General features: G+C 56.7%; 11 protein-coding genes across 22 annotated transcripts; 7 read left to right on the top strand and 4 right to left on the bottom strand.

Annotated features, from left to right (window-relative positions):
• Positions 1-1,587: 1,587 nt before the first annotated feature.
• MAU2 (MAU2 sister chromatid cohesion factor) lies at positions 1,588-20,980 on the bottom strand. Its single transcript, XM_013304692.3, has 19 exons — positions 20,514-20,980; positions 20,401-20,418; positions 20,086-20,151; positions 19,310-19,405; positions 17,526-17,620; positions 16,986-17,013; positions 16,355-16,510; positions 15,682-15,828; positions 15,094-15,184; positions 14,340-14,443; positions 13,233-13,310; positions 12,592-12,657; positions 12,220-12,303; positions 11,220-11,269; positions 10,900-10,977; positions 10,308-10,419; positions 9,628-9,718; positions 7,779-7,906; positions 1,588-6,320 (listed from the first exon to the last, which is right to left on the bottom strand). Exons 1-19 carry the CDS (start codon positions 20,940-20,942, stop codon positions 6,246-6,248), a joined length of 1,992 nt encoding a protein of 663 aa, XP_013160146.2. The 5' UTR covers positions 20,943-20,980; the 3' UTR covers positions 1,588-6,245.
• A 349-nt stretch (positions 20,981-21,329) lies between these two features.
• SUGP1 (SURP and G-patch domain containing 1) lies at positions 21,330-40,628 on the top strand. 2 transcript variants are annotated; one of them, XM_013304710.3, is made up of 14 exons: positions 21,330-21,400; positions 21,638-21,809; positions 22,399-22,502; positions 22,954-23,181; positions 25,074-25,197; positions 25,838-25,941; positions 27,647-27,770; positions 29,566-30,107; positions 35,182-35,288; positions 35,941-36,118; positions 36,380-36,486; positions 37,322-37,467; positions 38,984-39,113; positions 39,657-40,628. In XM_013304710.3, exons 1-14 carry the CDS (start codon positions 21,376-21,378, stop codon positions 39,681-39,683), a joined length of 2,118 nt encoding a protein of 705 aa, XP_013160164.1. In that variant the 5' UTR covers positions 21,330-21,375; the 3' UTR covers positions 39,684-40,628. The 2 variants fall into 2 exon arrangements, with proteins under 2 accessions (XP_013160164.1, XP_027652064.1); XM_027796263.2 differs by having other exon boundaries at positions 21,357-21,400; positions 21,607-21,809.
• A 2,331-nt stretch (positions 40,629-42,959) lies between these two features.
• Positions 42,960-48,473, top strand: TM6SF2 (transmembrane 6 superfamily member 2). 3 transcript variants are annotated; one of them, XM_027796415.2, is made up of 10 exons: positions 42,960-43,080; positions 45,721-45,827; positions 45,939-46,036; positions 46,245-46,348; positions 46,512-46,594; positions 46,786-46,910; positions 47,023-47,124; positions 47,246-47,338; positions 47,419-47,538; positions 48,002-48,473. In XM_027796415.2, exons 1-10 carry the CDS (start codon positions 42,989-42,991, stop codon positions 48,086-48,088), a joined length of 1,011 nt encoding a protein of 336 aa, XP_027652216.1. In that variant the 5' UTR covers positions 42,960-42,988; the 3' UTR covers positions 48,089-48,473. The 3 variants fall into 3 exon arrangements, with proteins under 3 accessions (XP_027652216.1, XP_005244205.1, XP_027652214.1); XM_005244148.3 differs by having other exon boundaries at positions 47,882-48,473; XM_027796413.2 differs by having other exon boundaries at positions 43,003-43,080; positions 45,692-45,827; positions 47,882-48,473.
• Positions 48,474-49,420: 947 nt separating this feature from the next.
• Positions 49,421-54,843, top strand: HAPLN4 (hyaluronan and proteoglycan link protein 4). Its single transcript, XM_055804833.1, has 5 exons — positions 49,421-49,552; positions 51,027-51,144; positions 51,519-51,881; positions 52,628-52,930; positions 53,648-54,843. The coding sequence occupies exons 2-5, from the start codon at positions 51,027-51,029 to the stop codon at positions 53,983-53,985; spliced, it is 1,122 nt and encodes a 373-aa protein (XP_055660808.1). The 5' UTR covers positions 49,421-49,552; the 3' UTR covers positions 53,986-54,843.
• A 927-nt stretch (positions 54,844-55,770) lies between these two features.
• On the bottom strand, positions 55,771-71,183 carry NCAN (neurocan). Its single transcript, XM_055804907.1, is given in 18 exon segments — positions 55,771-56,604; positions 56,712-56,894; positions 57,450-57,594; positions 57,682-57,764; positions 57,871-58,029; positions 58,235-58,348; positions 58,579-58,695; positions 59,252-59,387; positions 59,389-60,425; positions 60,518-61,348; positions 61,395-61,408; positions 61,668-61,708; positions 61,710-61,966; positions 62,249-62,376; positions 62,449-62,623; positions 63,313-63,714; positions 64,791-64,870; positions 70,957-71,183. Coding segments are annotated over 17 exon segments (4,044 nt in total). The 5' UTR covers positions 64,864-64,870; positions 70,957-71,183; the 3' UTR covers positions 55,771-56,455.
• A 7,730-nt stretch (positions 71,184-78,913) lies between these two features.
• On the top strand, positions 78,914-81,286 carry NR2C2AP (nuclear receptor 2C2 associated protein). Its single transcript, XM_055804882.1, has 6 exons — positions 78,914-78,983; positions 79,765-79,811; positions 79,956-80,046; positions 80,146-80,251; positions 80,572-80,640; positions 80,935-81,286. The coding sequence occupies exons 2-6, from the start codon at positions 79,771-79,773 to the stop codon at positions 81,048-81,050; spliced, it is 423 nt and encodes a 140-aa protein (XP_055660857.1). The 5' UTR covers positions 78,914-78,983; positions 79,765-79,770; the 3' UTR covers positions 81,051-81,286.
• A 504-nt stretch (positions 81,287-81,790) lies between these two features.
• On the bottom strand, positions 81,791-87,817 carry RFXANK (regulatory factor X associated ankyrin containing protein). Of its 5 annotated transcripts, none has more exons than XR_008747339.1 (11): positions 87,009-87,817; positions 86,916-86,948; positions 86,338-86,552; positions 86,035-86,112; positions 85,173-85,253; positions 84,741-84,806; positions 84,463-84,563; positions 83,301-83,426; positions 82,721-82,787; positions 82,404-82,522; positions 81,791-82,162 (listed from the first exon to the last, which is right to left on the bottom strand). XR_008747339.1 is itself a non-coding variant. In XM_055804817.1 (11 exons), the coding sequence occupies exons 1-11, from the start codon at positions 87,524-87,526 to the stop codon at positions 82,104-82,106; spliced, it is 1,425 nt and encodes a 474-aa protein (XP_055660792.1). In that variant the 5' UTR covers positions 87,527-87,817; the 3' UTR covers positions 81,791-82,103. The 5 variants fall into 5 exon arrangements, 3 of the variants coding, with proteins under 3 accessions (XP_055660792.1, XP_055660794.1, XP_055660795.1); XR_008747340.1 differs by having other exon boundaries at positions 81,791-82,154; XM_055804817.1 differs by having other exon boundaries at positions 82,404-82,484.
• A 134-nt stretch (positions 87,818-87,951) lies between these two features.
• BORCS8 (BLOC-1 related complex subunit 8) lies at positions 87,952-96,213 on the top strand. 2 transcript variants are annotated; one of them, XM_005244151.4, is made up of 5 exons: positions 87,953-88,109; positions 89,647-89,759; positions 94,142-94,206; positions 94,629-94,736; positions 95,658-96,213. In XM_005244151.4, exons 1-5 carry the CDS (start codon positions 87,971-87,973, stop codon positions 95,698-95,700), a joined length of 468 nt encoding a protein of 155 aa, XP_005244208.2. In that variant the 5' UTR covers positions 87,953-87,970; the 3' UTR covers positions 95,701-96,213. The 2 variants fall into 2 exon arrangements, with proteins under 2 accessions (XP_055660851.1, XP_005244208.2); XM_055804876.1 differs by lacking the exons at positions 94,142-94,206; positions 94,629-94,736 and having other exon boundaries at positions 87,952-88,109.
• TMEM221 (transmembrane protein 221) lies at positions 96,175-102,082 on the bottom strand. Its single transcript, XM_055804858.1, has 3 exons — positions 101,520-102,082; positions 98,079-98,164; positions 96,175-97,798 (listed from the first exon to the last, which is right to left on the bottom strand). Exons 1-3 carry the CDS (start codon positions 101,807-101,809, stop codon positions 97,281-97,283), a joined length of 894 nt encoding a protein of 297 aa, XP_055660833.1. The 5' UTR covers positions 101,810-102,082; the 3' UTR covers positions 96,175-97,280.
• Positions 102,083-106,304: 4,222 nt separating this feature from the next.
• Positions 106,305-118,258, top strand: MEF2B (myocyte enhancer factor 2B). Of its 3 annotated transcripts, XM_055804830.1 has the most exons (10): positions 106,305-106,485; positions 113,070-113,242; positions 113,548-113,627; positions 113,829-114,032; positions 114,104-114,232; positions 114,317-114,479; positions 115,514-115,659; positions 116,225-116,336; positions 116,410-116,503; positions 116,987-118,258. In XM_055804830.1, exons 3-10 carry the CDS (start codon positions 113,574-113,576, stop codon positions 117,297-117,299), a joined length of 1,215 nt encoding a protein of 404 aa, XP_055660805.1. In that variant the 5' UTR covers positions 106,305-106,485; positions 113,070-113,242; positions 113,548-113,573; the 3' UTR covers positions 117,300-118,258. The 3 variants fall into 3 exon arrangements, with proteins under 3 accessions (XP_055660805.1, XP_055660804.1, XP_055660806.1); XM_055804829.1 differs by lacking the exon at positions 113,070-113,242 and having other exon boundaries at positions 116,987-118,257; XM_055804831.1 differs by lacking the exon at positions 113,070-113,242 and having other exon boundaries at positions 116,413-116,503; positions 116,987-118,256.
• A 304-nt stretch (positions 118,259-118,562) lies between these two features.
• On the top strand, positions 118,563-121,270 carry LOC129784507 (collagen alpha-1(I) chain-like). 2 transcript variants are annotated; one of them, XM_055804815.1, is made up of 3 exons: positions 118,563-118,903; positions 119,014-119,074; positions 119,277-121,270. In XM_055804815.1, the coding sequence occupies exon 3, from the start codon at positions 119,377-119,379 to the stop codon at positions 120,856-120,858; it is 1,482 nt and encodes a 493-aa protein (XP_055660790.1). In that variant the 5' UTR covers positions 118,563-118,903; positions 119,014-119,074; positions 119,277-119,376; the 3' UTR covers positions 120,859-121,270. The 2 variants fall into 2 exon arrangements, with proteins under 2 accessions (XP_055660790.1, XP_055660789.1); XM_055804814.1 differs by having other exon boundaries at positions 118,565-118,903; positions 119,014-121,270.
• Positions 121,271-122,578: the final 1,308 nt, after the last annotated feature.

The following is a 122,578-nucleotide window of genomic DNA, read 5'->3' as shown; positions in this document are numbered from 1 at the left end:
CTCCCAAAGCACTAAAAGCCACTGGCTTTGCCTCGGGCCATTCAAAACTTTATGGTTAACTACTAAGGGCTCGATCCTTCTGAAGTGATGCTTTAATCCACGCAGAAACACACACAGATGCGTGCATCTCAACCTGCTTCACTTGCTGTGTCATCAGGAGAGTTTCAAAACAGGTCTAGCAGAAGATGCATTTTATTACCTAGAAGCTAGGTAAAGTTATTTCCAGAAATATCTTCAACAACTTTTTTTCTCATCCTGGTTGCCCAGAATTTTACTGAGGTGCTACCAAGCTTTGCCATCTGCAGAGGCAGTATCCAGTAGTCCTAGCAAATGTTGGAAGATGTCTTTTCTCTTTCACATTTCAAACTAAGTGTTGATGTGAAGTAAGGCAAATAACCTGGCAAAAGAAAACTTAAAGTCACTCGTGCAGCAGGCTGGCATCTTTTGCTTTGTCAGCTCAAGCCTCTACATAGTAAAACGTAAAGATGATCCACTCTGGGTGCGTCTCCGGCTCTGTGAGGCAAGTACCAAACTTTTGTACCTCTTGCTAGTGTATTTTAGATACATTTCACATGGAGTTTTGCCACTAGGTACATTCTCTGTGAGGACCTGCTTTGGAGGAGATACCAGAGTCAACCCCGACAGCAGACAAACACCACAGGACTGAGAGGAGGTGATGAGAGCTCAGTTTATGCCACATTTTTTCTGAGGAAGGAACTGTGGATAACCGGGGTAAGGAGACTGGAGCGCCAGCATAGCCGAGTCTTACTTTAGGCAGGAAGGGAGCCGCCATTTCGGTTAAAATTCTCATGTAGCGAGTAACTTGTTGGAACAGAACCTACTCGGCTTCTATGATGAAATTCAAAGGACTAGCTTAGCAACTCTGATGACGTTTTGGAAAGGGGCAGTCTGCAGTTAAGTCTTAACATTTTTAGTTTCTTCAAAGTTTTACTTGTGGACAAATTAATTCGGCAGTTTTCTTCTTCCTTTTAAATTTAAGCTTAAACACTTAAAAAGCCCTGCTAGAAAATTTTGGGATAAAAGACACAAAAAGCAATCTTCCATTAACCCAGATCCCATTCGTGAAGATCAAGTATAGCCAGCATCCTTCTTGACTGCACAGCTGCAGCAAAAAACCCTTCTGTCCTAGACCAAATAAGAAAAACTCCAGGTATTTGACCAGTCCACAAAAGTCTTTGTTTTATCCCAGACACCTGCAGGGTTCCAGCTGCCTCTGGAGCAGGCTCACAGCACCCTCAGTGTGCTAAGGTGAGCAGCCAGGTGGACATTTCAAGCAGGAAATTCCGGTTCACGTTGCAGGCAGGAGCCCTCGGCCTGACCGCAGGCACAGCAGCGATGATCTATCCCCGTTCCCCACGTGCCCCCCCCACCCCCGGCGCCCCCTGGCAGTCTTTTCATGTGCCAACGAGCACGCACCACACTGGCCGTGGCTTCCTGCCCTCCTGCCCCACCACCAAAATGGGGCCTTAAATGGATGGGGTAAGTCACTGTCACCACCTAAAATGCATCCTTTGTAGGCAGGAGTGCCTGCGGATCAACTGAAGGAATTAGTATTCTACAAACTGCTAGAAGAAGTAAAATTAAACTTTATTTAAAAATTCTTCTAATATAGAAAACGAGCGGAAAACAAAGGCAACAAAGAAATGCCCCCGATTCCGTCTCATTACAGGAGTTACTGTATTTACAGCTTCAGGAAGGAGCACTGGCAGAAGGTACACATCCTGCTACTTACGGAGAACTACAAACACTGAACAATACATTGTACAAACCTGACATAACATTTAAAGGTTCACTGCAGGAAACAATTAAATACACTTGCTAAGACAGACAGTAGAAGAGCACAGACAGGTGTTCTTTCATCCTGATTTCTCCAAGTGTTCTGTACAGCCTAAACTACCAACACGATTTCCTTCTCACTCACTCTTTGCCACCGTGGCAAGAGCCGCCGTACATCATGGCAACTGATCTAATTCAGCGTGATTCAGGGAGGTCAGTAATCTCTAGAGTAAAGCAGGACATTACTGAACTCCTCTCGTAATTTTATGTTCTGGAGAATTTGGGAAAACTCAAAATTAAAGCAGTAAAGTAGCACGGAATCCATTGTGCTGAACTCCATGTGTCCACAGGCAGCATAGCAACTTAAGGCCCTAACATTTTATCAATGTCAATTTTTGCTCGTGCTGTCACAGTGAGTGCATGTATGGGATGATGGGGAATGAAGGTCATGATTTTTTTTTTTTTTTTTTTTTAAATTCCCTAGCCCCCAGATTGATCTAGATTTCCTGTGTGCACGGGCCTTTCTGATGGTCATACTGTAGGAAATGAAATACAACAGGCAAACACTTCTTCAGACTGCATTCTCTATACATATATAAGTTTTTACACTATCTACAAAACAGTGATTAGATGCTTCTGTGTAAGTTCTTGCTACTCATTTAAAAATACTAGAGAAAAAACTGTACAGTTCTCTAAATTACATCTTTAGAAGAATAATTTTTTTAGAAGTTCATAAAAGACTTCATGTTGTTTCTATAGAGAATTAAATGTTTGGACAAAAAAAGTTAGAAATATGTTGTTCAAATCAAGTTAGACAGACCAAGCACTTAACAGAACATTGTTTGTAAACTGTAAACTTCTAGTTTTCTGTTCAACTTTACATACGCATTTGAAAATTAGGAAGAACTTCAGTTATGAGGTCCTTGTTTTAATCTCTGCTACATACAAAAGATACTGAAAAGCAAAAACTATTAAATAATTTAATATACAAGTGTAATTAAAAAGCACTGTACATTGTAACAAATGTACATTGAATTTTTAGAGATAGAAAATCACCCAGTTATTTTCAAATTTACATGATTTGTGAAATTCTGTGATGGGAAGAGGACTCTGGAAGTGGAGCAGTGTTCTGGACTCCACGGGGCTGGGGGTGAGCGCAGCCCAGGTGAGGCTGGTTTGTCCCAGACAGGGAAACCCCAGGCTGTTCCTCCTGACATTTCAAGTTCAGCTCCCACATTTAGCAAATGCTTCCCATTCAAAACCTGAGCGCACATACATCAGAAGCAAGCGGGCAGCCTTTCCCTCAAGTACTTCCTTCCCTCCCAAAAAGGGATGTGAGCTGCAAAGCAGGCTGCTCCGCACACGGCGACCAGCAAGCAGCCGGGGAACTGCCACCGCACGTCACTCTCCTGCCCCGCAGGTCTCCCTGAGCAGCAAGAGAAGGTCAGGAGCTGAACAGGCACCAGTGGACATCTCGCTTGCTGCAAAATGCTCTTCTTAAATTCAGCCCAAACCACAGCTCTCTAGAGTGCGTTTTTTTTTTAATGGAAGCAACGCTTTTTTTTGGGCAATATTTAAAATAGTTTATTATAGCTGTGATGGGCATGTAATCAGTTAAATAACTGCCTCAGATTGAATGATAGAAGACACACACACAAAAAAGAGAGAATGACTGGATTACCTCGATAGGACTCTAGCAGCTTTGAAGTACATCTAGTGATGGGACAAGGGGAAATGATTTTAAGGTGAAAGATTTGGATATTGGGAAGAAATTCTTCACTGTGAGGGTGGCAAGGCGCTGGCACAGGCTGTCCAGTCCCTGGAAGTGCCAAAGGTCAGGCTGGATAGGGCTGGGAGCAACCTAGGCTAGCGGGAGGTGTCCCTGCCCATGGCAGAGTCTGGGACTAGATGGTCTTTAAGGTCTTTTCCAACCCAAACCATTCCGTGCTTCTATGACATTTCTCAGTTCCTAGTCATGCCTCAGCTGCCAACAGCACCGTCACAGAAACAGCTGCTGCATTCAGGCTCTTAAAAACAGGTCCTGAGTTCTTGCAACTCAGTGACTTAAGGAGGGGACAGCCAAAGAGAGTTACTGCTTCCCATTAAAAAAAAAAAAAAGGGGGGGGGGGGAAACCTTAAAAATACTCCATGAGATATCAATATTCCCAAGGCAGGATTTCCCCAATCATTCCTGACCAAAATCCAAGCACTTGACAGCTGTTGAGCCTACAAAGTTGGGCTGTCTCTGGCAGGCACCTGAGCACAGCCAGGCTGCCTCGGGCCAAGCGGAGCAAGCGTGAACCCCGCTCCTCACGGTGCCACTGCGGCACTGGCACAGACATGGGCTCCTGCCCCGGTGCTCCGAGCCAGGCAGCTTCCACAGGAACGCCGCATCAGGCCGGCCGTCAGCTCTGCTGCTCACAGCCTGCCAGGGCACCGCGGGCAAGCACAGGACACTCTATGAGCAAGTGATGCTGAACAGGGTCCACCTGCCTGGATTCTGGTACTTGGTACCTCCAAATAACCTCTGTGCCAACTCACAACTTTCCTATTTTTTGACTTCTAAAGGAGACGTTAAACAGCACTGAATATTTTCCTTGCAATTCCAATAAGAAGACTCTCCTTATACCAATATTGAGGTCAGTTTTTCCCTGCTGGAGACTTAACAAGGCCTAAAATATATATGGCTTCTCCAAGAGCAGACATCTGAGAACAGGATCCCATGTCTAATAAAAAAAAATCAAATCACATTTTGGTAATTGGAAGAGCACGTGTCCCCTTAAGGTCATTCAGTGGTAGAAAGTGAGGTGTGTGAATTACAAAAAGCAAGTGGCTCTGTGAGCTGTTGCTAGACAGGGGACAAGACTTTGAAAAAGAATGACCAGTGGGACAGGGCTAGAGGATCTTTAAGGTCCCTTCCAACCCAAACCCTTCTGTGACTAACAACGGATTTCACAGTATTCCTTCTACAATAAAAAGTCTGAAGATTCAAGGGGATCAAATACTTCCTCTACAATATTCCCTTCCTCCCTCAGAGAAAGAAGCGATCACAGAAAGCCCTGCACAAGTAGTTTTCCTGTCAGATTCCTCTTCCCTCCCCGTTTTAAGTTGGTAGATAAATATGCAGAGCTACCAAGAGAGAAAAACACCTTTATTCAGCCCAACGAGCCTTGCAAGTTTACATGGCGCTGCGACGGACTGGCACAGATCCTTGCTATAAAGCTGCTGATGCTTCATGGAATTAACATCTCTCATACTGCTTTCTGCAGGAGAAACCTGGGCCTCGTTTCTCCTGTTTTGAGATGGCTGCAGAGGCACAGGCAAATGCAGTGAGAATTCACAGCGGAAAGCTAACACAGAGAAGTTGGGAAGCGTTACGTGTTTGCCAAGGGCAATACTGCAATTTAGCTTTTCTCATAAGCCTCTGGCTTACACCGGAGCTGGGTTTTCACCACCTAGTTTAGCTCTGACTTTTACAAGTCGTTAAGGCACGGACACTGCCTTCCCCTGCTGAGGCTGCAGTAAAGATGCAAACTGCCGTTTCCCAGTTGCTCGGCCAACGGAGGGACTAGACGGGAGGACAAGGACTTTCGTACAAATCACGACAAAGCAGCAGAGATGGAGAGAGCTGTGGTTCTGCCTTACCCCGTGTGGGACCCGCCATCAATGCAGGGAGACAACAGACCCTCACAGGGACGAAGTGGTGGCACATCGTCACACCCTCGTGAATCCAGGACGTGGAACCTGCTCCTCTGATCGCGGCGCAAGTCTGGAGCTCTGCCTGGAGTCCACCCCGAGGACGCAAACGCAGCCCCCGGCTGCGAACACCCTGCCCGCCGGCACTCCAGTCTCATCCTTACCTTCACTGCAAGGCTACAAATGGCACCAGCAACGACTTGCATGCAATGAGAAGAACATTGCCTCAGAAACTCAGCTGAGAACTTTAGGGCACCCTACAATCAATCTTGATTTAATCCAATTATTCCCAGGAGCGGGAAGGGCGCAGAAAACATTAAAACTGGCATGCATCATACTCCAGGGAAGGTTTAAATATTTAGAGTACAATTGGTATTTAAAACTGTGTGAGTCCATTTCCTGTGACAATTTTTAAGAAGTAGGTATCTAACAATTTAAGGAACAAGTGTCCTTTGGACTAAACCTTAATTCTCAGGAAAGCAGATTAAAACCAGTAGGTATATACACACTAGCTGTATATTCACACACGTATGTAAAAAGCAGCTTAAAATGCCCTTCTCACTTTGCAAGTCTATGAAATGTACGTTGTCTTTATGCAATCTGTTTCCTACAAGGCCCTCACTAGAAGAGGAATTTGCTGCCTTCTCTTTGAAGAAAAGATTACGCATGGATATTTTTTTCTCTCCTTTTTTTGGCATTTTTTTTTCTTTTCTTTCTTTTTTTAAACACACTGTCCTGATAGTTATTCTGTTTCACAGGAGACTGGCCAGGCTGGTGGTGGGTCCGTTCTGTGCCTGGAACTGTACAGGAGGTGGTCCATCTGTCCACTGAAAGATAACAAACAGCATGAAAATCCTACAGCCGCTGCCTGGGGGGGGCGACAGCAGCAAGGCCAGGGGAAGGAGCTCACCCTTCCCACCTTCACTACCCTTGGGATAATTAAAGATTTCATCACCAGAAGTTGCGTATCAGGTTTGACTTCGTTTTACATGTGGGGAGCTTCAGTCCCTTGAACGGTATTTCTTTCCAAGCCACTCCACGTGCCTGGCATTCCAAACTCCCATCCTGAATCCAGGGTCAGCGGCAAGTGAGAGCATTTCCTGCTCTCACAGGCAACTTCTGACCCTCCAAACGCGGGAAACCATCATTTGCAGGAATGAGGGAACCCAACTCTGGATGTCTTTGCGCCCATTACACACTGCAGCCACAGCACTTCCAGAGCAAGTAAATAAAGCCTCTGGTCCTCACTCATGTCGTTACTATAATATTTTCCTCCTCATGTTAGTAAAAATTTTCTAAAATGGGCAGGTTTAGGATTTGTTTCTCAATCCTCTTCCCCCTCCAGATTATTAACCAGCACAGATTATGCACAAGCCAGCGGTGGCAAGCACTGGTGGGGAGGCTGGAGCACCGGCTCGTGGCTCCATGCCTGGGCTGTGCTCCTGGATGGGGGCAGACACCTGCCTGGGGGGTCTCTCTACATGGGCTGCATCACCCACACTTTCATTCTCACAAGCCTCAGGATCCTTTTGCAAGCAAAGCCAGAAAACAGCATCTTCCTATTGGCTTTTCCCCCCTTTCTTCTCCCCAAAAGGGAATGTTGAGAAAAAGACGTCAGGTTCTTCACATCTCACATTCCCATTTGGACATTATTTCAGTCCAGAGCAGTAAACTCTTGCGCCTTTGCCGAGCTGCAGCTTAGGAAAGCGTTCTGTATTTCTAAAACAGCGTTATACAAATGTTTCTGACAGGAAGGACAACGCTATTTGAAGTCCCAAGAAAGTTGTACTTTAAGGCAATGGCTATGCAGACATCAAATGGTGTATTGACTAGAAACCAACAATGCAGGAATGCTAAACTATCAGTAGAAACTGCACTTCTAGCAGCGTACAACAGCGTTGCCCAGAACAAGGCAGGCTGGATGACTTAAAACATTAAAATGAAACCTGAGAATATAGTAAGATTCTTTCAAAACCAACAGTTGTCAGCAAAAGGAAGCAGCTACCCACTACCAAAGTTCTTAAAGAATTCTAAGTTCTGTTGTACCAAGAAAACGCTTCTAAGAAGCAAAGACTATACCCACCGAATAACCTTCATAAAAAATTAGCCAGTCAAGTCACATTTCCTCTTCCTATTATCAGTCCAGTTTAAATACTAAGAAGCAGACTAAATTTTGGCAACTTATTGGGAAGCGTGCTCAACAGAAAGAAAGGAATAGTAAAGCAAAGCACAGCACATTGTTTTGCCTCAAAACCGCTCCTAACTGCCAGGTGAAGATTGCTTACCGTGATTAGATTGTGTTCTGGAAGACTGCACGCTTCGATGTGGTCCTGGAGGAGCTGTTGTGAGAAGTTCTGATGCATCTGTGCTGCCTCGTGTGCATCCATGGCGTTTCCACAGGCTTTGTTCAAGTCTGAAAGACAAGAGCATCGTGTGCTCACCCGGAATCGCTGTCCCTGCTTGCTTCCCACCCGTCAGCTCTCTCATCTGGAAAGACCGCTCCCATTTTTGATGACTGAATGGATTAAAAGGCCGATATACTGTATCGCTTCTGAACAGAAACGTCTGAGAGCAGCACAGGGATAAGGGAACCCCAAAGCCTTCCCTTTGCCAGTAGTACTGGCAGCACACATTGCAGGACTCGCTGTTATTTTAGTTTCCAACTATTAAAAATAACATTACAGTAGCTTTAAAAGGAGGAAGGAACCCCCTCGGGCCAGGAAGAGCCCCCCTCCTCCCCGTGCAGTTTGCGTTCGGTCTTTTTAGCTACCAGCACCATCTAGTGGGAGCTGGGGAAGCTCCTAGGTTCCTCACTGCAGCTCCACCATGCAGCAACACAGGTTTCAGCGGTCGCGAACCACTTTATTTTGGGTGGATCTTTTGCTTTTGGGGAACTCCAGAAGCCCGCTGCTTTGTAGACACCGAACGCTGATCCTTGCGTCTTGCTTTCTCTGAGTTTTACTCACAGGTATCGGCTCAGACTTAAGACTGGCAACCTACTACAAATCACACAATTTCAGCTACAAATTACATGTGGCAGGTGCAAGGTGCTGCACCTCCTATCGATGAACACACAGGGTTGTGTGTTGTTAACTCCTCATCAAGCACCTTTTCTTCATGAATAGGCAATTAGTTCTACAGAGGAAACTCTTGGGAAAAATCAAAGTAGAACCGAAACTGCCTCTCCGCGTTCCCAGCCTAGTGGATACAACCGGAGGTAACGGCAGCCCAACGTGGGGTAGTGTTTCATCTACAGCAGATACGTCAGTCTACTATCGGCACGTTTTGTACGGGAACTACCGCTTGGAAATGAATAAGGAAATTATTTCAACTGCCTGGAAGCAGTTCTGTAGCAAAGGAAACGGCAAAGCAGAAAATAAGCCTGGCCTGCCGTGCTCCACGCAGAGCACCACGCTCATAGTAAACATGACAATTTAATATAAATTGAAGCTGCGGGGTAAGTTCTTGGAAAAAGGGTAGAGTTACTGCTGTATTTTCTAGTGAGAGCAAATCAACTGCAGCATTAACGTTGATGGTCTGCCAAGAAGCTAGTCAATATTTGAACAAAGCATCCCAGGGCCTGTGTAAATTAGATTAAACAATATTTATGAACAAAGTGATATAATAGTCTCTTATATTTATTAAAGCCCATACACAGAAGCAAAGCCTAAGTGAAACTTAATCAAATGTTTACTACAATGGGAACGGCAGTCCAAGAAGAGCGGAGCAGCAGCAGAATTGATGCTGCAGGGGGGTGAGCCGGAGCCCTTTCCAAAACATCCCCAGTTCAACTGCCACTCAGCGACAGCAGGAGAAACCAACCACCACCTCACGCCCATCCCATGGGGATGCTGGAGCTCTCCCCAGCATCCTGCACCCCCCAGAAAAACAAATGAAATATGTACAGCAGCGCCAGAGCTGCAGATCGGTAACGGGAAGAACCATCTTGCGTTTCCAGTGGTATTTTATAAACCACGGCAGTTTTTCATTTAATCTCTCGGCAAGCGCTTGCATCAGTACGCATCCCCGTACACAATCCCCAGTTAGCAGCAATGGGCTCTTTGCCGTTTTGGGGTTTGTTTTGGTTTTTTTTTTTTTTGCTTTTTTAAAGTACAAGACCTTTTCCTAACTTACCTCTCAACAGAGCTGAAGACCACAGCTGCACAGACATATCTGGTATCTTGCTTGCAAGCTGCATGGCTGGTACTACCATATTATTACTTTCCTGGTGAAGAGCAGATATCAAAATAAAATGGATAATATATTTATTTAATTTTTCTCCCTTTGTGAACACGCATTACAGAGATGTTAAATTTGTGGCAAATAAAAATCTAACTGCTGCCCTGTTCTAGCTAACAAGTGCTTAAGGAGACAATAACCCAAACTTCAAAAGCTGTCTGGAATTTTGCTCTGTCCTAGGAATTACGGTGTCTATTTGTGCAAGGTAATATAAATATTTCATGTACTCTGGCATATGATGAGAATTAAGGAGCTTGTACCCACAATTCTTTCCAAAACAATCCAGTTGAATGATGTTGTCCTTTATTCAGCTCCTTTTTTCGAGTGATTTCAGGCATTACAGAAAAACACACTTCTAGAACAGACTTCAAACACTGCTACTTTGTTGAAGTGTTATTAAACATGCAAATTACAGCTACAGAATTATATAAGTTGGTAAAGCTGCCAACTTTTAGTGGGACACCAATAAACAGGCATTCTTAAAATAAGATTAATTTCACAAAACGTCCTGATTTTCTTTGGCAAACGACAAGTCAAACATTTACATGGTAACAGCAGAGACTATGAAGGCTTACCCTGTGATTCCCTAACACATAGAATATATGACCCAGGAGTACGAGAGAACAGGCTGTTAATCGATTCAAGTCTTCTGCATTTGACATTTTCAGCGTCTCTCGCAAAAATCGCCTACCAAAACAGAGCAAAAAAAAAAAAAGCTTTAAATAAAGTTTCAAAAAGTCTTTCCCTCCAGTATGTAAGAAACATCATTAAGAACCGACTTAATCTAACTGGCAAATATTAGCACCCAGGGATAAATGTGTGCTGCAGGTGACCTTAAACAAAGCATTTAAATCCCAAACCTCACCTTTCATTTAGCAAAAATAACTATAATAGAGGCCCTGCCTTGAACAGCTTTTGTTTCAGATGTGCCACTAAAGAACGCGGCGTGATATTGTTATTAGCAATTGGAACTAAAGAGATCTAAACCCAACAGCTTCCCGGTATCTTCCCCTCAGTAAAGCAGAAGGTGGACAAAATCCACAGGGAGAAGAGCTGGCAGGTTTGAAAGCAAGGCCTCGGGTTTTTCATTTTTATCTTAAAAAGCTTGATTTAGTTTCTCCTTTTTTCCCCCCCTCCCGCCTTCCAAGTGCACTGATTTCTACTCACTTTGCCTCGTTGTATCTTCCTTGGAAGAAGGAGAACAGACCTCGGATGTAGAAAGCAGCTGCTCGAAGACAGTGAGAGCTATGGACAAAGCAATGCGTTGAAATCTAGGCATTGTGCAGTGATTACACGCATTACAGGCAGATTTCTAGGAATTTGCCTAATAATCACATCTCCAAACAAAACATTTAACGCATGGTCAGAACTTCTGCCTTGAAAAGAAGTTGATTATTTTGGTTTCTTTATAGAAAAAGCCCGCTACAAATCCAGTATTACCATCACCAGTGCAACATCAGCATGTAGACAGTTTCTGGAATTCTCACCTCACAGGAAAATTATGGTCTGGATTTATCCTTTCCAATAAACTGTAAAGCTACAAAGTGGGAGGGGAAAAGAAAGATAATCAGTGTTTCTCACACATACAGGCTCACAGTACTGACAGCAAGTGTTTTTATAGCAAGTGCACATCAAATCAGAAGGGTGCAAGTCACCACAAACGCACTCCAGTTTACTTGTACTGGTTAGATAATGGCATAAGCATTCCAGTATTAGGAGTTTCCACGCCCATCTTGATCCTAAAATCAATTTTTATATAAAACATGCTTTCTCAGACTTTATAGAACATTAATATTTCCTCAGAAAATCTTTAGCTGTCCTATCTGAGCTGTTCAAGGCCCAAATGAATGCTGCATCAGACTTGCTATTTAATTAAACCCAGAAATCAACTAAGCAAAAAAAGTCAGCTTTTTAAATTATTATTTGTGCTCTCTAAGCTTAACAAAGTACCACGTGCTTGGTGAAAAAGGTCATTTACAGCCTTTGCACAAGAAACCTGCGAGCACATCTCTGAAAAGTGACTACCGAGGGATCAGACACATCACAGAGCGCATGCGGCTCCGTTTTCGTATCAATACGGCTCCCAGCACAACGCACACACACGTGCATGTACCTATTTTGGGAGGTTTAGTTAAACCTCGCTAGGTTTTATGTCATCTAATAAAAGCCCTAAACAGATGGAAGCTGAAGCGAGCACATTGAATGAGCCAAGATGATGGAGTGAACCCCCCACTCCACGTTGGGAAGCTTGCCCTCCCAGCGCTGTTGAGAATTCTGCGCCCAATGCAGAACACTGCTTCAGTGGTTTGCAGCAGCTGGCCTAGCTGCTTCTTTACCGTTAATTGACTACCCTGATTAAGGAGTTGCCCTGGCTGCCACACAAGGCGCCGTTTTGCAAAAATATTCAGAAAAAAGAATAACCCAAACACATAGCGGTTTTCTCTCCAAGGATGTTTAGCCTTTTAGAACAGTCAGAAACCAGCTCACCTCTTGATGCCGGTTGCCTTCCCTGATGTACACACTGGCTAAGTTTGTCACGATAAATGCCCACAGTTCTTGATGTGTAGTGAGCTAAAACATACAAGAGAACAGCACAGTCAAGTACTTCAACATCTAACCCAGAATCCACTCACCCCATATAAATCACAGATTTGGTGCCTTGTATTTTGCTATTAATAAATCCTCCTGACCTGAACAGTGAGCAGCACAGAAAAAGAAATAAATGAACTAGTGCAACTAATATAGATGATCTCCTGATTTTCCTTCCAACCTCAACTGTTCAGTGACCCACACAATTGCAACAAGCCCGTTTCCACATTGAACACATCCACAATAAACAGTTTGGGAAGAAAATCTTACCCTCAGTGCTGTAGTAAATTGTGCTTCTGCATTGTCCATGCAATTAACGGAAATGCAGTAGAGCCCCTGTAGAAGACACGGTATTTCTAAGGTAACGTGTAACACAAGTACAGCAAGCTGAGAGTGCAAAGAAAAGCATGCACAAAAGCATGGAAATTTTAGGGTATTAGCAGTAGCAAAGGTAACCAACAAGTCTCAGTTTTGCTTGGCTCTCGGGAAAAATAAGCAATTTCTACACAAAGTCCTTCAAAATAGCATGTTCGTGTACAAAACACACCATTTCTCTAAGAAAACCCTCTTCTTATAACACTCAAACAGCAATGCTACATAAACCCTTCCCCTTACACAGTTCCCACAACTGTCTCAAACATGAACAGTGTAAGTCTTGTGCATTTACCTTGTCTACTATCATGCTACAAATCACTTATTTTACAAAGGGATTTAAGCCTTTGACAAGTTTAGATAACACTGGATGTGAGTTCCCACCGCAGGGCTGGCAATCGATTACACAAACCCCATTACTCAGCAGGAAACCTTACCGTCTGCCTCGCTACGTTCTCATTAGTTACTGGTGATGAGTATGAGTCTCGGGTACGATTGTTCAAAGCATCGAAAGTTTACTGCTAATCGCAGACACTTACTAATAGAGTGTGCAGCTGGGCAGCGTGATTAGAAAACAGTCTGGGAGACTGCTGGCAGAGCTGACAGACTTGTGAAATCTGTTAGGGAAAAAAAACAAGATTTAAGATACCTTTTCTGTGTTTCATTTTACGCTCTAAACCTATGTACTTGCATCACACACGTCACTCAGTAAGTCCCAGTGACTGGTTCAGGAACTCTAAGTCGTGCTCTGAGGTAAAAGCGGAGGCTACACTTGCCCCCAGCCAAGGTACACGCGCTGCCCCACGCACACACCTCCCTCCCACAGACGCGCACACTCGAACTGGTTTTCAATTATTTGCTTTGCAGCAGCTCCACCATATGGTGGCACCACCTGCAAACCAAGTCGCAGATCTGACACCCTCAGAACTTGAGTTGCCATGTGAGAGAAGGGCTGGAACCAAAAAGCTTCCACAGGGTACGTGCTTGTGATGAGTTTTATGAGCCAGAACCTATGACTATTCTTTTAGTAGGCTAAATTTCCCCCCACCCTCTGAGTACACTCATGAGAAGGCTGACAGCAGAGGTTGAGATGATACAGCAGTACGTCCTATAAATAAGGGAAGGACGAAGAGGATTTAAAAATTACTGGGAGAATGGAGGAAAAAAAAAATGCACAGTTCTTTCCTGCATTAAATAACACCACCCCTCTCTTCCTCCCCCCGCACAACAGTATGTAAGAGGAAGAAAGGACAGAAAGGCAGGGAACCTTAAAAACAGAAGAATTGGACAAAACAAACACTAAGAGTAAGAGTTAAGAGCCACTCTGTCAGGAACCAGAGTGAAAGGGAAAAGACAGTCATGTTGCAATGTACGATCAGGAAGGTGTCAGTTGTAGCCACTGATCAATTACTGACTCCATGAGCAACTCCAAAGTGTTCTTAAATGAAATACTGAAGGAGGCTAACTCTGCAGCTTCAGAGTTGCGATATCCAGCACAGCGTCAGGCCTGACTAGCTGTTAGCAGCTGAGCCCCACTGCAACCCCCTTCTGAGGCCAAGTACCTTCCTCAAAACGGAAATTCCCATGTTTTCAAAGCTACCGCTGCTACATCCACAAGCAGGGAAGTGACGAAACCCCATTTTTACCTCCTGTAATGCTGTGGCTTTGTGTCCCGTGACAAGCCGACACATGATGATGTGTTCCAACAAAATAACTTGGAATGATGACAAGATCGGACTGCAGTCCAACACTGAAAAGGGAACAAAACTTCACTTACTGAATTACTTAAGACATTATTAACGTCCTAACCACGCAGCCTCTCCCACACCTCGCCAGCTTCCTCAAGTGCAGGTGGTTCAGCAGGACTGCAACACAAAGGTGCCTTTGGGGAAATCTAGAGCGCGCTTTGGCTGGACCACCTGGTCAGCATACTGCCCAGCTCCTCCTCCATGCGTAGATGGCACAGGTTTGTTGTTTTTCATTAAAAAAAAACAAAAAACCACACAACACCAAAAACCCCCCAAACCCCACCAAAATCACAATGCCTGAACTGTCAGGAGTGGGAGTTTGAGCACCACTGAAGGAAAAACTTGGGAACACACGCTCAGTTTAGAGAATCAAAAGCTTGGATAGCCAAATACAGACAATCAGAAAGACAGCATGAAATTGCACGTATTTACAGCTCTGTTTACTGAATTACAGTCAAAACCCCAAACCCTTCATTTCTGTATTCAAAATAACTCAGTTTTAAAACAGCAAAGTTCTTTGCTGTGGCAGACACAGACTGATAGGAGGCTGTCGCAGTGAGAAGGTTGCTGCAGATTTCATTTGTTTTAATTTAAGTTAGCAACAAGTAATGGAATCTTGCAGCATTGGCTAAACTATAACCCTTATCCTTACTTTTTAGCTTCTCTAGCTGCATGAGTGCTTTGTCTGTGTACTTCTGAGCCTTCTCCAGGTACCCTGCTTGCATGGAATGCATCACTGTCACCTGCCGGAAAACATGGGAAAGATTGCAAAGATATTATTTTTTTGCACAGAGAAAATGCCTGGGAGTTGACAGAACTCCTCAGCTACCAGCTTTTTAAACGAACTTTTGACATCATTTAGGATTTTCATTATATTTAAGAAACAGGGCAACTAGTTGCAGAATTTGAAGTCACAATTGTCACTCTGTTAGTAAAAACAAGCCAACATAGCTCTATTTCATACAAGTTCATCTGATTCTATTTGGCTTGGACATTAATAAAGTTACATTCCAGTTTCCAAACTTCTCGCACAGTCTCTTCAAACACTGACATCACTGAAAGCAATAGTCTCACAGATGCTGTGGCAGAATTAAACTGCCAGTGCAATGTAAAGCAGCATATGGTCTGCAGAATCTACTGCTGCCGGCTCCAAGCAGTTTTTAAACCAACTCCTCATTAATTAGCAAGACGCATTAAGTTAAAAAAAAAAAAAAAAAAAAAAAAAAAAAAAGCTTCTCACCAAGTAGACAAGCACACACATGTGTTCCTTGGGCAGCCAGTGAAAGAGATCAGCGGGGTTGCTGGGCAGAATTTCGTCGTCATGCAGCGTGGAGATGGTCTGGATGCACTGCTGAAGCTGTTTCAGGCATGGCTTCACACTTTTCACCTGCAAACGATGATTCACATCAGGCATAGCCCCTGCAGCCCAGATGCTTGAACATTACTCAGTAGGGAAAACTTGCCAGGCAATAAATCCCCCCATTCAGGAAATTAGCTCATGCATAAATCATAACACTAGCATGACAGAATAGCAACTACTTTAGGCCCCATCCAGGATTAACAACAATCAGCCCTTCACATTTGCACATACAACCAACAGACACTCAAAATTTTTTTCAAAATTATTCACAAAGCCTGTTATCTTCACCAACAGTATATGGAAGCGAGAGTGGCTGCCGTGGTTGTAAGCATTATCGCAGTAAACCTTTCCTCGAGGAAGAAGGAATGTAATTTCTCCACTCCTCATTCCATTTGTGATTAAAATCTATAGAAATTAAGTTTCATTAACAAAAAGCAGAGCATCAACAAAAAAAGAAACCCCCAAATCACCTCAGTGTAATAATTAGCTACTTTTGAAGCAGTACTCTTCTTCCCCAGTTCTCACATGGGAACTACAAGCACAACTCATGTACCTGCCCAGCATCCAGGTAATGCGTGACCTGCAGGACTAAGAAGAACACGCGTAATGACTCTTTCTGGATGGGGTTTCCTTGCCAGTTTTCAACTATTTGCCCACAAAGGGTAAGGAGAGGGTGCACCTCCTGCAGCTTTCGTTCCATTAGAAGAAGCTATAATTTAAAAGAAAAATGCATTATTTTTGTGCTAAACAGTTTAAACACTCGGGGAACCACAGTAGAGCCCCAGGTACACTGATCTACTTGTAACAAAAACAGACTCAAAGACATCTTACTGCAAACACACCAGCCTTTTCACATGACCAGATTTCTCATCCCTAATTACAAAAGCTCCAGTGACAACCTGCAGCTATCCTTTTTCCTTCCAGAAAATTGTCATAATCAAGAAAGGAGAAAAAAGCCAAACCTATTCACAAGAATTCTGCAGACTTAAGGCTCATGCCATATATATATTAATGCTGTGCTTGCTCACATAACAAAACAGAATACATAAAGCACAGATAACTGTGCAAGATACCTGAAAAGAAGCAGCCTATGTTCAGGCAAGTGACATTCTATTGCTCTGTAACTTGCATTATACCAGTTAAACAAGTAAAATTATTTTTCTTTTGAAGTACATCCAACTTACCATCCCCTTGCTTAGCAGAAACAGTGCTCTGAAATGAAACAAAATGATGTTATACTCAAAAAGTTACTCAAACCACAACTGTGTATAACTGAGAAAAAAACCAAAACCCATATCTGCCACTCTCCCCCTCAAAGACAACAGACAAAAGAGCATTAGGGAACCGGCCACAGAAAACACGTTTAAAAGCTAAATGGAACAGTTCAGTCCTAGCCACAGGAATCAAAATCCCAGCCTCTCAGGTTTGTATCCAAGCTTTGGACAGTCCCAGTTACAACAGTTTAAGGCCAAACCAGGCTACTGGGAAAACTTTTGCTGATAAAGACAAAGTTCAGTTTGAAAAAAAGACTCCCCAGAGTCTTGGTGGGCATTATTGCTTTCAAAAGAAAAAGGAAAGAGCTGGAGAAACTCAGAAATATCGGCCTGCCTTTAAAACCCACAGAGAAATCACATCTCTTAAATAAAACCAGAATATCACTAAATAAAATGTAGAGGAAACCAAAATATTTCCTATGGGAAGGGAAAAAAGTCCAGGGAACTCACCTGGTATACTCTGATCCTACCACCCGAGCATATTCTGCTCCTACTCCAAGAAGGTCACATGCAGATACTAAGTCTTTTTCAAGTGTATGTAGTTGCTGAAATGAAACAAAAAAAACCAACACAAAAAGGCTGTAAGATATTGGCATTTGCTTTGTGAATTCAATCAGCAATTTTTAAAAATGTAATCATTCCTGTGCTTTACACACTACAAGTGCTAAACTGGTATTTGTTATGTGTGTCACACCTGACTTTATAAACGTTTTCCAGGAACACCTGGCATTCTCCAGAAGAAAAAAGTAAGTCTATAACATCTCAAAGAAAATGTCTCAGCCCAGATTCATACCACGCAAAGCTGTTCCGATTCATGAAGATCACGTGCAGATCAGATCCCAACAGCTCCAATATAACCATGGACTGTTACATTGGAGTAAGCGGCACAACAGTGTGTTTTCCAGCAAGAGCAGCAGAGCCCGCAAGGTATGTTTCAGGTGACCGGGAGAGGATGACACAGCTGCCAGAGCGCCTCTCACGCCCTCCCGCCTGCCAGCTTCTGCACCTTTACCAAACTCAGGCAGAAAGCCACACAGTTGTAGCAGAACAGGCATCAAAGCGGTGAGACACACAGGCCTTCTGTGGTCAAGCAAAAGCCAGAAAGGAAATACCACACAGAAGAGAAACCGGCAAACAATGTCAAGCTTCAAGAAAGGATCCTAAGAGAGAGGGACTGAGAAAAACGCTTAGGCTGCTTCTGAGTGCTCAGGCATTAACTCATGGCAAAGCAAACATTTGTCCTTTAATCGATGGGAAACTAAGGCTCTCCACAATTCACTGTTCCTAAACTACACAAAGGAGCTTGGCAATTCCTTTTCAGCAAAGTTGGTCTGCTTGTTTAAGCTCATCAGGAAGGGGGAAAAGACAAGTACAGGTGACTATTAAGAGTCTTCAAAGATAAAATTGCTTCCTAACTAGCTCTGGGCAGCAGAGTACCTGAAAAGAGCAATTAACTCCCTAAACTCTCGCGTTAAACACCTCGAGGCTCTTTAGGAGCAGAGAATAACCTGGAAAAACAGGAGAAGTTCTTCAGCAATAACCTGCTCTTCCCACTGATCAGTTAACTTCCTGGATATGCTCCCCACCTAACGCACCGGATCACTCAGGAACATCAGCACTTTTAAGAGTAGTTACACAGTTCAAGACTGTAACAAATGTTAAACACTGCAAATTCCAACATGCATCAGTTTATTCCTAGAAGCAAAGACAGCCTGACCTGCGCAGCTGTAGCCACACTTAGGAGCGTATTACAGAACAGGAAGAGTAACATTGCTCAGAGGTCTTTGCACCAGCTGCTTTCCCCTTCCCAGTTCTGCTCTGCATGCTAATTAGGTTGAAAATAATCAAACGAACACTTCAGGTTGGCAAACTTAACTCCAGCAGGCTTTACGAGAACATTTGCCCTTCCTGCAAGCCATAAGGTGGATCTTATTTTGCCCCACCTCTAAAGCTGTATGTTGCAAGTGCCCACTGGATGATCCTTCCTGCTTTCTTCCCCATCTGCCCTCAGCAGGTAAAAAGCGGGCCTTGATCCAAACTGTAGTCTACCAACACATTGTTATTTCATAGCATGAACTTTTCTTCTTGTCTCTCCATTAACAGCAATGATTGGGAGTGGGGGGAAGGGGAGGGGAAGACATCCAAGCTCTTTTTAAAAAGAATATGGGTATTTTCTAGCCCTTTTTCCCAGCCACAGTGCTACAGTAACATAGCTATCAATATAAATCACTTACTGCAAGTTGAAAAAGCAATCTACAGTGCCAGTATGGAGTCTGCTGTGAAATCTGAATGGCTTTGCGTAACAGAGGTTTTGCTGTATCCACTGAATTCTGAAACAGAAACGTGCATCCGAGTCAACATCAACACCAGGCTACTGGGAACTTCATCACTAGCAATAATAACTTTTAAACTAGTTGTATTCTGTTTTGATCCCCTGTTAAAGTCTCATAGGTCGGGAGACTTAAAACGGGAAAAGCAACAAAGCCAAGTATGTAACACGCAGGCCCGCGCATCTATGCCTGACTCAAAGTCTGTTCAGAAGTGTTAGCCCTTTCACTCCTCTGGCCACTATCCTCACGTGCGCTTTTTCCTGCACTTGAGAGAAAAGGCAAACATTTGCTTTAGTGAAAGTAAAGACTAGCTAAGGCTTTTCCATAGGAAAAGAGTAAAAATAACCTAGGAACACAACAAAAGCCTGAGGAAAACCACCTACTTCCCTCCCTCCCCTCAAATTAGCCTGTCTTTATCTACACGAGGGCTACAGAAACTTTGGCGAAGTAAACTTCCTTCGCTGTGGAAGACCTGGTTGCAATTCCAGCAGCAACTTTCACGAGAGGAAAGACAAAATGTCTTTTGGGCTTACACTTCACACTACAGCTGACCTCCAAAAAATTTTGTAAATCCTATTACTAGAAGCAATACACTACTCTGAGACCAAAGACACTCAAATCAAAGAGCCCTGCAGCCTCAGAACAACCAATAATTGCTGAAGGAATCTCAGTGCACTCACCTCCTGACAATACAGTTCAGACAGAAGGCTGGCTGCCTCAAACTTAACATCTTCAAACTGGGGAATCTAGCAGCAGCAGAGTTAAGTCAATATTAAATGCTCTCTGGAAACTAGCAACAGCCCGACGTCCAAAACCCCTTAAGAGAACATATATGTTAGGAAAGCAGCCCCCAACCATGGAAGTAGATTAAAACCACCAGGTAAGCCCCCACCCCCAGGGCCAGGCGCTCTCTGTGGAGGTGTTTTGCTGTCGGAGCCAGAGTGTGGTGGCTGGGCTGCGTCGCTCCTCGCCCGGGTGGCCAGGAAAAAGGATACTTGCTGGGATATCAACCACTGCAAGAGAAGACAGCGGGTTAGTCTGCAGCCCCCCCAGGCCGGCCCTGCTGCCAGGGCCCCCCCAGCCCGGCTGCCCCCTACCCCGGGCTCACCGCCTTCTCCAGGTGCCCGCGGGCCTGATCACCGTTGCGGGTGTGGTGGTAGAGGACGGAGCCGAGCTGGAGGTGGGTGCGGGCCTCCATGCGGGCCGGGGGCTTGCGGGGCAGCACGGCCTGCAGGCAGTGCACGCAGAGCCGCACCTTGGGCGGGCTGGACGTGCGGAAGTGCTCGGCCAGGCCCAGCAGCGCCAGGTACCACGACTCCCCCCCAGCCGCGCCGCCGCCCGACCCCGACCCCGGCGCGGGCCCAGCACCGCCGCCGCCACCTCCTCCTCCACCGGCCCCCGCGCCGCCGCCGCCGCCCGCTTCCCCGGAGCCCGCCGCGCCGCCCGCCGCCGGCTGCGGCTGCTGCTGAGGCGGCGGCTGCTGCTGAGGGGCCGCGCCGGCCGCCGAGCCCGACGCGCCCGCCGCCACCGCCGCCATCTCAGGGCCGCCGCGACAACACGGGCGGGAGGGGAGGGGCGGGGGCGAGGAGCGGCGCGCGGGGGCCGATGGGATATGGAGTCCGCCCCGCCGCCGCCGCCGCGCGGGCCGCTGGGAGGCGTCTGCGCCCCTGAGGCGCTGACGGGAAATGGCAGGGGCGCGCGGCCTCATGGGAGTTGTAGTCTGTCCGCCCGCCAGCGCCGCGCTGTGTCGTGGGGGCTGGGGAAGGAGCTTGGCGACGGACAACCCCCTCCCTGCCCCGCAGCGAGCCAGTTCAACCCCCGCAGCCGGCCCTCGCTGCCGCGGGAGGCGCGGGGAGGGAGGCTGACAGGCCCCCACCGCCGGACTACATCTCCCAGAGGCCTTTGCTGCAGAGCCACCCGGCACCGCCCGCCCCGCCAGCTGCGGTGCATCGTGGGACGGGAGCTCCAAAATGGACAACGCCAGGGATGCGCCAGGTACGGCCGCTCCTGCCGCCCCCCGGCCCTGTCATCCTCTGCCCCCTGCCCCGCGGCCCGGCCCCCGGCTGCAGCGTGGGGCAGGGGGGGCGGCTCGGTGGTCTCTCTGCCGCTGTGTGGGCAGCCACCCGCCCCCGGAGAGGCCGGGGGGAGGCTGAGGGGGGGCGGGGTGTGCGTCTGGGATAGGGTTGTGACATCCCCGTCAGCATTCGTTTTCATCCCCCCCTTTTCCCATAGGGAAGGCGAGCCGGTGGTTTGGGGTCGCACAGTCTAAATCGGCCAAGACGAACGTGAATATTCTTCACCAAGAGGAACTGATAGCGCAGAAAAAGAGAGAGATCGAGGCCAGGCTGGAGCAGCAAGCGAGGCAGAATTACCTGAGCATACAGCAGCTGCCTCTCTTCGGAGAGTACGTGTGAATTGCGGTGCTTTCAGATGGGAGCTTTCCTGGTGGAAAACGGGTGTTTGTCACATGCAAGCGAGGAGACGAGCTGTACAAAGCTCTCACGCTTGGAGGCAGATACTGTGAAAATGAAAATTGATAATTGAGGAAAGGTTGGAATAGGATACTTGTGCTTTAATTGATCTAGCCGGGTTTTTCAGATACTAGCGAGAACAGATATGTGTTAACAGCAAATTTTATTTTTAACAGGATGTTATCGCACTTCAGTTTCCTCTTTGTTATCTAGCTTATAATTGTGACTCCTAAGAGTTAACACAGTTCCCCAGTTAAGTGCTTGCTGGGAGCTTTCAGAAGCAGAGCAGCGTAACAGAGCAAGTAGAAATCCATTTCAACACAGCTATAAAGCAGCCAGGTGGAGAGCGTGGGTAAATGCTGTAAGCAACAAGCTGAATAGTTCTTGTGCTTTTAAAAACAGGTGCGTTCTCAGTGTTAGATGAGATAGTAGTCACTGGCATTTGCCTGTTCGATATAAATGCATGTGGGGGGGCTGGGCAGGATGATGAGTACCATCACCTACTCTTCTTTTTCTATTCAGAGATGACGGTACTGAAAATGAAGCCTGTGTTTCCAACAAGTTTGTTAATGATGGCAGTTTCCTCCAGCAGTTTCTCAAGCTGCAGAAGGAAAAGTCAAGTACTGGTAGGTCGACTTCTGAGCAACAGGAGGCCTTTCTTCTCCTGGTGATACCAGCTTTGTGTGAGCTGCCTCCATGTATGTTCACTTTAGAAACCCTGCTATGAGCTGTTACCAGTACGAGTAAGTTCTAAAGCAGTGATGACCCCTTTAAATTTGGATTAAAGTCTGTCTTCAAGATGCAATATGGCAGTTTGTCCTCTTCCCCTCTATAGGTGCTGTTAAAAACAAGCATCTCTCTTGTAGCTTGATCTTGCTTTGTAAAAAAAACCCAAAAAACTACACCACAGCTTTCATTTAATTTCATTATGCAGCTTTCACCAGTCAGTGTCTTTAACTTACTCTGAAAATAACAGCCTGTTGCAGCTGTATTACTGCCTGAGTTGTTATTTGTAACCTTCTGATATTAAACCAGTAAGGATGTGCAGGAATTATTTTCCCCTCATTCTTTTCTAAGAACCTCCCCCAAGTTCTACTAATAACTCGGCAAACACTTCTGCACCAAATGTTGGGAAGAAACCTATGCTGTTTGGGAAGCGCCCCGGTCAGGTCCTGAGCAGCATGCTGCACCAAGCGAAGAACTACTCCCATTTCAAACAGACCCCAGTCGTTAACCGCCTCAGTGTGTTTCAGTCGCCAGATGAAGATGAGGAGGAAGATTATGAGCAGTGGTTGGAAATTAAAGGTAAATGACGCCTTGTACTACATCATTTGTTTTGGGGTGCAGGTCCACTTATTCTAGTGATAGCAGTTGAGTGAGGGAGCAGGATTCCCTTAGTACTTTTCCTCAGTGGAGGGTGGGTTGGTTGGTTTGTTTTTTTATGCTGTGAATTTATGTTCTTTGCACGGTTCCCACGTGCAGACTTCTGCATTGTGAAATATAAATGACACTGGTTAATGCTGGTGGACTCCTCCAAAGCCAGCTTCAGCAGAAAAGCTGAGGGTTGAACAGTCAGATATTACTGATCCAGCCCGAGCTCAGTACCAGAGATGAGTGACTTGCCGTAGTTAGACCAGATCTGTTTTGTGCCTAGGAAGATTCATTTTCTCCGAGTTACCAAGGCGAGTGCTTGACTGGTCTATAAGTCTCTGTGAAAATAAAAAAAAAAAAAAAAAAAAAAAGAAGAAATATGTTCTGCTCTTAATGGAGCTCGATTGTTTGCCAATGATAAGAATTCTGCTTTTGTACGACTGAAATGTAATAGGCCTAGTGCCAAGTCCTCTAGAAAATACATAGATAGCATGCTTGTATTTAAAATGGAAGTTTAGTTTTTTAAATTCTAGAAAGTGAAAAGGCCTCAGTTTGGGAGTGGCTGTGTAGGGGGGAAAATTGCATGTGTTAATAAACTTGCGTGCGTTAATAAACTTGCATAAAATAATAAATGTAAAAAGATTACGTTAGGCGTGGAACTATGATTAGGTAAAATCAAAGTACCTGCCTCTTTCCAAAGTTTCATTAGACAATCAGAAAATCTCACCTCTAGGTCCTGACTACTTTAAGTAGGCTAGAAAATCAATGAAGAATATTGCAGCACTTAAATAACCAAGTTCATCTGGATAACTTAGGCTAGGAAGCCAGAAGGCAAATTTGTTTAATAATCGGAACTTCATGCGAACGTATTAATCAAGTGTAAAATTAGATTGCAATTGCTAAATAAGTCACACTAAGCTTTGTGTCAATTATTTCATTATATGTTTACAAATGCATGTCTAGCTATTTCTGGTGGGGTTTACAAAAGCATAATCTTAGCAAGTCTGAATTTTGGTGTCAGATGCACTGCAGGAATGTAAGAAATAGCCACTGACTGCAGAGAGCAAAGACCCTTAATGGGTCTTATGGACCCTTAATTTAAAGAGTGTGTGTTTGAGTCTAGTCTAGAGCAGTGTGGCCGACATTGCTGCTGTGTGCTCTTTGTTCACTGCTCTACCAAAAATACCATTGTCTAGACAAATGCCTGTGTTTAGTTCCCACTGAACGTGTCCTGCATCAGCTCTGTAATTGCTGTCAGCATTAGTGTGTTTCTTTCTTGGCACAGAAGCCAAAATACAGGTTCTTGGAGACTGAGCTCCTACAACTGATAGGATTCCCTCCAGGCGAGGGCTGAGACATGGGCATATGCTGGTAGGAAGAGCTATATGCTCCAGCTACACAATCCGTCTCTGCTGGCTGGGTACAGCGTAGTGTCTTGGGAACTGGAATCTGTAATCTTTAGTGAGTGATGTAGTTGTTAAAACCAAGTTCCTGTTCCTCCCCATTGTGTTTTCTAGGGAGTGGAACTGTCAGAAGCAAATTGTGTTGCGATTGAAGTTGCACCCTAAACTGTGGTGATCCGAATCTTAGGCTTTTTCTCATAGGAAAAGTGTAGACAAATTACTAATCTCCTACTAGGGGAGCGCAGAGGCTGACAGTAACCTAGGGATTGTAATTTGTACAGCTGTGTAAGACTGGATCCCCCATTTCATCCTTTTTCTTCCCATTCCCATTCTACTTTTGTCTGCCGCCATGGTTCTTAGAAGTAATGTACCTGTTGCCTGTTTGGTGTGTGAGTTGAACCAGTACTGACAGCCTGCTTAAAGTTTTACCCCCAGAGGATGCGGAGACCCGACAAGTGGTGGAAAAGCTGGCTAGGTTCGTGGCTGAAGGGGGACCAGAATTAGAGAAGGTCGCTATGGAAGACTACAAGGATAACCCAGCTTTTTCGTAAGTGTGGTGATAACTCTTGTCTTCCAAAGCAGAATGCTGTCTCTTTGTTGGAGAAAAACATCAGCCTCGTGTATATAGTTCTCATGGATGTGTTTGGTTTAATTATCATTTGGTGGATTTGAGCTTTGTTACGAGTTAATTGTTTTATAGCTGGGGAAGCTGAGGCAGAAAGTGATACTGTGATGGTGCTGAGGATGCAGATGAGCTAGAGTCAGGAATACAGCCCGGGTGGTCCGGCTGCCTGTACAACATCTAGCACGTGGGGATGGACTCTGTCTCGGGTCTGGTTCTGTCCCCTCTGCTGCTGACATGCTGCGTGGCTGTGGACAGAGGATTCCCTCCTATATCAGAAAAGGCTGTTACCCGTTTCCCTTCAAGACACAAAAAATTTGGATGCAAGTCCTTAGATTAATGCTGCATGTATTTATACATGCTGAAGGCTTTATAATGCACGTTTTCCTTAGATTAAAGCTGCGTGTATTTATATATGCTGAAGGCTTTATAATGCACATTTTAAGTGCATTTCTGTGTAATTTTATCTATTTTGTATTATTTGGTTTTGAGCTGTTTATATCCCAGAGTATCAATGTTTGTGTAGTTGTTGCTGATGCCCTTTTTTCCTCCATCTCCACCGTAGGTTTTTGCATGATAAGAACAGCAGAGAATTCCTTTACTACAGAAAGAAAGTGGCAGAGATAAGAAAAGAGAATCAAAGTTCTCAGGCATCCTCTTCTCAGAAAGGTAATTAAGGCCGGGATCTGGAGAATATGAATTGCAGAGGTTAAATTTGACTACTTCACTCTCTAACTGCTTGTTAGGTCTGTTCTGGAAACAGTTGGAGTGGGTATTTGGCTGTCGATCTGCTGCCTGTAAATAAAATTTCAAAATGGAAGGAAATGGTGATCAAGCATCACCATGATGATGTCAGACACTCGTACCAAAAATGGCTGTTGCCCAAGCCCACAGCATGCTGTACCGTGCTCTGTGTAGAGGGCTCTTGAAAGAGATTTTCCTTGTATTTCTCCAAAATACTTAACAAGGTGAACTAAAATGATGCTTCACTGTGTGTGTTTTGGAAAGTGTTTCAGCCCTGAACGTGCATTTAGGAAAAGTGCTTTTTCTCAGATGTTCTTATTTGATTTGTTATAAATGAAAATGGGATTTTTGTTTGTCGAACATAATCCCCATTTCTGCTGCCGTTTCCTTATCTGAATTTTCTATTTTCTGCTTGGGACACAAATCCTTGCAAGTAAGGGACTGTGTTTTCAGGTGGGAAAACAACAGAAGTGGATGATCAGCCAACAGACAGGTGGTGTGAGCAGTGGAATCTGGTTAACTGTGTTGACAGAAATTACTTAGTGGGTGAAGTGTGGTGTGTGGGCCAGGCATTTATCACTTTTAGTCCAGCCTGTTACAGGCCTGCCGTGTGGCCCTGGCAAATCCCTCAGCCTCTCTGTGTCATCTTCCTTTTCTGTGGAAAGGAGTCTTAATGCAATTTAGCTGTCATGCTGATGCGTTAACAGCTCAAACAAATCATGGTTTAATAGACTGTGGGCTGAAAGAGCTTATTACCAATATCAACTAACTGATACAACAGTTTGGAAGCTAAGCGGTATTATCCATACTTTACAGGTGTGGAATATTGAAGCAAGGAAAGGTTATGACTTGGCCATGGCTTATAATCATGTCTTCTGCCTCCTGGTCCTGTGCCAGCACACTGGAGTACTGGCACTGGTACTGTGCAGGTAGCAAATGTCATATAAGGCTGTCATGGCTAAATAATGTATTTGCCTGGCTCCTTATAAACATCAAATATGCTTGAAATATTAACGATCCGAGCCTTCTCTGTGCCTTTGGACAAAGGCTGCAGTAGCCACCTCTTCCAGGTGAGGATTGGGACTGTTCCATGGAGAGTTTCCTCAGTCCTACAACCCTCCCCTAAAGTGGCTGGCAGATGGGTAGTGACAGTAGGTACAAGTGGGATTACGGTGCGTTATTAGTTGGCCACTTTTTCCTAAGGCTTTCCCATTGCTCCTGGGGACTTCAGTGGCAAAGTCTTTAACTAGAGATAATTGCGAGGGCTGAGGTGTAACCCTATGGAAAAGCGCCTGACACAGGGAAGAAACAGCCTTCCTCTGTAGCAGAGACAGACAAGGGACCATCTTTGAAGACAAAAGCTGACTTGTCTGTTAATCTGCTCTGATCTAGCTCCTGGCACAGAGGAAGCTGATGCGTGAATGGGCAGGCCTCTGGTTACAGTGTTGTTGTACAGCCTTTATGCAATATCATGTTTTTGTGATATAAACTCTGATGACTGTTGATGTGTAACATTTCTAAAAATTAAACTCGACCTTTTGCCCTTATTCTGCTCTTGGGGTTCTTAGAACAGATAGGCTTTGACTGTTGCTTGTGTGAGTTGGGCCCAGTACTGACAGCCTGCTTAAAGTTTCACCCCCAGACGACGAAGAGACAAAGAACTCTGCTGAGAAACTGGCCAGGTTCATAGCAGACGGGGGTCCCGAGGTGGAAGCTATTGCCTTGCAGAACAACAGAGAGAACCATGCTTTCAGGTAAAGGAAGAAACCTGCTGCTGAGTGTAAGGACGGGGGGCTTGTGTGGGTCTTGTCTTTTTGGTTTTTTTTTAAAGGGGAAATGATAATAAGCATGTGATAAGTTACAAGGATAGTGCACTCCTATAGCAGCAATACCTTCACATTCTCAAGCTCCACAGTTTAAAGTGAGGCACAGAGGGAGAGAAATCTGTTTGCTTTCCCGCAAATTAATTTATGACTTCCACCCCTCTTCACCTTTCTCTTGCAATGTACTAGCATAATTCTAACCTTTATACTTCTCCCTATAGCTGTGTTCTGGTGTGGGCCTCCATCCACCACTCATACCGTTGCTGTCCAATTAATTTTCTGGCTTGCTCTTTACACAGCATCTTCGCTAACGTACAGGTAGCACTCCTTCACCATTAGCTCCCCCCTTGGAATATCGTTTTCAGCCTTTCAGATGTGAATTGTTCTCTTCAGTGCTCACTGACAGCTGTTTAATGCCTCCCTTTGGTCTCATCCATGTTACATTTTTCTGCTCTTACAAACAATTTGGTGTGTTCCTTGGAAGTGAAGTGGGGCTCAGCAAGCCTTTTTTTGTGGCTGATACTTTGGTATTTTATTGGCTGCCTTCTGGACCTCTGGGGTACTCCCCTTGTGTTGTGAATTACATCAGACAGATGTGCTAATACCTGAGCTGTTTCATTATTTACTTTAAAACACCGCTGTGATCCCACCTGAGCATGGTCAAGTAAAGCAGTATCTCCTCTGTTAGGATTTCATCAGGTTTGCTGTAAGGAGGGCCCCATCCTGCCCTCTGCTAGGTCCTGAAGCAATCCTTAATGCTGTTACTCAAACGGAGGGGTGCAAGACCACGTTTAGTGAATTTTAAAGTACGTCAGAGAGCTGTTTGTGTTTGTCTGTGTATGTTGTGCAGCAATAGATGGGAAAGGCCTGTTAGCCCTTATGTTTTCATGTGGGAGCTGGAACTGTCCTGAGGAGAAGTTACGCCAAATGTTAAACTTGTCCTTTAAAAAGGGAAGACTGTAGAGAATTTAGGAGTAGACAGTGTTCCTGTGTGAAGTATTTAAAAGATAACTTGTTTGTAAGAAGCATGGCACTATTGATTTTATTTTGTGTGTAGCTGCTAGATGGAGGATTGTTCATGTTCTTCCCACAGAGACTAAGGAGTTTTATTTTACCCGAAAGGTCAGAGATGCCTATTTCTGGAAGGGGTAGCAAATAAAGCAATGTTTTTCATGTGTGAGGGAACAGAAGGAGGAGTCATGGTGTAATTAAGCAGACTGGTAATGTCAACGATTCTAGCTTGGATAGAGAGCTTGGGAGCAGTTTCTTTAGGCAGTGGTTTGGCATTCCCATTGGTAAGACTGGAATGTTTGTTTTCTTTAATGAACTGAAACTCGATGTGTTGTGGAGCCCTGGCAGTTTTTCCAAACGTTTCTGGAAGGCAGGTGAATTCTGGGGGAGGACCTTGCGTTTCCACATATGTAACATGATCCTTTTTGGTACTGTGTGTTTATTTGGCCCCCAAAATAGCTGTGGTTTGCTCATGAATGGGAAATACACTTTCTGATCCCGCAGGCTTGCAGCCTACCTTGCAAAAGCACGCAGAGCCCTGCATTGCGTGCACGTACACACAGGATGGTGCTGGAGAGCAGGGAAGTGTGTGGGAAGGCTAGTGGTGCAAGAGCATTGCAGGAAAGAAAAGCCCTGACCAAGCTGAGCTATATCCAACCCCTGCATATGGCTGTTACGTCTAAACTCACTTCTTTCTTTTTTTTTTTCTTTATAGGTTTTTATATGAGCCAAACAGCAAAGGCTACAAGTATTACCGGCAGAAACTGGAGGAGTTCCGTAAGGCCAAAAGCAGCACTGCGTGCGCCCCCTTGCCTGTAGAGTCCAGTCTGAAAAGGAAGACCAGTCCTGAGGCATCGCCATCACCTTTGTGCTTACCGTCTTTGCCTTTGCCCCTGCCCTCACCTTTGCCTTTGCCCCTGCCTGTTCCCTCGCCCTCGCCTTTGCCCTTGCCTGTTCCTTCACCCTCGCCCCTGTCCTTGCCTGTGCCACTGCCCTTGCCCTTGCCTGTTCCCTCGCCTTTGCCCTTGCCCGTTCCCTCGTCCTTGCCCTCATCCTCATCCGTGCCCTCGCCTTCACCATCCTCTACAACTCCACCCGATCAGACAGCTACAACTCCTGCTGCAACAACTACTACAGCTACTGCTACAGGCACTACTAAAAAGAAGCGGAAGAGCAGGTGGGGGCCAGAGGAGGACAAGGTTGAATTGCCCCTCCCGCAGCTTGTCCAACAGCTGGATTCTCCCTCCCCTCTTTCAGGTTAGTGGGTCCATGTGTTCTGCTGAGTAACTGGTTTTCCTGGGGAGTGCATTCTGCTTTAGCACAGCAGGCTTTGCAAGCAGAAACCCCAGTGAGGCTTATCTCCTGTTGTAATCTCCATGGTTGCCAGCCCTCTATCTTTCAGCTAGGTCTAGCAGCTAACTCTCCCCTGTGTGGAAACCCAGATAAACCACTTTATCTCACTGACACCAGGGATTGGATCTTATCGTTCTCCAGCTATCTCAAAACCCCTGCTGTGCTATAGCTCATTACAGCCTCAGCCTCTCCGCTGTTTAGGGCTATTTCACTTCAGGAAGAGAGTCTGTCAGAAAACAAGTATCAAAGGCTGAACTGTGCTTATTCCCCATGGAAGGGTAAAATCCTTGGGCAGCACTTCCATCTCATCCTAGCTGATCAGAAGGCTAAATGGGAATAGCTGTTCCCCGAGTGCTGGCGGACACAAGTTTAACTTCCCGTTCCGATTTCTACCCATTTCAGTTCATTGGATTACAGATGGAGTTCACGGTCCTCATCCAGCGTTGAGGCTCTTGCTCCTATTACCTCACCTGCCAAGTTCATCCAGGGGGTGCAGCTCTCTTCAAGTGCTGGAAGATAATTCTTCCAATTTGGACACTTCAAGGGAGCTCTTGGAGGTTGAACTCCTGTGGCCCGTCTGTGCATGTGCAGATAGGTAATGAGGCAGGCAGCTGGAGGCGCATACAAAAATCGAGGCACTCGAGGACAACAGGTGAAAGCAGACATTTAAGATGGCATCTTTGAATCCTTTGCCCAGTGAGTGTGGTACGGGGAAAGGATGCAAAAAGGAGAACGAGAAGACACAAGGCAGTCGGTGTTGGCAAACAGAATTAGTAGTACAAGGCTAGAGTCACAGGAAAAGTACCAAGTACCGGTCTGAATAAGGACTTTTTTCAAAAGGCAGTAGCAGAACAGATGAAGTGGGACAAGTAAGACAAAACAAGCTATAATTTTCTGAGTTGCAGGGTGAGACCACAGCTAATTCTCAGCCCTTGGTCAGCCTGTACAATTCATTGCTCCAGCAGGTGGATCTTTGCTTTGGCGGGGTTTTAGAGGAGATAATTGCTCAGCCATTAATAGCTTTGATTTTTAGGCTTGGGTAAGATGTAGGGTTGGCTGTGGTGTCTGTTGATTCTGCAGAGATCAGGAAGGAAGGAAGGAAGGACTCTGTCTCCTAATCCAGCGCTTCAAATGTAGATGAAGAGAAGTTCCTACGTAATTCTGTCTTCTGATCACAGCTCTATACAGAAGTCTTGGCTATACCTCTCCTGTGTACAGGACAAAATACCAACCTGGATGGCTTAGTCGTTTGACCTTGAGTTGCTGCTCATAGTAAGGCAGAAATCGGATGTGAAAGTCTTCCCTGATTTTGTACCTCTAGAGTAATTTTTGCTTCTTGCAGACAGTAGTGACACTTCGATGACGAAGCTGGGCAGGAGCTATCAAAACAAGCATCAGACTCTGTCTTAATACCCCCTGCTGAAATCTCCCCTGGCTTTTAGCCTCCCCTTAATTAGACAGATATATGCTCGTTGTGTTCATGCTCACTTTCTGCACGACTTTGTGTCAGGTAGAAGAAAGGAGGCTGTAGCGAGAGGTGCGGGTCAGCTTCTTCTCCCAAGTAACAAGCAACAGAACAAGAGGAAACGGCTTCAAGTTGCATCAGGGGAGGTTTAGATCGGATATTAGGAAAAATTTCTTTACCAAAAGGGTTGTCAAGCACTGGAACAGGCTGCCCAGGGCAGTGGTTGAGCCACCACCCCTGGAGGTACTTAGAAGATGTGTAGACGTGGTGCTTAGGGTTTAGTGGTGGATTTGGCAGTGCTGCGTTAACAGTTGGACCCAACGATCTTAAAGGTCTTTTCCAGCCTAAACAATTCTATGACTGTAAAAGAACAGCAAACAATTTGTCAAGTATAACAAATCAAATGTTAATGCACTGTTAATGCTCTGCAGGGGGAAGGATTTATCTTTTTATTGGTTCAGATAGCCTAATCCCTTTCAGAATTAAGATCTTCAACCTGACAGGTGAAGAGAATTCCATATTACAGCCCTGGTCCTGCGGAAGGTTAGAGTTGCACAGTGTGCTTTCGTTCCCTAAATATCTACATCTTAGTCCTTTATCCTTAGCAATTGTTTTGGATTTAGTAGAGGACTGTTCTGATTCTTTTCCTATGTAGTCTTAGTAATAAATCAGTATCGTGGAGAGGAGAAAGCGTAGCCCTTCTGGACAGAAAAAAGGCTCCTCTGCAACATATTGATATTGAAACACTTAACTGCGTATGTACTGCAGGGACTAATATATCTGAAAAGCTGAACAGCACAAAGATACTGTGATTAGTGAACTCTGTGGGCTAATGGGAAATTACAGGGTGTCATTAGAGTTTTCTGAAACCTGATACTGGATTGGTTTGAGTCTGATTACTTATAATTGAGTAAGATCTTCAGACTCTGAAGCAAAAAATCAGGCATTTCTGTACTGGGATTTCTCCTGTTGTCCTTAAAGGACATTCACTTCCCTTGTAACAAGCTCTTCTTCAGGCATGTGGGAAACAGATAAACCTTCGGGTAGTCTTCTGCCAATGCTGCAGATAGACTGCACCATTAACCCTGTAGGCAAAGCTGATGTCATTCGAGGAAAAAAAATGTATTTTTCCCAGGCCTGCTGAGCATGGGACTGAGAAGCGACTCCTTATCTTTTGCATAGTGTTTGCCTGTGCTAGGTATAAGGAACTTAAAAATTTTGCCTATTTTTATGCAAATTCCTTGACTGATTTATTTTCTGAGTAGACTTTCCTATCTTCAGAAGTGGGCTTGGGGTGGAGCTTTGCTTTTTCTGTCAACTTTGCCTGTATTGTGATACTTTGGGCCAAACCTACAAAAATATCTCCCAGCGCTAAATTTTTGCAGTGGTTTTTCAGCATCTCTCAGCATAAAGTCTGCAAGGTACCAGAGCAGTCAGACAAACCAGATGTAGTTTTAGCACAAGAAGGAGCAGTGGCATATGCTTTCTGGGAAGTAAAAGAAGATGCTAGGCTCTCACCTTTCTCCTTTAAGGTGGTTATATATGCTGGCAAGCCACCAGCTCGCAGGGCCTCTAGAGCCATGCCTGGCTCTTAGCCTGAGTGTTTATGCAATTCAGAACTAAGCCAAAAAGCTGCTGACCTCTGTGAAGGACAGAGAGTCTTCCTCGGTGCATTCAGAGAAAGCTTTCCCATGCCCTGAGACAGGAGGTGAAACTTTGACTGGGGCTGATGCTGAAGTGCCCCGGTCTCACGTAACGTTTGGGGCCAGATCCTTCTTTATGTGCAATAGGCGTAGTGTGCTCATCCAGACTGTTTCCGAATCTCAGTGCTCTCAGAGACAGAAATTGGGCTGTTTATCAATGATAGATAGGTTTATTTTTCTATTTGTTCTTATTTCTTGGGAGCTGCAAGTGCGTATCCTAGCACCAAGCCTAGCGTAACACGGCTTCTTGCTTCTCTCCTCTTGGAAAACCTCTTGCAGTGTTTTACATAACTCTTCCTGCAGAGTTGACTCCCGGCTCTGGTGTGAATGTGCAGAGGCTGTAGCTGTGCGAGGGAGGGTGGATGCGCTGTTTTATGTTCTCCTTGGGAGGCAGGAGTTAAGCTGCTTTCCAATCCTGGAGTGCTCAGCCAAAAGCATGTGGGAAAGGAGGCGAGATGAGTGCTCAGATCAATTGCCCTGAGTTCGAATAAGAGGAAGGGAGAAGATGACCCCTGGGGCCTAATTAGCATGCTGTGTAGACTTTTGGTGTCATGAACAATGATGCTATTATTATCGGGCTTCATAATTAATAGATAATGAATAATTAATGAAGCATCATTTAACTGTAGTCTGGACTTACATTCAAATGGAGGGTTTTGCAGTCGTTAGGAAGAAATCCTTTTCCTTGTATTGAAAAATGCAACACGCTTTCAGGTGCACTTTCAGGTGCGGTTGTGTGTCTTCTTTTAATCCCTTAAATATTTAACTGTTGAGGTCTTGGCTCTGAGGTGTTTTAGAGAGGAGCTGCCAGCCCTGCTAGATATATATGCACCAAGTTTGCAAGGCAGCCTCTATTGTAAATCTCTGCTTTGCAGTGCTTCAATTACTTACTTTCGTGGTGCAGCAATTACAAGTAGGTTTCCTTTTTTCCCCCCCTCTCTCTTGCCTTTAACTTGCCCTTTGAACTCAGAGTGCCATACGGTCGTTTGAAATGAGTAAGTGTCCTGCCCAGATAATGTTGATATCTAATTTCAGGGTTTATCTGATAAAACTGCAAAAATCACTTGGAAGGAGGAGCTTCCAAAAGGGGATGCTGCAGAAAAAGGAGGATACATCAATGTGATTGTCAAGCAGAGACTTCAGATGCCCCCTCTTTGAAAGCAGAGGCAACATCCCTGGCAATGCTGCACTTGAGCCTGTAGATTAGAAACTAAAATCTCCTTGGGGAATGGCGACTTCCAAAAGCAGCATAATGCTCATGTCTTTATTCTAATGTGGTCATTTGCTTTTCATTTTGAATGAAGTTGCTGTTTACATAGTAATCAGCAGACACTTACGTGCACAGATTGGACAATATGCTGACAGGCTCAGATCTGCTTGTGACTCAACTCTGAATAATTAAGTATCGCTCTTTGCAACGGCTGGGGTTCACGAGGAAGCCTTATGAGGAGAATTAATCTTAAGGAGGAATGATGTTTAAAGCGTGGCATAGCAGACTGCTGTGCAGCGTGACCTCTGAGGATGTGAGACATGGTTCTCAGGTCTGCTGATGTGATGCAGGCAGAGCCTCGGGCCAGGGTGGGGGAATACTCTGAGGTGGCAGGCGAAGGAGCTGTGTGACCCAGTGGCTTTCCTGCTCCTATGGTTCCAAAGTCCTACCAGGCGGTTGTTCTTTCCTGAAGTGCTTGTCTCAATACTGGAACCATGACATGAGTGTCAGACTTTGTGTGGGGATCTTGCGAATATGGCTTCGCTGGTCTGAGCAGCTGTCTCAGTTTTTTGAAAGTCTTTTAACATGTGCTTGTTACAGTTCAGGACCTGAAGGGTCTTGGTTATGAAAAAGGGAAACCGGTTGGTTTGGTGGGTGTGACGGAGCTCTCCGAAGCCCAGAAGAAACAGCTGAAGGAGCAGCAGGAGGTAATGCCCTGAAATGATTTCCCAATTCATACTGTGTTGCAGCAATGGCTGGGTTAGATGGGAAAATGGAGGTGGAGGTAGCAAAGAAACTTTCCCAGTGTCCCAGAGCACAAATCTCTAGGATTTGTGCTGAATACTGAAGAATCATGTGACGCTGCAGTCAGCAGAAATATTAGAGGACTTTGGGGAATATGAATTAAGCCAGCCAATTGCTGTCCTACCAAACTAAACCCCAAAATCTATAAGGTCTGTTGTGTCACGCCTGCAGCTGTTTATGTATTGCTCCAGCAGTGAGAAGGTGAGCGGATACCTGCTGGCTTTGGAGGAAGGAGAGCAGAATTGGCTTTTGCCAGAACGTGAGGGTGATCTAAAGTGTGTGTGTATGATCAGATGGCAGCAGTCCCCAGTGTTGATATCGAGTTGCCTGTGTCGGAGGAGCCAGCACATAATGCTCCTGTTTGATCTGAGAAGCGAGAGGCTCGGATCAAGCAATGGCGCTGCCTGCTGGGATTTGTAGTTGTCATAACCTGCGTTCTGCGTGGCAGCTGGGGCGGGTGCGGGCTCTGGTGCTGAGCTCTGCGTGCCTCTGGCAGACCCTGCCGCCTCCCAGCATGTTGTCTTACTGCGCACGCTGCTGCATCTCTTCCCCTAGATGCAGCAGATGTACGACATGATCATGAAGCACAAGCGAGCCATGCAGGAGATGCAGATGATGTGGGAAAAGGCAATTCAGCAGCACCAACACGGCTATGACAGCGATGAAGAGGTGGACAGTGAGCTGGGGACGTGGGAGCACCAGCTTCGGCGCATGGAGATGGACAAGACACGAGGTGTGTAGGGAGCTGCCACCAAGCATCTCGCTCGCTCTGTGGTGGTACAGAGGCCTCCAGAGGGACATGTCTTGAGATCGTGGTGTTGGTGTGGGAGTTGCAGGGTCGCTTTTCACTGCTCTGTGCTGTGGCTTCCCTGCCTGTTGAGTGGAGATAATGACCAGCTGTTGCTGGAGGCTTTATGCTTCACAAAACCCTCTGAAATTCCAAGTCAAAGAACACTACCTTACTGCTGTTTTCTCTCATCTGTGTCCTGGGCAGAGTGGGCTGAGCAGCTGACCCAGATGGGCAGAGGGAAACATTTCATCGGAGATTTCCTTCCACCTGACGAGCTGGAGAAATTCATGGAGACATTCAAGGCATTGAAGGTGAAATAGGCTCTGCAGGGCAGCGGCGGTGTTTCAGGCTTGCCCCGTAGCCATGAGGGAAAGATCTCGGGCATGCTTGGCCCTTGTTTGCAGCAGGGAGCCACCTTGCACCCTTCAAGTATTCCTGCCCTTACACTGGGAGCTGCGTTACTTTGGGAGGAAACAAGGGGTTAGTAGTTTGCTCTTTGCAGAGCAGCGGCTGTAGCAAATTAAAGAACACACTGTTAGGATGGTATTTGGGAGTTAGCTGAAACTTACAGACCAGCCTCTCAGGCTACCCACCGTTGTCTGCCGGTCCTGTTTTGGCTGAGTGGTTGCTGATGCCAAGCAAGGACAAATTGAATTTTTATCCAGATGATTGCAGTAAAGTGAAAATACAAAGCCTACAAAAAGCTTATGCAAAGCACTTCAATACCTGCCAATTCTTCCTAAACTGTAGAAGTTCTTGATGCTGGTGCAACGCTCATAATGTTTCCATGTAACCAGCATGGAGTCTGACATTCCCTGGAGATCCCGGCTTAAATAAGAACTGTATCTGAAGCTTGATCCAGTGAGCAACTTTAAATTCAGGAGCTAAATATTTCTTAGCTTAATCTCACAGTAGCATTCCCTGCTTCTTGCAGATTATGCTATAGGGTCATGCAGTGCTTTGTCATTTACCTGTTTTCTTCTCTGTGGTGGTGCAGAACTGGAATCCCAAGAAATGGTGCTTAGTTGTTGTTTGCCAGAACCATCCTGACTTTTGAGTAGCTGAAGCTGGTTTTCCCCTCCTCTGGCCCACAAAGATAGGTGCATATAAAAAAAATAACCAACGCTACTTTTTGTGTCTCCGCAGGAAGGACGTGAGCCAGATTATTCTGAATACAAAGAGTTCAAATTGACTGTGGAAAACATAGGTTATCAAATGCTAATGAAGATGGGCTGGAAGGAAGGCGAGGGACTTGGCTCGGATGGACAGGGGATTAAAAACCCAGTCAGCAAGTAAGCAGAGTTCTTCTACTATTGATTTAGTCCTTTCATCTTGGGCTGATAATTGATGCTCCTACCTTAGCCTACTGGAAGCAGCTGCAACGAGTGGGACTGTAATTCATCACTTGAACAGGATATGGAATCCTCACAGCAAAGGAGAAAAATGGTTTCTGATTTCTTTGGGGTTCCCTCCCCTCAAGGCCTGGGTTTGGTACTTTATCTCAGGCAAGAGGTATGATCTGAGACGAGAGTATTTTGTTTATAAATCTCAGTTTGCATAGTGCCTTCTTCTGAGAGGTGCCTTCTCCCCCGTTTCCCCATCTCGAAAATGAAGATGATACTTGTCTGCACCTCACCTCTCCAAGGGCGTGCGAGGATTAAGTCATGTCTTTGAAGTCATAAATTTATTTAAGTATTAAAGAGCATGCCTTTTGCATCTTTGGCGCTGTTGGTGCCTGCTAGCTAGTCCCTGGTGTAATAGGTGATTTATTGAAGAGGGTGAAAGGCAATTACCAATATTTGCTACTGCTAGACCTGTGTTTGAAGGGTGTTGCAGTCCAGGTGAGAGAGCTTTGTGTGCGATCATGCAACTGTCCTGACATCACTTTTCTTGCACAGAAGTTTTCTGATTTGATTGCGCTTTGTATATAATAAAGCTTTCTGAGAGTTCTATCCCAAAATAGATGAGCATCTCTTTTTAGGTGGATCATCTGTTGGTAACATATGCTGAACTTCAAAACCAAATATTGGGGGATAGGAAATACTCTGAATTGTTATTTAGCATTAGATCCTTTTAGAAATAACAATTGTTTGTTTACTGCACAATAGAAAGTAGCTGTACAAAGCACTTCTGCTCCTCCCTCACAAGAAGATCTCTCTGGCAGCATGATTATTAGTTCAGAGAAGTCCTGTAATAAAAGAGTGTTGTAATCAAAGCGGCATGGCTTACAAACAACAGCAGGGAGGCGGTTTCTGTCCATCGCAGGCTTGAACAAGGGTTGTGATTTGCCTGGGCTCTACCACCTCTCATGTTCTTGGAATTGCCAAGAAGGTGCTACTGCAGATGGAAAGGAATTGCTTCCACTTTTGGACTGTTCTGGAGTGAAGGAACGGGAGGCAGGTGTGGTGTTTAGTGGTGCTGCGTGCCTCCAGGTGGTGAGGTACAGATCAACGTGCTGGGTTGCCAAAGGTTTCTCTGCCAGTCAGAGCACTGTTCAGTGGGGAGGCATCCAAAGCAGACGGTATTTCTGTTCCAGATGTAAAAGGTTAAGCAAATATATGTTGACACTACTGCTTCCATCTAGCAATAGCAGCGTCATTGATTTAGAAGGGCAGTGTGGAAAGGTGGCAAATGCAATAAGCTGCTCGGTATTAGCTGTCTGTCTTGATGCAGCACGCTCTGTGTGATGATGCCCGGTGCTCCCTGATGGAGCTTTGATGACAAGAGGCGGCAGGTATTTCTGGTGAAGAGGAAGGTGACCTGTCACATCTGCTTACCTTGGAGGCTTTGTTCCCTCTTTCCAAACAGGGGAACTACTGCTGTGGATGGGGCTGGTTTTGGCATTGATCGTCCTGCCGAGCTAACGAAGGAGGATGATGAGTACGAGGCATTCCGTAAACGGATGATGCTCGCCTACCGCTTCCGACCAAATCCATTGGTAAGGTGGTCCCAAAACTAGAGCAGACACTGTGACAAATCCATTGAGGCTTCCGTGCGTATCTTGTAAGGGTGGGAGTGTTTCTAGTGCTTAGCCAAGAGAGCAAATGCTGTGAAAGTTTCTTCTGGATTCTGTTCTTATGCTGAATCAAATTATCACTACCAAAATGTCCATGGATGCACAGTTTTGCTTGCTGTGATTTTTTTTATATATATACAAAAGCCCCTGGGTTTAGTTCTATCTGGTGCAAACCAAGTATAAGCGATGAACACAAAGGAAGCGGATGGGCTGCCTGTGAATCTATGTTTTATTTTGAATAATTGTTTTTCTGGTTGCAAAATGCTTGGAAGCTTGCATTTGCCTCTTGCATTCAGCATGCCAGCACACCTAGAAAGCTACATTTGTAATTTTTGATGGGCAAACCTCCGATTTCACTGTCAGAAATGTCACTTTTCAGTGGCTTTTTCAGATAATTGAGCTCAGATGCTCATTGTTCTGTGAAGACAGCAATTTTTATTAATTTTCTTTTGTTATTCCCCACAGAACAATCCACGACGACCTTACTACTGAGAATGTTTTTGGGACGACGTATTTTCAAAACAATTGTACTTTTACTGTGAAATGTTACGAAACTGCATTATCATCCTCTTATTTGCTAATATTGTAAAACTTACCGAAGTCATAATACCATCTTTCACCCAGAAGAGAGGCCTGCAAGCCCACTCACTGCACACTCGAGTGTCATGACAACGGTGTCGTAACAAGGCCTGGGTGGTGATCAGAGAGAAAAGCAGAGCAGGTGAGAACAGAGATCTTCACACCGTGCCCTGCTGACAGCGGAAGGGTAGCACCAAAGATACCAATAGAAATAGTTCAGGGACTCCATTTGTGTTTAGCTCAGTGCCATGTTATGAGGAATGCGTTCTTTTTTGGTGTAACAGCAGATCCTCTGTTGTTCAGATACGCAGCTTTTGCTGCTCTGGGTTTGGTTTGGTTTTTTTTTTGTTTGGGTTTTCTGTTGTGTTTTTTTTTTTTTTTTTTTAACTGCAAATATAACAAGGGACTGTCTCTGACCCAGCTTTTGGGGCTATTGTTCAGTCAGGCTATTGTTCCTTGAAGAACTGGGTTTTGATGCTGTCATGAAGCCAGAAGGTACAGTCTGACCTTCAACTGACATTGCAAAACCAGTGCCTGGTTGTTTTACCTCTGGCCTGTGGAAGCCGAGGCGTGGATCAGTGTGGAGCGTGGCTGCAAGGGTTGAGGGGCACAGGGCAAGTTCATTCAGTGTCAGAGGTGAGAGCCTCCTGGTTTTTCGAACACTAAAGTTCACCCCCAGCTTCCCAGCAAAACGAGAGACTTTCCAACACTTTGTGTGGATTGGGGATGCCGAAGAACCAAGCCTTCAAACACAGTTTGTCAAAGGCCTTTTGGATTTTATTGTCATAAGCAACCCCTCTACAAACACAAATTTTCTTTGTGCAGTCTGTAAATAAAATAAAACTCATTTGTTCCTTAGTTTTAATCGCTGAATTTTTGGATAGAGTGGTCTTACTGTGGGTTTGCGTAGGCTGTGAGACTGCTCTAGATCTTCCTTCCAGGCATCTTAGAGAAAACAAAGTGAGGTTGGTTGGTTTGGTCGCTTTTGTGTTTGTTTTCCCTCAGCTGGAATACTTGGCATGTGATTCTCTTTTGTTAACTTTTCTTAACAACATAGAGTCAAGGACTTGACTTTCAATAAAAACATTTGAAACTGTGAATTTGGGAGGGGTTCATTCTGAGAGAAACGGAAATGTGGGAGCACCTTGCAGGCGCAGGAAGCCGGTGTGCCACGCGCTGCTTGCGCTGGCTGCAGCTCCTACATGGGGATGTGGCACTTGGCATGGCTAATCACCGTGAGCGGTGACCACGGAAGATTGGGAAATACAGATAAGAAATCTGGCAGGGCCAGGTTTGTGCTGGAGTGGGTGAGGTCACGGTGACAGCTGCCCTTTCCTGGCAGATGAGGGCACCCAGCTGTCGCCTCGCTCCCTGTCGCTGGCTCTTGGTGCCTGGGTGGCAGGAGCCGGAGCTGCTGAGCTGCTTTTCCTGAATTACCAGAGGCTGGAGCACCAGGGGGCTGAGGCTGGGCTGCCTGTTTCACTGCTGGGTTCTTTTTATAGATGGAGGGGCTTGTTGGGAGGCAGCTGGAGGCATTTTCGGAATCTCTTTTCATTCCAGGTGTACGTACATCCTTGCAGCAGCGGCAGCGAGCTGGTGGCCACCTGGGAAGCGGGCAGGCTTTCCGCTCTCGCCGTCTGGGTTTTTAAAGCTAAATCCGATACTACAGGGATCCCTGTGTGCCGTGTTGATGTCACGTTGGCAGAAGTTGCTTTACTCCTTTTATTTCAACACAGCGGCCTTGGTCTTCCTGAGCCCTTTAACTGTGTTCATCAATAGGTGCTCTGCTCTGTTTTTTTTCTTACGTCGGTGCAAGTCACACGCTGTTCCCCGCGCCCAGGAGCAGCAGGCAGGGTCCGCTCTGCAGAAATCCAGTGAGCCACTTGGCACCGTCCCCCTCCTTGCCATCATTAGCTACAAAGTGGGGATTTAGTCTTCAGAAACAGAATCAAACCAGCAGCCGCTGTGGCGTGGCTGGAAGGTCACCAAAGTTGGACTCTTGAGATAAATAAATTGCCGGTGTCTGTCTGGCAAGCGCTGTGCTGGCTGCCCGGCTGGCGTGAAAATGTGGGTGGCTGAGCATGAGCGAGCGTGGCATGGGGGGCCACCATGAAATCACCTCCCCCCAAAGGCATCGGGGCTTGTTTGCCCCGAGCGGCTGTTGCAAGAGCTGGGGGGCTGAAGTGACGCTTGTAGAGGGTTCGGCGTTTGGGAGGAGCTGAAGGTTATTGCATCAGGTCACCCCGAATCACCTGGGTTTACCCCCCCTTTGGTTTCCTTTTTTACAGTGTGTCGTGCTGCTCTTTGTACCTCTGCTTGGCCAAAGGAGCTGGGGCAGGGGTCTCAGCCGCAAAGCCCTGTCTCACGACTGAACCCCCCCCTTGCTGCAGGGTGGGCGAGCACCGCCGAGCCTTTCCTCATCAGTGACCAGGAGCTCCGTGCTGCCAGGGCGCGGGGGGTGCGTTCCATGTCCCGCACGGAGGAACGAGGAGGAACAAGCCCAGGGCAAAGTGCAGGGCAGCCGGTTGGCCCCGGACTCTGAAGCGGGAGGGCAAAAAAGCATGAGGTGGTGGCGCCTTGGTGAAGGCTTCATGGGGAAGGGGAAAGGTTGGGCGGCCGCGGCGGACGTCCCTCGTGTGCCGTGGCTGTTTGTGAGGGCATGGCCGGTTCTGGGCCGCGGAGGCAGGGCTCTGCATGGGCTGGGGGGAGATAAACACTCGTGTGTGAGCAGGGAGCGTGCGAGGGAAACGCTGGGCTCCCAGCTGGATGCAGAAGCCTTGAAACTCCTGTTCTCTGCTCAGTTCAATCCATTGTTAAAGGCAGGGATGAAGCGTTGGCTTTCATGTGCTGCATTCTTTCTCTCTTCCCCTTACAGATCTGAAGAGGTGTGTCCTCTTGGCTCTTTTAAGTACTTAAGGTTTCCAGAATGAATTGGGGGGGGGGAAAAACCCCAACCCACCAGCCCCTGAGCTTTCAGAAGGCTCTTCTGGAGTGGTTTTATCCTTTCCCCGCAGCCCTTAGCACCAATTCTCAAGGCAGCCCTTGAGCACAGAGACCAGCACGGACCCTCGTATGGACACAGGGGTGTTCGGCTGCTGGGTGCCCCCCCCCGGGACCCCCTGGCCTTTCCCCCAGGCGGTTCTGGCGCTTTAAGGGCGCTGCCTGTTTGCTGGGGCCAAAGTCCACGGGCTCCAGCAGCGGTGACGGCCGTGCTGGGGATGCAGCTCCCCGCCGTGCCGGGCGTGCTCGCCCCGTCCCTGCTCGCCATCCCCGTGGCCTTCGGCATCAACAGCGCGACCACCTTGGCAGAGTGAGTGCAGACCAGGGACAAAGCTCTGGGGCAGGGTGCTGGGTCCTGGCCTCTGTTGGTCCTGGCTGCTGGGTCCAGCCTGGCACTCGGGGGGAGCATCCAGTCTGGCCCAGGGCAAGGCTCTGTCGGCGGGTGGTGGGAGCCATCCCACCCGGGACAGGCCACTGGGTCCCATCCAGACCTGGAGAGGGGGGAGCAGTGCCCAGGGCAGGGTGCTGGAGTTCTCCGGCATGGTTCATGGCTGCCTTCATGGCTTTTAAATCCCGCTGTCGGTGGGGACACGCAGCAGGCTTGCCCAGGCTCAGCGCCAGCACGGAGCATGCTGGGGCTTGCCGACAGCCCCAGTCCCCAGCAATGAGGGTGCTCAGCACCTCCTTGATTTATCAGAACCCTCTCCAGCCACCTGGCCCCACCCCAGCCCCTGGGCCAGAGGGACAGGACCCCCAACACTGGGTGTCACCTCCACACACAGCCATGCCACCCCGGGCACTGGGGACCCCACCACACCTTGGATCCCCCCCTGAGTGACCCCCTGGCAGTTTGGCTGCTGGCGTGTCCCAGAGTGGCCGATGCCACCCCTCGTCACTGCCACTGCCTGGCAACAGCCCCGCTTTTGGGTTTACTGCAGCGTTGACCCCCCTGCGATGCCCCAGCCCAGCCATGTTCTGGGGGCTCAGCACATCTCCAGCCATCACCCTCGCCTGGGGGGTTTGATACCCCCAGCCAGGGTCCAGCTCCCGGTGAGCCCCCCAAGCCCCACCCCCTTCCTTGCTTTATTTTCTTCTATGTAAAACCACCTTCTGGCTGGTTACTCTTATTTCCAGTCTCACACCCCAGGACCTGCCAGCTACGGGTTTCCCCCCGTATTTCCATCCTTTCATTCCTGCCAAGCCCCTTGACTCTCCTTTTCCCATTAATTATACATTTCTTTTTATAGCTAATTTCTGCTTTTGCTTCACCAGCAGGAAGGGCTTTTAGCCAAACTTTTAAAGCCGGGGCTTTCCTGGCCACCTGATAAACTTTACTTAAAAATTTTAATTTCCTGGTTTTCATTCCCATCTTTTTGGTCTCCTCTTTCCCTTCCGTCCCATGGTGATGCTGCACTGTTGCAGCCCAGATCTCAGGGATCCATTGCTATGAAATCCACAGCCCTTCTGCACAATGCGGCATCGGGTGCAAACCATCGGTAGGATGCTCTGGGGAGCACCGACCCCCCCAACCTGCCCCCCAAATTAAAGCCTGTAACAATATTATTCTCTGGCCTGGGCGTTGCAGGGGTATGCCGAGTGGGATACATCCCCCTGTTCCTTAACTGGTCCCCGCTGTGGGATGAGCGATGGTGGCCTCAAAGCCTGGCAGGGTGAGTTGGGTGCCCTGAGCACGGCACCCTGAGGTGCTGGTGCGTGTGTGGGGTGGCCCCAGCACCAGCACGTGTTGGTGAGTCTCAAACCCCATCACACGCCCGGTCCCATGGTGACCGGAGGTGCTACTCCACTGCAGCATCCGTGTTTGAATTCTGCATTAATCGTTCTGTGCGAGTAATTAGTTGTGTAGTAATTAATTATACACTAGTAATAATGCACTTAGGTGGTGACACTTCAATTATTTTATTGTTTTGAGGTTTCTTCAAGAGCATCTGTTGGTTCAGATGTGCAGGGCGCGTGGTGAGGACAAGCTCAGCCTCACGTGGTGCCGCAGGGACACCCATCCCGTCCCTGGGTGCGGGGTCCTGGGCTCCCCCACCACTGTCCCTGTCAGAGTAATTCCGCCTGCACAAGGCAAACAGGAGCCAGGTGTTGTCACAGCCTCCTGTAAATGAGACCTGGGCTGTTCTCAGCCGGGTGACCCTGGGGCAGGGGGACAGCTGGCCTTTCATCCCTGGTCTCACATCCGCCGTGCTGTGCCGAGGAGCGCTCAGCCCGGTAATTGGGTGCTTCTCCAGGATAAGCTATTAACAGCGACGTCTGTGCAGACAGCTGCGACTTTGCCTTTTCTTTTTCTTTGGTAACAGGGTTAAAGGCTTGAGTGAAAAATACTGTCGTGTTTTCGGTGTCTCGTAGCTGAAGGCTTGGCTGGACCAGAGCTGCAGCTCTTCCGGCTGATGCACGTGCTTCTGGGAGGGGGTGCCGCAAGCTCGGGACACATTCCCCTTTTTCCTCGTTCTCTTAGGACACATTTTCAGTATATGTCTCCTTGTTACCAATTTGCTTTATCATCGGCTTCCCTGGTCTCTTGTGACAGTGGCCCATTGCCACAGCCTGGAGAGGGAGGACGGCGCTGGGGCTTCTCCCCTGCCCTGGCACAGAGTCTTGGCGAGGCAGCCCCTTCCCCATCCGTGCCTGGGTGCCAGACCCAGGCTGCCTCCAGGCTTCGCTTCCTCGGGTTTAGTTCAGACCCCGGCAGAGCCGTTTCCTGCACCACAGAGGATGGGCAGCACCATGTGCCACCATGGCCCGCACCGGTGCTGGCGTGCAGGGTCTGATCCTGCTGTTCCCCCTGCTTTGGTGGAGACCTCTCAAAACCGGGGTCGGGGGGGGGGTGGGTGTTGGGGGGCAGAGGGAGTTTCACCTGGACCAGGAGAAATGGGGCTTCACTCCCCGGCCATGCCCAGGTGCTTGAACCCATCCTGCTGTCCTGCAGCAGCCCACTGGTGCTGATGCTGACGGTGGTGCTGGTGCTCGCCGGCCTCTTCTCCATCATCCTCCTCACAAGCGGAGTGAGCCACTTCCAGGACCCCCTTTTCTGTGGTGAGTCACCCTCGGGGTGTGGGGACTGATCCTGTGCTGGGACAGGGAGCGGAGAGCTGGGATTTGGGGAGCGCCGTGGGACCTGCTCAGAGCTGGCTCGCTCTCCCGCAGTGTTCGTGGTGTTCTCCTTCACCTCCGTCGTCGACTTGATCATCTCACTGGAGGAGGATGGCTACATCTCTGGCTTCATGGAGGTCTACGTCAGAGAGGTACCACCTCACCCCACCGCGGGCTCTCACACCAACGAGCAGCCCTGTGCACCCGGCTCCAGTGCCGATGCTGCTCCTGCTCCCGAAGCTGCTCCTGCCCCAGAGGGACCATGCACGGAGCAGCCCCAGCTCCCGCGGGGTCCCCTAGGGGGTTGTGGGAAGGCATCTGCCCCCACCCCGTATGATCCGGTAACTTCCGAACGGGCAGGGTGAGCCCCACCTGCGCACGGCGCACGGCATCATGATCTGTTACTGGGATGGCATCATCCACTATGGGCTCTACCTCGCCATGATCGCGGCCATCGGCCAGAGGTGAGTGGGGACAGTAGCAGGAAGGCACGGTGGCTCCTGTGGCCGCGTGGCACCTTCACAGCTTAGGAGCTCGGAGGGGCTCGTGGGGGTTGGAGGATCCCGAATTTTGTGGGGAGGGGAGCTCTGAGCCTGGCAGAGGCGTCTGAGCTCGGTGTCTCTGCAGAAAGAGCTACAGGAACCTGGGTCTCTTCTGGCTGGGCTCTCTGCTGATGAGCATCGTCGTCTTCCTGCTTGGGAACCTGATAGGTACGGGGGTGCGGAGGGGGGCTCCGCTGCTGGTCCCTCCAGGCCGCCTCCATCCTGCCGGCTGGCAGCTTTGCTCCCAGGCACTTATCCTGCGGGCAGAGGAGGAAGGTGCTGACCTGGGGGCGAGCAGCAAGTATCGATGCTGAGCGCCCAGCGCCCTGCCGTGCCTATCCTGTACTCTCCTTCCTCAGGGAAATACAGCTCTGACCTCAGCCCTGCCTTCCTCCTCAACCTGCCCTACATCCTCATCCCCATCTGGGCTGGGGTGAGGCTCTTCCAGCAGCCCAAGGTCCTGCCATGCCTCAGCCCTGAGAAGGTGAGCTGGGAGCTCAGGCTCCACGGGGAGCTGCACCGGGAGCCGTCAGCTTTATCCCCCTCCTGGGCCTGGACCGTGTGGAGCCGAAAACACGGCGTTTTCCATCTCCCAGGTTGCAGAGGAGCAACGCAAGTGCCTGTACCAGCGGCCCCAGGACATGGGGCTGATCCTGGTCCTGCTCCTCACCGCTGCATTCACCTTCTTCAGGGGGATGGTGAGTGCTGGTTCCCCACATGGGGGTCCCGGAGAGGGCTGTAGGGGTCCCGTGAGTCCATGGGGTCCTGGGGAGGGTCCATCTGCCCCACACCCACCTTCCCTCCACTCTTCGTCCCCAGGTGGTTTTGGACTGTCCGGCTGATTCGTGCTTTGAGTACATCTACCAGCACGAGCCGTACCTGCGCGACCCTGTCGCCTACCCCAAAGTGCAGGTGAGTGGGTGGGAGGCAGGGCTGGACCCCTCCGTGCCGCCAGGGGACGGGGCGACCCTCTCCGTGTGTGACCCCCCCAGATGCTGATCTACATGTTCTACGTCCTCCCCTTCTTCTGCCTCTGCATCTACGGGCTGGTGCTGCCTGGCTGCTCCTGGCTGCCCGACTGGAGCCTGGTGTTTGCCGGTGCCGTGGCACAGGTGAGGGCCACCCCTGGCTGCAGGGGTGGGGGGGTGACAGTGGGACCCCCGGGCTGGGTCTTGGTCCTGGCCAGGGGAGAGCAAGTGGGGGGCCAGGGCTGAGCCTGGGGTGACAGATCCGCCCCCACCGCTGCATGTGGAGCAGCTCCCACCGCCGCTGCCCGCTAATTACTTTGGCCTCGGTGGATCTTAATGGAGCCGGGGATTAGTTTGCCAGAAATAGGCTGGCGCGAGCCCGCAGGTCTATAGATAGGATGCGCTGGGTGTGCTCCTGCCAAACACCCTTCGGTGCTGGGATGGGCTGCAGTGGGCCAGGCCCCCCCATGCCACCCTGTGTCCCCAGGCTCAGTTCTCCCACCTGGGCTCCTCGCTGCACGCCCGCACGCCCTTCCCCTACCAGACCCCTGAAGATGTCTGGTGGAGCTTCCTCTTCACCAACGTCTTCTACGCACTGGGCCCCCAGCTCCTGGCCCTCCGCTGCCTGCGCTGCCCTGCCTTCTTCCTGCCCGCCACTCCTGCCAGCCTGCACGCCACCAAGAAGCACCAGTGACATGTCCTGCCCCCCCCAGGGGGCTGCTGCCCGTCTCCCCTCTCCCCGCCAGAGCAGCCTGTTGTGGGACCTGGCTGGCAGAGTTGTCCCCAGGGATGCTCTGGTCCCCGCTGTGTTCCCTGGCGCTGTGGGATGTGCTGGAGGGGACCCCACGGTGCTCGGCGGGGGGCATCGCTGCAGCCGCTGCTCTGCCCTTGCTCAGGCCCGCGGGGGTCTTGCTGGTGGGGGGCTGTGGGAGCTGGGCTCCACTCCTGGCGGGTCCCCGGGGGCCGAGCGGGCCCTGAGCCACCCCGGTGCTCCCAGCCACGCCGTGAGGATGCAGGAGTGGGGACTGTGCCAGGAAAACACTGTTTACAAAATAAAGGAGCAAAGGTTTGGCTCGTGAGCCCCCGTCCCTAGAGCTGGGGATGTCAACCCCGTGCAGCGGCCAAAGCACTGTGGTGGCCTCCCACGACACCCACTGGGGCCCGGGGGGCTCTCGCTCTCTGCCCAGGGCCGGGAGCAGCTGCCAGACTGTGTCCCCTGCTGCCCTTTGGGGTGCAGGGGCTGGGGGGGGCTCCTGCTGCCTGTGCTGCCCTTGGCACCACGGCTCAGGGTCGGGGCGGGGGGAGCCGGGGGGAGGGGTGCCCCTACCTGTGCCAGGGGTGCACGTGAGTGGGGGTACAAGCGTGTGGGGGGATGCACACAGGTGGGGGTGCACACAGTGGGGGGATGCACACAGTGAGGGGATGCAGAAGCATCAGGGGTGCACATGACTGGGGGGATGCACATGGGTGGGGGGATGCACACATGTCAGGGGTGCACACAGTGAGTGGATGCACATGGGTGGGGGGTGCACAGGGGTTGGGGGTACACATGGGTGGGGGGATGCACACGGGTAGAGGTGCACACGGGTGGATGGACATGGGTGGGGGGGTGCGCATGGGTGGGGGTGCACACAGGTGGGAGTGCACATGGGTGGGGGATGCACATAGGTGGGGGTGCACATGGGTCGGGGTGCGCACAGGTAGCGGGGGGTGCACATGGGGGGATGCACACAGGTGGGGCTGCACACGGGTGGGAGTGCACATGGGTGGGGGATGCAAATAGGTGGGGGTGCGCACGGGTGGAGGTGCATATGGGGGGTGCTAGCAGTGGCTCTGGGCTGCCCTTGCGGGGGGCCGAGGGGGGAGCATTTACCCGGTTGAACTGCTCATACCCCGCGGGCTCCGCGCCCGCAGCCCGGCCCGGGGCTCCCGGCAGCACCGGGGGGTCCCGGGGGTCCCGACGGCCGCGGCCGGGGCCGGGCGGGCCGGTGACCTTGGCAAGCCGGCGGCCCTGCGCAGCGCCGGGAGCCGGGGCAGGGCCGGGCCGAGCTCCCGGTGCCGCCCCCTGCGCGGAGCCGCACCGGCAGCACCGGCGGCACCGGAGCGCTCCTGCGGCCGGGCCCCCCCCCGCGGGCCGGCACCGCTCCGCGGAGACACGGTGAGTGCGGGGGAGGGGCTGCGGCCGCGGGGAGCCGGGACGGGACCCCCGGGACGGGACCCCCGCCACTGGCACCCCTGCACCGGCAGCCCGGGCGGGGGCTGCTCTGGCTGCGGCGGCCGGGCTGGTCCCCCCCGCGCTGCGCTGCCCGCTCGGGCACCGGCGTCCCGCAGCCCCGGGGCCGCCGCAGTGTCCCGCACTGCAACACCGCACCGGCCGCGGGGCCGCCGGGGGGGACAGCGGGGGGGGGCGCTCCCTCCGCCCCCGGGGGGGGCCACCCCGCTCCCCCCTGCCCCACAGCCAGGCCCTGGTACCCCCGGGGGGGCCACCCCGCTCCCCCTGCCCCACAGCCATGCCCTGGGACCCCCGGGGGGGGCCACCACACTCCCCCCTGCCCCCGGCCGGGCCCTGGGACCCCCGGGGGGGGCCACCCCGCTCCCCCTGCCCCACAGCCAGGCCCTGGGACCCCCCGGGGGGGCCACCCCGCTCCCCCTGCCCCACAGCCAGGCCCTGGGACCCCCGGGGGGGCCACCACACTCCCCCCTGCCCCCGGCCGGGCCCTGGGACCCCCGGGGGGGCCACCCCGCTCCCCCTGCCCCACAGCCAGGCCCTGGGACCCCCGGGGGGGGCCACCACACTCCCCCTGCCCCCGGCCGGGCCCTGGGACCCCCGGGGGGGCCACCCCGCTCCCCCTGCCCCACAGCCAGGCCCTAGGACTCCCCGGGGGGGCGCCCTGCTCTCCCTGCCCCACAGCTGGCCCTGGCTCCCCAGCCCCCTCCTCTCGGGCAGGGGGGCTCATTCCCACGATGGACGGGGGGGCCACTCAGCCGGGCTGGCTTGTGGGGCTCCCCAGGAGCACGGGGCTCAGGCCCCAGCCCGCGGGGAGGAGGGGGTCGCAGCCCCCCAGGGAGCGGGGAGGCTCTGCCGTACATCTCTCCCGGCTGTGCCTGGGGAAGCGGGGATGCAGCCGGCGGGCTTGGGGGGGCTCCAGCAGCCACAGCCCCCTCCCGGGCGTCAGTTCAGTTTCCAGATGTGCCGGCGCTGACATAAATAACTCAGGCGATCCGGCCGGCGCGGCTGCCATGAAATATTCATCCGGCTGTAACCGAGCGGGTGAAGTGGAGTTCAGTGCTGGCGCAGGCCGGGGGCGTGGGGGTCCCTGCGGGTTGGTGGGCTCCGTGGGAGGGGTGATGAGTGACCCAGCACAGCCCTTCACCCCCCTCTGCTTGGGGTGGGTGAGGTGGGAGACAGGGTGAGGGGCTCCCCAGGAGGGGTGTCAGTGGGTGATGGTATCACCTCCCCCAGCCGGCACAGCCCCCATGGGGTGTGGGTTGGGGGCCAGCATCACTGTGGGGGGGCTGCTGAAGCAGCTGGGGGTCAGGTAGAGCATGGGTTTGCTCACAGACCTCCCCTCCGCCGCTCTCCTCCCTGGGGGGGGGTGGGAGGGTGCTGAGGGGCTCTGCTGTCCCCCCAGATGCGTCCCCAAAGTCCCTGGGCGGCCGGCCCAGCAGCTCTGCTGCTCCTCGCTGGTGTCCTCGCCTCCGACCCGCCGCTCAGCACCCGGGGACGGAAGAAGGTGGTCCATGTCATGGGTGAGTGGGGACTGGGATCTGCAGCAGGGGGCTGGTCTGGTCCCCAGGGTGGGATGAGGGGAGCCATCCTGCAGCCGTTGGGCTCTTGGGTTTAATATCCATTAAAGCCTGATCAGGGTCCTTGGGGCACCCATTGTGCCCCCTGCCCTGGGCAGGAGCTGCCCGACCCTCTTCGAGGTTTGCAAAGTCCCCAAAGGAGGGAAATTGCCCCCAAAGGAGGGAAATTCCCCCCCAAGGTGGTCCCGCTGCCTGCCCCACACCCCCAGCCTGCCTTGTCCCCACCATGGGTCCTGCCCGTGTGCTGGCACTGCCTGGGATGGAGGCAGGGGCAGACTTGGGGACAGGGGCACCCCTGAGCTCGGTGTCCCTTGCAGAGGGTGACAGCGGGGCCGTGGTCGTGCAGACAGCCCCGGGGAAGGTGGTGACACACCGGGGCGGCACCATCATCCTGCCCTGCCGGTACCACTACGACGTGTCCGCCCACGACCCGGCCGAGATCCGCCTCAAGTGGACCAAGGTGACAGAGCCCATGGCCTTCGTGGATGTCTTTGTGGCGCTGGGGAAGGCGCGGCGGGCGTTTGGCAGCTACCGCGGCCGCACGGCTCTGCAGGAGGATGGCTTCGGCGACGCCTCACTCATCATCCGCAACGTCACCCTGCAAGACTATGGCCGCTATGAGTGCGAGGTCACCAACGAGCTGGAGGATGACACCGGCATGGTCAAGCTGGACCTCGAAGGTAGCGGCGTGGCTATGCTGGGGAGGAGGGACTGGGATGGGGAGGACACCAGGTGTCCCCATGTCCCACGCGGGATGGCCAGGACGCGGTTCCCGATGCTGCGTCCCCGAGCTGGGCTTGGTCTTGCTTTATGGCTGGTTGTTTTTCCTGGCGTGTGCCATGGTTTATTGCCTCTGTTATTGGCTTTTATTGTTGCTCCAGGTTTACAGGCTGGCAGCTAATAAACGCTGGAGATAGATAGCAGCACGGCCTCGTAAAGCACCACAGGGGGGATCGGGATGTGGCAGCAGCGTTGGTGCCGTGCGCGGCTCCAAGCCCACCAGGACAGGCTGCTGCAGCTGGGGACACCAGGAAAGGGGGGAAACCCTTTTTGGGGGCTCAGGAGGCACAGAAGCACTGCTCCGCTGGTATAGGCTCGCTCCAGGGACACCAGGGCTTGGCTGGACCCTGCACAGGCACCACCAATGTCTCCAGGTCCCAGAGCAGGGAGCACAGGGGTCCCTGCAGTCACAGGCCCGGGGGCCTTTGCGGTTACTGAGCAAAGCCTGGAGCATCCAAACTCCCCGAGCAGAGACGATGGCAGCTCATCTTTGCCGGGCTTTGCAGCCGGGTCTCCCAGCCCACGGCAGCCCCTGTTCCCCGCCGGCTGCCGGTGCCTTGCACTGATCACCCTCTTCGCTGGGTGCAGCTGCAAAATAAGGTGGGGGAGACCCCCAATACCCCAGCCCTCCTCTCCGTCCCCCCAGGCGTGATCTTCCCCTACCACCCGCGGCTGGGTCGCTACACCCTGAACTTCCACGAGGCGCAGCAGGCGTGCCTGGAGCAGGACGGCATCCTGGCCTCGCACGACCAGCTGCACCAGGCCTGGCTGGAGGGCATGGACTGGTGCAATGCCGGCTGGCTGGAGGATGGCTCCGTGCAGTATCCCATCTCCCGGCCGCGGGAGGAGTGCGGCCGCAAGGACACGCCGGTGGGGGTACGCAACTACGGCTACCGACACAAGGAAAGCGAGCACTATGACGCCTTCTGCTTCACCTCCAATCTCAACGGTAATGGCGGGGGGAAACTGAGGCACAGAGCACCCGGCTCTCTGTTTTGGCTGTGCAGGATGTGGGGGAGTCCCACGATGGTCCAGGAAGGTTCTCAGCCCTGGGCAAGAGAAGGATGCGGCTGCATGTGTCTCCCCTGGGCTCTGTGGCACATTAAGAGGGGATCAGTGCTGGGGACCCCCAGCAAGGACCAGGATCTGGCCCCATCACCTCTGGGGCTGAGGCACATGGTTTTAGCAGACCCTGTCTTCCCCGGGCAGGAGCAGGGATGGAGGTAATTGCAGCAGCAAACAGCCCGGGTGATGGATGAGGCCGGGGCCACAAAAGACAGATGGGAGCCGGGAGGGCTCCTGGGCTGTGTAAATTCCTCCCGGCTGGCAGGGCCGTGCGGGGGGGCTCTGCCGATGTTTATTTAATGGTGGCAGGCAGGATAAATAGCAGGTGTAATCACCACAAGGAGCCATCACCAACCACCGCCGTGCAGCCCCCATAAATCTACCCACACCATGGCGGTGGCTCCCCAGAGCCCACTCAGCTGGTCACCTCCTCCAGCCCCCCCCCCCCAAAAAAAAGATGTATTTGGGGGAGGGTGTTGTCCACAGACCTTGCACCGCTCAGCCCCATCCCACCCTGCTAGGTACCAGTGCGGTGCAGGATGCAGGATGCTGCACCTGGGCCCCTGACAGCCCCCGCTTTGTCTGTCCGCCTCCCCCCCAGGCAAAGTCTACTTCTTGAAGACCTACCGCAAGCTGAGCTACGCCGAGGCGGTGCAGGCCTGCAAGAACAACGGGGCGGCTGTGGCCAAGGTGGGCCAGCTCTACGCCGCCTGGAAGATCCAGCTGCTGGACCGCTGCGAGGCTGGCTGGCTGGAGGATGGCAGCATCCGCTACCCCATCGTCAACCCCCGGGCACGCTGCGGGGGCCGGGAGCCCGGCGTGCGCAACCTGGGCTTCCCAGACAAGAAGTACAAGCTTTTTGGGGTTTATTGCTTCAAAAAAGCTGGCCAGGCTGCCCCCGAGAAGGCGCTGGGTGGGGGGCATCCCAATCGCGTGTGAGGCTCACCCCCTCAGCGGGAGCACCCCCAGATTTGGCCGGGGACACCCCCACTGTATGCTGGGCTCCCCGGCGGCGCTGCCTCCTGCGACATGACAGCGCGGGATGCTGCAGGCAGCCCCTGCGTTGGACTGGGAGAGGTGCCCATGTGATGCCGGTGCGGCTGCTGTGCCGCAGGCTGCCGACAAAGCCCGGTGACGCTTGGGGAAACTGAGGCAGCAGGAGGGGAACGGCTTCAGTAGCCCAGCCAGGAGCCTGTGCTTGGATCCAGGGCTGGCTCCCCAGCTCGTTGCAGTTCTTGCTTATCAATCAGCGTATTGCATGTGCTAGAGGCCCATCCAGAGCAAAGCAGGCTTGAGCCCCCCATGTCCGCGGTACCCAGCGCCGCACTAAACCCCCCAGGAGATGCCATGGGCAGCCAGCATCAGGGGACTGGCAGGTCTTGGGGGGGGGGGGGGGGGGGCTGACCTGCCACAGGCTCTGCCCCATCCCCAGAATCCTACCTTGGCACGGGCAAGGATGGGGGGCACTGAGCTTGGCTTCATGCGACATGGGCAGCGGGGGTGGCAACCACAGCCCCTCCAGCACCCGCATGCACCCGCTCGCCGCTGGCCGCCCCACGGGGCTGCTGCTGGAGCTGGGCAAGCTGGGCGGCCGCACACCCCTGCCTGGGGCTGGGGCAGCTCTTTAGCGCTTGGCTTCGTGCAGAAGTGGCTGATGCCGGGAGCGGGGAGGTGCTGGGTGGGCACCGTTCCCTGCACCCACCTGGCCAAGCACTGGCTCGAGGCTTTTTGGCAGCCCTGGCGCTCGCGAGCTGGACGTAGATGAAATAAAAGCTTCGGCCGCTTTTTGAGAGCTGAGCCGGGCTCTCGTGTGTCCTTCCCTGGTGCCATCCTCAAGGGGCATCTTGGGTGTGAGGGGACCCCGGGCTGCCCTGTGCCACAGGGCTGCTCGTGCCAAGGGCACTTGGGTTCGTTCCCTATTTGGAACCCCGGCATCCCCAGCCTCGCTGCGCCCTCCCTCGCAGCCGGAGCTGGGCACTTCGGAGCATCCTGCCCATAGCATCCCGACGGCATCCCTCCTGGGTTTATTGGGACCAGCTCCAAGGGAGCAGCATCAGCAGAGCCACCTCAGGGCAGCACGGCACTGGGAGCCACCGTGGGGGTGGGCAGGGCACAGGTAGGGACCCCGGGGTCCCCCACACTGGAGGGGGCTTGGGTCTTCCTCCATGCCCAGTGCAGCTGTGCACGGGCCATCCATCACCTTTACTGATGAAGATAAGTGACTGCTGGGACATGACACCCCCGGCCACTGTGACCTCCAGGGGGGGAGAGTGGGGATGGTGGGTGCCAGGGGCCACCGGAACCCCAGGTGGTGGCCTCCACATGCTGATGGATGGCAGCCAGGGTGGGAGCCACAACCCCTTCGCCCATGGTTAATGCAGCCAGCACCCTGATAAACCCATCAGTATCTCTGCATCTCACCGGGCCAGTGGGGAAAGCTGCGGCCATGCTGCTCGCTGCCGGCGTGATTCACGAGTCCTCGGCTCACGCCGTGAGCAGGCAGTGGCACTGGCACAACAAGTCCTGGGAGGAGGATTAGGTTTGTTTAAAATTAATTTAGTGGTGGCGAAAGGAGGCAGATGGAGAGTGCTGGCAAGGCCAAGGCAAGGCAAAAGTAGCAGGGGGACTGTCGCTGGTGTCTCTGCACCCCCCCTGCCCCCCAGGAAAGCGCAGGGTGGGGACACTCAACTGTTAAAAAAATTTATTAAAATGTCCAGCAGTACAGAAAGGCAGAGTCAGAAATGGCACGGGGAAGTGGGGGGCGGGGGGGGGGGGAGGGGGCTCAGGACACGGCAGTCACGTCGCAAACAGCAGAGATCAGAAAGCGCCGTACACACACACGCCAACTCCAACGGGGACCCGACGACAAACGGAAAAGGGGAAAAAAATAAACCACCCCCAAACCAGGCAGAAGAGCAGGATGCCAGCCCCGGTGGCATCGTCCCCCCACCCCGCGCTGGGCAGGGTCCCCATGCCGGCTGCAAGGTGCCCCATGGGCAGGACCGGGGTGCCGGGGCAGGAGGATGGGGGGGGTGGGGAGCTGCTAAAAAACCAGAGCCACGCTAGGCCAGTGAGACACCATGGCCAAGGTGGGAGATGGGGGGCTGGCAGGTTAACCCCCACTTTGGGGAGGGGGCCAGAGCCCAGCCAGGGAACAGCCCCCGCACAGGGATGGGGGGTCCCCCGTGCAGGGCTGGGACTCGACCCCGGGTCGGGGGGGCTGAGCGTGGGACATGCAGGGAGGGCTGGGGACGCACACGCAGCCGCCCCCTCCGGATCCTATTCCCTACGGGGCCGGGCATCCTAGGAGCTAAAGCCAGGGGGGGCTATAAAAGAGGGGGGGTGGGAGGGGGGCAGGAAACGTCACCACATCCCGTCGGGGACCCTTGTGCTTCCTCATCCCCCGGCTCTAGAAGTAGTGGCCCTCCTCCATCCAGTCCAGCCGGAGGTGCTTGCGGTGTTTTCGCCGCTCCTTGCGGGGTTTGTGGTGGTGGTGCTGGTGGTGGGGGTGGCTGTGACGGTGGTGGTGGTGCCGCCGCGCTCGGTGCGACCGCCTGGCTAACGGGGGCAAGGGAGGGGACCCGGGGGGGTTAGGAACCATGGCCCCGGGGGGGAAGCCACTGCCTTGACACCCCCCATCCCCAGCACCCCCCATCCCCACTAACGTTTTGTGCAGAGGATTTTGGGCCGGTCCCACTTGCCGGTGCTGTGGCACTTGATGGTGGGGACGTGGCGCTGGGTGAAGCCCTCCTCGCACTGGTAGCGCACGCTGGAGTGGATGCTGTACTTCTCCTTCTTCTTCCCCACGATGAAGGCATTCGCCACCTCCGGCGGGGGCCCGCACAGCACTGGGGGGGACAACAGACCCCCGTCACCCCATCACCAAGAGGGGACAAGGGGGACACCCTGCTGCTGCCACCAGTTCTCTCCGCCAGCCGAAGGAGAGGTGGATGGCTTTGGGAGGGGTGTCCTCCACCAGGTTGGCAGCGAGGTGTTCCCCAGGATTTACTTCATTAATTAATGGCCTTATCAGGGTGAGTGCATCGTTAACACGCGGTTGGTGGGAGAGGGCGGTGCGCTGCTCTGGCTCACAATAAGCAGCTGGAGGTTAATATAACTTTCAAGATAAGGAATGAGAACTTAATAGTTTTAATGGTGGCAAATTAAACAAATTAAAGTGGAGAGGGAAGAATTGACTGTGGGGAAAAAAAAGGAAAAAAAATAGAGATTAAGGGGAAATGCTCGAGTTTTCCTGGAGGAAGTGCTGGGAGAAGTTTCCTGAGGATGACAAGGTGGCCCAGGGGCTGCGGGATGGTGCTGTGGAGGGCTATGGGATGGGGACGGGGATGCAGGGGGCTGTGGGATGGGGACACCAGGGGCAGGGAGGCCAGGGCAGGCAGTACCTGTGCCTTTCTTGCAGATGTAGGGCAGGTTGTAGTTGCAGGGCACATCGTTCCACTTGCCGATCTCATGGGACACCAGCACCACGCAGTCCTCACCGCCCGCAAAGAAGTTGTCAGGTTGGTTCTCCCGCCAGTTCTCATATTGCTGGTGGGACCCGAGAAAGGGTGAGCCCCCTGTGCCCCCCATCCTCTGCCCCCCGAGCCCCCCACCTTGCACCTCCAAGGGTCTCACCAAGCCAGTGTTGTCAGTCCACTGGAAGTCCTGCTCCACAATCCTGTCATTGAGCCCGATCCAGGTGTTCTCGTGCCCAAAGCCTACAGAGAAGAGGTACCCACGGCTCACACGATGAAGACCAAGAGCACCCAGGGGTGCTGGTGCTTGCAGAGCTGTGAGAGGGGGTGCTCTCCCCCCACCCCGCACCGTTGATGAAGCCATGCTCCTCCTGCGAGTGGATGCTGGTGAGGTGCCCGGCACGGCGGCGGCAGTCCCGCTCCGCATCCTCCCAGGAGCGCCGACGGGCGAAGTACCGGTAGCAGTGACCCTGGAACTTATGCCAGTTGTGGTCGCAGCCCTCCGTGTCTGCAGGGAGATGGGGACGGTGGGGAGGGCGAAGGGGACCAGCCCCCAGAACCCCCGGGGAGGGATGCAGGGAGCAGCTCCCCACTGCAGCGGGGGGCAGGACTCCTGCACCCTCTTCCCAGCTCCCCACACTCATCCCCAAATGGACTCCCCCACCCCATGGTGACATACCCGGGGGGGTTGGACATCGGGGGCCATTCCTCACCTTTCTCGCAGCGGCTGCCGCCGTAGCTGGGCAAGCAGAGGCAGATGAAGGAGTTGACCTCGTCGATGCAGGTGCCGCCATTCTGGCAGGGGCTGGACAGGCAGTCGTCTATGTCTGCAGGGACACTCTGGGAGCTGCAGCCATGCGGAGACCCACGCCACCACCCACCCAGACCCCCATCCCTCCGCCAGCACCGGTGCCAGCAGTGACTGCGGATGGCGGGGACCGAGCAGGACTCGGTGCCACAGCCCCATTCCCCTCCCCGCTTCCAAGCGTGGCCGCTGCTCCTCCGGCAGGCAGGGCCAAATCCTGCCCCAGCACTGCGGGATGCTCCGGCCGCTCACCGATCTCACAGTTCTCCCCGGTGAAGCCCGGGGTGCAGCTGCAGCCGCAGACGGTGCCGTTGGCACGGCAGGTCCCACCGTGCAGGCAGGGGTTGTTCTGGCAAGGGTCGGCCGGGGCTGGGGGGTGGGAGAGGGCACCCTTAGGTGGGGTTTGGGGCTGGGGGCACACTGTGGCACCCACCCCTTCCCCACCAGGACCCAGAGCCTGGGCCTGCCCCGGCGTTGCCACACATTATCCGCGGTGCCTTTTCCACCGGGCTGTGGCTCTGCACATTAAATATCTTTGATGCCCATTTTCCAGCCATGGCCAGGCTGCGTGTGCCACGCATCCCCACCTCTCCAGCCATTAGTATTATTACCAACTGCAAATATATTAAATATTTAAGAGGATGCTTCCCCAGCTTATGCTAATAGCTCGGCTCCCTCTGAAAAACCCAGGACCCACTCCCAGCCCATCACAGTCGTTGGAAACTCCCCAGTGAGTAAATTGGTTTGGGTAAAAGAAGAGGACCCCCGCCAACCCCCTCCTTAAACCCCATCCTGTGGGTTGGCACCATGCTGTGCCAGCCTGGGGGGGTCACCCTGGAGGTCCTCCTGCCACCCAGCCCATCCCTCCCTGTGCCCATCTGCGCTGGGTGCCCCCAGCACCCTGACCCCCCAGCACCATGCTCACCGTGCCGGCTGGCGTTGCCGGTGCCCGCCCAGGCCAGCAGCTCCCGCTCCTCCAGTGCCAGCTCCTCGCCGCTCCCACTGTCGGCATCCAGCAGCGGGGGCCCCCCCAGCCCCCCCCAGCTCTGCAGCCATGGAGGGCTCAAAGAGCGGCCCCGTGCTTGGGGACCTGGGTGCCTCCGGCACCCATGGGTGGGAGGCAGTGGGCGATGGCCAGGGGCTGCGGGAGCTGAGGGGTGCAGGGGGCTCTTCCCTCTTCACCTCCCTGGAGGCATCCTCCTCGCCAGGGGCTGTCGGTGCATCCTTGTGGCTGGCGACACCCGGGGGGCTGGTGCTGGTGGGGGGCTGCTGAGGGCCTGGGGGGGGCAGGAGGAGATGTTCTGCCCCCTCCAGCTCCGGTGCAGTGCGGCTGGTGGACCACGGGGCTGTGGGGGCAAAGGCTGTGGACCCCTCCTCAGCTGCTGGCTCCAGTGCCTCTGCCTCCATCGGGGTCACCTCGCTGGCCACAGCGGGAGGTGAAGGTGAGGGGACATCCCGCACTGGGGGGGACACAGGTGCTTTGCTGCTTGGCTCGGCTGAGCCCCTCCTGGCATCCCCGTACCCAGCTGGCTGCTCGTGGCTGAGCTCAGCCGGCAGTTTGGCTGGCCTGGGGAGTGCCGTGGGGCTTTGCGCCCCCTGAGCGGCCACCTCGGTGGGGCTGGGGGTGGCAGGGTGCCCCATGGAGGGGCCAGCTGGGTGGAGGAAGGTCACTGCTTTCCTCTGCCTCTCCAGCGTGCCATCGCCTGGGGCCCCGCTGCTGTCAGTGCCATCACCACGGGGCTGCGGGGCCATCTCGGGGCCCTCGGCCACCAACGGGGCTGGGGGCAATGGGGGCCACGGTGGGACGGAGCCACCATCCTCCTGGGAGACAGTGTCCCCGGAAAAGTCCTCAGTGGCATCTGCGGGTGGCCGGGGGGAGTCCCCGCGGGCGCTGGGGACATGAGGCTGAGCCCCAGCTGTGGTGATGTCCTGGTGACCGAGAGCATCGTGGGGAACCACGGGGGGAGGCAGGGATGGGGACTGCGGAGGGGGTGTCTGTGTGGGCCCCCCAGGATTGCCGGGGCTCTGCTGTGGCGATTCCCTCCTGGCAGGCGCCTGCGGTGAGGGGGACACCTGGGCGGTGGCCGGTGCCATCAGCTCTGCAAGAGATGGCACAGCCATGGGGACCCCAAACCGGCACAGCTCCCACTAGAACACCCCTCCCCCCAAGCCGCTTTCGGGTATCACTTACCAGGGCCAATCTCCTCCTCCACTGCGTTGGAGGGCAAGTAGATGCCCTCCTGCCGCAGGCTCTCAGTGCTGGCACGGGGGATGCTCCATGTCTCCACAGTGTTGGCTGCAGCCCCCTTCACCTCCAGGGCCATGACAGGGGCCTGGGTGACCTTCCCCACTGGGTCCCCAGCCACCGTGGTGTCCCCAGCCACCACCGCAGGGTCCCGGCTCTGCCGCTGCAGCTGGAAGTAGCGCCCGTTCAGCCCGGCGTAGCTGCTCTGCCGTGGGACATGGGAACTGGCCGGTGGGGTGCTGGGGGTCCCTGCTGCCGCGCCAGGGACTGTCCCCAGCCCCGGCAGTGCTGGCGGTGAGCCGGTGATGTGCTCCTGGGTTGGGCTTTGGTTCTGTGGCAGGAGGGCAGCCAGGGGCTCCTCAGGGTCTTCTTGCACTGGCGATGCTGGGCTGGTGCTGGCCGGATCCTGCCAAGAGCTCACCGGCGCCTGGTCCACCACGTTGAGAGCTTCATCTTCATGGGGCCACGCCGGCGAGGAGGCCGTAGTGGGAAGCAGGGACGTACCATCACCCAGCCCCAGCCCACGAGAGGGTGCAGCCCCCGGAAGGTCACCGCGCTGTGCCACCGGGCTGCCGCTCACCAGCCGCAACTGCTCATCCTCATCCTCACCCAGCCCTGCAGGTCCTGGCTGCGGCAGGAGGCCGTAGCGGTCACGCAGGGTGTCCCCTGACGTGTCCAGGTCCTCACTGTGCTCCACCAGCACGTTGTCGCTGCCCAGTGGGTTGGGCACAGGCAGTACCGGCTTCTCTGGCTCCCTCTGCCCTGCGGCTTCGTTTGCTGGGGTAAGACCACGAGCATCAGCAGTGGGACCGAGGGGCAGGACGGGCACCCAGGGCACCAGCAGGGACCTGCATCCCGCTCCAGGTCTCAGTACCAGGCACCGCATCCCCCAGCCTTGCGCCATGCTAGCATGATGCATGGAGCTGGGCTCCCTCCCAGCGCAGCTCTCCTCATTTATCTCATTAATTCCCCAATTAAATATTCATCTGCAGCAGTTTTCCCAGCCAAGCCCACCGACTCCCAAGGGAAGAAGGGGCAGGGCTGGTTGGGGGGGGGCTGGGGCGGAACATGGTGCCAGCATCACTGCCGGTCCCCCTTACCTTTATAGCAGTAGGCATCAAATTTGGAGGTGGGGGGGTGGGAAGCCGGTGCGGTTGGGGAACTGGTAGAGGGTCCTGACACCCGATGCATCGCCACCACATTTCCTGCGCGGCAGCCTGATGGGGTAGCGGACGCTGCCGTCGGCCAGCCAGCCCGGGTCGCACTGGTCCAAACCCTCGCGCCACGCCAGGTAGAGCTGCCCGGTGGTGGCTAGCAAAGCCCCCCGACTCCGGCAGTGCCTCCAGGCCCCCTGCCAGGTGAACCGGCCCGGCACCGTGGCGTAAAACACCGTCCCTGCAACAGAGCAGAGCCCGTCGGGGACATGTGGACAGAATGTCGTGACGGTCCCGACAGCTCAGAGCCAAGTGGTGCTTTTTGGAAGTCTCCATGACTTGAGCACTATGGCCACGCTGTGCTGCTCAGCACCGGCACGGCACAGCACCCATCCCTGCAGCCAAACGGCAGCAGGCAAGAGATGCACGGAGATGCCCACAGCATCACCCCCGGGGGGTTGTCCCTGGGCACCCACCCACCCGCCCAGCCCAGCGCACACCCAGCTGCAGCAGCACCACTTGCCTTGCAGCTCCCGGGCGTAGCAGTAGACATCGTACTCTTCACTGGGCTCCCTCCGGCTGTAGCTGCGGACGCCGGGGAGGCTGTTGCGGTCTCCGTAGCAGCCGGGCCGGGACAGCGTGATGGGATACCTGCCGGAGAGAGGCACGGTGGGTGCTCCGCGGTGAGGGGTGCCCAGCCAGCAGCCCGTGCCGCACACTTACCGCACGGTCTGGTCGGCCAGCCAGCCTGCATCACAGTTGTCATAGCCATCCTCGAAGGCGGCCTGGAGGTGCTGGGGCGAGGCGATGATGGCAGAGTTGTCCAGGCAGGCACGGCGAGCGGCGGTGAAGGTCAGTGTGTAGCGCTCACCCGCAGGGCGGTAGTGGAAGACGACGCCTGGAAGGGCAGCGGGTGGCAGAGGTGGCACAGGGTGCATGGCTCACGGCTTTTGGAGGGGGCACAGTGTGCATAGGGGGCACAGCTTGCACGGGGTTCATGGGGTGCATGGCTTGTACAGGGTGCAGGGCTTGCACAGCTTGCACAGGGTGCACAGCTTGCACAGGGTGCACAAATTCACAGGATTCAGAGCTCACATAGGGTGCATGAAGTACATTGGGTGCACAGCTTGTATGAGATGCAGGGCTTGCATGGAGTGCACAGGGTGCATGGCTCACACAGGGTGCACAGAGTACACTGGGTGCACAGGGTACATGGGGTGCACAGCCTGTATAAGCTGTGGGGCTTGCATGTGGTGCACAAGGGTGCACAGCTGGCATGCAGTGCATGGCTTGCTCAGCTTGTACAGGGTGCACAGGGTACATGGGTTGCACACCTTGTACAGGGTGCACAGGGTATATGGCTCACATGGGGTGCACGGTACATGGGATGCACGGCTTGCATGGGTACACGAGGCGCACAGCTTGTATAAGGTGCAGGGCTTGCACGGGGTGAGCAGCTCGCATGGCTTGTAAAGGATACATGGGGTGCACAGCCCACACAAGCACCCACGCCACCCTGTTGTGGTACCCACGATGCCCCCACTGCTCTCCTGGCAATGCCACCCCACAACGCAATACCCGGCTCACCTGTCACCTCCAGCGGCAGCAGGTCCTGCTCATCGTCAATGCCGGCCACCACCTCGCAGCGGTACAGCCCCGCGTCGCTGGCACGGGCAGCGCGCAGCAGCAGCGTGGCGTTGTAGCGGTCACGGGGGTAGCCGGGCAGGGACACTCGGCCTTCGTAGGCTTTCACCACCTTCACCACGTTGTCCTTGGCCACCAGGATGGGGATGTCCTCCCTCTGGCCGGTGGCTGAGCGGACTTTGCTCCATTTGACGCGGGGCGGGTCGGGGGGCTCGTTGGGCCCCAGTGAGGCAGAGGGGTGCAGCAGGAAGAGGCAGGGCAGGGCCACCGGCTCCCCTAGCCCCACGCGCACGGGCTGGTGCTGCACCCTGTTGATGTGGATCACCTTCCCATCGTCCTGGGAGCCTGCAGGGAGAGGTGCCCAGATACCACGGGGATGGGCAGCGGGAGTTCCTGCTGGGCTCTTGGTCACAGAGGGGAGAGCTGGGGGCACAGCAGGGTGCTGGGGCTCGGTACTGGGCACCCCTGAGCTCCCCAAGGAAGAGAACAAAGCAAGATGATGTGCAGTGTCCGTGTCTAGCAGCTGGAGACCAACCTTGCACATTAAATCTGCCCCTCTAGGGCTGAACCCCTGACTCAGCTGAGTCCCCTGCCCCCCCCAAGATGCTGCAAGGCTGTAGCTGCTGCTCAGCACCCATGGGTCCCACACTGCTCCCATCGGGATACCGGTACTCCCTGTCCCTGCCCACAGAGGTGGATCCCTCACCAGGGACTCGGTGCCATCCAACCCCTGCAGCACCAGTGGGACAGCCATCCCCACACTGGGAGAAAGCATGGCAGCGGTCATGACCTTGACCTCCTCCTCCTGCACTAATCCTGCCCCAGCCTACGCATGCTCCCAGCTCTGCTGCAAATCCCACATCTCAGAAGCCCCTGTGGCCCGGCCCTCCTGCCTGCAGCAGAGTCGGGGGGATGCTCCCCACAGAGCCCAGCTGGCTGGGGACCAGGGATGGCCACTAATCCCTGCCTGGCACCTTCCCCCCCACCTCCATCACACTCCACACCCTCTGCTCACTGGGAAATGCATGGGAGGGCACCAGGCCAGGGGGATCCCAAAGCCCCCCATGCAGCCACGAGGGACTCGGGGGACATGGGCCCTCTTGGTCAGAGACACGGCAAATCCCCGGGGGGCTCAGCACTGCAGCGGGGAGGGGGCTGGGGGTGCCGCCAGTGGGATTAAGGATTTAAGGCCTTGCCTCCAGGGATCCCAGTGCAAGGGGGGGGTCCACGGTTGCCTGGGGGGCTTCTCCCTTGCTAATCCCTTGCAGCCCTGGGCAGGGAGGCATGGGGGGCTGCAGCCTGAGCCCTCCCCTGGTTATTATTCACCCTCACTATTTGTTATGGTTTGATAGTTCATTATTTGCTGTTGTTTACCCTTATCAGCTAATTAGCCCTGGCTATGGAGCACTGCCGGCACTTACCCAGGACAGCGATGGGGAGGAGGGAGAGCCCGAGCAGGAACCAGCAGCCGGCATCCCCCATCACATGGACCATCCTTGACCTGCAATGAGAGCGGGGGGGTGGGGGTGGAAGGCTGCTGCTCGCCCACTCCTGGCTTGTCAGGCAGCACCGTCGGGCCATAAATCACCGCAGGACCACACTGACACCAGCCGCCCGGGACCCGCGGGGAAGAAGCAGGATTAGCCCCACTTAGCAAAATGCCATTAGCCCAGAGAGAGTTGGATTTCACTCTTGTCGTGAAGCCAGTGTGGGGTGGGGATGGAGGATGGGGTGCCACCCATCGACACACCACATCCCTACTGGGGTGTCCCTCTGTTCCCTGCCACCGCTGCCACCCATGGTGACATGCCCATGCCCCGCTGGAGGTGGGACATGCGTCTACATGGGCAGTGGGCAAGCCTGGGGGTCCCGCAGCCCCCCAGCTGGCAGTAGCAGAGCCAGTGGCACTGGAGCCAGCCCTTGCTCTGCCCCCAGCATTAACATGCAGTGGATGCCTCTGGCTGCCGGAGCTGGCGTGCGGTGCGTGGAGCACAAAGCCGGCACCGCCGCTTGCCGAAAATCTCCCATCCATCTGTTTGACTGCAGCGACGATTAGTATTTTCTAAATCATTTGGTCTCTGGACTCGGAGGGAAGTCGGACAGATTGCCCGCCTGGTGCGGGCACAACCATCGCCCAGCTCCCACCACAACCACCACCCAGCTCCCACCGCAACCATCTCCTGGCTGGGGCTTTGTTTGGGATTTTAACCAGGTGCTGGCACCCTGAGCCGCCAAACCGGCCAAGCAGAGGCAGCAGGGATGCAACCAGCACAGCAACCAGCATCTGTGCTGGCAGCTCCAGCATGGGGTTCGCTGGTCCCCACTGTGGCGTGCAGGTCTCCCCAGCTCCAGCATTGACCCCTGCCCTGTCCCCTGGCCAAGACAGTGAGCTGGGGAGCACTTGGCTTTTGGGGGAACACCAGGAACCCCTCATCCCTCTCCCAGCTGCCTGGAGCCGAGGCTTCGGCTCATCCCACAGGTACCCCCATCCCTGATGCTCCATTTTCCAGCCCTTGATTTCTCATTCTGTCCCTTCCGCTTTCATGGGACAAAAATAGAAAGAAAGAGCAAAATGGCGAGAAAAAAGGAGACCCCCCACGTTCAGCACTGGAAAAGGGCCTTTCGGGGGACGCAAAACTAGGTTTTATCTTATCTCTTCCAAAGAAGCAAAGCGTTTGTAGCCCCTTCCCTCCCACAGCAGCTCTGCGGCGCTTTTCTGCCTCCAAACCCAGCTGCTGGTAAAAGATGAGGCAGTGACCTGACCCCAGCTCCGGAGGGAAATTCCCGGGGTGCAGAGCAGGGAGGGGGCTGCACCTTTGCCCAGCCACAGCCCCCGGAGCCCAACAACCCCGGACCATGGCACTGACAGTGGCTCCTGCCTCCCGGCTCAGGGATGCTCTGGGAAGGAGATTCCCCAGGCTCGCCGCCTTGGCAGCACCAAACTTTTCCCTGTCTTCCTGCTATGGGGGGGTGGTGGGGTTGGGGTGGAAACAAATTGCTTGGCACAGTCCAGGTCCAGCTCGGGAGGTTCCAGCTCCTCCCCATTGAAATACTAATTTTGACTTTCTGGGGTGTCAGGAGCTCTCCCAGCACAAACCATCAGTGCCTGGGTGTGGGGTGGGGAGGCTCCCACCCACCCTCCTAGCCCATGTCCTTCACCAAGCCACCACCCTGGGAGCTGCTGGGCGAGGGTGGGAACATCCAGGATGCTCACTCAGCATGGGGAGTGGGAGAAGGGTGCCCGGGGCTGTGCTCGCACACACACGTCCCAGGGCTTCTGATCACCCACGGTCCCTTTTTGGTCTTTTTACCCATTTTCTCCTTTGCATCTCTCGACATTCCCCCTGCAGCTTCCAGACAACTTTTCCCACTGAAGGGCAAACAAGACAATTTCCCACGTGGAACAACAGCAACCCAGTCTCGCTCCCTGACACCTCTCCACAGCATCCCCAAGACCTTCCCCTTCCTCCTCCTCCACCCCAGCCTGTGGCTGCCCCAGCTCCCAGCGAGGCAGCCCCCATTGCCAGCCATAACCCGGGGCCACCAGCCCCAAACCCCATATGGGGTTCCAGCCCCACGCCACGTTGGGGTGGTGGGGTGGGATGGAGCAGGAGCCGAAGGGACCCAAGACACCCCAATGAGCCGCGTTAAGGTGCCAGCGTATAAATACTCCTCTAAGCTCTCGGCTGTTTACCCAGAGCCGCTGTTCTGGAGATGGGTCCTTGCTGAGCAAACGCGGGCAGTGCCGATGGGTAAACAGCCCAGGGTTTATTTAAATGTTAAACAGGAAAGTTGCTCTTTGGATTTCCAACCACCGTCTCGGTGGGCTGCAGGGCTGGGCACATGCTGTGCTTGGGCTGGAGAGATGGGATTGTGGTCCCCGACCCCGCCAGGGCACCCCAGGCTGGCAGCACCAGGGATGTGGGTGCTGCTGGTGGCAAGGGGCTGGGGGGCCGCAGGACTGCATGGCTCTGGCTGCGCTGTCGCCTTCCCTGACATCAGCGTTTCTGCAGGTTTTGCTTTCAAAGCAGGACGGTGCCGTGGTGGGAAGGGCCAGCCCTGCCAGCAGCACCCGCTGCCTCCTCAGGGAGCCCGGACCATGGGCAGGGGGGGGGCCCGGGCTCCCCCCACCCCGGGAACAGGACACACAGCCCCAGCCTGCCGCTCTCCTCGGGGCCACCCAGCTGGCACCCCTGCCCTTGAAGCATGCAGGGACCATGTTCATGGCACCACGGCTCCTCTCCGAGCCCATGGAGACAAAGGAAGGTCCCCACCCACACTCCATTCCCTCCAGCCCCCTCACACGGACCCCCGGCCACCACCTCCGCCGAGCCTGGCCCTGCGCTGAGCCAGCAAAAAGTTTATCCCAAGGTCAGGGGCAAGCGGCACGGCAGCCTCCATCCCTGCCGGTGCCACCACATGTGGTGACCCCCACACGAGGACCCCCCACGCCACACCAGGGGCTGCCGAAGCCGCAGCCAGGCAGCATCCTTCCCGCCTCAGCACCTCGTTAATTATTGAGATCGTCTCCCCTCCCACCTCCTCTTGATCCACTAACCCACAATCCAGCTCCAGCAGCACTGGTGAGGCAGCCCGGGGCTGGCACAGCTGCATCCTGACCCGCGGTACCGCCAGCATCAGCCCTGGCTGCATCCTGCCTCCCCACCGAGGGCAGGGGGATGCTGCTGCTGGTACGGCTCAGCACCACCAGCCCTTCTGCCAGGGTGGGGGGAAATAGCATCAGCCCCATCCCGCTGGGGCAGGATCTGCCCGTGGTCCCCATGGAAGTGGCGGGCAGGCTCAGGTACACAGAGCATCACTGCACCCGTCCCCCGGCGGTGACAGCCAGGCGAGGAGGGTGGCACAGGGAGCCAGCACTGGCTGTGCCACCGCCAGCCCGAAGGGCTGAATCTCGCGGGGGGGGGGGGGGGGGGGGGGGGCGGGGGGGTGTCCCTCTGTGCTGCCAGGGCGATGCCGCAGGCTCAGGGCACAGCGATGTCCCCGCTGCCACGTGGCTGGGCCCCCTAGGGGACCAGGAGTGTCCCCCCCCGTCCCCGAGCGGCCCAAACCCAGTCGGGGGGACGGCAGACGACAGAAATTTAAAATAACGCTGGTGCAAAGCCGCCCCCCCTCAACCCGGGCGAACATTTTCACATCTGTCACTAGCTGTCACCTCATGAATAATTCATCTGTCTCATGAATATGCAAAGCCGGGGCTGGTGATTAGCTTCAGCTGAAACATAGCTTAATTCCTCACAGGCCATTGGGTGCCGGGACCACCCAGCCGGTTTTGGGGTCCCCTCTCGTCCCAACCTGCCCCCAGCCATGGGGCTGGACAGGGGCGGCCTGCAGGGCTTGGGGTTCCCTGCGCAGCAGAGGGGGACATTTGGGACAGCGCAGGGGATGGGGGGCAGGAGTGGGGGGGCACTGCCCACCTACCCAGGTAGCCGTGATGCAGCGGGACACGGGTGGCCCCCTCCTTGGGACGCCCCCCCCCGGGGGTGCCCCCAGTTGCCCCCCAGCCAGGGCGCAGACCCTGTGACCTCTGCTGTCCCCACAGGTCACTCCAGTCCCCAGTGCCGCCAGTGCACACACGGCAAGTCGATGCCCACCCACCCAGCATATCCCCCCCCACCACTGGCACCCCACGGGGCTAATCCTGCTCCCCCCGCATCCAACCCCACCGAAGCCACCAGCCCCCCAGCAGCACCCACCTCCCTCCCAGCGCCACCACAGTGCCTCCACCACCCCAACGGGGACGGGGTGTCCGCCGAGGGCCCCCCCGGGGGCTGCGTGGCTGTGGTGGGAGCCCAGCATCGGGGCCGGCTCCACGTCCCCTCCTCTCTGCCCACAACAAAGGAATTCTGCAAACCTCGCTGCCGTCACATCTCACAGGCAACGTGATGCTTCCCGCTCCCCCCCCAGCCTGCGAGAATAAATTAGCACCTTGGAAAACTGTGATCCCGTCCAATATGGGCCCCTTTGCTGGGTGCGATTTTTATTAGGGCAGACAGTCTGCAGCCTTTATTTTAGAATTTGCTCTTCTTTTTATTTTTTTTTTTCAATTTTTTGAATTTTTTTACCCCCCTGTTTTCTGTCTCTCCCCAGGAAGCCGAAAGCACCATGGGAGCCCCCAAAGCCAGCACAGCATCGTGGCAAGCCCCCAGCCCCATCCCTATGGATGGCTTGGCCGCACGCCGGCAAGCGACTCCGAAAGCAGCATCTGCGCCTGGCACCGAAAGCCGGGAGGAAAACACCGGGCCGGTGGGCCTGGCACCGAGCCGGGCCATCCAGCACCATCCCCGCTGGCGGCGCTGGGGCTTGCCGAGCCCCCAGCCCAGCGCGTGGGAGCAAGGAGCCCCCCCAGGCAGCTACAGACCCCTCGCTGGTACCCCGCACCCATCCACCCCGGCAGCCCCCATGCCAGGACATGCAGGCTGGGACTCATTCTGCCCGCGGTCCTGAACCCCTGCCACACTGGCAGCCCTGCCTGCTCCCTGGCAGCCGGGGGTGCCCCAGGGATGCGAAACTTCCTGGCTCCCTCCTTGCCGGGGACCCTGGGGTGGCCAAGGCAGGGTAGGGGGCCGAGGCGCACCCAGCTCCGGCACCACATGGGGGTGGCACCCAGGGAGCACCCACCCACCAGCACCCACCATCCTGCCACCCCTTGCCCCTTCTCCCTGCCCACCGCCCTGCTGCCAGCTCCTGGGGGGGCAGGGCACAGCACCATGCTGCTGCCCTGGTAGTGTCCCCCAGCCTTGCCTGGCCCGCTGGTCCCAGTGCCCCGTGTCCCCCAGCCCCTCTCAGCCCCAGTCCCAAGTGTCCCCAGCCCTGAAATCCCCTGGTCCCCTCAGTGTCCCCCTGTCCTGGTGTCCCCAGTGTCCCCCTGTCCTGGTGTCCCCACAACCCTAGTCCCATTGTCCACCTGTCCCAGTGCCCCAAGCCCAACCCCAGCATTGTCCCCAGTCCCAATCCCAGTGTCCTCAGCCCTGACAGCCCCAGTCCTCTTTGTGTCCCCAAGCCTCAGCCACAGCACTGCCCCCACCCTAGGGTCACAATCCCTGTCCCCCCACAGCATCCCCCAGCCCTGACAGCCCCATTGTCCCCAGTGCATCCCCCTCAGTGTCCCCCAGCTCCAGTCCCAGTGTCCCCAGCCCTGACAGCCCCAGTCCCAGTGTCCCCAGCCCTCAGCAACAGCATCACCCCCACCACCAAGGCCACCATCCCTGTCCCCCGCAGTGTCCCCCCATCCCTGACAGCCCCAGTGTCCCCCATCCCTGACAGCCCCAGTGTCCCCCATCCCCTGACAGCCCCAGTGTCCCCCATCCCTGACAGCCCCAGACCCTCCGCATCCCCATCCCTCAGCCACAGCATCACTCCCACCCCAGGGCCAACATCCCTGTCCCTCTTCCCAGTGTCCCCCAGCCCCGATCCCAGTGTCCCCAGACCTGACAGCCCCATTGTCCCCCACCGCAGCCCCCTGCCCGGATCCGTCCCGCTTCTGCGTAGCGGTGCCTCCGGCTCCGGGCACCGCAGCGGAGCGAGCGGGGCGCGGCGCGGCGCGGGTGGTGTCGGTGCCGCACATACCTGGGGCCGTGCTCACGGCGCGCAGAGGGTCATCGCCGCCGGTGGAGCCCAGCACCCCGCCGGCACCGGGGGCTTAAAAGCGGGGCGCGGAGGGGGGCAGCGGGCCGGGCCCCCCGGAGGGGGCCGAGCCGGGCCAGGCCGGGCCAATCGCGGCAGGCGCGGCCCCCCCGCCGGTGCCGGTGCCGCCCGCCCGCACCTGCCCGCAGCGGCGGCGAACCCGCGCCCGCTCCGCGCCCCGCCGCGCTGCCCGGCGCAGGGCGAGGGGCGGCCGCGCATGCGCCGCTCCCCCCCCCCCAACCGGGGCCGCCCGCCCCCCCCCCGCCGGGGCCGCCCCCTCCCCATCGAGGCGGGGCCGCCCCGCGCCGCAGGCACCGCAGCCCCAGGCTGTGGCGGGGGGGGGGGGGCTCTGTCTTGGGGAGGCCCTAAGGGGGGAGGGGGGTCATGAGCGGGGGGGGGGGGAAAAAGGGGTGGGGGGTCTTTGTAATAGCAGTGGGGTCCCTAAGAGGGGGTGAGGGATCCCTGTCATGGGGGGGGCCCTAAGCAGGGAGGGGGGTCATGAGCGGGGGGGCCCTAAGAGGGGTGGGGGGTCCTTGTAATAGTAGTGGTGTCCCTAAGAGGGGTGGGGGGGGGGCCCTGTCATGGGGGGCCCTAAGAGGAGAGGAAGAGAGTGATGAGGGGGTCCCTGTAATAGGAGCAGAGTCCCTAATAGGTAAGAGAGGGTCCCTGTCATGGGGGGAGCCCTAAGAGGGGAGGGGGGTCATGAGCAGGGGGCCCTAAGAGGGGTGGGGGGGTCCTTGTAATAGGAATGGGGTCCCTAAGAGGAGGGGGGGGTCATTTGCGGGGGGCCCTAAGAGGGGTGTGGGATCCTTGTAATAGGAGTGGGGTCCCTAAAAGGGGGTGGGGGGTCCCTGTCATGAGCAGAGGGGAAAAGAGGGGTGGAGGGGTCGTTAAGAGGAGAGGGAGTCCCTGTGTTGGGGGGGTCCCTAAGGGAGGTGGGGGGTCATGAGCACGGGGAAGGGAGAGATGGGGTTGTAATAGGAGTGGGGTCTCTAAGAGGGGAGGGGGCTCATGAGCGGGGCGCCCTAAGAGCGACGGGTGGTCCTTGTAATAGGAGTGGGGGTCCCTAAGAGGCAAGGGAGGGTCCCTGTCATGGGGGTAGTCTCTAAGAGAGGAGGGGGCGTCATGGGGGGCTCCATGTAATGAGAGGGTCCCTGTAATAGGGGGGTCCCCAAGAGGGGAGGGGTCCTTCCAGCCCCTCTGCAGCCCCCCCAGGTCAGTGCAGGCCCTCCTGCTCCAGCCACCGTGCCCCTCTCTGTCCCTTCCCTGGGACCCAGAGGGATTTTAGGGGATCTCCAAACAGGGGAGCACCTCCTGGCCCCTCTGCACCCCAAAATCCCTGCTAAGACACACAGGCTGCATCCAGCAGTGCCTTCCAGCCCCCGGGGGCCGTTCATGGGTGCACGGGGACCGGAAGACTCCGGGGCTGGAGGAAGGCTCGAGGAAGCCCAAACAACCCCACGAAAGATGGGTGAGGCCACTCCAGGGAGCAGCAATACCAGAAACGAACCCCAAAATGGGGAAGGAAGCCATCAGTGAGCTGCTGGGGAGGGTTTGGGGAGGGGTCACCTTCCTGCCGGTGAATGGAGAATGCCACCCTGTCTCCCACGACTTGGCAACCACCGGTGACAAAATATTCCCCCCCTTCATTTTCCCCCATAGGATGGGTCCACGGAAACCCGAGAGCAAAGTTCTCATTTCCGACTCCATTGTGCCAGACTTTTCGCGGCGTTTCCTGCCTTTTGTGTACCGCACCCCCCCGGCACAACCCCGGCATTGCCAGCGCACAGAGCTCTTCTGTTCCCCTTCTTTATGTGCCTGCAGCTGGCGTCCCCGTCCCCACGTAGGTGCCCAAGCGTGGGGGACAACCACAGGGGTTAATACCCCCATGGTGTTTGCCGAGCAAGACTGGGGGCAAGGTCCTGGGGGATTTGATGGCACCCTGATGTCCTGGCTATTTCCCGCTCCGAGTGGATCCAGGTGGCTGGTGCTGCCACCCTACGGGTCTCCAGTCCTGCTATCCTGCTTTGGACAGGGCACCCACGGGTGCTGCTTGGGGTTAGCTGGAAGGAGGGTGCTGTACCATCTGATGTGCCCGGGGACGATGGTCCAGCATGACCCAGCTCATGCAAGGACCTGGGCACCCTTCGGGGTGAAGATGCTCCTACTGCGCCCCACCACAGCTGGGTCCTGCACCCGCAGCGAGACCCACAACCCACCCACCTGCCACTTCCGCGCTGCACAAAGCCTTCCTCCCGCTCTTCATCTTCCCAAGCTTCTTCTGGAAAACCGGTAGCACCAGCAGGGTCTGATCCGCACGTGCACAGGTTGGGGATTAGACGGGTTCATCCAGGAGCCCCAGCTCCTTCCCGCACATAGTGGTGGGAGAGGGCTTCCCCCAGCACCCACCTCCCATGGGCCACCCACCTCTAATGAGCACCGGGCACGGTGACAAAGCTGCACCCAGCCTTGACCCTGAGCCACAACAGGGCCACGGAGCCACTCAGGGACTCAAACCTCCTGTGGGCTCGGAGCAGCAATGGGCAGGTGAGGGGGGAGCAGAGGGACCCCAGGCACCCACCCTCCGTGTCCCGGGGGGCATCAGGGCTCCAGCTGGGCCCCAGTGGAGGCGACGTGGCTGATCCGCCACCAGCCATTTGTCTTGCTGAGGAAGGTGCCGGCAGTGAGTTATCGGAGCTCTCCTCTCGAGTGCAGATAAATGTCATAACAGACACCAGCCAGCGCAGCTTATGGATGGGGATTTAATAGACACCTCTCCCCCCGCCCGCCTCCCCACGCCGGCAGCTGCTCCACGCCCAGGGACCGCAGCCCACGCCGGGGCGGCAGTGGAGACCAGCTCCTCTGCTGGCACCAGTTTGGAGCCCCAGTGTTACCCCAGCTGGTCCCACCAACTGAAACATGACTTCATGGGGTCCCCCTACCCCCCAGACCCAACCTGGAGCCCCACCATCCCGCCGTGGCCATCCCTCCATCCTGGTGGGAGAGCCAGCTCTGCCTGGCACAGAGGGATGTCCCCATGTCCCCATCCTTGCCCGGCTCAGGGTCCCTTCCACACACCCAGCCCCACATCCAGCCTGTCCTTGCAGTGTCACCCCAAGAGCACAGATGGACCACAAGGCAGCACATCTGCCACCGGGTCCTTGCTGTGCCCCACATCCCCAGCACCACTGGGGACAGGCCGAGTGGCCCTCAGGGCAGCACTGGTTGGGGTGACTCCATCCCGCAGCCCCCCTCTCTCAAACCCAACCCCGGTGGCTTTTGCACTGGCATCTGCTGTGGCGAGCAGGGCCCGGAGTGTCTTTTTGAGGCTGAATGCTGGGTTTCTGGTGAAATCCTGCAGCAGTGTTGCCGTGACGACCCTCCTGCAGTTTCCATCCAGAGATGTTTTCCTTTGTTGTGACAAGGACTCGGGGAGGTGGCCACGGGCAATTGGGGTGCACAGTGGCGATGGTGAGGGGCTCCCACTGCAAAGGGCAGGGACCCACTGCTGCCCCCGGGGAGACCCAGCACGGCTCCGGCTCTGGTGTGGGGCTGGGGGGTCCCCACGGCTCCCACACAGCCCTGGCTTGGCCCCAGCTGCCCAGGGGACAGCAGGGGGGCCTGGAGCTACATGACATGAGTTTGATAGGTCTCAGCCAGGTCTCACTCTTACCAAGACACACAGCAGAGAGGTGATGTGGGCAACCCACAGCGTGAGGACACCACAGAGTACTGAAGGGAACAGAGGGGTTGGCCCTGCAAGAGCAGGTGGCCAAGCACCCTCGTCACCCCGATGACAGAGCCCATTGGGAGCCGGTGAGACCAGCAGCCTCCCGAGCTCTGGTGCTGCCCAGTTTGGCAGCCAGAGCCACGGCACCGTGACCGGGGTGCTGAGCAGCATTGCCACTGCCATCCCACGGGTGCTGAGCGCCAGGGGACTGGGGTGCCAGGCACCCTCCCTGTGCAGCAAGGGACCCCCGCATGTCTCCATGGCCAGAGCGTGGCAGCATGCCCCCATCCCTGCCTCGCCGGGGGGGTGCAGGGGGACCCTGTCCCGCGCCCTGCAGAGCCGCTTGTTATTCTGCTCAGGTCCACCGGCAGCTAATGAAGCCCGTTCCAGTGGAGCTGCCACATTCATCGGGAGAGCGGCTTATTAATGAGGCCTCTGCCACCGCAGCTGGGGCCAGCGCTCGGGGCACTGGCACGGGGACAGGCAGCGGACGGATGGACGGCTCCATGGTGGGGTGAACCGGCAGCCAGTGCCTGTCCTGGCTGAGGTGCTGGTCTGAAGCCAGGGCTGGAGCAGGGCAGGATGCCCCAGCCCAGGGTCTGCTCTGGAGGGATGGTCTCAGACCTGGCACCATGGACCCACCTCCACGCTGCTGCCGACCCTCGCTTGCTGCTCCTCGCCCTTGTTTCAGCTTTTGGCCAGGGCCAAACCTGCCCCACGGCACAACCCGGGCACGGCGGTGAGGGCATGGAGGTGTCTGGGCTGAGGGCTGCACCATCCCCCCTGGGGACGCAGGGACCCTGCCCTGGCCATCCCCAACTTCCCTCCAAACCCATTGGCAGGATGCATTGATTTTATTTTCTGTTTCCATGGCAACTGCCTCCTTCCCTTCCCCCTTCTGGCAGCCGGACCCACTCCTTCGCCCTCCTGCAGCACCCAGCCCCTCCAGCACCTGCCCTCTACCAGGGACACCGGCTGCAACCTGGCACTGTCCCCTCTTCTGGGGACTCTCCTGGGTGGCAATGCCACCAGCTCAGCATCTGCGGGGAGGGCCCAGTGTGCACCTCTGTGCCTGCCGCGGTGCCGGTGGGTGATTTTGGGGGGGCAGCCCACCAGGCTGGCACAGGATGGGAGCAGACACAGGGGACACCAACCCTGGTCAGCCCTTCTCTGACACTGGCAATAGTTAGCAGCAGGGCCAGCAGGATGCCGTGCTGGTTCATTAGCCAGGGCTGTAATTGCCCCCCCAGCACTGCCCGTGCAGGGATGCTGAGCAGCATCTCCCATTAGCAGAGCCAAGCTCATTAACAGCACATCCTACCCCCACACCTGCTCACAGCTGATGTGAGCAGCAGCGGCACCAGGGAGGACACTGGCACCGCAGCAACCCGGCCATGAGCCCGGTGTCCTCATCCCTTCGGAAGGAAACGGCGGTTTGTAGCTTAAAAGCAGGGTTATAGTAAGATAATGATAATTATATCTTTTTATCCATCCCCTTCCAAAGGACGCAACCCTCACCGCCCTGCACAGCTCCTTCCCAGCACAGAGATGCCATCACATTGTTACGGAGTATTAATTACCAGCTGTGCCAAATCCTGCCCTTCCCGGGCCCCCCCGGGGACCCCCGGCCCCTCTGCTCAGGGATGGGGGAATAAAGGCAGAGGCGCATCCCGGAGAACAGGCAGGGCCCTGTGCCGGGCAGAGGCAGCGGTGTTGAATAACGCCTGTGCCACATTCACCGGTAATCTCCAGTGTTTACACGGAAGTGGAAATCAATCGCTGCAAGTAATTAATGGCGAAGGGCACAACACCCGCTTCTTCTTCGGAAGCGGCTCCCAGCACCAGCTGGGGTTGCTCAGCAAAACTCACACGCCGGCACCCGCCGCACAAAAGGCACCGACGCTCATTTCCTGCACCGCCAGCACGAGGTGGCCGCGCCGGCACAGGGCCAGCATCCCAGTGGCTCACGGGTGGGAGCTCATGCCCGGTGGGAGCAGGGGGTCTGGATTTGTGCCGGCGCCTGCTTTGGCACCAGCCTTTCTATTAGCTCTTGGATAAAATGCAAAGGCCCACCCGGCGGGCGGCTGAGTGCTGGGCTGGACAGCAGCCGGGAGCTAACGCCATCGCCGCCAAGCTGCTCCCGGCACAGCGTGGCATGAAACAGCTGCATTTACTGCCCGCCTCATTCCTCGAGAGTCAGGGGGTGAGGAAGATGCTGAGGCTGAAGAGCCCCAGGGCTGGAGTGCTGCCCCCACCCCCCCCACCACCCCCCCCAGGCGCGCAGGGCTGGAGGGGCTGGGGGGTCACCAGGGTGAGGGTGGGTTGCTGCCGGCAGGCGCGCACAGGAGGTGACACGGACAGCAGTGGCAGAAATGGCAGCCCTGTCCCCCGACGCGCAATTAGCCGAGGGGCAATTAAGGCTCCTGCGGTTTTTGACCCAATTTCTCAGGCAAAACTCGGCAGGAGGAGAAGTGGGGGGAGGAGGAGGAAGACAGAGGCTGTCACGCGTATGCTGGTGTGTTCGCTGCATGCATGTGCATGCACAGACACACACGTGTGTGCTTACTGACATGCGTGTGCAGGCGTGCGCACCACCCCGGCCAGGGCCCGAGCCCCCTGAGCCGCCCGGTGAGGGGGAGGTGACACTTTGCAGCTCTCAGCTGGGTTTATTTTTGCTTGTGGCTGAGCGCAGGCAGCCTCGGCACGGCCGCCTGACTCATGCAAGCAGCCCAGCACCCAGCAAGCTTTGGGGGGGCTGCGGAGCACCGCAGTGCCATCACCTTGCCTTGCCTTGCCACCCCCACCAAAGCAGCAGCGGGGGCCAACGGGGGCTGTGGGACCACCATGGGGTCAAGGCTTGGCAAACTTGCCAAGCACCGGGGCACATTCACAAAGACTCAGTGCCGTGGGCAAGTGCCGTGGCACCATATGCCTGGAAAGGATAATTTTAAGCAGCTGCCATGTTCTATGTGTGTGTGGGGGGGATTTCTCCCCACACAGCTGCTCCAGGCTCCCTGCAGCCCCCGTGCAGGCTGGGGGGGCAGCTCAGCCCTGCTGGGTCAGGGTGCTTGTGAGAGAGGAAGCAGCAGCGGTGGGGAAGCAGGGAGGGCTTGGATTTCCCGGTGCTTTGTGCTGGTGACTTGCATCGAGGGGGATGCTGGAGCATTCAGGGATGCTGGGGTGACACAGAGATGCTGGAGCATGCAGGGATGCTCGAGTGTGTAGGGATGCTGGAGCATTCAGGGATGCTGGGGTGACACAGAGGTGCTGGAGCATGCAGAGATGGTCCAGTGCAGGGATGCTCGAGTGTGTAGGGATGCTGGGGTGTGCAGGTATGCTCCAGTGCAAGGATGCTCCAACTTGGGGGGATGCTCCAGTGTGCAGGCATGCTGCAGCGTAGGGATTCTCTAGTGCAGGGATGCTGGAGCATGTGGGGATTCTGGGGCATGCAGGGATGATGGAGCATGCAGGGATGTTCAGGTGTGCAGGATACTGGACTGTGCAGGACACTGGGACGTGCAGGATGCCAGGGTGTGCAGGATGCTGGAGCACGCAGGGATGCTCAGATGTGCAGGATGCCAGAGTGTGCAGGGATGCCGAGCTGTGCAGGATTACCAGGCTGTGCCAGATCTCGGGCTGGGCCGGATTACCAAAATGCGCCGGATCCAGGGCTGTGGAGGATTACCAGGCTGTGTCAGATCCCGGACCGGGCCGGATTACCAAACTGCGCCGGATCCCAGGCTGTGCAGGATTACCGGGCTGTGCCGGATCCCGGGCTGTGCAGGGTTCCTGCACCCCCCCCCGCCGCTGCGCGCGCTGCGCTCCACCAGCGCCACCTACAGAGCTGTCCCGGGAGGGCACCCCCCGCCCCCGGCCAGGGCCCGGCGGGGACCCCCGGCAGCCGCCCCCCCGTCCCTAGGGCGGTGCAGGGGCCGGGGGGGCGGCTGGGGCGGGGCGAGGCGAGGCGTTCGCAATGGGGGTGAGGTACGGGGGGGGGGCGCCATTCACTGAGGTGCTGGGCTGGAGGGGCTGCAGGGGGGCCCCGGGGGCCTGGACGCCCCCCCGCCTGGCCTGGGGGGGCTGCAGGGGGCTGCGGCAGCCCCGGGCCTCGCGGCGGGAGGGCGGAGCTGGGGGGGAGGTCCCGAGGGGCGGGGCGGGGGCGGTGCCGGGGGCGGAGCGGGGGGCGGTGCCGGCGACCGGGCCCGGGAAGCAGCTCCCGGCTTCCTGCGCCGGCGGGGCGGTGAGTGCTTTGCGGCCCGGCGGAGGGGGGTGGCACCCGCAGGTGCTCGGGGATGGGCGGGGGTCCCCGCTGCTCTCCAGGGCTGCCCGGGGGTCCCCACTGCAGCCTGGGCCTCCCCGATACTGCTCAAGGGTCCCCACTGCTGCCCGGAGCTCCCCGATGGTGCTCAGGGGTCTCCAGTGTTGCACTGGGCTCCCCGGTGCTTCCCGGGGGTCCCCAATGCTGCTTAAGGGTCCCCAGTGCTGCCCGGGGCTCTCCAGTGCTGCCTCGGGGTCTCTAATGTTGCTCAGGGGTCCCCACTGCTGTTCCAGGGCTCCTCAGTGCTGCCTTGGGGGGGGGGGGGGGGGCAGTGCTGCTCAGGGGTCCCTGATGCTGCCTGGGGCTCCCTGATGGTGCTCAGGGGTCTCCAGTGCTTCCTGGGGGTCCCCAATGCTGCCCGGGACTCCCCAGTGCTTCTCAGGGGTCCTCAGTGTTGCCTGGGGGTCCCATTACTGCTCAGGGGTTCCCATTGCTGTCTGGGGGTCCCCAATGCTGCTTAGGGTGTCCCCAGTGCTGCTTAGCAGTCCCCAATGTTGCTAGGGGGTGCCCAATGTTGCTGGAGTGCCCTCAGTTCTGTCAGGGGGTCCCAGTGCTGCTCAGGGAGTCCCCAATGCTGTCCAGGGATCCCCAGTGCTGCCTGGATACCTCCAGTGCTGTCTGGGGGTCCCCTGTGCTTCTCAGGGGTCCCCAAGGCTGCTGGGTGTCCCCATTTTTGCCCCTCACTGACGCTGTCTCTCCACAGGCAGCGATGCCCGCGGAGCCCCTGATCTGCGCCGACACGGCCACACGGTGAGTCCCGGCCCCCGAGGGGACAGCAGGCAGTGGGGCCCTCCTGGGTGCCACACACCGTCCCCTGGCCTGGCAAAGGACTCGTGTCCCAACACTGACACTGTCCCCACCGTGTCCCCGGGACGGTGGTGTGTGTCCCTGCAGGGTGAGCTCTGTGCTTAACCGGGATGTGAAGCAGTTTGGGAAGAAGCATATGTTTGATGCGAGCGAGGAGACGTGCTGGAACTCGGACCAGGTGTGGGGACAAGGATTTGGAGGGCCAGAGGGGTGGGACAGCAGCCGTGCATGGGGGATGGGAGCCTTCACAGAACCCCGGTGTTGTTCCTGCCTTCAGGGCACGTGCCAGTGGGTCACCCTGGATTTCCCCCGCACTGTCAAGGTCTCGCAGTTTCACATCCAGTTCCAGGGGGGATTCTCCAGCCGGCTGTGCACGCTGGAAGGTGAGGAGCTGCTCTGGTGGCACAGGGATCCCTCTGCCTCAGTTTACCCACCCCAGGATCCCACGGCTGTTTGTTATGAGGCCCAGAGATGTTTGTTAGCTGTTCCTGAAACCCGAGGGGCTGAGGCTGTGGGGTGGAGCAGAGAGGGGTGACCAGCGAGGACCTGGGGTGCTTTGGGTCCTGCTGGTCCGCCTGCTCCCAGCCCTGCAGCAGAGCCAGCGCAGGGAGGATTTTTGGGGCGGCCGAGGCCAGGGCAGCAGTTGGAGGCTCCCCCAGCAGCCAAGCCTCCACGCCGCTGCCTCCACCCTCACCCTCCACAGGCTGCAGAGCAGGGGAAGAACTGGTGAAAATATCCGACCTGTACCCCAAGGACACCAACGCCATGCAGATATCCTTTGCCGTGGCGTGGGCTGGGTTCTGCGGCTGGGTGGATGGGTTCAGAGCCCCCCACAGCTGTGGGGGGACAGGGGGGCGAGGGCAGAGCTGTGATGTAAACGACGGAGCTGTGGGTCCCTGCTGGCACTTGGCTGCTGCTGTAGCTGCTCGGCAGAGCCGGAACAAATCTGGACATTGCTGTCTGTGGTACGGCAGGGTGTGAGCCGCATGCGTGCCCCCTTAGAGCAGATCTCCCACGTGTCCCGGCATCCCTCTGCCTATTTTTTCTCCTTGATGGGCCCCGCACAGATTCCAGGTGGAGGAGACGGTGCTGGATAAGCTGAAGATCACCTTTGAGAACAGCACCGACTTCTTCGGGAGGATCGTGGTGTACCACCTCGGGGTGCTGGGGGAGAAGCTGTAGGGCAGCAGTGAGGGACAGCATGGAGGGCTGCTCCCCCCATCGCCTGCGCTCCCCTGTGCAGGCTCTGCTGTATAGGGGCAGACAGGAAAGTGAACCCCGAAAGCCCCCAGCTGCCCCCCAAAGCACCGAGAGGGAACCCTCGGGGTAGCAGTGATGGAGCAACGCTGGAGATCCGCATACTGGACCTTGGTGGGACACAGCCCGTGTAACCAGTTGAATAAACGGTGTCCCCGCTCCTTCCCAGCTGCTTCTTGGGCAAGTAGCACCCCGGGACCGAGCCCTCTGGGGTTTGCCATGGCCACGCCGGTGCGTGGCTTCGGCAGAAGTGCTGCTCCACGTGCTGTGGGCTCTGGCTGTCTCTCGCCTTCGCTAACCACCCCTGACCTTGGAGTGGTTGCAGCCCCCGGCGCTCCAGCTCGGGATCGGTAGCCATCAGCCAGGGCTGTGCTGTGTTCCTGGTTGGCAGGGCGATGCTTCCTGCGGGGTTTTGCTCCTGCCTATGGATGTTTCCCTGTCTGGTCATAGCGCCGTGTGCAGGGAGGGAAGGCAAAATTCTGGGCATCAGAGGGAGCTTTCCTCTTCACAGAGCCAGCTCTGGAGAAGGATACTGGGGCACTTCGGGGGGTGCAGCCTTGAAGAGGTTGGTTGGCCCAGCTCCCCTCATGGTTCCCCAGTAGCTGGTGCTGGGATCAGGGACTGGCAGCTGTGACAGGCTGAGGCAATAGAGAGGGCTCCACACAGCTGCTTTAGAGTTTACTTCAAATAATGCAATACTTGAATGCACACACGCACAAAGCAGCCAAGCCCGGACAGGGCAGAAATGCAGCTGCCCTGAGGAGTGTCCCCAGGTGTGAGGTGCTGTGGCCATGCCACCCTCTGGGAGAGGCACAGATCCTCCAAGGGCAGGCGGTTCCTGGCTTCCTCCATGTGCTCCTTGCTTGAACCATTGTGCCGCTGCCCGTTTTGGGACGGCTGGGTGGTGGTCCCAGCGGAGAGCCCTGCATCGGCCAGGAGAAGCGCTGGTGCTGCAGCAGTGCAGCGTGAGCCACCCCCTCACTCCAGCTCCTTATTCTGAAATAGCTTGAGGATGTGATTTTCGATAACCTGTTGGACTAACGGAGGGGAGAGAAGTGAGACCCAGGGAAGCTCCAGCAGAGCTCTGGTTTGGAGAGGAGGAAAAGAGGAACAAGACCCGTCTTGATTTCTCTGGCTCGGTTTCTCTGCGTGGCAGAGCAGGGAGCTGTGGTACAAGGGCAAAGAAAGCCCCAAGCAGGGCTGGAAGCTGGCAACTGCCTGGAGGCTTTCCAGGGAGGGAAGGCAGCGCTCCCTGCCAGGGTCAGAGGGGACACTTGCCTTTCTTGTGTCCCAGTGCCACGGCCAGATCCATCGGGGTGTAGCCGGAATCTGCCTCTGTGGTCAGGTCAGCGCCGCGAGCTGCAAGCAGGCAGTGGAGATCAGGGCATGGTGCTCCCCTGCTGACACGATGTCCCCTCCGGGTCAGACACAGGGTGAGGGGACCCCCAGAAGGTGCCCATGCTGGCTGGGCAGCCCCCCATCACTGGGGGGGCTGCTCAGTTTCTCCCCCCAGGCACGTCACACTCTCTCCCCGAGGCGGTTACCAACGAGCCGCTATTCGAGGCCAAGGACTAAGTGCAGATCTTGCCCGTTACCTAGTAGGGCCTCGACACACTTGACGTGATTGCCACGCACGGCGTAGAGCAGAGGAGTGCCGCCATTCTGCAGGGAAAGGGAAGGGGCTGTGTCATCGCCAGCCTCACATGGGGCTCGTGCTCACACAGCTTTTGCTTCTCCCAGAGCAGCAGATCCCCGATCCACTGGGATCCCCTTTCCGCCCTCTCCCAGCTCCAGGCTGGGCGTTTTCTCACAGGGCGGCTCTGTGCGGGTTTTATTCTCTGTATGCCATAAATAACTTTTAAATTGTGTAATTTTAAAGACAACCTTAAGTTCTGAGCGCCGTTTCCTTGTGGCTGGTAACATCACAACATTGTGAACAACTGAGGAAACCATTTAAAATTATTCTCCAGATTCATTTCTCAAAACAACTGCATGAGCAGGCAAATGAGCACTGCGAGCCTGGGAAGCATCTGGGAGAAAGACATCGCTGCTAACTCAGACCAGAACGATGTGAACGTGCTGCTGCTTTTTAAAACGAGCTTTGCAGAGCCCCGTCCAAGGCTCGGTGTCGCTCCCAGCGCTGGCGCGGTCCCCGCAGCAGCCCGCAGCACTCACCCAGTCATAGATGTTGATGTCCACGTTCCTCTCCAGCAGCATGACCACGATGTCGGTGTAGCCGCCCATGCTGGCCAGGGATAGGGCGCTCTCCCGCTCCTTCGCTAGTGCGTGGGGGTCAGCGCCCTGGGGACAGCACAGGCATTAGCCCCGATGGGCGAAGGAGCCCTGTGGAGACCTGGGGCGCGAAGCACAGCCTTGCTGGGTACCCCCGGGGGGCTGATCATGGCACCACATTCTGACAGCCTGAAGGGGCAGAGACAGCTCACACATTCCCAGTGACCTCTCCATACCAAAATCCTTATCAGAGATGTTTTAATCACCATCAAACATCTCGGGTAAGGACTTAAAAGCCCTTCTCCAGTGTCAGTAAATCAAGCCTGATGGTTCCCGTTACTCAGCCTTTTTTCCTATCCCTAGTAACAGCTTTACCGGCCCCGTCTAGATGCCTGTACAGTATCCACTGTCTCTTTTGTTACTGATTTACATACAAACCTCCCTGCCCTCCAAGCCCTGCTAGCCACAGACCTCTCCTGGACATCGTTTTATCCTTTATCAGTGTATTACCTCATTTATTTGGGGTTCTGTTTGTGTCTCTGGTAATGCACTGCAGTTTTGCTCCTAATACAGTAACACAGAGAGAGTTTGGCTAGTGCTTGTGAGGTGAGAGTGCTTGCTAATCGTTGGACGAACATGGATGTGGGACGGAGCTTTGGGGAGCAGCTAGACCCAGAGTACAGCAGGATCTGGTTCCTGCTCACCCCCAGACAGTCCTCAACTGCAAGCCCAGCACTCAAGGACGATGCAGCAATGAGTTCATTAACTGCAATGATACCTCAGCAAGCACATTTGCTGGCAGATTACAGGGCCCAAGTGATAAGCTTGATCTCAAATTACCAATAAACAGATATTTAATTACAAACAGTTATTGCTAGCTGTGAGATAAGGCTCTTCACGCTCCTGACTTAGCTCACAGCCCAATGGGGAGTAGCATCTGACAGCGTCTGAGCTGTTAGCTCTGCAAACATGTCCTGTTTGGCGTCATGGGAAAGACTGGCTGAGATGATGATGGTACCAGGACAGAGCTGGACAATTTGGCAGCCACTGGGACTGGAGATGGGAAGTCTCCTGTTAACAACGTGCTGCGTGAATGTGGCCTTACCCATTCCAGCAGGTGACGGACCGTTTCGATCTCTCCAAAGGCTGCAGCCCAGATCAGCGGCGTGAAACCTCTCTCATCAGGTTTATTTACTAAGTTCTCGCCTGCGCAAACATGGATGAGACATCATAAATAGGAAGGGTAAAGCCCACTCTGATCCCTGTCCTCCTGGTAAACCCAGAAAAGGCTGTAAAACTAAGCTGGGGGGTTAGCAAATAGTGCGTGTGCTATGACCTGGCAGGACTCTGCCTGATCCGGGGTGAGAACGCAGACACACGTACCTTTCCGAAGGTGCTCCTTCAGCTGGCTGAGCTCACCCTGGGCAGCAAGCTGGTGAATGGACAGTGCTGGGGGACAGAAAGAATTCCCCTATCACGACAAAACGTTTCCCCAGCTCAGCACCCACCATCTGCAGGTGGGTCCCTGCAAGCCTGGGGAGGTGCTAAGTGGCCAGCCCCTATATGAGCCCCAAGAAGCCCAGTGTGTAACTAACACCCTTCTGCAGCTCAGCAGTGAGGACAGCCAGCCCTGGCGAGTGCTGAGAGCAACAGCACTGGAGGAAGCAGCCTGAGAGATCACCCCGATGGGCACTGAACAGCAAGCATGGCAGCAGGAGACAGAAAGGCTCCCGTCCTGCTGTCCCTCTGTGCCCTCTACACCCCACGGGCATCTGCGTCCGAGATGCACAGCCTGCTCAGCCGGGCAGTACTCACTGTCCAGCGTGGCTGGGAGAGCCGAGACCTCGTTGCCTCTCTGCCTGTTTGTCAGCGTGTTTGAGTGCTTCAGGGGGAAACCTGTTCCAGAGAGAGGGGAGAGTCAGGGCATGCCTCCTGCGTGCACAGTTGTAGTTCCTCCAACTATGCTGACTGGAAGCCAAGAGCTTCACAAAAGCTCAGGTCTCATATGCCTTATCTGAAGCCATTCCCTCCTGTCTTGCAAAAAAGGAATTATTCCCTTGCAAGTAAAGAGCCTGGAGATGGAGGTTTGACCAGTGTGCAGGGAACAACAGCTGAGCAGGGAAGATAAAACAGCTCGAGCAGCTGCCCAGGGAGGGGCAGGGTCCATCTGGGGCGCTGCAGGAGGCAGGGATCTGGCATTAATGGCATAATTGCACACGATATACTGCAGAGGACAGCCTGGGGGATGCACTCAAGTTCATCCTCGTATTTCCTGCCCTTGAAGGGCTCCACCTCGAAATCTCAATGTGGTTTCAACAAGCGATGCATAGTTTAATTAGCAAAGCATATGAAAAGAGTTTGCCATCTCCAGTTCCACTGGATGGAGCTGCAGTGACCTCTCACTGCTGGCACAAGTCATCACCAAGGTCTGGATTTGGACTTGGCCTTGCCAAGTCTTGCTTGTCTCGTGGAGACCCCCCCAATCAACAGGGACACCCAGGAGCTCCCAAAAGAGAATGAAAACAGAGGGACTGTTTTCAGGGAGGGACTGGCAGAAGTAAAGAACATTTTTCTAGCTGCCTTTGTGGGATGAGAGACCCAGACGACCTCTCCCCCACCTGTCTCCCGCTGGGGCTGCACCTGAGCATCTGTGAGCACCAGGCTCTGCAACACTCACTGTCGAGGGTCGAGAGCTCCGTGCTCCTCTGCCTGTCCATCGACGCAGTCGAGGGCTTCATGAGAATGTCCGCTCCACCTGCCAAACCAGGGTGGCTGTTAGGGACCTTGGTGCCACTCACTGGGGAGCAGGTTGGGCTCCACATACGGCACAACGAGACCAAACCAGCACAGCAAGCACCCTGCCAGCACCCTGACCCTGGGGTGGTGGGCATGTTGATCCCAGGGGAACAGATGTGGTGGGATCCGGGGTGGGTGCATGCCCTGCCTTGGCTCCCACTGCCCCAGTACCCCCAGCACTCACCGTCCCCATGGTCCAAGTGTGGCATGTCTTGGTCTGGCCGCAGACACCCCAGGGGAGCACCGCTGTCCCCAGTGTCCCTGGCTGCAGGCAGCTCCTCTGTGGCTGCTGCCCCCTCAGCTCTGTTTTCATCCTCTTTTGGGAGTTCCTGGGTGTCCCTGTTGATCGGGGGGGTCTCCGCGAGACAAGCAACTGCTTCTTCCCCTTCCATGGGGCAGCTGCAACACAACAACATGTTAGGAAGGGGGAAAAAGCAGGGACGTTTTCCCAGGACAGAGAGGGCAGCAAGGGGGAGGCTGCTGAGTCCCCGAGCACCAAGTGTTTTCAGCCATCAAACTCCTCCATGCCGGCAGCGTGGTTTGGGGTCCTGCTTGCCCTCTCCAGCCAGCCTCCCGGCACCACGGGCAGACAAAAGCTCCCGTCACGGCAGTGTTGTGGAAGCTGCACCAGGACCATCTCCCAGCCGCTCATCCCAGCACAGCCCCTTCCCGCTCACAGTGGAATGGAGCCAGAGCAGGTTGGAGGGAGCCCCCCTCTTCTCCTCAGCCACCCCGCTGCGATCTCTGGCCATCCCTGCCCACCTCGCTGTCCCTGGGCTGGCTGGTGGATCTGTGGGCCGGTCGGTGGGTCCCTGGGCCAGCTAGTGGGTCCTCGGGCCAGCCGGTGGGTCCTCGAGCCGGCCGGTGGGTCCTCGGGCCGGCCGGTGGGTCCCTGGGCCGGTCGGTGGGTCCTCGGGCCGGCCGGTGGGTCCCTGGGCCGGCCGGTGGGTCCCTGGGCCGGCCGGTGGGTTCCGTCCCAGCTCAGACCAGGCCCCGTTCCCCGGCCAGCAGCCTGGGCGCCCCCAGCACCCTCCGCACAGCGGCCCAGTTCCGCGTCCTGCCCCGCCACTTCCCCTTCCTGCGGCCGCAGCCGGGGGGGCTGCCCGGGGGCGCGGGGGGAGCGGGGGGCCGGGGCCAACCCCACCTGCCCGCTGACGGCGCGGGGGCCGGCCCCGGCGCGGAGCCGGCGTTAAAGCGACAGGCCGCGGGGCAGGCCGGGGCGGCGGTAGCCGCGGGTCCCCACCGACACGGGCGGCTGGGGGGCGCAACCCCCGTTTGTCCCTCAGGGCGCCCCACGTCTCGCTGTGCCTGAGGGCAGCGGCCCCCAGGCCCGGGCGTGGGGGGGCTGCAGTCCCACGGGCCCGGGGCGCCATGGCGGGGCTGTGAGGTGGCAAGTGCCCAGCAGCGGGGACACAGGACGGGGGGCACAGGGGGGCCCCCGCGCCTCATGGCCTGGCAAGGAGCCCGGTGACACCCCCCGCTCCCCTGTACAGCACCGGGGGAGTCGGGGGGGGGGGGGGGGGCAGCGCGGGGCGCTTGAGGCCTTTCCGCACCCGAGGCCTCCACAGACAGACCCGGGGAGGGGGCACCGATGGGGAAAGGGGCGATAGTGGTGTGTTAACACCTCCCCCCGGGGGCTGGGCTGGCTGGAGGCAGCGGGGGTGCATGGCCCGACCCGGGGAAGGCCACCCATGGCACCCCCGACGCCTGCCCGCCGTAAGAGCCGGGTCACGGGGAGGGGGGACAGGCTGGGGGGAGCGCTCGGCCGCGCAGGGGGACGCGGAGGAGGGGGCACAGCGGAACTTAGCGCTGGTGCGATGTTTCCAGCCGGGGATGTTTGCGGCGGGAGCACCGCGGGGGTTTCCGGCCGGGGCGGTTTTGGCGGGCGCCGACGGAAGCGGAAGTGGCGGCGGGGCGGGATGGAGGAGCCCGAGATGCAGCTGAAGGTGAAGAAAGGTGGGAGCGGGCCGGGACCGTTGGGGGCGTGGTGGTACGGTGGGGCCTGTGAGCCGCGGGGCCGGTCGTGACAGGGCCCTGGCGGTTCTGAGTTGGCCGGTCGCGACAGGGCCCGGTGGGTGGCGACAGAGCGTGGGCAGGACAGGGCTCTGCAGCGACAACAGAAGTCACGACAGGGCCCTGCGGGTTGTGAGAGAGAAAGGTACAACGGGGCAGGGCAAGTTGCGACAGGGTGGATGGTGACAGGGTGTCGCGGGTGGTGACAGGGTACTGCAGTCACGACGGGAGCCAGAAAAGCCCCACAGGGTTAGTCACGATAGGGACCTGGAGGTCGTGACAGGGCAGGGGGCGACGTGCCCCGACAGGAAGGTGCAGTTCGGGGCTGTTGGCCCCCTCCCCGGATCCTGGGCTTGTGTCCCACTCTCCCGGCTCGCCTAGCGGGACACATGGATGGACGGATGGGCAGCCAGCAGCGTCGGTTCCTGCCTAAATTACAGCGCCTGGGTGTAATTATTCCTACAGAGTTTTGCATTTATTCCCATTTGCGGTCAGCAGCCCGCCAGACCTGTTGGAACCCCAGCAGCTCTCACTGAAGCAAAACCTCTGAAGGGAGGAGGAGAGAATAACTGTCCTTAAAATAGAAAATTATGCAGGGGCTGAAAGGTGTTCTGCTTCAGCCGGGTGAAAATGCTTCCTGATTCACCAGCCCCAAAACAATCTCTGATTTTTCCATCTTCTTGCAAACCTGCAGGGAAACAGAGATCAGAGCTGCTATGTAGCTGCGCAAACTGCCAGCTGAAAAGGTGTTCCTGTGGGGAGGGGGGCGCGGACAGAGCTTGGGCCAGGAGGAGAGAGGGTCGAGAGAGGGGCAGTGGCTCAGCAGGCAGCTCAGAACAGCACCGATACTTCCCGAGCCCTGGGAAGCCACCATGTCTCCCCTGGGGACATTTTTAGCACGTCACCGGGGGGAGGTGTCTGGAGGGGAGCAAGAGAAGGACCCTGCAGCATTGGAGGGGCAGATTCAGGAGAGCTCAAGGCCCGGAGCAGAGAGGAACCCGAGCAGCTGGTAATGAGACCAGGAGCTGCTGATGTTCCCAGCTGGATGGGGCAGCTGCAGGCATAGGAACGGGAGCCAGGCCTCTGCTGGGCTCCACTCATCTCCCGGCCCCCTCCAAATTGGTGAGAAAGGGCCCAGTGATGGGCACAACCTGAGTGGTCCCTGAAAGCAGAGCAGCCAGAGCTCAGAGGGGACCGTGGAGGCAGTGACATCCCAGGCTGGTCTGTCTGCGGCCAGAGCCGAGCTCATTGTTGGTGGCAGATGCCATTGTGGGGAGAGTGGAAATGGAACTGTTTAGTGGGATTTTGCTTTCACATCCTTGTTAACAGACTAATTATGAAAAATACATGGGGTTTTGCTCTGATCTCTCCATTGTTGTGTTGGGGACAGGACCAGTGCTCCAGGCCAGCACCCTTTCCAACCCTGCCTTCCCCCTCCGTGGCTCCCCACTTGCCATAACTGTTGTTATTCTTGTTGCAGTGACGGACAAATTCACGGAGAGCATGTACGTCCTGGCCAACGAGCCCTCTGTGGCGCTGTACCGGCTGCAGGAGCACGTGCGCAGATCGCTTCCAGAGCTCGCACAGCACAAGGTGAGCCATGCTTCGCTTTGAACTCCAGAGCTGCAACACAGGCACAAAATTTTGTCCTAAATTAGCACATCATCCCTTTTTCACCTGCCTGGGGGAGAGCGGGAAGGAGAGAAGAGATCAGCCATCAGGGTGAGAGGTGCTGCGGGACTCCATCTCAGTCTGAACCAGAGGGGATGTTGCAAATTTACCTGTGGAAAAGTCCAACCGTGGTCCTCTGCTCTCACAGCTGGAGACAAAGAAAAATGAGTAGTCTGTTTCGTACAGGGAGGAGGGAGATGTTAAATCTTATTACCCCTGCTACACTGTGAGATTTTTATTTCCTGCATAAAATGAGGGGGAAGGCAGGAGGAGGGAAGGGGGAGCATGAAGAAACAAGTGAGAAGAGCCCGCATGAGGCAAAGCAGGATAATGAATCGCATCTCACAGCTGTGTTCCTACTTTCCTCCAGAGCACGGAGCACAGACACTTTAATGCCAGCGTTGTTGTCCTTCTCCCTCTTCTGCCAGTCATGATTCATTAGGAGTGATGTCTCATGAATAGATTACTGCTTCATGTCTATGCTAATGCACTGTCAGGCCCCATTTTTCACCTTTGCTTTACAGCCCTGGTTTCCAAATTAACCTGGATTGTGACACTTTATTATTCAATTATTTATTAACGTTTTATATAAGTGTCTGCGTGCAGTGGTAGGTATATAGAGATGTATATGTATGTATAGCACATGCTGATGTGATTGCATCACTGGCATGCAGGAGACAGGTTTGTAATATTATTCCTGAGCTGTCACTTGCTTTCATTTAATCAAGATAGTCCCAGTTTCAGGGAATGTGTCCTGAACAAAAGGAAATTGAGCAAATTGTATGACAAGTCATGCAGAGGGAAGAGATCAGTTTCCATCGCTGAACAGTGTGTAACGGGGATGAGGGCAAGGGGCAGCGCAGAAGCACTGATGGAAGCGGCAGCTGAGTGAAGGCAATGGACACAGAGCGTGTTCTTAGGCAGCAGGGTTTATGCTGGCCAAGATCTCTGAAATCCGTTGGTTCTCTCATTTTCCCTGCTCAGCATGCTCATCGCTGTTACCCGCAGTGTTCCGTGACCTCTCTGGCTCATCTAAGTTCATTCTCTTGTTGCAGCCATCCCACAGAATTTTCTTTTGTAGCCGGAATTGCTGTTGCTTTCCACTTCATTCCTGTGAGAAAGGAGGTCACACTGTCCTGTCGATGCCAGCGGCAAATACAAGGACCCTGCGTTCCCTTGTGTGACTGCAGCCAGCACAAGCATCAGATACCTTTGGTCTTTGATGCCTTCACGTTCAGGCTCGCAGCGTCCCTCCTGCCCTGGCCACTAGCCCTGTCTGGGGCAGCGGTGGCCTTTGTACAGGAGGAAGAGCTCATGGTGCTCCCTGCAGTGACAATGTGCATCAGGTCAAAGCTGAACTGACTGCGTGGTGCCCTCTGCCCCGGGGCACACCCAAAGAGGATGACTTGGTTAAGTGAACTCTCTTCATCAATGGGTTTTCAAAATATGCTGAGCCAGAGAAGATCAAGAAGCTGTTTGCCGCTCTCATGTTAAGAAACATTTCCTGATGCTTGCTCGGAGGTGCTGCTTTTCACATCCATTTCCTTTTGCCCGCTGCATGGGCACTTCCATCTTCTTAACTGCTTTCCTGATTACTGGCTGCGTGTTTAATGGTGCACTGATGTGGCATGAGCTGGGAGAAAATGGCAAGAAAATTATTTGTGTCAGCTGGAACAAGAGCAGATCCAGAGCTGCTGCTCGTTACTTTTCCTCCAGCATTGTCAGCTCCCAAGTTAATTTTTTAAATTTTTTTTTCAAAGGCTGCAGCAGCATGTTTGGGAGCATGTTCTCCTCCCTGCTGGTCCCTGGTCCCTGGTAGGAACTGGGAGGGTTAAACACAACTCGGTTAGGCCAGTGTCCTGACTGTGCTGCTAGGCTGCTGCCAATGGGCTGGTGGCCAGGTTCTCTCCATTGTTCTTGATCCCACTCTCATTTTATCCCAGTTTCAGGCATTGCTGTTTGCAGCAAATAGGCTGGGCCTGTCAAGCCCTTGAGCCCAGACAACCAAACCCCAGGAGAGAGGGATGTGCTCAGGCCCCTGACAGGGCCATTGTCACAGTAGAGCGTTCAATTAGATGGGGATGGATATTTTGGGTTGCTCTGCCAGAGCCCATTGGCTTTGTGGCTAGAGACTGGAACAGGAGGGTGTCAGCTGGGCTGTGCACCGTGAAAACACTGTCAGGTTTTATCTAAATCAGATCAAAGGCATTGAAGTGAGGTGGTTTTAATTCTTCAGAACAGAAAAGAAGAAAAAGCAACGTTCTGTGTGGATCCGTTCTCAAGTAATTTAGTTTCAAGGTGTAAGTAATGTATAAAGGAAACAGGATTTATTGGTGGTTTCCAGTTTTCCTTCAGCCACGCAGCAATTCACGTCTCTGGCTGGATGAGTTCTCCTGAGACTCGGCCTTTGAAATTCCCAGGGGGATTAAACCTTGGAAAAATTGGGAGGGAAGGTGCTGGGAGAAAAGTTTGCAAGGAGAAGGTCACCTCCACGTTTTTACAACAAGCAACTTTCTATGATTTGATAGAACAATAATCTTAATACCTTCCTCAGCATCTCAAACTCTCCAAGCAGATTTACCACCTCCCTGATAAGATACAGCGTGATTCAAGGCTCTTGCTGCCTCTGCGCATCATAGCCGCGCCGCTAAGCCCTGCTCAGCACAGAGCAGCCTTTCTGGATTTCGCCTGATCTTTTGAGAACTTACATCTCCTCGTTAATTTACTTCCAAGCGATAGTAATATATCATTAGTGCTATTGTGTATTAATAGCTGGCTTTAGTTCTTAAACTGCATCCAAGGGCATGTCTTGGGAATTTGAAGAAAGGACATCAAGAAAAGATTAAGAAATGAGGAGCTCTAGGGAAAGGCTCTTGTTCCTAATTAAAGACATGAAAATCCCAGGAAGTGCTGGGAATGCTGGTAAGAGGCATCACTAGCTCTGATACTGGGAAATTATTTAAGTCCACCGGTGCTCAGAAATGGCAGACCGCAGCCAGGTGGCTGTGACATACCACTGAGCCAGTGCAATGGCAGGGTCTAAATGGTTCTTAAAGGTCATCTGGCACCTCTTGGAGAGAGCAGGGTAAGGAGCTGCCAGAAGATTTCTCTGTGTCTTTTGCAGCTGCCTCTGCATGCAGCAACAGATATGGTTGTGTAAACCGTGACTGGACTCTGGGACAAGTGCAGTCTCTGCGGGGTTGTGAGTCCTGGGGCGAAGGACCCTCTCCTGCAGAGAACTGCCTGGAGCCCTGCATGTAGAGGCTTGTTTCTTTTGTAGGTTAAATCTGTGTGGTCAAGCGTCCTGATGTAGGACAGGCTTTGAACAGCAGAAGTGATTTTGGACAAAGTCCAAGCTCCTGCCCGACCACTTTTGCTCACAGAAAGAGGCCCTTGGATTTTCCCTGGCTTGTAACTAGACCCAGCAGAATAGACTGGAGAATTAGCTCCCATGAGAACATATTTTAAAGAATGCCCAAACTACTTAAGGACTTTTGAAATAGTTATCTATTGAGCTACACCTCTGAATTCAGCTGCGCTTTCATTGCGATTTGTGTATTTGTTTGGTTTTCCCTCTCCTTGGAGCTACAGCATACAATGATGTCCCCTGCCAGCACTGGCTGCGTGCAGTGCTGCTGGAGTTTGTGTGAAGTTTACAGGGCTCCTTCCAGCTCGGGAAAGGAAGGGCACGGTGCTGGCTGCTGCTTGGGATCAGATGCCAGAGTTTCAGAGCAGACTAGAGGACAGAAATGCTTGCAGCTATGAAAACATTTGTGGCAGGTCTAACGAAATGAGAACTTTCAGTGCTGTGAAAGAAATTTTTACCTGGTTTGGCATGAAGGCCTAAGGACCGAATTCTGCAGGAGCTGTGTTAGCTCCAATCCTGACTACCTGCTGGGCCAGACACACCGGGAGATCTGGATGCCCTGAAACATCCAGCTGGTCTGCTGTGCTCAGTGCAGTTGCCAGTTGCTTGCAGCCTGACTGATCGTGGCTCTCAGCTGGCTTGTGGGCTAAAACATCTAAAACCAAGGGGAATTTTGCCAGAGTAGCCAAAGTGCTGGCCTGAACTAGTAGCCCTTCCTGAAATACACACAATAAATATTTATTTTAAATGCTCGTGTGTAGCACCCGGAGCCTGGAGTGTTGTCGGAAGCTGTTAAGAGGGAGACAGAATCCAAATGCAGTTCCCAGTGAAAAGCAGCCAGAGCCCTGGTTTGGGGAGGGCTGGCAGAGCGTACGGCTGCGGGCTGCAACACTGCGGCTGCCTGGTGCGCACCTAACAGTGCCGCCTTCTCTTTCAGTCCGACATGCAGAGCTGGGAGGAGCAAAGCCAAGGAGCCATCTACACCGTAGAGTACGCCTGCAGGTACGGGAGACTCCTCCGAGCAGGAGGGTTGTGTTGGCACGCGGAGGTGGCGTGGTAGAAACAAAGCAGAAGCCACCTGCGCTTCCCTGACGCCTCCCTGGTGTCAGCTGGGGCGAGAGCATAGTCAGGGCGAGGGGGTGAGGGGATGAGGCAGCGCTCCCCGAACTGTAGCCATGAACCTCGGGGGCTTCACTGTGCCGAGCGTGCCAGCCCGTCCCCAGGTCCATGTGTGCTGCAGACCTGCCAACCTCCTGCAGTAAATCCACCCACCAGCTAGCTAGTGTGTGAGGATGCATAAAGCTGAGGTTTCTCATTAACAATCCTCTCCATCAGGGTGCGTGCACACTCTAAAACTGCAGTGCCTTTGGAAATACTAACCACTCCTCCATCTCCCTCCACCCCCCCTCTATTTCTTCTTACAGTGCCATAAAGAACATGACTGACAGCAGCGTGTACTTCAAGAGCATCGACAGTCTGCTCAAACATGCCATAGCCATGAAGGATCAGCTGAACGCTGCTCAGGGCCGCAGGTAGCAAGGGGATGTCGCGCTGCCTGTCTAGCTGGGTGACCCTTCTGGCTGGCAGAGGCTTTGGTGATGTCATGCTGCCCAGTGCAAATCTGCCAAGCAGTTACCTCAGTAATATGATTCTAGACTATTACTTGAAAGAGCACGCTGCTTGCCTTCCAGTCATCTTCTGGCTTTGTTTACTAGGAAGCAAATAATCTTGTTTACCAAAGGGTAACTGGAAAATAATTTATTTTCTTATTCAAAAAGGGATATTTGGTTGTGTAATACGTTAAATCTCTGTTGCATCAAAGGCATTTGGAATGAGTTGATGCTACTGAGAATGGAGTAGGTGAGAGGCTGCCTTTGGTGCTATTCTCTGTCTTGTATGTGTATGTGGCACCTTTTTGAGCAGAGTCCCATAGAGATGAGTGGTAGGAGAACAATGATGCATTTTTGTATGTTTGCAGTTGAACTACAGCTACTAAAATATCTTCCAGCAGATTGTCTGAGTCTAGTGTATTTGTCCCTCCCAAGAACGATGATTGTAATGGAGTCTGACTGGGCAGGAGTGAGAGAATTCCCAAATGCCCATCCCTGACAGAACTACCACAGCAAACGGAGCCTCTGTCTCTGCAGAATGACTCTACCTTAGGCACTTCTGGTTCAGGTTGCATATTCTCCCAGTAGCCCGTGTGGCAGGGTCGCACTCTGCACAGCCCATAGCATTTTTAACGGGTGTTGCTGGTGGTGTGGCTGCAAACCTCGCTGTCTTGACACCCATGGGCGCTGGTGCGTGCTGCGCCATGGTCTGCGCCGCACGCTGCAAGGTGTGCTTGCCTAAGCTGCAAGCAGTGAGGTTTCATTTGAGGGAGCCCCTGGTTCTCCGCGTTCTGCTGGTGGCCTGCCTGCCTGCTGCACATGACTGTCTCTCTCTTTCTACAGCGCTGTTGCCCCACAAGCCAAGAATCCTCCAGCCAGTTCCTGATTTTAGACAAGACTGGCCATCCGCTGCTGCCTTCTCCAGCACAGCTCTGTGTTCTCCAACCACGGGGAGGAGTGAGAAACCACCTGTTCAACCTGTGAAGTTGCACAGAGGCCTCTGCCTGCCTCTCTGTTCCCAGTAACAAGGTGCTGCACTTGCGCAGGCAAATCCTGCTGCTGGGGTCAGGGCTGCCTTTGGGGGAGTGCTCTGGGGAGCAGTTGTGTCCCTTTTCACAGCACTCTGCAAAAGGGAGATGTGTGGTTCTGCATTAGTCCTTTCCAGTTCTTTTCAACGGCAGGCTGCTATGAGGCGTTTTTCTTTCTACCTCTTGGCCACAGAAATATCTCAGAAAAACTAGGTCTTGCTTTCAGTGTTTTGTAGATGGCTGTGTAAAGACGTAACGTAGGCACACTTCAGCTTTGTTCAGGAGGCATTCTGCAAGGAAAGTTTTTTGTGTACGTGCCAGGGATTTGCTGAATTTGGTTTTAGTGAGAACAATAAAAAGAAAAAACGAAAGTTCTGTCTAAAACTTTCCCCTGTTGCTCGCCTTGGGCTGGGGGGTCTTGGAACCTGCTGGCTCTGCGTGTTTCAAAGGGCACAGAGCAAAACAAAGACATGCAGCGTTGGAGCCTTTCAAGTGGAGAAACAAAACAAAACACCACTGTCCTGTTCTTCAAAAAAACCAAAAAACAACAAACTCCAAAAACCTAACAGAAAAAGGACTTTCCTCATCCCCTGTCAAGCAGTGGGAAGCAGAGCTGGATGCACAGCTTTAGAGGTTGCTTTAAAAAGGATGCAACTTCGATATTGATCAATCCTGGAACCAACAGTTTGGTCCTGCTGAAGAATTTAGCAAGGATGCAGGGATCAAAGCAGTGCTAAACTCAGTCTCCAGAGTGCTCAGGATAACGGGAGTCTTTCAGGATAATGGCACAGGAGGTGAGAGGGAATCTGAGATGGGCTGGTGACCGAGCAGCAGGCTGGCTGTCACCTTAGCCCCCACCCTGCAGCTGCAGACTCCTGGTTCCCTCTCGCTTGCTCTTCTTGCACCTCCTGGCTGCATGCTGGGGGAAAGCCCTGCTGGGTCGGTTGTACAAACTTGGTGCCGTGCTGGCTCCTGGGGATGGAGGAGGAAGGAAGGAGGCAGGGAGATACAGCCAGGTGGAGAAATCAGCTGGTGTCTGCTGGAGGAGGGTAGGTCTGCTTGTGGGCAAGGTCCACTTGCTGCTTCTCACCCACATGGGGGAAGTGGGGGTTTCGTGTCCTTCACTGCAGCTGGGACAGCCATGGGGGTCCTGCTGGGGCACTGCCAGCTGCTGCCCTGCCAGCAGGGTTCGTGTTTGCAGGGTGGCAAGTGTCAGCAGCATCGCAAGTGACAGGAGGGGACAGGGACTCAGTGCAGGTGGCTGAGGGCTTTTGGCTTTGAGTGGAGGTGGCGTCTTCTCAGTAAAAGAAGTAAAGAGCATCAGGCAGTGGCTGCACAGACCCCTGCCCTGGTGAGACATGACCTATATTAAACTCTAAACAGAGATGCAAATTGTGGCCCAGGTGCTTGCGGCAGGGTGAAAAGGTCCCGTTTCCACTCACACCAGAGTTGAGTCCTTGCCCAAGGCTCCAGGTTTGCGTGACATCACATTCCTCATCTCCTGCGTGATGCTGTTCCAGGGCTTGCCCTGCACCTGCAGCAGCCCAGACTCTGCTGACAGTGTCCTGTGCGTTCGGGGCAGGTTGTAGCTCTCCTTCTCGGAGCGAAGCCCAGGGCTGCCCGAGGAGGTGAGGTTGCTGCTGGCTGGAGAGCCCAGCTGGGATTTGTGCTCCAGGAAAGGAGGGAAGGAAAATTCCCGGTGGATCTCAGACCGGGGCCGGGGCGCAGCTATGTTCTTGTTGTTCAGATCGCTGGTGGAGGACTCGCCGTGTTGGGCAGAGTCGTTCTCATACAGGGTGTGGGAGACCTCAGAGTGGCTACGGCGCGAAACCTGGGAAGCCCGTACCAGGGCGTGCGTCACCGTGATCAGCAGGACAATGATGCCAGAGGAGAGGATGCAGGCGCTGGCGATGCCGGCCTCCAGTTCGAACAGCAGCAGCATGTAGATGGCGAGAGCTGGAAGGAAGAGAGCACAGAACGTCTTGAGGAACTAGGACTAAAGCGATGAATTCGACCTGCACGATTCAGGCCAGAGGAGCCCTCGCGAGGGCTGGTCACCCCGAACAGAAAGCTTACGCTATGGGAATGAGCTGGCAAAGGCATTTGCAAAACAAACCCGCTGCTGAAGTAGAAACTCAGCAGCTGACAAGCACTCCGCAACCAGCGCAGGATGTATGGTCTGGGCTGGAGATGCACAGTCCCCGTGGGGCTGCGCTGGTGGGCAACGAGCACTTGCCTGTTAGGTAGACTGAGACGCCGCAGCAGAACAAGCCGATGGCAGTGTGGCGAACGGTGCGGCTGTCCAGAAGGAACCAGTCTGCCCTGCAAAACAGGTGAGAAAAAGAACAGCTCTGTGCAATCTCCTGGCCCTGATCTCAGCACAGGAAAAACACCGATGCTTTGGCCCCTGCTAAGAAACTGAAACACTGTTTTTGCATAAAGAAGAGGTTCAGAGCCAGTTCGCGAGCCCGAGGACCTCTGCTGAACTGGGGTTTTCCCCTGGCTGCTGGGTTGCACAGCTCTGGGCTGCTGCCCTCTCACTCAGGAACAGATTTGGAGATCACTCAACATTTCAAACTTTTCCTTCGTGGCTCCTGTGCTTCAAAAACCAGATGGGGCTAGGGGCTGGGAAGAGACAAAGGGTTGGAGGCTTTTTGCAGGTAACCAACGACAAGTGCTGGCGCATTGACTTCAGCATGGCCAGGTTCTCTCTCCACCCTAGGGACTGGGGTTCTGTGCTCAGCTTGGATTGCAGGCCTTTTGTCTGGAAGGGGCTTGGCGCTTGAATTATGCTTAAAAAGCTTCTTTCGAGCAGGGACTTAGTTTCCCACCTAGCATAGAGCCCTTGTGCCTGCTGCTGTGCCTCCCACCGGCACGCTCTGTGCCAAGCCACCAGCAGCTCTGCTGGGGCAGCTTCGGAGCCATTGACCTGGCAAAGCTCAGTCCTTGCTGGGCTTTGGAGGCTGCTGTCACTAGAGGATGCCTCTGCTAATTGGGAGAGCGGGATGTGGTCTCGTTAAGGGACGCAGCGTAGTGTGGACAGGGTGGAGGTTGGCGGACGGGTGCGAGGCAACTGTAGGGGTTGGAAACGGGAGTGCTGAGAGATGCTGGCAGGGCTGTGTGCTGGGAAGCTGCCAAGAGTCCCTTGAAACAACTGGGGGTGCACAAGGCGTTGCTGGTCCTGCTGGCCACCTCCAAAAATCTCCAGGAGCTGTTTGGAAACACGGCCTGGCTTGGAAGAAGCAGCTGAAGGGGCAGCAGCTCAACCATCCTCCTGGCAGGACCAGCCCTCCTGTCACTCCTCCACAGCAGCCAGCTCCTGCGGGGTGAATTCTGCCGCCAAGGATGCTGTGCCCTGGCCCAGGCTCCCCCCAGCATGGCCTGGCCCCCTCCCCTCCTCCCGGGCTTCTTGTAGCCCCTTGGCTGTTGCCGCCTGCATGGGGACCCTGCAGCTAGGAGCCGTTAATAGACCCTGGACCCGCTTCTCGCTGGCAGCGGGGAAGAGCAGCCGCTTTGTTTTATTAATTACCTGAGTCGGGGAGGATTAGCAGGGAGGAGAAGGACTTTGTTTGGAGCTGGCTGGGACTATTGAGCGCAGCGCTGAGAAGCAGAGCGGTAATTCAGTGTGACAAGCCCAACGTGGGAAAGGTCCCTGGGACGTGAGCGGGTCCCCTAATGAAACCGGTGCCCGGTGGGGCCAGGCCAGCTCGGCCATGAGGAGATGGCAGCTAACGGCATCCCACATCGGGGAGAGGGGCCACCTCCTGCCAGCACCTCCTGCCCAGGGGCAGCCTGCAGCATCCCTGTGTCCAGAGAACCTGCCCTTCTCCTCCCAAACACCAGTGTAACCCTCGGGTTGCAGCTGGGGAAACTGAGGCACGGCCAGCCTAAGTGATCTGCTTGAGCTCCCAGGCAGAGGGAGGCCAACCCCGGGGCTCCCAACCCTACAACACCTCGTATCACCTGCAGCAAAGCCAAAAGCAGCCTCTTGCTTTGCAGGGGGGGAGAGCACAGAAATATTATTTAAAATCAAATTGTTTGGGATGAGCTTTCCTGCTCAATGAGCCGGGGGGCTCCACAGCCACGCAAAGGCAGTTGGTCTGTCCTCTTAAGTCCTTGAACAAGTCGCTGCTGTTGGAGAACGGGCTGTCCTGCCGCCGGCACGCTCTGTCTCTACCTGTGACTTTCCAGCTGGCTGCCTGATTAGTGCTACCCCTGGTTCCCAGGTGGGATTGTTGGAGTCGAACCTCACCGCTTCCAAACAGTGCATTTTACAGCCCAAATCGATACCAGAGCTCAGATTTACAGCTGCTGGGGACTTTTGCTGCTCTAACAGATTACCAGCAGAAAGTCAGCTCCCACAGAAAGCAAAGTTTGCTGCGGGAACTTTGTGTTTTGCAGAAATTTTTGCTCTCCTCCGTTAATGAGCGCACCGAGCATCAGTCTCACTTGGAAGACGCTGAGAGGAGATGCTGCCGCTAGTTGGAGTGCCTCCAGCCGTCACGCTCCACACAGAGCACGAGGCATTGATGGGTTTGTCTAATTAGGGACAAAAAGTAACTGTTGAAACATTATAATTTCCTTTAAATGAGTTTTGACTTGCTGAAGGTCCCAAAATGGTCCCCTGGGGCCCATCGCATGAGCTACAGGGAAGGACCTCCACCTACGGACCAGTTTCCACCAAGATGCTTTTAAATCTGATTATTCACAAGATGTTTTGTTGGTGTTTTTTAACCCAGGAGCAGAGCTGGTGCTGGGCCAGGCCAGCACCAACCCAGCCCAGGTCCCCAGCAAGGCCAGAGAGGGGAGTTGCTTTGGAAATGGTTTTCCAGGTGTAAATGTGCTGGTAATGATTAAGTCGATACATGTCTGTGGTTAACAATCCCAGGCCTGCGGTCATTTTGGTGCTGTGCGAGTGGCCTCCGCAGTCACCCCAGCGGTGACCCGAGATGCCCAGCTCTCCCGCTCCACAGGGGCAAATCTGGGATGCTCCTGGGCATCGCGGCTGGGCCCAGCACATCTCCCCGGCCTTGGCCCTGGAGCTGAACTGGCCTCGCAGGCTGCTGTGACCCATGCTCCTGTAACCCTGCAACCCCAGCACACGCGGGTTACACAGGGATGTTACCAGGGAAATTAAACAGCGTGTATTAGTAGTAGATCAGTAGTACAGCAGCCGGGTGGACGGGTTGCTATAAACTTTCTCCTAGTTGATACAGTCATTAAGCGCAGCTACACCGACACGATGGGGCGCGTCAGCCACAGAGATCCCTGTTTCCCCAGCAAATGCCGCAGAGGGGGATTTTGTGACCCGTGAGTGCCAGCAGCATCGGTCACTTGCACAACTCCCTTTCGCAGGGGCAGTGACGGGGGGGCCCTGGCAAGGCTGGATCTTGGGGTGCAGGAGGGGTTGGCAGGGCTGTGCATGAGCCCACACCGAGGGGACAGGCAGCCTGTGACAGGTCCTGGGTGACACCCCTTGCCCCCTCATTCCCCCCATCCCTCCTACACCCCTGCAGCACCCTCCGTCCCCTGCAGAACCCTTCCCCTCCAGCCGCCTGCTGCCCCCCAGCCTCCCCGTGCCCAGGACCCCTCTGAGCCTCCCCCACAGCACCCCCGGGGCTCCGGTGCCCCCCAGTGCCCCTGCCCCCCCCAGCCCCGGTGCCCCCACCGCTCTCACCGGTCGGGCCCGGGCTGCCCCCGGCACAGCTCGGTGCTGAAGTAGCCGTGGAGGAGGCAGAGCAGGAGGCAGCTGACGTTCAGCACCAGGCAGAGTGCGGCCAGCACAGCCGACACCGGCAGCAGCACGGCGGCCGCCGGCTCCGGTAGCGCACCTCGACCGGCACCGGCACCGGTGCGCCCCGCCGGCAGCTGGAAGATGAGGCTGGAGGCGAGCAGGGCCATGGCGGCGGCCAGCGTGCCGAAGAGCAGCAGCACCGTCAGGGCCCGCTGCGGGTAGGCGGCGGGCATGGCGGGGCCCGTCCGGCCCCGGGAACCCGGGGGAGAAGCACCGGGAAGCGGGGAAGGGGCAGCGGGCCGGCAGGCTCCCCGGCCGGCGGGAGCTTCTCCGACCGGGGCTCCCAAGCTGGATCTCAGCCCGGGAAGCGGCACCGGGCCGGGGCAGCGGAGCTGCGGCCCCGCCGGGGTGCGCCTCCCTCCCCGCGCCGCCGCCCGGCCGGGGCGGCCCCTCCTGCCCCCGGGCCGGCCCCTCGCCGTGGGGGTGCAGCCCAGCGCCCCCCCGGCCGGGACCCGCTGCCCCGGCAGCGCAGGGCGGCTCCGCCCAGCACCGCCCCCCCGACGGGGCCGGGAGCCTCCTCGGGCCCGCGGGGGCGGGGGGAGAGGGACGGGGGGGCGGGGGAGAGGGGCCCGGGCGGGGCCAGGGAGTGGGCAAAGGGAGGGATGGAGGGACAGAGGGACAGAGCAATGGATGGAAGGACAGAGAGACAGAGGGAGGGATGGAGGGACAGTGGGACAGGTGGATGGAGGGACAGAGTGATAGATGGAGGGACAGATGGATGAAGGGGCAGAGGGACGGATGGAGGGACAGAGAGACAGGTCAGACGGAGGGATAGAGGGACAGGTGGATCGACAGAGGGACATATGAAGGGACAGAGGGGGCAGATAGAGGGGCAGAGGGACGGATGGAGGGACAGAGAGACAGGTCAGACGGAGGGATAGAGGGACAGGTGGATCGACAGAGGGACATATGAAGGGACAGAGGGGGCAGATAGAGGGGCAGAGGGACAGGCGGATGGAGGGACAGAGGGACAGGCAGATGGAGGGACAGAGGGATGGGTGAATGGGGGGACAGAGGGACAGGCGGATGGGTGAATGGAGGGACAGAGGGATGGGTGAATGGGGGGACAGAGGGACAGGCGGATGGAGGGACAGAGGGATGGGTGAATGGGGGGACAGAGGGACAGGCAGATGGAGGGATGGAGAGGATGGCTGGAGGGACAGAGGGATGTGTGCTGCAGCTGCTCTGAGCTGTGTATTCTGCTGCTCCCCTTGGCTCTCCTGGTTCCCAGGGCCAGCCCCAACTTTCCGGCTCCTGGGAAAATCCTGGGATCAACCCCACCAGCATAACACTGGCCTCAGCGTGGAGCAAGGAGGGGTGAGAGCAGTGAGAAGGGGACACCACAGGGAGAGGCATGTTTGGCCTCCGCCTGCCGCAGCAGCATCCTTGCTGGGGCAGGACCAAGCACCCCAAATGTTCTCAGTCCCTCAAGGCTGAGAAAGGACCTGCGAGGTGCTGCCCTGCCATCAGCCGCCGGCCCTTGGGGCCACCACAAATTTCCTGTGTCTTATAAATATCCTGGGAAGCAGAAGCACCTTTTCCCCTGGGATCTGCCCCACCAGCGGGTCCCCCATAGGAATCAGGGAGGATTCAAGGAGGATTAATTCAGGAAAACTCACTCTACAGGTTACCTGTTACTTTCAGAAAGACCTTGCGCCTTGGGAGCAGTGGGGAAACTGAGGCAGAGTTTCCCCACCTAAACCCACACCCCCCGGCACACAATTTTCACTGTGTATGAGACAAGGGGACGTTGGGGTCAGGCCTCTTGGTGCACATCCCGGGCATCCCGCCAGCGCCAGGCCAGGGGACCGGGTGCAACGCTGACTCCTCCAGCCTGGTGTCATCAGCGCCTGGGCCGGTGCCCAAGCCTGGCTGTGGGATCCGGATGGGGTGACCTTTCCGTCTGGTGGAGGAGTGCTGCCCGCCGCGGTGCTGCCGGCCTTCCCGTCCCGCGTGGGTGGTTCCCCTGGCACCCTGCTCCAGCCGGGCCACGCGGGACATGGGCTATTTTGAAAGCTGGTGTGTTGGCCTTGGCAGGCGGCGCAGGTTTGGCTCCCGGATTGTTTCCAGCCCCGCTTGCATTTTTGGCTGGGGAGGGGATGTCGGTCCCTGCGCCCGTGTCGCTGGCACTTGGCCCAGTCTCCAAACTGGCTCCCAGTGACAGTGTCTGTCCCCTCCCTATGGCCAGGAGAGTGTCGGGGCTCCGTTGTGTCCTATGGGCTGTGTCTCTCGGGGTGCAGAGCACTAGCCCAGGACATCCAGCAACTCAGGCTCCCCAAAAACCCCAGGATTTGGGGGCAGGAAGAGCCTCAAGAAGGAGCTCAAAGCTTTCAAGCTGTGGACCTGGAGCTGGCAGCAGAGGCCAGCCCAGGCAGCCCCTCACCCAGGGGGTCCAGGCAGCCCCTGCGCCCAAAGAAGGGGTTCAGTCACCATGGCTGGAAGCTGCTCTTAGCCAGGTCCAGCCCCTGGGCAACCCGAGGTGACTGCGGGGGGACAGGGCAGGGAGTTCCCACGCCCCAGGCAGGCAAAGGGCCACCCTACGTGTCCCCAAACCCTGGCCTGTGGCAGGACTGAGCATCTGGACACGTCGCCTCAGACTGTGTGGCTGCTGGGATGCCACTCTGCCAATGCTTTATGCTTCTGCTTTCCCTCCCGTCTCCTCTTCAGGATCAATTAAGATTACGAGCAGGGCTAATTAACAGTCTGCTAATTGCACTCTGAAGCCCTCTATAAATCATGAGCTTTAAAAGCAGTTCCAAGAAAGATGTCGTGTCCTTTCCACCAGCACAGCCTGCACTGAAAGCCTCAGCCAGAGTCCCCATCCCTCCAGCCCCTCTTCCCGAACCCGCTGGGGCAGGGACTGGACCCCCAGTATGGCCAGGGTGGAAGGATGTGTCCCATGATGGGGCTGGCATAGGAGCTGATTTTTCTGGGGAAAAAAAAGCCCTTGATAACCCCTTTCCCACCTGCTGCCTGGTAGCTCTGCTTCTGTTAACGGGAGCTTGGGAACTGCATCAGTTCCCCCTTGCTGCTTACAGCAGCACGGTGTGCTCCCCGCGGGAACCCTGCACCAAGCAGCTCACCCAGACAGCCCTTCACCTCCCCGCCACGGCTGGAGGGAGCAGGACCCCCAGCATGGCCACCCACCCCACAGCACCCAGCATCCACCCGGGGGATGCCTGGAAAATTGCAGGCCTGGGGGAGCCGGGGCAGGGTACGGTGTCACGCTTGTCCCCACGGCTGCACCCTGGCTTTGCCCATGCGGAGGTCACACAAGGACAGAACGTGAGTGGGGGTGGGAATTGGGCAGTGCCTTCTCCAGGGCTGATTTTGGAGTCAGGTTTGGACCTGGACACCAAGCCAGGGCACATCAGCATCCCCAGAGCTCAGGTTCTGCCCTCCCTGGGGTGGCACACCTCAGCCCGGTTAATCCAGCCGAAACGTTGACTCCCAGCTCCGCTTTGGTACTCCCCTCTGTCAGACCCGGGCTGCCCGGGGGTCTGTCACCGTGTAACAGGCAGCTCTGCCTCTCCTTGCTCTGCAGCCTCTGCCCCAGGTCATCCCCACCGGCTTCGAGCTGCAGGATCCACACCCACCTGCATCCTCCAGTCCCCACTCGAGATGCTCTGATGCAAAGCAGGTTTCTGTCACCTTCCCCAGGCTGGGAGTGGGGACAGTGCCAGGAAATCACAGCACTGGATTGTCCCCAGGTGCCACCAGGGCCTGTCCCCCCTGCTCTGTGCCGGGAGGGGGGACACGTCGATGTTGGGGTTTGGTGCAAGCAGGCAATGAGCTGCAAGGTCACTGGCAACGAACGAGCTGCCCACAGCGGTTTCGCTCGGTGTCCCTAGCACGTCCTCACAGCCTCCCTTGTGTTATGTCACCGTGGTTGAGGGGCCCCCGCGTGGGGTCCCAGGGCCACCCACTGTGGGGTGGCCTTGCTCGCAGCACGGGGACAAGCTGGTGGCAGGAGCACAGGGCAGCCCCCCCGGCACAGGTCACTTCATTTACAAAAATAAAGAGGGAGCACGTTGGGAGTCTCCTTCCAGAGCTGCAAAGTGGTTTCGAGCTGATGAGGTGTTTGTGCTGTGGTTTTGCTCAGTGACCCTGGGGATGGGGGGGGGGGGGGCGGGGGGGGGGGCGCAGCAGCCCCCAACCCTGGGGCCAAAGGGGTTGGCAGTGCTGAGGGGGTGCCCTGAAACCAAGAGGGGGGCCCCGGGCATCTGGCATGGACCAAACCCAGAGCCTGGCCCTGAACCTGCACCCAGGACCTCTCTATCTCAGCCCCAGACTGACCCCACGGGCAAGGGCACAGCATCCCCTGGGACGCCCCAAACTTCACCCCCATCCCAGCCCCCCAAATTTCCACAAACTCACCCATGTCCTCCCCTGCCAAATCCCTTATTCCAGCGCCCCTAGCCTCACCTCCATCCGGCTCCCCCAGGACCCCCATCCTACCCCCCCAGCCTCACCCCTATCCCGCCCCTCCGGGTCCCCCAGCCCCCTGGCTCTCCCACCCCGCCCCTTCAACTCCGCCCCGCCCCTCTTCCCGGCAGAGGTGGGGCTATGCAAACCAATCCTGTGGTGGTAGCCAATGGTGCGCGAGCCCGGCAGCGCTATGCAAATATCTCGGCGGGGTGGGCGGTGCTATGCAAATGTTGCCGGCGCGGCTCGGGCAGGCGGCGGGCAGCGCGCTGCTTCGGGGACGCGCACCGGCACCGGACCGGCACCGGCACCGGGACCGGACAGCGGCGGGGCCGCACCAGGGCCGGGCCGGCTGCGCTGACAGTGCCGGGCACGGGCGGCCGACCCGGCGGGGAGTTGCCGAGGAGGAAGAGCCGGTGTCCAGGTGTGTGTCCCGGGGTGGGGAGAAGGGTCCCGGGCTCACCGGGGCTCAGCCACGCTCCGGTGTCGCCGCTACCGGATGGGGGAGGGGGGAGTGGGGCGGGGGCAGTGGCAGCCGCGCTCTCCACGACCCGTCCCTCTGCCCCGCCGGGGCTTCCCTCTGCGGCGGGAGGCCCCAGACAGGCGGGCGGCCGCGCCGTCGGGGCGCACGGGCTGGGGGAGCGGGGCCGGCCCGGGGAGGTGCCGGTGCGGCCGGCCCGGCGCCCCACGGGCTGGCCTGGCCCCGGCGGAGCCCCGGCCCCCGCCCCGCCGTCTAGGGATGGCGGGCTATAAAAAGCCTGTGGTTTGCGCCGCGCTCGGGGCGGTTATTTTTACTCGTGTCTGTGCAGGGAGGAACGCCCGGGTTTAACCCAAAAGTGCAGCCTGGATGGCAGCCGCCCTGCCCCGGCCCCCCCGGGCGCCTCCCCTCCGCCCCCGGGCCCGCCGAGCCCCCGGGGTGCTGGGGCTGAGCCCGCTGCGCAGGGGGGAAACTGAGGCACGGCGCCGCCGGGCTGTTGGCTCGACGTGGAGTAAGTTGTGACGCAGCACCGGGACACTCCACCACAGGGCCGGGGCCTGATGTCGCTGTAGCTTCACTGGGGTGTCACGCCGGGCTGGCAGCTAAATTGCAGCCGGTTCCTTACGGCACCTGGGTGGGGATGTGACCTGTCCACGGCTCTTGCCAGCGCAGCGCATCTCCAGCGTGTCCCGTGCACTGAGTCTCCCTCCATCGTGGTCCCTGTGGCAAGAGCCAGGTGGATCCTGTGCCGGATCCTCCTGCCCGCTCAGCCGATTGCCAGCGAGTCCCTGTCCCTGGGGCTTTACTCTTTTAATGAGAGAAAGTTTCCCAGAGCTGCTGGCTCTGGAGATGGGGTTTTGCAGATAATGAATTAACATGGCAGCTGGTGGATGAGCTGAAAGGCAGGATCTGCGCCGGGGAGAGGATGGGTTGTGCCCCCTTGGTCCACTCGCATCCCTTGGGGCATTGGGTACCAGTTGGGAAGGGAGCGTGGGTGACCCGGCTGGGGAGCCAGATCCCGGCCCTTTTCCATGTTCCTGGCTGCCAGCTGGACATATCACACGTGGGTGACGTGTGGGGGGAAACCTGTGGCAGCTCGGGGAGCGGGAGGGGGATTTGGGGTGTAGATGCAGGCCTCAGGTTTGGTTTAGGATGTCAAATGTTCCCACTTGCCTCTGAACCTGGGGCACTGATGATACTTTGGTGCTGAGAGCCCGTCAGCCCAACAGCAGGGAAGGAAAGCGGGGTAGGGAAACTGCGTGGTGCAAGGGGATGAGAATTCCTGCTGACACCTGGGAGAAGCATCCTGGCAGCAAGGGGACTGGAGAGTCCAGCATGGCATGCTGCCATGGGGGAGCCCCGAAAGATCGGGACGGGGGGAATGAATGTATTTAAGACCCTTGAATTTCCCTCCTCTTCACAAGAATTACAGGAGGATTGTCCAGGAGCAAACCAGGCTTGTAAGCCACGCAGCCCTAATGCCACGGGGATGGGCTCAGGCCAGCCACCAGCAACTTCTGACAGCCCCCAGCAAACCCTCCAGCAGCAAGCGAGCATCATTTCCCATATTAATGCCCAGCTGCAGTGTGGGGCAGCCCAGCCCCATGGGAACAGCATGTTTCTTCCCTTGGTTGCTGCCAGGCGTGTTGCTGACAAGCAAAAAAGCTGGTCTGGGCCACAGCGGGGGTCTGTGTGTCTGTCCATCTTCCCAAGGGCAAGAGCTGCCTCATTTTTGGGGGATGTTTCAATCTTTCCTCCCTCCACACAGTCATTCTGGAACCGAAAAGCCTCCACCCATTGCCGCCCTTCACCCAGCAGCACCGGGCCGTGGCAGTGCCGGGTGCTGCCGGGACTTTCAGTCTGTGTCACCCCAAGCGGGATGGAGCCAGGATGGGATGGATGGTGGCTGGGTCCCCTGGAGCCCAGCTGAAGCCTGGATTTGGCTCTGGGGGGGGCACAGGGCAATGCCATGGCTGGGCCCCGTGCTGGGATGGGGGTGAATAGATGAATTATAATTGCCCCCAGGGATTTCGCTGGGTGCTGGGGTGATGCTTGTGAGATGGAGGAAGGTGGTTAGCAGAGGCAGCCACCTTGTCCTCAGTGCCTTGATGTGCCCTCAGCACCCCAGTGGTCCTCAAGCCCCCGCAGCACCCCATCCCCGACAGGCTCTCCTTTCCCCTGCTTCCCAGAAGGCTCCTTCTGCCTTCCCCACTCCCCTTCCCGCGCTGCCAACCCCACTCTGGTTTGTACTGGTTAGTTGTTTAAACAACCTATAAAAAGCAGAAGGGCCTGTCAACCGCCAGCAGAAACCCCGGTCAACTTTGACTTTTCCCTATGCCGGGCTTGGGATGCTGCTCACACCGTGAGGCCCCCGCTCTGCTGTTCCCCTGGGACCAGTGAGATCCAGGGCCATATCCCCAGCCAGGGATGGATGCGGCCCATGGTGGTCACAGCACTGTGTCTCCCCATGACGGGTGGTCCTTAAAGCCCTGTTTTAAGCCCATGCCCACCCCGGTCCCAGCGATGCAGGATCTGGCCTTTCCTCCCCTGGGATTTCACTGCTCCTGGCTCAGATTTTCCCCTCCCGGCCAAGCTCACTTCTTCTCCCTGTAAAAAATGAGATGGAAACCCTTTCTCCCACTTTAATAATTTTCTCCAACAAAACACTTGTTGAAAGCTGACGAATGCCAACAGTGGGTACTTGCTGGCTTCTTCCCGCCCCCCCCCCCTTCTACTCAGCCACCCCCAGCTTTCAGATTTGCAGCAAAATCCCAATAAGCTGGTGAAAATGGCCTTTTCCCCCAGTTTCTACGTCAATGCTACTTTGTCCCATGGGGATGGGAGAGGTGGGAGGATGAAACCCTGGGGAGCTGTGAGACTCTGACCTGGGGTTATTAGGGGACTGCCCAGATCCCAGAGCAGCTTCCGCCACCCCAGGGTCCGGGTGCTCCCCTCATAACCCACCCGCTTTGACTTTAGGATAAACTCGGTGGATTTAACATTTCTGGGCTGATTAAGGGATGTAAAGGATGTAAAGGTGTCAAAGGCAGCACTGGGACCCCCCAGTACCGCACCGAGTGTCCCACACCGTGCCAGGGCTGCGGCACATAGAAAAACACGTCGCTCTCGAGGGGTTCGTTTCACCTCAGCGTGCTAATTAGGAGCTGGGATAGGGAGTTTACGTGCTCGGGCGTGATGCAAATGACCCTTAAAGATGTACAGGATCCGGCGAGTTCATTATAAACCGTGCTGCAGCCCAGGGGCCAGCGTGAGGGGCTGGCGAAGGGGCGGCGGGGCGAGGGGCTGTGCCTGGGTGTGGAAGCGAGCCCGGTGCGTGCGAGCGAGCAGAGAGCCCAGGCTAAAGATAAGCACGCGTGGGAGGGAGCGGAGGCCGGCGGGATGCCAGGCAGCACGGGAGCCCCTGCCCAGCGCGGGCAGGGAAAGCGTCTCCTCTCGGAAAGGTTTGGAAGGTTTGAGAGCTTTGCTTTCGGTGGGTTTTGTTGGCCTCATCAGTAATGACAATGCTGAAGGGTGCTTCATCCCTGCGGCAGGGCCATGTCATCAGTTCCCATCACAGCGATGCTAACAAGGAGCTGTTTGTGTGAGGTGGGACCTGGTGGAGACTAACGCAACAAGGGGCTGCGAGGTTCCTCCAGGGCCAGCATCCCAGTCCTGCTCCCTCCTGCTTGGGGGTCCCCAGCTACGCACCCTTGCCAGACCCTGACAGGAGTCAGGCTGCTCGCTCGATGCTGTCCCTGTCTGTGGGGACAAGGTGGGAGATGCCACCTTGCCGGAGCAGGGGATGGAGGTGGCAACGCTGGGCAGAGCCACCCCATTGTGCCCATCACCGCCAGCTGCAATAATCGCCTGCAGCCATAATGCTGCTTATCGCCTTATCGCCTGGCACAGCAATTAAAATCCAGCGTAAAAGTCCCCCCCTCCACTCCCAGCCCTTAATACCTGTCCGGGGGGAGCTGAGCGCCGGTGCCCTGCCGCACTGCGGTGGTTGAGGCACCAGGACTCATGAAAACAGCAAGCCATGATACCTCATACCCTCCTTCCAGCCAGCATCCCTCCCCTGCCCTGCGAACCCTGCACCCATCCTGCAAGACCCTGGCACGTGGCATGGTGCCGGTGGCAGCGGTGGCCTGACCGAGGCTGCACATGTCCCCGCGGGTCCCACATAGCCGGCGGTGGCTGGGCAGCGAGGCGATGCCCCAGGAGGAGTGGAGCTATAATGAGCTGCTGATGGAGGTGGCTGATGAAACCACCCTGTGTGTTGCACGAGGCCTCAGACGGTTTCCCCTGTGCGGGACGAGCCGCCCCACGGCCAGCCCAGCCCATGGTGAGTGTGTCGTTGAGTCTGGCCACGGTGGGTCCCCAGCTCCCTCGGCCTGACGGTGCTGTGGCGGCTGCTTCCTCTTGCCTTCCACCCCGGCCTGCTATTCTGGGCTGCCCCCCCCCCTGCAGCATCACCCTGTGGGTGCCGGTACCCCCCTGGGACTCTCACAGCATCACCTTGTGGGTACCAGTACCCTCCCAGGACCCCTGCAGTGTCCCCCTGTGGGTGCCAGTACCCCTTCAGGACCCCCACGGCATCCTCCTGTGGGTGCCAGGACCCCCACGGCATCCCACTGTGGGTGCCAGTACCCTCCCCAGACCCCACAGCATCACCCTGTGGGTGCTGGCACCTCATCAGAGCCCCCATGGCATCTCCCTGTGGGTTCCCGTACCCTCCAGGACCCCTGCAGCCTCCCCCTGTGGGTGCCAGGACCCACCCCAGACCCTGACAGCATTGCCTCGTGGGTACCAGTACCCACCAGGACCCCCACAGTATCACCCTGTTGGGTGCCAGTACCCACCCCAAATCCCCACAGCATTGCCTCGTGGGTGCCATACCCCCCAGGACCCCAATGGCATCACCCTGTGGGTGCCAGTACCCCCCAGGACCCCTGCAGCATTGTCCCATGGGTGCTGGTACTCCCAGAGCACCCTGCCTGGGTGGACAGGCAGATGCAGCTTTCTGGGGTGCAGAGCTGTGCTGGTACCTGGGGATGGCTGCTGTCCCCTGTCGCCTGCCCTGGAGCAGCAAGGAGGGGAGGACAGAGAGCCAGGCATTGGGCTTGCACGATCAGTCCCGGCATAGGGCCCATCTCCCTCTGCACTTCCCATACATCTGGAAACGGGGGTGCTAGAGCAGGGCATTGTGGTGCCACAGCACCCAAGGAGCTGGGGGTGCTGGCTCCAGCTGAGAGGCCACTTGGCAGCATTTTGTGTCCCTGCTGCAGATGGGGGGACATGTCTTTCACCCCCAGCCCCCTGCAGCCTTTAAAACCCGTCTCAGGGTGAAGCTATGCGGGGACCCACAGCTGGGCGAGCATCCTCTGACCCCAACAGGCCAAACCCAGCTGTGAGCCACAGCCCCTTGTGGAACAGCTCCTGTTTCTGCACCCCAAATTGAAGACCATGGGATGGGGGTAGGCAAGAGCTGACCCCTCTGGGCAGCCCCAGGTATGCCCTGGCCCGATGCCGCGCCACAGGTGTCAGCGCTGGGATGGCAGGAACATCCCCGGCCCTGCATAAGCAGTGACAATCGTTGGGAAAACCTCTGCTTTGTCACCAGGGAATTGCTGGCTTTTTCCGGTGGAGCTGGGGTGGTCTCGGCACCCCCTGTACCTTGGTGTCATGCGTGGGCCCCGGGACACAGGGTGGCAGCAGGACCGTGGGAACGGCAGCGCAATTTCCTTCCATAAATTAAAATTAGTTTTGATCAGCTAAATATAGCAGCTGAGCAAGATGGTAAATGGCAACGTGCTTGAGAGGGGGAAGCGGGACAAGCTGGGGCATTGGGGGAGCAAAATGGTTGGCCAGTCCCCAACCTGCACCCCCAGGGTGCATCCCTGTGATGGGGGGGGTGCTGCTGGATGGGCTTGGGGGCCTCCTGTGGTGCCTGCCATCCCCAGGGAACCACAACACAGAGCTCCCAGCCCCACTGGCTTCCTAGCTTAGCTCTTGCCCTATGGCCATGGCTTGGGGACAGCAAGGACCGAGCTGGGCCAAGTCTGCACCCAAACTGGCACACCAGTTTGTGTGAGGCTGGGTGCGAGGGTCCCGTTGGGAGCGTCTTGATGCTACCCATGGCTCTGCACCAGACTGTGGTGGCACCAGCGCATTCCAGAGGGGTTTTGGGGTGACTGGTGCTGGGTGACAGCAAGAAGAGCAAGAGTTGGGTCCCGGCAACAACAAGGGGATGTCACGGGGGGTGTCACAGCCCAGCATCAGGCCGCGATGGGTGCTGGCACCCTGCAACCGCAGTGGGATGTGGGGTCCCCAGACAGACCCCTCGTCCTTCCCACCACTAGCTCACGTGGCTTAAAGAGGTGGGTGGTTTCGCTTTGCTGTCTCCTCATACAGCCACTTCCTGACCTGCGAATGGCGGAGGTCAAATTTAGTCTGTTCATGTTAGACAAAAAAAAATTAAAAAAGTGAACCTAAAACCAGCCCTTTTGTTTTATGGACCCTCCCCGCAGCCAGCCCGGCCTCCCTTATAACCGCCCTCCCCATCCGACGGACCCCATCAGTGCACGGGACAGGGTTGGAGCAGCTCCCGCAGCTTCGGGTGTGCGTTTGGGGATGCAAAGGCTGATCCTGTGCTCCCGGCGAGGGACCTGGCATCGTGGCACGGTGGCTTTCCAGCCAGCAGGTGCTCGCGTCCCTGGGGCCGGGGTGGGGGTGATGGAGCCGGGGTGGCAGAACTGGCTAAGAAGATTTACCCCCCCCTGCCCCAGCAGAATTTCCCAATTTTTATTTCTTTTTTCATTTTTCAGTTTGCCACTGTCTTTGCTGATAAAAAAAAAATGCTGGAACTTCCTCCGAAAACTTTTTTTTTTCAGCAAAAGTGACTTTTGGCAGCTGGAGGGGTGAGGAGATGCGTGCGGTGCCGGGGTGGATCCTTGCTTGGGCCGGCCCCGGGTTGCAGGGGCTCAGGGGCTTCTTGGTCTCTTCCAGCCCACCCTCAAGTGTAGAAGGTGAAAATGGGCCGGAAAAAAATACAGATCAGCCGAATACTGGATCAGCGGAACCGTCAGGTAGGAGCCGCTCGGGGGTGAGGTGGGGACAAGGGGGATGGGGAGCCATGAGGCCACCAAGGGAGGCAAAGCTGCTCTGCTCCCACCTTCCTGGTCCTTGTTCCAGGGTGTTGGGTCCTCTGGAACCAGGGGGGGTTGGGGACCCAGGAGGAGGGTTTGGAGCCTGACGACAGCATCCCATCCCCCCTCCCCGCTCTGCAGGTGACCTTCACCAAGCGGAAATTTGGGCTGATGAAGAAGGCGTACGAGCTGAGCGTCCTGTGCGACTGCGAGATCGCCCTCATCATCTTCAACAGCACCAACCGCCTCTTCCAGTATGCCAGCACCGACATGGACAAGGTGCTGCTCAAGTACACGGAGTACAGTGAGCCCCACGAGAGCCGCACCAACTCCGACATCCTTGAGGTAGCGGCGCAGGGTGGCCAGGGGGGCTCAGGGTGGGTGCAGGACCCTCTTCACCATCCTGCTCCCCGCAGACGCTGAAGCGCAAGGGGCTGGGGCTGGAGAGCCATGAGCTGGAGCTGGATGAGGGGCCTGATCCTGGGGAGAAGGCGCGAAGGCTGAGCGAGGGCATGGACCTGTCGGTGGCACGGCCCAAGTTTTATGTGAGTCACGGGTGTCCCGTGGTGTGGGGGGTCCCCGAGGGTCTCCATCCCCTCCCTGTCCCTGACCTCCGCTTTGCCCTGCAGAGCCCAGTGCCCCTGCCCGAGGCAGCCTACGGCAGCTCCCCACCAGCCACCGACACAGCCCTGGGCAGCGCCAGCAGCTCCCCTCAGGGCCAGGGCCGCCCACCCACCTTCAAGCCAACAGCACCAAAGCCACCAGGACGCTCACCAGGGCCACTGCCCCCAGGTAGGCTCGGACACATCATGCAGGGGTGCTGCAGGGAGCCGGCTGCTGGGGAGAAGGTCACTGCCATGAGCACCCTGTCCTCACCGTGGGCACCCTGTCCTCACCGTGGGTACTCCATCCTCTCCATGGGCACCCTGTCCTTACTGTGGGCACCATGTCCTCACTGGCCCCGCGGGGATTTTCCCAGCCAGGAGCCGCATGCAAAGCTCTTCTCGCAGCATCTCACGGGGACTTACCGGGAGCGGGGCTGGGGCGGGTGCGTGGGCAGGTAGTGCCACTGCAGCTGTGGAAACACCGTTGCCTGCCTCCCTCCAGCTGCTTCCTGCACCCTGCCAGCACCCAGCACCCAGCTGGCCCCCACACCCTGCATCCACAGCTCCCTCGCGTGTGGCACAGCTCAGAGCTGGCCTGAGGGGCTCATCCTGCCCAGCTGGACGGCAGACATTGGGTGGTGACAGGGACTTGGGTGCCTCCAGGGCCACGCAGCAGAAAAGCAGCTGGAAAAAATGGTGCTGGGGCTTGACCAGCAGAAATCCCCCAGGTGGGTGGGAGTTGGTATGGGGCCAGCCGGGCAATATTCCCAGTGCAGGATGCAGGTGTGCAGCATCCCTATTCCCATGGATGGGGATGGCATGGTGGCCTCAGGCATGCTGGACAGCCCTGCAGGAGGTCCCGGCTGCTCGTGGGGAGCTGGGGTGAGGGTGCTCCCCATGGTAGGGTCTGGCTGGGGAGGTTTGCAGCCTGCTGGCCCCAGGGCTGGATCCAGCCACCGCCTTTGCACGCCGTTTCCGCTCGCAGCGTGCGGCTGCCGCGGGGTTGGGGGCAGCCACCGCGGCCCAGGTGCGCCGACGGCCTCGTGCAGGAAGTGGGTTTGCCGGAGCACGGCACCGTGCAGGCACGCACGGCCGCCTGTGGTGACAAGGGCACCGGGGCCACCAGCCACAGCCATGGGGATCCCCTCGAGGACCAGAGCCCCTGGGACCCCGCATCCCTCAGGGCCATCCCCAGCATACTTCTGTCCTCTCTCCATCCAGGTATTGGCTACCCACTCTTCTCTGCTGGCAACCTGAACCGAGCCCTGGCCACCAAGACACCCCCACCACTGTACCTGGGGGCAGAGGGCCGACGTGGCGAAGCCCATGGTAGCTTGGCGAGTGGCCGGAGTGGTGGCAGCACAGCGGTGAGTGCCATGGAGGGGGGACACCCCGGCTCTGTGGTACCATCTGGCATGTGGGGACAGTGCTACTGGCCCCATCACTGGGACATGTCCCCTGCATGTGAGGCAAGGCCGCCCCAAATCTGTAGCCCCCCGGGGTGGGCTGGCTTTGGGTCCCTGGGGTGCCTCTGATGCCAGGGCAGGGGGTTGGACCCCCTGGCCATGGGGTTCCCATGGGGGTTGGTGCCAGCAGGATGCTTGGTGGCCTTGGGCACCCTGTCACCGGCAGTGACACTGTGGGAGAGGGCAGCAGGGCAGATAGTGATGGGTGTGTCCCCCGGCTCCCTGCAGCTAGGCATTTCCCAGCAAGTCACCATGCCTGGTGTCCCCAGGGCCACACAGATGCCCCCTCCCCAAATTCAGCAAGGAGCTCCTCCGATATGCTCCCCCTCCCCTTCCTCAGCCTAGCAGCAGGGCTTTGCTGGGGGGCAGGGGAAGGAGCTGGGGCAGGGGGGGAGATGCTACATCATGGGGCCCCCAGGGAGATGGCAGTACAAAGCCTGACAGGGGGCACCCCGCTTTCCTGCAGCGGCCGCTGTACCCCACTTTGCAGCCCTTGAGCCCTGTGCTCACCCCGGGCAGCTCCAGTGTCCCGAGCCACGGCCTCACTGGCTTCTCCTTCCTCGCCCCAGCCCAAGCAGGTAAGTCCTGGCCCCTTGGCCCCGACACAACATGGACCCCCCAGCTCCTGCTCACTCTTGGCATCCTGCCCAGCAGAGTTTGGGGCTGGCGAGGCCCCGCCACCCCCTGGCTTCCTGCAGCCCGGCCCCACAGCGTGGCAGCACCCACGGGACATGGCAGCACTGGGGTAAGGATGGGTGACGGCCACGGAGTGGGGGACAGGGGGGCACGGGTTAGGGATAAGGCCATTCATGGGGAGCTCTGCACCCATGGGTGCCACCTCCCAGCCATGGGTGCTGCTGGTACCCAAGGTGCAGCCCACCAGCCGCTGTGCTGGATTCTGTCCAGCTTCACCTCAAAACTGGGGCACATGTGGTCACCCCAGAATGCCCCCCACCCGCTGCTGTTGGTGAAGCCGATTTCCAATCAGATTTTCCCAGGGGACCTGGTCCCCATGCCCCACCCCCCCATCACACACCAAGCTCCCAGCAGCTGGGTGGGCAGCTGCCCGCTGCCTGCCTGGGTCAGAGCTGGTATGTGGGGGGAGTTTGGGGGGTCTCAGCCCCTCTAGAGAGGGAACAGGGGATGCTCTCAGCCTCTCCTGACCCTGTGCACCTCGGCAGGGGATGCAGGGAGACCCGGCCTCACTCCTCCTCCCCTCTTACCCCAGGGTCAGCAGCCGGATTGTCTCCAGCGAAGAGCCAGCTCCGGCCCCCAGCACCCCCCCGCAGCACCAAGCCATCAGCATCAAGTCGGAGCGGGTCTCCCCAGGGCTGGGCTGTCCCTCGGGCACCCCCCAGCCCCCCCCAGCCAGCCTGGCCTCTCTGAGCGAAGCCTCCCAAGGCCCTGGAGACCCCCAGCCACGGGATGACTATGCCAAGGGGTACCCCTACCCCCTGGGGCCCCCCCGGCCACTGGCAGAGGAGCAGCGGGCCCCCATCCCCACCCGGCGGGCGCAGGCCATGGACGCTTGGCAGAGATAGCGAGGCTGATGGGGTGCAGGGTGGAGTTGGGGGGGGGAGAGCCTGGGGGAGCAGGCCCCGCTTTTCCCCCATCCTTGGACCCCCAGGAAGCCCCCCATGCCCTTTGCAATGCTGCCAGGGGAGTCAGTGGTGCCAAAGGGCTTCCCATGGGGTCCTGGTCCCCCAGGGTGGCAAACCACCTCCACACCCCGGTTCCCCCCACATGGCTCTGGCCCCCCCTCCCTGCAGCTCTGACCCCCAGCCCCCCGCAAGGCCAGGACCCCACGGGCGAGGAGCACCACCCCGCTCCCCTGTCCAGTGCCGGACGCTGTACATCCCCATCCATCCATCCATCCGTCAGTCCGTCCGTCCGTCCCTGCACCGGCATGTCCCCAGCGAGCGGGAATGCCTGACAAGTGCCACGGGGTGGCAGCAGGACTGAGAGCACCAGCAGCTGGTCCAACCCTGCACACCCCGGTCTAATCCTGCACCCAACCGGGGCGGGGGGGGCTGCTGGGGTCCCGCAGCGAGGCAGCAGGGAAGGACAGAGGGAGGCAGCTGGGGGTGGTGGGTGCTGCTCCCCCGGCCCAGGGGCTCTTTTCTATTTATTATCTTCTCACCAATAAAGAGCTGGGGGTGTCGGGGTGTCTGGTGTGAGCTTCTTGGGGTCAGGCAGCATGCCTCGGGGGGGCTAACAAGGTGGCAGGTCATTGATGTCCCCAAGGGGAGAAGTGGCCCATGCCCTGATTCCCTTTGGTTCAGCGTTGCTGTCCCCAATGTCCCCCCCAGGCCACCTGTCCAGGGTCACCCACCAGCAAGGTGGGTGACAGCTGGGTCACCCCTGTCTCTGACCAGGTCCCTGGGGCCCAGCTGTGCTGCTCCCACCCCTTGGCCCCCTGGGAGACCCCAAAAAGCTGGTCATAAAGTCTCAAGTGCCACAGCCCTGTGCTGCCAACGGGTGGGAGGAGGAAAAACCCCTTCTGTACCCTTAAAATCGACAGGGAGGGGGGCAAGTGGGGGTTTAAGGGGGGGGGGTGGAACAGGCCCAGCTGAGCTGTGTCCCTTATAGCTCAGGGCTGGGCTGGGGCGGGGGTTTCTGCTGCTCCCTGGGGTGGGGGAGCATCCCCTGGGGCCTGCGACGTGCTAGCCATGGCCATCACCATGGCCATGGCTCTGGCCACGCTGCTGAGAGGTGGGCAAGGAGGGGGGGACCAGGGTCTGGCAGTGCCCATTGTCCCCTGGTTTTGGGGTAGGGGGGTTTGGCACTGCCAGATTGGGATCAGGGAGGGATGAGGGTCCCACCACACTGGCTGCTCACCAGCACTGAACTGGGCCCCTTCCCGCGGAGGGTGGGGGTGGATTACTGGTGGCTGAGCCCCGAGATTAAAACATGGGCGGAAGATTAATCCTGGGAAGAGTTTGCCCCGTTTAATAGAGCCCGGCAAGTGACATAAATACCAGGCAGGATTAGGGGCTGTCTGCAGCCGTGGCAGCCCAGGGACGGATCCAGCCTGGGCCCAGTCCCCCCTGGCTGGCGGGTCCCCTCCCGGGCCACCCTTGGGCTGGGAAGGGGCTTCTGCATGGCAAGGGGAGGCAAAACACCCGGTGAAAGTGTGGGGGCTGGGGTAAGAGACACTGATTGAATAGCAATGACTGCATGATTTATGGTTTGCATTATTGCATGGCTCATTTGAATATATGCTAATAAGGCTTTTCTCCTCGTTTTGTTTGTAAGATTTAGATTTGCTATGGCAACCCGCTGGCATGGAAGGAGCGCCAGGAAATGTCAGGGCGAGGTGAGCCCCGGGGAGGGGCTGGGGCTGCTGGGGAGACTCTCCGCATCCCACCGTGGGGACACGGGAACGGCTGGTGGGACCCGGAGGGCAGCAGCAGGAGACCTGGGAGCCGCCTGGAGCAACGCATCCCCCCGGCCGCCTGCAGGTCCAGTAACGCCCCATTGTGACTAGGGTGGGGGGGGGGGCCCTGGGGTGCCCCCAGCCCCATTTTTGTCTTGCAGGGAGGCCCTTCTCACCCTCTGCCCTTGGCCATGCCCCTGCCTACCTGCTGAGCATCCCCCCAGCGTGGCGGAAACAGTGGGATGCCCCGTTGCACTGGACCCAAAGGTGGCACCCAGGGACCCCCAGCTTTGTTGGGGGGGGGCAGTGATTGGGATGACACTGGGAAGAGACAGAGCACCTGCGCTTGCTGTCTGGCACCTAATCCACCCTGCGGGGGTCCTGGTCCACAGCGGAGGGGTCTGAGCCATCTCCCCACCTCTATGGCTCCTTGTCCCCTTCCCAGCTGGCCAGAGAGCTGCCCCAGTAAAGCCCAGTTACCTGCAGGCCCAGCATGGCAGGGGGCTGTGCTTCTCCGGGAGGATGCTGGGCTCCAGTGCTTGCGGCTGCGGAACCGGTGGGGCTTTGTTTCCCAGTCGGTGCCAGCACCTCTCCCTCTGCTGCCGAGGGGATGTGCTGTCAGGGCTCTGCACCCCTATTTGCGGGGCCGTGGACCCCCAGATCGGGGGGGGCTGGTGGACAGGTTGCTGTTGGAGGGACAGTCCCCTCCCCAGAGCCGTGGAGCAGCGCAGTGGTGTCACATCCCAGCCCCGGGGGGGGATGTGCGGGCTAGTGGTTCGTGTCCCTCGGGGTTGTGGTGCTACCGAGGGGACATCTCGGCTGTGGATGGGGGTCTCGCCACTGCCTCCACCCAGACGGCTCTGGCCCCGCCGGGAGAGCACCGAGGCGGTCCCGGGCCACGGGTGGCGGGGGAGATGCGCCCCCTCGGAGCCCCCAGCCACGCGTGCCCGCAGAGCAGCCCTGGGGGCGCGGGCAGGGCCGGGGCTCAGGGGGCTGGGCGCTGCCTGTCCCTGCCGCCACTCGACGGGACGGGACGGGCCGCCCGCTCCAGCTGGGGGCCGGTCTCCGCTCCCGGAGCCCTTTCACGCCTTATAACGGGACGGGAACGAGCCCCGGGCCGGGGGCAAGCGGGCACGGGCACAGACCCGAGAGCACGGGGGTGCCCGGCCCCTCCTTGCCTCGCCGCCGCAGCAAACCGGGGCCGAGCCGGACACCGGGGGCTGCTCCCCACCCCCCCCTCCCCCCCGTGTATCCTCCCCCAAACACCCACTTTGTTGTTTTGCAAAACCCCTGAAATATTCATGGCGCTGCGCCGAGCGCCTCTTAATGAATTTTTGATCAAAACGTTATCAAGGAGCCAAAATAAGCCGCCCCCCCTCCCTAAACCCCCACCATCGCGGGGGGACACGACCGGCCCCGGTGGTACCGGGGGGCTGGAGGAGCCGGGCCCAGCCGGAGGGGCCTTTCGCGGGGCCGGGCAGCTCGGGGGTCGCACCCCGCCGCGGGGCACGGTTATTCCGGGGCCGGAGGCAGGATTTGGGGTGGTCGACGTGCAGCCCCGGCCTCCTGCTGTCCCCCGGACCGGGAGGGACCGGCCGAACCCCCGTGAAGTCCCGGTTAGACGGGACGGGCGGTGGGCAGCCGGGGCAGCACGTCCCGGCACCCCCCAGCCCCGCCGGGGGGAATATTCGTTGATGGGGAAATGCATAAGCGGAGCTCATTAGGGGAGAGCAGGGAGCCGGCGGCCTCCCCGGCAGCAGCAGGCCGGGGGCTGCCCCTACCGGGGGCGGGCAGAGCTTGCGGGGGGGCACCGGGGCAGCCCCCGCTCCCGGCCCGGGCCCGGGTCCGCGGGGGGACGCGCACCCCGGTCGTGCCGGTGGCTGCAGCAACCTCGGCCCACCCCAGCCCGGCTCTGCGGCTCGGTGTCTGCGGGGGTGTGCGCTCACCCAACCCCCCCGGGGGACAAATTTGGGGCACAAACCCCGCCGGGCGCTGCGCGGAACCGCCTTTACCGCCAGCGATTTTTAACGCGCTCTGAAAATCCCGGTGCGGCGGAGCAAGGGGGGACTCCGCTCCCAGCCACTTCGGACCTTGGAGGTGTTAAGACCCGGGGCCGGGGCGGGGGGGTGGGGAAGGGACGACACGACACGACTGTGGGGCGTTTGTTGGTTTAATTAATAAAAAATAGCCGATTTCTGCTTCATTTCCACGGAATAATCCTGCACCGGCCGGGGCGCGGGGTGACCCTGCTCGCCCGCCACCTCCTGCCGCAGTCTCTGCCCCAGCGCCGGGAGGGGCGGTTAAGGCAGAAGGACCCCCCAGCCTTCGCCTCCGCTCCGCATCGGGCCCCGCTCCCCCCGCGCCCCGGGGGTGCCCCGAGCCCTGACGGTCCCGGGCGGAGGCGCGGGGGTGGGGGCTGGGGATCCGGCTCCGGCCCTGCCTCCCCACTGCCCGTGCGGTGCCGCATCCGCGGGGTCACCGGGATTCTTATGATTATTATTATTTTTTAAATAATACAATCGCCGTTATTTTTAGGTTCTGCTGGCAGAGCCGCCCCCGCCCCCGCGCCCCCCCCCTCAGCCCGGTGCATCCCCCCAGCGCAAGGCTAACCTATCCTGCTCCCGACGTGAGGACGTCATGCCTTACGTAGTAAAATATGGAGAAAGCAGGGGAAAAAAAAAAAAAAAAAAAGCATTTTTCCCTCCTCTCTCCCATCTCCATTTCCAAAAGGGACAAAATGGATGTTTGGGCGGAATCCGCCCCCACAAGCCCCCACCCCACCCCAAGGCCTAGCGGGCCGGGGCTGCCCGGGCCCGGTCGGGGGGCTCCTGGCGTTAAAGCCCCGGGAAGACGTTATCTGTTTAACCCCACGTAAAGGCAACGTGATCGCGGGGGGCTCCGCTTCCCACAGCCCTGCTGCTCCTGGCAGCTCTGGGCGGCAGCCGCAGCCCGGCTCCGCCGCGCTCCGCACCGCCTGGATGGCCCCGGGCTCCGCGCCCCCCCGCCCCCGGCCCGGGGGCTGCCGCTGTCCCGGCGGCGCTGGGCTCACGCTGTGGCCAAGTCATTAATGGATGCAGATATACGGAGGGAGGTAAATAATCGCCACCCCCGCCCCCCCCTCCCCCCCCAACCCCCACTCCTTTTTTTTTATTTTATTTTTTTGGCGCTGGTTTCCCCTCTCCCTGCCCCGCACCGGACTCCCTGGGCCGGGGCAGCGGCCGGTGCTGCCCACCGGAGGGGTAGGGCTGGGCGGGCACCGGCGGCCGCCCCGCTCCCCCTCCCGCTTCTCCCAACTTGGAGGAACTCTGCGAGGGGGGACCCCGCGCCTCCCCCCCTCCAGCTTTTTTTTTTTTTTTTTTAGGGGGGTGGGTGCGGTGTTTTTTGCCTCCTCCCCCCGATGAGGGGCTGCGGGTCCCGGCAGCTCGGTGTGAGTGTCGGGGCTGG

The sequence above is a fragment of the Falco peregrinus genome, chromosome 5 (genome assembly GCF_023634155.1).
Source record: "Falco peregrinus isolate bFalPer1 chromosome 5, bFalPer1.pri, whole genome shotgun sequence".
NCBI lineage: Eukaryota > Metazoa > Chordata > Aves > Falconiformes > Falconidae > Falco > Falco peregrinus.
This window is presented reverse-complemented; position numbering and strand designations above follow the sequence as displayed.

What these genes read in the sequence shown, in the direction of transcription:
- NR2C2AP (XM_055804882.1), top strand. Translation starts at nt 79,771, where the DNA reads ATGCCCGCGGAGCCCCTGATCTGCGCCGACACGGCCACACG. An exon ending in CGTGCTGGAACTCGGACCAG is followed by an intron (nt 80,047 to 80,145) that starts GTGTGGGGACAA and finishes TCCTGCCTTCAG; the next exon opens with GGCACGTGCCAGTGGGTCAC. An exon ending in GGACACCAACGCCATGCAGA is followed by an intron (nt 80,641 to 80,934) that starts TATCCTTTGCCG and finishes GGGCCCCGCACA; the next exon opens with GATTCCAGGTGGAGGAGACG.
- TM6SF2 (XM_005244148.3), top strand. Translation starts at nt 42,989, where the DNA reads ATGCAGCTCCCCGCCGTGCCGGGCGTGCTCGCCCCGTCCCTGCTCGCC. An exon ending in CCAGGACCCCCTTTTCTGTG is followed by an intron (nt 45,828 to 45,938) that starts GTGAGTCACCCT and finishes GCTCTCCCGCAG; the next exon opens with TGTTCGTGGTGTTCTCCTTC. An exon ending in CATGCCTCAGCCCTGAGAAG is followed by an intron (nt 46,911 to 47,022) that starts GTGAGCTGGGAG and finishes TCCATCTCCCAG; the next exon opens with GTTGCAGAGGAGCAACGCAA.
- HAPLN4 (XM_055804833.1), top strand. Translation starts at nt 51,027, where the DNA reads ATGCGTCCCCAAAGTCCCTGGGCGGCCGGCCCAGCAGCTCTGCTGCTC. An exon ending in GGTCAAGCTGGACCTCGAAG is followed by an intron (nt 51,882 to 52,627) that starts GTAGCGGCGTGG and finishes CCGTCCCCCCAG; the next exon opens with GCGTGATCTTCCCCTACCAC. An exon ending in CTTCACCTCCAATCTCAACG is followed by an intron (nt 52,931 to 53,647) that starts GTAATGGCGGGG and finishes CCTCCCCCCCAG; the next exon opens with GCAAAGTCTACTTCTTGAAG.
- LOC129784507 (XM_055804815.1), top strand. Translation starts at nt 119,377, where the DNA reads ATGCCCCGTTGCACTGGACCCAAAGGTGGCACCCAGGGACCCCCAGCT.
- TMEM221 (XM_055804858.1), bottom strand. Translation starts at nt 101,809, where the DNA reads ATGCCCGCCGCCTACCCGCAGCGGGCCCTGACGGTGCTGCTGCTCTTC. An exon ending in GGGCAGCCCGGGCCCGACCG is followed by an intron (nt 98,165 to 101,519) that starts GTGAGAGCGGTG and finishes CCTGTTTTGCAG; the next exon opens with GGCAGACTGGTTCCTTCTGG. An exon ending in CGTCTCAGTCTACCTAACAG is followed by an intron (nt 97,799 to 98,078) that starts GCAAGTGCTCGT and finishes TCTTCCTTCCAG; the next exon opens with CTCTCGCCATCTACATGCTG.
- SUGP1 (XM_027796263.2), top strand. An exon ending in CAGCTGCCTCTCTTCGGAGA is followed by an intron (nt 21,810 to 22,398) that starts GTACGTGTGAAT and finishes TTTTCTATTCAG; the next exon opens with AGATGACGGTACTGAAAATG. An exon ending in AAGGATAACCCAGCTTTTTC is followed by an intron (nt 25,198 to 25,837) that starts GTAAGTGTGGTG and finishes TCTCCACCGTAG; the next exon opens with GTTTTTGCATGATAAGAACA.
- MAU2 (XM_013304692.3), bottom strand. Translation starts at nt 20,942, where the DNA reads ATGGCGGCGGTGGCGGCGGGCGCGTCGGGCTCGGCGGCCGGCGCGGCC. An exon ending in AAGCCACAGCATTACAGGAG is followed by an intron (nt 13,311 to 14,339) that starts GTAAAAATGGGG and finishes TTTCCCTAACAG; the next exon opens with ATTTCACAAGTCTGTCAGCT. An exon ending in CAGAACACAATCTAATCACG is followed by an intron (nt 6,321 to 7,778) that starts GTAAGCAATCTT and finishes GTTATCTTTCAG; the next exon opens with TGGACAGATGGACCACCTCC.
- RFXANK (XM_055804817.1), bottom strand. Translation starts at nt 87,526, where the DNA reads ATGGCGCCCCGGGCCCGTGGGACTGCAGCCCCCCCACGCCCGGGCCTG. An exon ending in ACATCAACATCTATGACTGG is followed by an intron (nt 82,788 to 83,300) that starts GTGAGTGCTGCG and finishes CTTTCCCTGCAG; the next exon opens with AATGGCGGCACTCCTCTGCT. An exon ending in GTGTGTCGAGGCCCTACTAG is followed by an intron (nt 82,485 to 82,720) that starts GTAACGGGCAAG and finishes GCCTGCTTGCAG; the next exon opens with CTCGCGGCGCTGACCTGACC.
- BORCS8 (XM_005244151.4), top strand. Translation starts at nt 87,971, where the DNA reads ATGTTTCCAGCCGGGGATGTTTGCGGCGGGAGCACCGCGGGGGTTTCC. An exon ending in GCAGCTGAAGGTGAAGAAAG is followed by an intron (nt 88,110 to 89,646) that starts GTGGGAGCGGGC and finishes TTCTTGTTGCAG; the next exon opens with TGACGGACAAATTCACGGAG. An exon ending in AACGCTGCTCAGGGCCGCAG is followed by an intron (nt 94,737 to 95,657) that starts GTAGCAAGGGGA and finishes CTCTTTCTACAG; the next exon opens with CGCTGTTGCCCCACAAGCCA.
- MEF2B (XM_055804830.1), top strand. Translation starts at nt 113,574, where the DNA reads ATGGGCCGGAAAAAAATACAGATCAGCCGAATACTGGATCAGCGGAAC. An exon ending in TGGCACGGCCCAAGTTTTAT is followed by an intron (nt 114,233 to 114,316) that starts GTGAGTCACGGG and finishes TTTGCCCTGCAG; the next exon opens with AGCCCAGTGCCCCTGCCCGA. An exon ending in CCTCGCCCCAGCCCAAGCAG is followed by an intron (nt 116,337 to 116,409) that starts GTAAGTCCTGGC and finishes CATCCTGCCCAG; the next exon opens with CAGAGTTTGGGGCTGGCGAG.